At 44.9% G+C, this 141,493-nt stretch overlaps 6 protein-coding genes across 19 annotated transcripts in view; 2 read left to right on the top strand and 4 right to left on the bottom strand.

Annotated features, from left to right (window-relative positions):
• Positions 1 to 1,668: 1,668 nt before the first annotated feature.
• On the bottom strand, positions 1,669 to 21,458 carry COLGALT1 (collagen beta(1-O)galactosyltransferase 1). The gene is made up of 12 exons (XM_005311375.5): positions 21,150 to 21,458; positions 18,972 to 19,082; positions 17,566 to 17,683; positions 16,104 to 16,238; positions 15,747 to 15,951; positions 13,930 to 14,049; positions 12,451 to 12,527; positions 12,078 to 12,184; positions 11,306 to 11,438; positions 10,257 to 10,384; positions 9,100 to 9,306; positions 1,669 to 3,264 (listed from the first exon to the last, which is right to left on the bottom strand). Exons 1-12 carry the CDS (start codon positions 21,353 to 21,355, stop codon positions 2,997 to 2,999), a joined length of 1,815 nt encoding a protein of 604 aa, XP_005311432.2. The 5' UTR covers positions 21,356 to 21,458; the 3' UTR covers positions 1,669 to 2,996.
• Positions 21,459 to 26,160: 4,702 nt separating this feature from the next.
• On the bottom strand, positions 26,161 to 51,105 carry NIBAN3 (niban apoptosis regulator 3). 3 transcript variants are annotated; one of them, XM_065576224.1, is made up of 17 exons: positions 50,937 to 51,053; positions 50,258 to 50,284; positions 49,519 to 49,620; positions 47,847 to 47,988; positions 41,580 to 41,710; positions 39,018 to 39,149; positions 38,167 to 38,281; positions 36,907 to 37,074; positions 36,223 to 36,338; positions 36,025 to 36,129; positions 35,278 to 35,440; positions 34,675 to 34,862; positions 33,652 to 33,810; positions 33,226 to 33,342; positions 32,900 to 33,007; positions 31,813 to 31,924; positions 26,161 to 29,297 (listed from the first exon to the last, which is right to left on the bottom strand). In XM_065576224.1, exons 5-17 carry the CDS (start codon positions 41,679 to 41,681, stop codon positions 27,724 to 27,726), a joined length of 3,159 nt encoding a protein of 1,052 aa, XP_065432296.1. In that variant the 5' UTR covers positions 41,682 to 41,710; positions 47,847 to 47,988; positions 49,519 to 49,620; positions 50,258 to 50,284; positions 50,937 to 51,053; the 3' UTR covers positions 26,161 to 27,723. The 3 variants fall into 3 exon arrangements, with proteins under 3 accessions (XP_065432296.1, XP_008173809.3, XP_065432295.1); XM_008175587.4 differs by lacking the exon at positions 47,847 to 47,988 and having other exon boundaries at positions 50,937 to 51,105; XM_065576223.1 differs by lacking the exon at positions 47,847 to 47,988 and having other exon boundaries at positions 49,519 to 49,635; positions 50,937 to 51,079.
• Positions 51,106 to 54,180: 3,075 nt separating this feature from the next.
• PGLS (6-phosphogluconolactonase) lies at positions 54,181 to 57,796 on the bottom strand. 2 transcript variants are annotated; one of them, XM_005311376.5, is made up of 5 exons: positions 57,379 to 57,791; positions 56,802 to 56,909; positions 55,601 to 55,702; positions 54,897 to 55,037; positions 54,181 to 54,662 (listed from the first exon to the last, which is right to left on the bottom strand). In XM_005311376.5, the coding sequence occupies exons 1-5, from the start codon at positions 57,652 to 57,654 to the stop codon at positions 54,525 to 54,527; spliced, it is 765 nt and encodes a 254-aa protein (XP_005311433.1). In that variant the 5' UTR covers positions 57,655 to 57,791; the 3' UTR covers positions 54,181 to 54,524. The 2 variants fall into 2 exon arrangements, with proteins under 2 accessions (XP_005311433.1, XP_065432299.1); XM_065576227.1 differs by lacking the exon at positions 55,601 to 55,702 and having other exon boundaries at positions 57,379 to 57,796.
• Positions 57,797 to 58,538: 742 nt separating this feature from the next.
• SLC27A1 (solute carrier family 27 member 1) lies at positions 58,539 to 80,041 on the bottom strand. Of its 8 annotated transcripts, XR_010594467.1 has the most exons (14): positions 79,824 to 79,985; positions 77,250 to 77,417; positions 73,017 to 73,411; positions 71,380 to 71,541; positions 69,419 to 69,488; positions 68,469 to 68,560; positions 68,192 to 68,301; positions 66,071 to 66,280; positions 65,574 to 65,700; positions 65,170 to 65,307; positions 64,824 to 64,882; positions 64,531 to 64,695; positions 62,937 to 63,083; positions 58,539 to 60,701 (listed from the first exon to the last, which is right to left on the bottom strand). XR_010594467.1 is itself a non-coding variant. In XM_008175576.4 (13 exons), the coding sequence occupies exons 1-13, from the start codon at positions 79,862 to 79,864 to the stop codon at positions 60,544 to 60,546; spliced, it is 1,950 nt and encodes a 649-aa protein (XP_008173798.1). In that variant the 5' UTR covers positions 79,865 to 80,041; the 3' UTR covers positions 58,539 to 60,543. The 8 variants fall into 8 exon arrangements, 7 of the variants coding, with proteins under 7 accessions (XP_008173798.1, XP_023967810.1, XP_008173797.1 ...); XM_008175576.4 differs by lacking the exon at positions 64,824 to 64,882 and having other exon boundaries at positions 79,857 to 80,041; XM_024112042.3 differs by lacking the exon at positions 64,824 to 64,882 and having other exon boundaries at positions 79,824 to 79,978.
• A 1,747-nt stretch (positions 80,042 to 81,788) lies between these two features.
• On the top strand, positions 81,789 to 89,895 carry NXNL1 (nucleoredoxin like 1). Its single transcript, XM_005311380.4, has 3 exons — positions 81,789 to 82,317; positions 84,778 to 85,621; positions 87,200 to 89,895. The coding sequence occupies exons 2-3, from the start codon at positions 85,296 to 85,298 to the stop codon at positions 87,495 to 87,497; spliced, it is 624 nt and encodes a 207-aa protein (XP_005311437.1). The 5' UTR covers positions 81,789 to 82,317; positions 84,778 to 85,295; the 3' UTR covers positions 87,498 to 89,895.
• A 3,196-nt stretch (positions 89,896 to 93,091) lies between these two features.
• GMIP (GEM interacting protein) overlaps positions 93,092 to 141,493 on the top strand; it is a 57,017-nt gene continuing 8,615 nt past the window's right edge. For 2 of the 4 annotated variants that reach the window (XM_024112044.3, XM_065575545.1), the window contains exons 1-15: positions 93,092 to 93,232; positions 93,703 to 94,064; positions 97,097 to 97,234; positions 125,595 to 125,688; positions 127,066 to 127,132; positions 130,530 to 130,593; positions 132,156 to 132,281; positions 132,683 to 132,747; positions 133,522 to 133,632; positions 135,870 to 135,950; positions 136,604 to 136,792; positions 137,589 to 137,726; positions 138,419 to 138,609; positions 139,983 to 140,107; positions 141,267 to 141,353. In XM_024112044.3, coding sequence (XP_023967812.2) covers positions 93,812 to 94,064; positions 97,097 to 97,234; positions 125,595 to 125,688; positions 127,066 to 127,132; positions 130,530 to 130,593; positions 132,156 to 132,281; positions 132,683 to 132,747; positions 133,522 to 133,632; positions 135,870 to 135,950; positions 136,604 to 136,792; positions 137,589 to 137,726; positions 138,419 to 138,609; positions 139,983 to 140,107; positions 141,267 to 141,353 — 1,729 coding nt within the window. In that variant the 5' untranslated portion in view covers positions 93,092 to 93,232; positions 93,703 to 93,811. Of the gene's footprint in view, positions 93,233 to 93,679; positions 94,065 to 97,096; positions 97,235 to 107,524; positions 107,726 to 125,594; positions 125,689 to 127,065; positions 127,133 to 130,529; positions 130,594 to 132,155; positions 132,282 to 132,682; positions 132,748 to 133,521; positions 133,633 to 135,869; positions 135,951 to 136,603; positions 136,793 to 137,588; positions 137,727 to 138,418; positions 138,610 to 139,982; positions 140,108 to 141,266; positions 141,354 to 141,493 lie in introns of those variants that run through there. The other 2 variants (XM_065575544.1, XM_005311381.5) reach the window with 2 other exon arrangements.

Genomic DNA, 141,493 nt, shown 5'->3' on the forward strand with positions numbered 1-141,493 from the left:
ACCCTTAAGAATGAGGATGATCAACGGGACACAGTAATACCACGGTACAAAATATATCGGAAGGACAGAACAGGTCGTGCTGGTGGGGGAGTGGCACTATATGTGAAAGAAAGCATAGAATCAAATGAAGTTAAAATCTTAAATGAACCAAACTGTACCATAGAATATCTATGGATAGTAATTCCATGCTCTAATAATAAGAATATAGCAGTAGGGATATATTACCGGCCACCCGACCAGGGTAGTGATAGTGACTGTGAAATGCTCAGGGAGATTAGAGAGGCTATTAAAACAAAAACGTCAATAATAATGGGGGATTTCAACTATCCCCACATTGACTGGGTACATGTCACCTCAGGACGGGATGCAGAGATAAAGTTTCTTGACACCTTAAATGACTGCTTCTTGGAGCAGCTAGTCCTGGAACCAACAAGGGAAGAGGCAATTCTTGATTTAGAATTAAGTGGAGCACAGGATCTGGTCCAAGAGGTGAATATAGCTAGACCGTTTGGTAATAGTGACCATAATATAAATTAAATTTAACATCCCTGTGGCAGGAAAAACACCACAGCAGCCCAACACTGTAGCATTTAATTTCAGAAAGGGGAACTACACAAAAATGAGGAGGCTAGTTAAAACAGAAATTAAAGGATACAGCACCAAAAGTGAAATCCCTGCAAGCTGCATGGAAACTTTTTAAAGACACCATAATAGAGGCTCAACTTAAATGTATCCCCCACATTAAAAAACATAATAAGAGAACAAAAAAAATGCCACTGTGGCTAAACAAAGTAAAAGAATCAGTGAAAGGCAAAAAGTGGAAGTTAAATCCTAGTGAGGAAAATAGAAAGAAGCATAAAGTCTGGCAAATGAAGTGTAAAATATAATTAGGAAGGCCAAAAAAGAATTTGAAGAACAGCTAGCCAAAGACTCAAAAAGTAATAGCAAAGTTTTTTTGCTAAGTACATCAGAAGCATGAAGCCTGCTAAACAACCAGTGGGTTCACTGGACGATCGCAATGCTAAAGGATCACTCAAGTCCCCCCCAAAGAAGAAAAATGGATACACATGAAAGCAGGCAGCCACTCTCTCCCTTTAAGAGGACAGCACAACTCCTGTCCTAGAGGATTCCTCAAGCCAGCACAGAGGAAGAAGCCCTGGAACATGGAGGCACTTTTTAGTGTTCTAGAAGTAGGTCTAATTACACTTCAGGATGGAACTGATTGGTTCAGTACTGGAAATGTCAAGCAAGGATTCATAACCTCTCTCTTCTGGTCACAGATACAAATGCGCCCCTAACACTCACCATATATTTAGTAGTTTATGGGAAAAATCAGTGTTCTCACTCCAGCTCCTAGGACAGGGACCCACAACGCAATTGCCAATACCACACCTCCCTCAGCAGAAGCCATGGAGTGAAAGGGCCATGGGGAATCAGGCTCCACTCATTTCTAGGGCTCCTCCAGGTCAGGGTTGAGGTACATGGGTTATGCAGTGCAAGAAAGTTTGTAACACTGCTGCCAAGTTGATCAATAGAAGACTTCACTCTCCAGGGCTGTAAAGCCAGCACTAGATTAAAATATAAGTTGGTACTTGAAGAAGTCAGCTCTTGCCAAGCTCCTTCCCCAGCACTCTGGGCTGTTTGTGAAGAACCAAGAGACAGTTCAAGTCATAGCCAAAGATTTTATAAAAATAGGAAAGTTTTGGTCTTACAGAAAGAGAAGACTTCAGCTTATATTAGGGCACATCATTAGCAGGAACCTGCAGGATCTGGCAGCATTTCACCCCTCCTTCCCGGACACCTCCCCAAGAGAACATTCAAGGGTCATGAATAGGGATCCCAGAAATCCATTTGCCAGGGAAAAAATGCATAATGTGATTTTACAGAGAATCTTTAGTTTTTACACTGAGAAAAAAACAACTAAATTTTACTGAAAGTACCAGTGTCACTTTTTTAATGTGCACAACCCTCCCCCTCCTGTGGTTGATTTTTGAATGCGCTTTAAATTCACATAGCTAAACATACGCCAATAAACTGCTTGCGGCGTATAGAGGTTACTCAGTGCCATATAGGGGGTCGTGTTTTAATGCATCTTAAATTTCACTACAGCCTCCGCCCATGAGTAATTAAAGTTATAAAAAGATGCTGAAAACTTTAAGTCACCCGAAAGACGGGTGACTTTTAACACCCATAAATTTGGTAAGGACAAATTTAATGTTGATGGTAACCTGCTGTTCTGTACTGTATGCAGCAAGGCTGTAGATGACATTTGAAGGCAGACAATCGCAGAACACATGGAAAGAGCTAAATTGACTGAAAAGAAATGAAAAAGAGGCTGAAACAGCAGGGCCCTTGACAACAGTAAAGAAACAATACCCTGTGACTGGATCATTCCAGCATTTTACAACTGTAAATAGATCAATAAAACATTGTATTCAACTGATACGTATATATATTGTGGCTAGGGAAACTAACATTCAGTGTTTCATTTTAAAAATCCATGTTTTTCCCCCAATTATGTTTTTTTAATTGGAGAATTTTAAAATCAGAGAAAACTAGGATCCCTGGTCATGAGATACATTCCTAGCACAGATACACACATGGCAACAGAGGCAGGAAGACCAATGTCCTATCAAGTACCAATATCCTAAACCAAAGAATAAAACTTCTCCACTACAACGAGCAACTGTGTAAAGATCTGTGCTGAACCAGAGCAGTGGCTGAATTGATGGACATGGCAAACCTGACTTTCTCCAGCATTCTCTCTCATAGAATCCTGCAATAGCAGAAGTCAGAGGGGCTTCAGCCATGACCCTCATTGGCTTTGTCATCTAAGTGACTTTACCATTATATTCTTGGACACAACGAAACTCCAGTAATCCCCATGGAAGGATGTTACTATAGCCCTTTCCCTGCTTTCTGCCCCCACTCCAACACACACCCTTCCTTATCACATTCAGTCCCTTCATCCATTTCATAGAAGGGGCCTGCTCTGGTCATAGCTCATCCCGGGCTGTATTGTCAAGAGGTGATTGGAGCACATCTGAGTTCTTGGCCTCCTTGCTGAGCTCCTGCTGTTCTTTCATTTTCTGGGATTTGGCACGGTCCCAGTCAGTTTTTACACTCTCATTATTCCAAACCACAGAGGTCTCAGTGTCGCTGATGTAACCATCATCACCGGTGTAATGTGTTGGGTAAACCAGCAGTGGTTCCACTGAAAAGGCCAGCAAATTCCGATTTTCAAAATGTTCCATATATTCAGAGCTGTTCAGAAAAGGGAAAAAAAGGGGGAGGGGGATGTCACGTCTTCTGCATTTACCCTACAATCCATCTTCAGCCTCCCACACCAGTGCATTAATCCTTCCATTTACCCTGCTTCACTCCAGACACCCTTCATCCTCCCATTGCGGCATTCAAACCGCACATCAACTTACTTAATCTTCTAACCCACAACCCTTCCAGTCCGCTCCCGAGAGAGGGACATTCATCATCCAGAAACGTTTGTCTTTCCCTAAAAGAACAGCAGCTGTGGAAAAACATGGCAGCACCAACAATTCCTAAGAAATGAGTGTTTTAGAGCCCTCTACAACCCCCACCCAAGTAGCTCCAACCAGATCTCAGCCTCCTGGGGCATAACTAGGCTACAAAAGCCAGAAGCCAGCTTGTTACTACTGCCATGTGGGAATGAGCTTAGGACAGTCAGGAAAAACACTGCTTGAACCAGGCAGCGTTGCTGAAGATGGTCTGAAGGTGTGATGTCAGCTCTCACTGACAGGGCTCGGTGGCCTACTTGATTCTCAGTAAAGTGGCAGATTTTAGAAGCTATATCAAGGAGCAGACTGGACTGCAAGTCCCTTCACAGAAATTCCAGTACAGTGATCAAACTAGTCAACAGTGATGGGGCTACAGCAGGCTCGTGCCTTTGCTGTGGAGGAATTCCTAATGGCTTTTTTGTCAAAACAGAAAATTCTGCAGGAAGTGTCTGATTTCACCCAAGTTTCTCAGGTATTCATCAAAAAACCCCATGGGTGCTGAAGACAAACATTTCTGGTTGTTCAATAAAAAAATCAAAAAGCTTAAAAAAAATTAAGAAAAATGTAGGGCTGTCAATTAATCACTGTTAACTCATGCGATTAACTAACAAAAAATTAATCACGATTAATCACACTTAACAATAGAATAACATTGTAATTTATTAATTTTTGTAATTGAGCGACAGCCCTGGAAAAATGTTAGTTTTCATTCAAATTTTTCATAGGAACTGTGATGTGTCATTCCATATTCTCTATGAAATTATGCTTATCATATGAATGACATAACAGATATACTTTATGTCAGAGGGCTCATGTGAGATATCATTGGAAAGGTTATGATTTACTGAATGTGATTATCCTATTTGTGTGCCTGTATCATTTTTGTATCTGAACTTAGGAATATTGACTATGTATTTGTATTTCAATTATGCTACTTTGGGTGAATCCCACTGCTAACACTTCAGGTACAACAATGGAAAAGCCAGACAGGGCGGATGGCCCATCAGCGAGGACAATGATCTGTGAAAAGCTTGGCCTTCCTGTGGATGCTCCATACTGCCACTGACTCATGGACGCTGGGGGGTCTTGTCACCAGATACTAAACATTACCTGGGACTTCTTGTAATTTTCCACTGTAAGGGAAGGGGGGGTCAAGTTTGCCTTCCTCCCCCCTTCATGGCCTGTCTGCCCAAGAAGAAAGACTGCAAAAGGGAAGGCAAGGTGGAAGTCCAGACTGCAGGGCTGGTCTTACCATGAGGCAAACTGAGGTGGCTGCCTCAGGTGCCAGACTGTGGGGGGCGGGGCACCCGCCACTAGGACCCCAGAGTGTAGAAAATTGTGTCTGCTGCTGGTGCATATGTACTCTCTCTGCTCGAGATGTACAGAGATGGTGGAGTGCTGTGCTGGAGGAAGGAGGGCACAAGAGATATAACAGGTGGGCCGGAGATAAGGTGAGAGGGAATAACAGAAAGCAGCAGGAGCTGCAGGGAGAGAGGAGAAGCCACTTCTTGTGTACCTCTCTAGCACCCCCAGGAGCCTGGACTGATTAACACCAGCTTCTCAGGGATCTTCCTGTTTCCTGCTGCTTCCCTGAACCCACTTGAGGAGAACAGGCAGTCAACTGAAGTAGTAGGAGCCAGTTAGGCCCTTAAGACACTGATAACTTCCCTCACTCAGGCCCTGCAACCAGCCTGCTTATTTGTCCCCTTCAATTGAGTGTTGAGAGCCACTATAGCTGGCACAGAATGGCAGTCATGAGTGAAAGAAGAAAACACCCCTCTGGGGCAGCAGTCAGAAAAAAGAAAGCAAGCAAAGGAAGCTTTTCTATCTAAGCAGGAAGGAGCTCTCCTGAGATACATAGACACAAATGTTTATAGTGAGCCTTCCGGCCCCAGTGAGGATGTGAGTGGTGAGGAGATGCCTGATCTTCCAGTTAGTCAGAGTGCAGGTGACCTGGCAGCTACTGCAGCATCCATATCTCCATCTCAAATGGATGTAACCATGCACATTCCTGAAGAAAAGTGTAGATCAGAGAAGAGTGTGGTGGAGGTGCAAGAAACAGCTGCTGCTGAGTTTAGTTCCTTAAGTCTAGATGATCCTGGACTGTGGACCCACTTGAGAAGTAGCCTGAGGGACTTCCTTGTACTGAATGGGCCACAGCAAGTGAAAAACTTCATGTTTGCCAAAGACAATGAAAATAGAAGTTTCCATCCAACATATTACTGGCATGAAATCCCCAGTGGTGACAAAGTGGAGAGGCCATGGCTTATGTACTCAAAAACCCAGAATGCTGCATACTGTTTTGGTTGTAAACTCTTCCAGTCTAATGTTCCAGCCACATTGGGTTCTAAGGCCTGGAAAAATCTGGCTAGAAATCTGGTATGCCAGGAGAAGGCAGCAAATCACCAGAGAGCATTGCATAGGTGGAAAGAGATTGAGGTGAGACTAAGGTTAAAGGCCACCATAGATGATCAGCATCAAGAGAAGATTGCATCAGTCTCTCTTTACTGGCAAAATGTTCTGAAAAGCCTCACTGCCATTGTGAGAATGTTTGCTACCCAAAATTTAGCACTGCATGGCACTTCAGATCAACTGTATGTGCCAAACAACAGAAACTTCCTTAAAATTGTGGAGCTGATGGCTGAGTTGGATGCTGTACTCCAGGAGCATCTAAGAAGAGTCACCACCCAAGAAATGTACACACACCACTACCTTGGAAAAACAAATTCAAAATGAGATCATACAGTTACTGAAAACAAAAGTCAAACAGAAGATTGTGGCAGATCTGAAGTCAGCAAGATATTACTCTGTTATTCTGGACTGCACACCTGACATCAGCCATACGGAACAAATGACTTTAATGGTGTGTTTTGTAAAAACAGAACCTAGTGAAAATGTTTCTGCAATGGTGACCGTCAGAGAGCATTTTCTAGAATTTTTTGACATTGATGATAGATTTGTCATACCTGCTCCTGTAATGCTTCTTAAAAAACTGGAAGATACAGGAATTGCGATAGCTGACATGAGAGGTCAGGGCTACAATAATGGTGCCAGCATGAGAGAAAAAAAAAAAAAAAAAAAAAGAACAGAGGAGTGCAGACCCGGAACCGAGAGTTAAACCCTCAAGCTTTTTTTGTCCCATGCAGTTCTCATTCATTGACCTTGGTGGTCAGTGATGCAGCATCAGCTTCTAGGGAGGCTGCTGAATATTTTAATGTAATTTAAAGCATCTATGTATTTTTCTCTGCATCAACTCATCAATGGCAAATTTTGAAGAAACATCTGGGAACATCCTCTCTGACACTGAAACCACTGAGTGCCACATGATGGGAAAGTTGAGTGGAGACGATAAACCCTATCAAACACCAAAATTGGGAAGATAGATGATGCCATAGTTGCCATTATGGAGGATAATGCTATGACAGGAACTGTTTGTGGGAGAACAGTGGCAGAGGGAAATGGAATCACCAGAAACATACATAACGTCAAATTTCTGTGTGGCTTAGTGTTGTGGCATGACATACTGTTTGAAATAAATGTTGTAAGCAAGAGACTCCAAGGTGTTGACCTTGATATATTTGGAGCAATGGAACAACTGGACAAAGCAAAGTCATACCTACAGTCTTACCAGTCAGATGAGGGATTTCAAAACATTCTGAAGAGTGCACAGAAGTTGGCAGAGAAACTTCACACTGAAGCTATTTTCCCACCAATTTAAGAATACAAGAGTCACTGAAGAAGACGACATTTTGATTACGAGGCACAGGATAATCCCATAAGAGACCCCAAGCAACAGTTCAAAGTTGAATTCTTTTACCAGGTGCTAGACTGTGCAATACAGTCAGTTGAAGAACGTTTCATGCAACTCAAGGAACACAGCAGTATATTTGGGATGTTGTATATGATATTCCAAAACTCCTCACTATACCTGAAAAAGACCTACACCAGCAATGCAGGGCACTAGAGACAGTGTTGACACATGATGACATGCGTGATATTAATGCGAGTGATTTAGGTGATGAACTGAAAGCCTTTTCAAGATACATTTCAGCAGGATCAATTCCAAAGGCTGATCTGGAATGTATGTGCACAAATAAGATGACCACCCTCTTTCCAAATGCTTTTTTTGCTCTGCGCATACTTCTAACTTCCTGTAACAGTTGCCAGTGGAGAACGCAGCTTCTCCAAGCTGAAGTTAATTAAAACACATCTACGCTCCACAATGACACAGGAGAGGCTGGTCGGCCTTGCAACCATCTCAATAGAGCATGAGCTGGCCCAGACTGTGGACCTTCAGGACGCAGTTCAACTCTTGGCAAGCAAGAAGGCACCACTTTGATTATTCAAACAGATAAAAATGCCAGTGTTCACTATGCAGACAAGAAAAGTTACATTTGCTGTTCAGGCGTTTGAAAATTAAGTGTTACTTAAAATTTTTGAACAAGGCATTTTAAGTTGTTAGTTCTCCTTTATTGGGATAGGTAGCAGAGCAGTAGCATGAGACGAGTAGAACAAGAAGAAGGCAGAATTGAGACCTTTCAAACTTTTGGCCCAAGCGAGGGGACATGGGGGCATCATTTGAGATCCTCGCCTCAGGTGCCAAAATGTTGTGGGCCAGCCCTGACAGACTGAGACAGGGGTCTAGTCTGAAAAGGACTATAACTGGAACTCTGAACCACAGAAGCTTTGCAAACTGCCCACAGCAATATCTAGCGTGAAAAATACTATTTGTAACCAATTTCTTTAGTGAAACTAGCTTAGTTTGTGTGTTTTATTTCATTTGCTTAATCTGCTTTGTTCTGTATGTTACCCCTTTTACCACTTAAAATCTGCCTTTTATAGTTAATAAAATTTGTTGACTATTAAACCCAGTTTCTGTAATTTCTAATGGGGGGGAGGGGGAGAAGTGTGCACATCTCTCCCCACACTGAGGGAGGGGGCAAATTTCATAGTACATCTTTGGGTCTGCGCTCCAAGGGAGGTGGACATCTGAGTGCTGGAGCAAGTCCCTTAAGCTGATTCTTCCCAGAGCTGACTGCAGCTGGGCGTGTGCCTGCCTGTGTGTGTTAGAGGAGGTTTTAAGCGCCTGGCTCAGCAAGACAGACTAAAGGGGGCCCATGCTGGCAGAACAGGTAGACTCGGTGGTATCTAGGCACATCAGGTGGCTTCCCAAGGAGTCCAACCCGTCACAGGAACAAAAACCATTTCCCAACCAGCTCTAGTTAGAACCTCTCACAAGCTCTCATGCTGCTTCCAGTGACAAGCAGGAAAATGCTGAAGTAGCCTCAAACCCACTCCATATGCTACTACTGTGAGGCTTCACTGCCAAGTTCAGAACACAGGGGTTTTTCCCTGTTCAGCTACAGCAGCTGACTACAGACTCCATCTCTGACTACTGCTGAAGCAGCAGCAAAGAGTGTTTGTTCAAAGCTCTGCCTGCAACAGGCTTCTCACTTCAGAACACAATGTTCCAGGATCCCCTTCACCCATGCACCCACCCTCCCTATAGGCTGATACACCCTTCTTTCCCCAGCACTAGGCCCCAGAGAATGCAGTCCAGACTCACACAGGGTGTTTATCAAACATGACAGGAAGAAATTCATCCACAGGTAAAATCTTGGAGAGTGGCTCAGCTGCCAGCAGCTTCTGGGCACCCTGCAGGGACATCACATAGGCTAGAGTCCAGTAAGAATAATCTGCCTCCACCAGGTTCCGCACGTGAGGCACAGACTTCTCTGGATGCTCCACCTGCATTCGCTTCCTCCCAATGTAACTGGGGGAGACAGACAGCAGCACAAGATTATCTTTTAGAAAGAGACTCACACTCTAGCTCGGGGGTTCTCAAACTTCATTGCACTGCGACCCCCATCTGACAACAAAAATTACTATAGGACCCCAGGAGGGGGACTGAAGCCTGAGACCATCCAAGCCGCACCACTGGAGGGGGGGAGGGGAAAGAGAAGGGGGCAAAGCCAAAGCCCCACTCCCCCAGGCTGGGGGGCCGAAGTCCAAGGGCTTCAGCCCCAGACAGGGGGCCTGTAACCTTAGCCCTGCTGCCTAGGGCTGAAGCCCTTGGGCCCTGGGTCCCAGCAAATCTAAGACAGCCCTGATAACCCTATTAAAATGGGGTCCCGACCCACAGTTCGAGAAGTGCTGCAAGCAGCAGTTAGGGCCTCATGCAGGAAAGATCGGGTGGAATTCTCTGGCCAGCTTTATGCAGGAGGTCACATTAGATGATCGTAATAGTCCCTGCTGGCCTTAAAATAAATAAATAAAAATCTAGGAAATTCATGCCTGGAATCAGTCAGCAGAGGTGGAGCGCAGAGGTGGCAGGTGCCCTTGTAGCATAGGGCAGCAACTTCTGGCATAAAAATAAATCCGCTTTCTGGTTAACAGAGTACATGGTCCTCTCTGAAGTTGTGTTTGCGGCACAGAAATCTTTTGTAGTCATCAGTGGGTGAGCTACCCTTTCCTTATTCAAATCCCTTTCAAAAAGCCACTTCTTCCTAATGCCTACAAAAAGCAAGTTTATAATAATCAAAGGGTAGGTTATCTCCTAGTGTCCCCTTACTCTTCTCTCTTTTAGACTGCAAGCTCTTTGGGGCAGGATTTACGTATTGTACAACACCGAGTGTACTGCCAGAGGTAAACAGATAATTAAAGACAAGCGCCCAGGGAAGCTGAGTAGAACATCCGTATAACCTTCTGATCTTCTGCACTTACATCAAGTCCCAATCCAGACCCTCTTCTTCCAGGTCATACATCAGATTCATCAGCCGTCGTTTAAAGAATATTTCAAATCGCAGGTCATCCTCGAACACAACTGATTTCTCCAGCCCTCTCTCCACAATCTAACAATTTAGCAGAACAGAAGCCAAGTCAGAGAACCTGAAATGCCTGCCCCTCCTTCGCCCCACCCCCCACGACATGTAATTTATCTCCCCTTCTTTCACAGCACTGGTATCTATTGACTTTTAGTGCTGAGGAATTAGCTCTCTCTTGCCTCCCAACCTCTTCCATGTGTATTCCCTTTTACCACTGCTAGGGCACATCTAGGCGTTATGAGTAAGGTTCAGATTTTGTCAGTTATTTTTAGTAAAAGCCATGGACAGGTCATGGACAACAAACAAAAATTCATGGAAGCCCGTGGTCTGTCTGACTTTTACTAAAAATAATGGGGGGAGGCCTGACGAGGGGATGACTGAAGCCTGAGCGCAGGGGTGGGGGAAGAAGAGAGGAGAGTCTGAACCCCGCTGCAGGGCCCCCCGCCACTCACGGTGGCTGTAGAGGAAAATGTCATGGTGATCTCTGAAAGTCACGGAATCCATGGCCTCCATGACAATCTTATCCTTAATCATGAGATCTGCAAGGCTGCTCCCAACCTGCTTTGTATAAATATACCCATTATGGCTCACACAATAACCCAAAAAACCAGAGGAGGGCACCACCCTGCTACCTACACACTCCTCTCACCCAGCTAAAACAACAGTGTCAGCATGTGAATTCCTGCTCAGTGCAGGGACGATGCAAGTCTCTGGATGGTCCTGAGCATAACACCCCCCCACACACACGATCATATGTCCCTGCTTATTCTTTGTGCAACTGCAAACCCTGCCAAGAGCAGTGGGAATGCTGGAAATGGTAGAACCATGGCAGGAGCACAAATTGAAAAGGTCCTGGCTTGGCTATCACACCCAAACAGAACAAGTGTCCTGAAGGGGTCAGAAGCACCAAGATCCCTGGAGCTCTCCTGAGTATGCAGACTCTCTCACCTCCTTCCAGATCTTATAGTGACTCAGAAAGCAGCCCAGCTCCCCTTTGGTCAGTGGACGGCCATGGTATGGATCCTTATATCCTGGCAGCATCTGAATCCCCATGGCTTCCACCTCACTGCTATTCATGGCTCTGCAACAAGCACAATGTGGTTAATGCCTCCGTCAGCACAGAGCAGCAGCTGGCTTTGGAGTCTCTGCTAATGCTCATAAATGCAGCTTCTCTCCCCAAGAAATCTCCAGGTCACTTTATTTTAAGCCTCTCTCTTTGCAGAAGAGATGATGGAAAACAGAACAGAAGATCCTAGGATTACTCATTCTCATAGCCAGTTTATAAAGAATGCAGGCAATTTAGGTCATTACCACAGCTGTTCTGGCAACAGCTCAAGGCACTACACAGCCATTATCTTGTTTCCTCACCCTGAAGAGCCTTGTGTGCACATGCAGGGAAGACATTATTAGAGGAACTATACAGGCTATTCACTCAGCAGCCTCTTTGTCCATTGACAGGGTGGGATGACAAAAGCAAGGAAGACAAAGCCTTACAATCCATAAGGGGCTTCCTACAGCAGAGAACATTATGAAGTGACTGGGAAGCACTGACACCCAGAGCATCTGGCTCCTCCTCCTCCCCCCCTTCCATCAAGCAAGGGAGTTGCCCTGCTTCCCTGCATCTCTAAGAGACAGCATCAGCTCTTCCCCATTGGAATATCCCGGTTCCTTATTATCAGGTGTTGGACTGGGCACATGCGTGTTCTCTGGATGCACTCACTTTCCATCCACAGCCTCAATGATTTTGCAGTCGATCTGCTGTTCGTACAGTGTCCGCAGCATTCGCTCTCGTCGATCTGCCCTGTGCTTTAAGTTAATCATGAAAACCTGAGGAAATAAAATCCATGGCCATGAATGTGCAGGGAGGTCCCTACCACACCCAGGGAGGCAAGAACTCAACTGCAACCTTGATGCATCCTGCACTGAACCCAAGGGAAGAGATACCCTGTGCTTTATTAAGACCTAGCAATGCAGCTCAGGCATTAGAGAGTCTGAGGTGACCACAGGAGGAAGCCCGTAGGCTCAGCTTGTGCAAACTAAACACTATTCATCATCTCAGTAATGTGCCTGTATGGAGCAGAGTCCTGACTCACCTCATCAAAGCCCATCTTGTCAGGGACCTTTGGCAGGATGGACAGGTATTGTGAAGGTTCCACTGGAGGGTTCTTCACTAAGGGAAAACCAAGAAATGGAATGTGAATGGGTTTCTGTAAGACGTTATCTTCCAGACATAAGGCCAAGGGACCTCTCTTAGCCGCCACAACTCCAAATGGGGCACAGCTACCACCACACTAGGAACAGCCCTCCAAACAAACCACCACGGAGTAACCAGGTACGAACAATCCACTGGGGCTTGAGAAAGAAAAGGATCCTCTAATTTTCTATTCCACGACTGATCTCCTACATCCCTTCTCGCTGCTAGCCTTTGGCCAGTGCCCCACAAGTGCCTGACATGGATGTTTATGCTTATTAGTCCTGTTGACTGACATACTGCTTCTCATTTATTATTTACTTCAGGTTTTTCCTCGTTAGAAGGAGATTCTCCAGTCTCAAGGAGTGAGCGAAGAGTATTTAACCAATTAATTAGAGAACGTTTGCAGGCAGATTTGAACAGGAAACCGCTGTCTAGAGCTGCATTTACAGAAATATTCTGTCTCTAAAGACAAGGAGAATGCAAGCTTGTGCAGCTGAAGCCATGCTCTGTGTGCAGCCAACGAAAAAAAATAAATCAGAGGAATAAACCTCTGGCATCAAATTCTCAGATACATAAAACTATTTTAAAACAGTTATCATCCTGTGACCTGGGCTCTCCCTCTTGCATTACTCAAATTTACAGAGATGTGTATTTAAATGGCTAGGAATCAGTCCCCGTCCCTTTAAGTGTTAATAGGGAGAGGTCAGATACTTAACTTTAGTAAAAGAATCTCTGTGCAGCCAGGACCAAATATAAAGAGATACTGTGAACTGTACCTAGGAATGTACCCAGGGGAAGAAAACATGGAGTCCTACAAACTCTCTATACTGTACACCCCAGAATTCAGATTACTCCACACACAACAGGGTGGATGGGCACTGCCATACAGGCCCTGCAGACACCAAGAGAGGAGGGGAAAACTGAAAGAGGCCTGTGTGGCACGCTGCAGTCACAGGAGACGAGGGGCCCTAAAGGTTAGTGGAAAAAGCAACACAGTCAAGTCAGGAAGAAATGCTCTCTGTTTTTAAGTGGTACAAACAGCAACCACAGCAGCTGAACAATTTACCCAGATGTCAACAGGCAAGACACCTCACTACTTGTAGCAGACACAAGCAGCTCCAACATGGCCAAGAGAACTGTGGAATCATTTGAGGTAGAGCTTCCATAGAAACTACCATTCTAGCCATCCTGCTTTAACAATTCCTCAATACATTTTTCTCCTTCCATCCAACCACCAGCTTTGAGGCAGATGCTGCTGAATCCCCAGGACAGAGACAGGTCCCAAATTCAGAATGTCAGAAGTAAGAAGGAAAACCGGCTAAGCAATTCTCAGTCCAAGCCTACGAATGTTCTGTTTCTATTGGCATCCAGCACTTACCCATTATCTCCAGCTGCACATGCATGAAGCTTTCCATCTCATCCCGCATGGTGCTGTGGGCTCTCAGTGGCACCGGCAGGAAGCCATAAACCTCTTTGTTGCATACAAACATCTGGACCTCTGAAATTAACACACAGAGTGAGCTAAATGCTGCTCAAAACCCACTCAGTGGCAAACCCAGCCCACATCATGGGACTGCATAAGGCACCCATGTCCCTGGCTTCGTAAGTCAGCCCAATAAGACATCACGTGGCCTGCATGAGACAACTGCATTGCAGAGGCATATTGTGCAGTGGCCTGTACAAAAATGTGAACCCAGCCCATTATATACAATTGTTTATACAAGTACAAGACAAAGACTGACACTCCCTGGATTGTTAAGCTGGAAGAGCTGTGCTAAAGTCACAGGTTGGTTTGAGTTGGGAAAGGAAATGTTTGTAGTTGAAATCGCTTAAATGGGTTTTCCTGGTTACTGTTTCATGGAATGACGTCTCCATTCCTTTTTGAACATTGCTCATTCACTATGGCACTAAAAGGTCAGGGGGACAGGGAGGAGCAAGCTTCACCATCATGGTTGCGGCTCCCCTACCATTTCCTGGAACCCTGGGATCCGCCATGACACCATTGGGCCTTTGTCATCTTGATCCTGAAAGATGTTGTGACCAGGCCAGAGAAAGGGAACTAAATGACATCATCCCCTCCATCGGCTTTGCCTAAACCTTGAATGCCTGAGAACTGAGCGTTGGGTTCCAGCTATTGTTCCTCCCTCATGTCATTTTCCTTCCTGGTCTTATTTCTCCTGTTTCTAATTTCTCTTTTTGCCTTTGGCCTAATAAGAGTCAGGCTTTAGCTGGCCAAGACAACTCCACATTTGCACACTGGTATGACAGGAGAAGCAACAAAAAGCAATTCTTTAAACAGACCGACCAACACTGGTAAAAGTTTGCCACGTCTCAGAGTAGCTGATAAGATCATATACTGGTCCTATAGATTCCAAGCAGCAAGGTTGCAAGCCAAAACCAAAACCCTCACAAAACCTAGCAGAGACAGATGCTGCTTTTTCTATCTTTCTCTCTTTCCATTTGTGTGCATTTATCCTGTTTGGTATTAAAGGAAACAGGACTTTCAACAGCAGCAGCAGCTCCAGACCATCTAAACTAACTTTCTCTCATCTCCCCACAAGAGGGCAGCTAATACCATCTAAAAGACTGTAAAACAAGTGTTCCCCCCCATAAAATACTCTATACAACTAGGGGGGAGGGATAGCTCAGTGGTTTGAGCATTGGCCTGCTAAACCCAGGGTTGTGAGTTTAATCCTTGAGGGGGCCACTTAGGGATCTGGGGCAAAATCAATACTTGGTCCTGCTAGTGAAGGCAGGGGGCTGGACTCAATGACCTTTCAGGGTCCCTTCCAGTTAGGAGACATGAATAAGGAAAGCTATTAAAATGAAAGCCTGAGTTAATGCAATATATTTCAAATCCTTTAATTGTTTTTTCTTCTTTTTCTGTGACTTTAAATGGTTAAAAAGATTTTATAATGGTGAGTGTTACAACAATAGAAGTCATAGCAATTACTTGATAGGAGACCCCCAAACCACGCCTAACTGAACTATTGAGCGCTGCAACAGTAAACAAGGGTTTTGTTAATATCTTATCCCTTGTTGGGCCCAAGACAACCCCTTACCAACACAGCAGACAACCTAATCCCCTTTCAGAAAAGGATGGCTGCAGGCTCCTCATCTCTCAATCCAGAGCAGAGCTACACACCCAGCCTATGCTAGCAAGAAGTGCATGAGCAGCAATATCCATTAACTCACCTGCCTGCTTGCAGGCAAATGCAAAGACAATGATGTCATCAAAAGACCAGGTGTAATCTGGGTGTGGTGGGTAGAAGACAAGGTCCCGGGAGGCCTCTTTCCGCAGGTCAATCAGGAAAGTGGAGTGCACCATGGGGACAGCAAAGCAGCCACGGCGATCTCGTTTTCGAATGGGAATGTAGGCAGGAGTACGTTTGTAATAACCCTAAAAAGGGAAAAAGGAGAGTCTTGCAAGAGCTCTTATGAGAGGGGGCAGCTGGGAGCTACTCATGCATGCAATGGATCCTGTGTGCAAAGTACTGGTCTACACAGGGACTGGAGGAGGAACATATGACAGAACCCCAGGCCTCCTCCTACCTGCGAAGTCATTCCACACCAGAAGTTAGAATAGGCAGCACGAGAGTCCAACATGGGCGCCACTACGGTCTTGTTCTCTGCCATCAGCAGGCCCAGGGTGTCTGGGTTTGTCAGGAGATTATCTGCATCCACAAACTGCAAACAGCAAAGAGACAACAAGCACAGTCAATTCTAATGCAGCCAGTCCAGTCCCTGTGTCAGCCTGGTGTGCTCCACCCCGAGCCATTCCTGTGCAAACCCTGTGAATGCTTTCCAACTACTCCTAAAGATACTCTCAGGATGTCCGGGGGGGGGGGGGGGAGAAGCATTGGCCTTCTAAACCCAAGGTTGTGAGTTCAATCCTTGAGGGGGCCACTTAGGGATCTGGGGCAAAATCAGTACTTGGCCCTGCTAGTGAAGGCAGGGGGCTGGACTCCATGACCTTTTGGGGTCCTTTCTAGTTCTATGAGATAGGTGTATCTCCATATATTATATTATTATTAACAACCCTAGGAGCTCCTCACTAACTAGATATTATTGCTTTCATTTTGATAAACACAGGCATTTTTGTTCCTCATCCTCAGAGCTGAATGAGGCAGGATCCATCAGCCAAGCCTGGAAACACACGGTCTGCTGAGCTACAAAATATCCCATGCCAGCACACCAGTACAGCATAGATAGTACTTGAGTCCAAATGGATTTCTATTACCTAAAGCCCAGTCACAAAATTCCCTTAAAGGCAGCTGCTATTCAAAACAGAGAAAGAGACCCATCTTAAGAAGTTCATCCTCAAGGGAGAAGTTCCTTAAATTCAACTACAGTCCTTCCTGTTTAGATATGAGAAACCCAAAGATAGCGGTGACAGACATTTATATGTACATTAGCTACATTTATACCTAAGCCAGTTAGATCATAAAGCGACTAAAGAAGGCTACAGCCTTCAAGCCCTCCTGGTCTGGAACAACATCTTCACAACAGCAATATTTTAAAAGATGCTTCCACTTCTCCAGGCAGGCAGGAGCAACCAGTGCCAGCAGACACATTTAGAAAACACTAATTTTCATGCCACTGTCATCAACATAGTTACTGCATTGATAGCAATTCATTGGTCAAACAGAGGCACCAGCAGAGCCCAACTTCATGCAGATGAGAGACACAGAGTGCTTGCAGGGATCCAGTCAAGGACATCATATGGATTATTCCCACCCACTAGGTTATCACCATATATTGGTTGCTGCCAAAAGCAGAACACCAAAGCACATGGATAATGGGCCATGGCCTGCCGGGATGCTGTCTGGCTATTCCTGTACTCATGCAGCTCTGGTGTGCAGGGCCAGGCTAGTTTAATCAGCAGCATTAGCCCAGGTGAGAAGCATAAAGAAACCTGCACAACTGAGCTTGGATTTGGTTTGAAAACTGAAAATGACTGGACATAAACATAGCATCTGTCACCACAGTACCAAAGGCAGGGAGATTTTCTTACCAAGATGTAGTCAGCCCACATGTCCCTGGCAGATTTCAAGGCTGCTTGTCTGAGCTTCATCACGTGCTCATAGCGAGAATTTGACCAGTGCTTCAGGCCTTCCTCATCCGGATAGGACCTGCCAGGGATTAACCTCAGTTAAAGTCCCAGCTGGGTTCATCCCTCCTCACTGCTTTCCCTTCCCAAAAGTTACATGATGTGGATATATAGCTGGAATGAACTCAGCACAAGTATCAAATCTGAGAGGTGAAAGGCAAGCTAGTTGTAAAAGCCGCACCGCCCCCCCTTTAGCCACACCACAATCCAAGTGGCCTTCTCTGCCAAGGAACTAACAGACCTCCTGCTTGGTTTTGGAGTCTTCTCCATAGACAACAGCAAGATTTCGGCTCAGTAATGTCACGGAGGCCCCTGAGACTCTACAGAAAAGGGAAGGCATTTGATACAGACACATCATGTTGGTCTCCATGGACCCAATTAAACCCTTGAGCTAACAGAATATCCTCTATATGCAGTGGAGATCATTGATGCAGCAGAGTCAATTGCTCTGACCCACCAGTTTATGAGCATCTCTGAACAATCTTGTCTAGAACTGCAGCCAATCCAATCCCACCACAAACAGTGACTTCTATCAGAGCCCTAACCTGCTCTCCAGTGCACTACTCCCAAGTGACAAGCATCCTGAATCCTCTAAAACAAGCAAGACCAGATAAGGCAGAATTTAATGCTGTCTCCTTGGTGTCTGCAGATTTTGAAAAGGGAAAACAGATTTTTGTTTCTTACATATTCAAAAAATGAGAATATTGAAGAATTTACATGGGAGTCTCGATGGCACTTGGAGACCGGCTCTGTTCAGTAATTTGCAGGCAGGTCTGCAAGGCTGTATGACCAGGGTGGGCTTCTGACAGTTGCAAGATGGGGCAGCTTGACTTTCCTATCCGGAGCAAACGCTGCATCAACCATCCTCCCATCCCGTCTCACTATCTGAGTGCATGTCTGTGAGGTCAAGGGAGGTCATTGGTGGGAAGGAAGCCAGCGGTTAGAAGGGAGCCAGGGCACTTGCTGGGGGGGAAAGAGGGTTCAGTCATTTACACATCCTCACTTTGAGAGTTCAGTGGTGCTAAGATGAAACTTAACAAAATCACATGCTCCAGAGAAACAAGGATTATCAACAAACCCTATCTGCTCCCTGGACCTGGGGCAGTCTTTCACAGGGCTCAGTTAGGTCCTTTCCAATGCCTACCCCGTGACAGAGGTTAACCTTTAACCAAGTATTCAACCTTTTAATTTACCCTTTTACTAAGGAAATCAATAAACCTGAGCAGCTGTCTCTCTTCCCACTGAATGCAGATTCATTGGCAGGCAAGTTTAGCCAGGTGCTGGTAACAGTCTCTGAAGCAGGGTCTCACCTGGGCTCCTCCATCGGCCTCCACTCCACATAGTGATACAAGGTCTGCACATTTATCAGCCATTCTCGTAGCACGGCCGTTGTGTTGTCAGTGTTGTGATCTGTTGCCACCCTGAAAAACACCCAACAGTGACACACTGCTAAGTAGGGACATGAACCCTCCTGATGCTTTCCCCCATGCCCTGCAGGGGAAGCTGGAGCAATGCTCTTGGTTAAAGATACGATTTAATCATGAGTATCTTTAGTAAAAACAACAGACAGATCACAGGCAAAAAACAAAAATAAAAATCACAGCCCCATGACCTGTCCATAACTTTTACTAAAAATTCTCATGATTAAATCTTGGGGCAGGGGGCATTGCGGGGGCAAAGCCAGGGACCCGCCATCATCGGACGGGGGAAGCCCCATGGGGCATTGCTCTGCCCGCTGCCCGGGGGGACAAGGGGCGGGGGCAGAGCGGGAAGTTCCAGGAGGCCCACTGCTGCTCCGGTCACTGCCAGGGATGAGGGAGCCCCAGGACCAGCCGCATTGGCAGCTGCTCAGGTGGTCCCTGGGGCCAGCTGCCCAGGGTCACCAGAGCAGCGGCCAGTGCCGCTGGCTGCGAGACTGCCCAAGCGCCTGGCTGCAGAACTACTCTAGCAGCAGCCGGTGTGGCTGACCCAGGGCTGCCTGAACAGCTGGCTCCAGGGCCAGCTGCATGGGCAGCCCTAAGATCAGCCACACTGGCCACTGCAGAAGTGGCTGAATCTGTGACTTCCAAGACCTCCCATGACAGACACGGAGCCCTACTCTTGGTCCATGCTGCCTCCCCTCACACCCTACAGGAGAGTCTGAGGTAAATCCCACCATCTCATATAGTTTCTCATCTGCAAAGCTGCCCATTTCCCCTCTAGGTTCCACTCAGCCCACAAGAGACCCCCATGTTCCCAGAATTCTGGGCTCTCCATTCTAACCCTGCTCCTCCTCATACCCTATTGAACCACGAGCCTCTTGTCCTCTCTCACCCTCTCTAGTGCAAGGTATTGCCCGAATAGAAGAAAACCAGGCAATCAGCATCCCAGACACCCTACTCTAACCCAGTCTTGTTGAGAATGGATCCCTAACATGAGATGCACAGCTGTCTTTAACCCTGTTAGCTAATGGGGGTGGGCGTACCTTCACTCTCCTCTTTCCAAGCATACAATTCATCTGCCAGGGAAAAGGGGCTCACTGAGCCCTGGGACCGCTCCTTCAGCCACCATGAGGTGGCAGGAAAAGTTCTCTTCCTCACTCTATACTTAACTCAAAGTGGTAGAGAGTTTGCAGTAGTGCCTTTCTTTCCTCCTGATGTAACGTAAGCTCCTGTGGGAATTTCAGAGTAGGTACTAAATCCCTTGGGGAAGATACCTTCTCTGTTGACAACACTACCTGCCCAGCTCGTCCATGTAACAGCCATGTTCTGCTCCGTGTCTCTAGTCGCACTGAGTGCGGCTACATGCACATGAAGCTGTTAATGCCCAGACACTTGGGGCAGGTTGGCAAGTGTTTCACTGGGGCCAAGGTGGCTTTAAAGTGCTAATCAGCAATCTAGAAAAGGTAACAGGGCCCTCCTATCCAACGATACCCAGATTGGCCCGGGGTCTCACTAGGATCCTGTCTGTGCTCAGGAAAGGCCCCAGGCCCCCAGCATGGGGCTGCGGGGAGCAGGGAAAGGAAGTTGCCTGAATCTCACCAGCCCCCAGAGCAGCAGGGAGAGGACATCCCAGGTGGGTCCCAAGCCCCATCAGCTCCTGCCAGGGAAGGGAACAAGTATGTGTGGAGAGAAGCCAAGGAGATCCTAGGGACCTGGGTGGCAGGGGTGAGGGAGAAAGTCCTGCCGTCGGTGGGTGTGTCCTGCTAGTGTGTGTGGGCGCTTCCCAGAGATGGGGGTCCTGCAGGGGCTGGGCAGGAATGCCTAGGGGCGGGGGATATAGGCAGGGATGATGTCCGGGGTACTAGGCAGGGATGTCCGGGGGAGGCGGATGCCGCGAGGGGGGGCTGGGTGGGGATGATGCCGCGACGGGGGGGGGGATTAGGGGGGGATGATGCCGCAAGGGGGGGGATTAGGGGGGGATGATGCCGCGGGGGGGGGGGGGCTGGGCGGGGATGCCGGGGGCGGATGCCGCGGGGGGGGGGGGGGATGCCCGGGGGCGGCTCTCACCACAGCGCCGTTCGCTCCTTCGGGTGCCGCAGCCGCTCCAAGGCCCCCAGCACCGCCGGCAGCGAGTGCGCCGCGTTCCGGGCTAGCAGCGCGATCAGCACCCGGGGCGCCTGCAGCGGCGACTCCGGGCTCCACCGCTCCTCGGGGAAGTAGGCGCTGCCCGGGGCCAGCAGCAGCAGGAGCCAGAGCCCGGCGGCCGAGGCCATGGTGTGTCTGGACGAGCCACACAGCTACCCTCCGACAAGAAATGGAACTTAAAGGCAAAGGGAAGACAAGCCCGGTACTGGCCGCAGTCTCCCCCAGGGGGGCACCTCCCCTTTAACAGGCATTCTTACACGCCGACAGGAAAGGGTCCGGAGACGCCCCCCGCCGCCTCGCCTCTCTCGGGGGCTGGCTAGAGCTTACACGTAACGCCTTAAAGGGATGGAGCCAGACTCCCCCCACACGAGCCACGTTCCCTGCCGCGCGGGCGGGTGGGGCACGGGCCCGGCCCCCGCCCGCCGGTCTGCGATGGGGCCCGCTCCCAGCCTGGCCCTGCGGCGCGGGCACCACTCCCCGGACGGCTCGCATGCGGCTGCCCCTGGACGAGCCGCGCAGGGGCTGGGGCCACTTGGAGATTGTAAAGCTCCAGCCCTGGCCCCTGTCACAGAGCAGCTTTGTCTAGCAGCAGTTCTCAAAGTGCGGGTCAGGACCCCTAAGTGCGTCACGAGTTCATTGTAATGCGGTCACCAGAGCCAGCGTGAGACAGGCTGGGACTGGGCCTTGAGCAGAAGCAACGGGCTTCAGCTGGGACTCGGGCTCTACCCCCACCAGAGGGTTGCAATGCAATGAAGTGCCAGTATCAGGGAGTAGCCGTGTTAGTCTGTAGCCACAGAAACAAGAAGTCTGGTGGCACAAAGCTGAAATAGGTTTTTTGCCCACGAAAGCTTATGCCCAACTAAATCTGTTAGTCTTTAAGGTGCCACTGGACACCTTGTTGTTTTAATGAAGTTTGATAACTGCTGAAGTCTTATTTCTGGTGAGGGCCTTGTGAGTCACTGCGCACCTGCAGAGTCCCCTGCAGAAAATATGTTCTCCAGGGGAGGTGCTGCAATTACACCTTCCGCCCACCAGAGGCTGCTGTGGTGCTAGAACAAGGCAGGTGGAGCAGCCTGCTGGGGAGAGGCTAGTTCCCCACAGTGCCCTGCTCCTGGGACCATGTGAGGAGGGATGGACAGAGTGGGGACTACAGGGTGTGCTGGGGGGAGGGGAGGAGTCACAGACTAGGGGCCAGAAAGGTTAATGGGGGGGGGGGAAGAGAGACAGACTGGAGCTAGTGAGGTGAAAGCATTCAGCTGGGGCAGAGTGGGGGTGCAAGGCTACATGGGGATAGGGGGTAGCTGAGTGGGGTATAGGGATATGGGGAGAAGAGGTGAGGGACACAGGGGCTTATATACCTGACTGAATGGGTCAGCCAGGGGGAGAAGCTCCTGAACAATCTCTCCTCTTCCCCTCCCCCCAAAAAAATCTGTTCCATACTTCTCCCTCCCACCCACCCACTCACAACTGTCCAAGTGCACTCCCAGGCTGCTTCCCAGCAGTTACTTCTCTTTCCCTCAGCTCCTCCATTAATCCTGACTCCCCCAAGCCTTTGCACAGCTTCTGAGGGGTGTGGGAAATAGTATCTGTAGTAGAGGGTCCTGTGGCACCTTTAAGACTAACAGAAGTATTGGGAGCATAAGCTTTCATGGATAAGAACCTCACTTCTTCAGATGCAAGTCACCCACGAAAGCTTATGCTCCCAATACTTCTGTTAGTCTTAAAGGTGCCACAGGACCCTCTGTTGCTTTTTAGAGATTCAGACTAACACGGCTACCCCAAATAGTATCTGTAGTGTAGGTTAAATTAACTATTACTCAGTTATGTATAAATATGCAGTCAAAAAAGCTAACAATGTTGGGAATCATTAGGAAAGGAATAGATAAGACAAAATATATTGCCTGTTTAAATCCATAGTAAACCCACATTTTGAATATTGCATGTAGATGTGGTCACCCTATCAAAAAGGATATATTGGAATTGGAAAAGGTTCAGAAAAGGGCAAAAAAATTATTAGGGGTATGGAACAGCTTCCATAGGAGGAGTGGTTAATAAGGACTTTTCAGCTTGGAAAGGAAAGGGGGGATATGATAGGTCTATAAACTCATGACTGGTGTGGAGAAAGTAAATAAGTAAGCATTACTTACTCCTCATAACAAGAGCTAGGGGGTCACCAAATGAAATTAACAGGCAGCAGGTTTAAAACAAAAGGAAGTATTTCTTCAAACAATGCACAACCTGTGGAACTCTTTGCCAGAGGATGTTGTAAAGGCCAAGACTATAAAAGGGTTCAAAAAAGAACTAGATAAATTCATGGAGGATAGGTCCATCAATGGCCATTAGCCTGCATGGCAGGGATGGTGTCCCTACCTCTGTTTACCAGAAGCTAGGAATGGCTCACTTGAGGATTACCTGTTTTGTTCATTCCCTCTGAAGCATCTAGCATTGGCTGTCAGAAGACAGGCTACTGAAGTAGATGGACTTTTGGTCTGACCCAGTATGGCCGTTCTTATGCCTAGTAAGGAATCTATGTGCCAAAAAACATTTCCTGAATCCCTTTTTGTTCTAATATTGTTACAGACATACTTGCGGACAGGTATTTTGAAATTAATAATTGGAAGTGGCATGATTATATTGTTATTTTGACAAAAAATGTGGAATTTTAAAATAGAGTGCAGAATTTAATTTTTTTTGTCACAGAATTCCCCCAGGGGTATACAGTGAGAATAAAGCTTATCTGTGTAGAAGACAAATTTCTGGAAGTCCCAGCCAAGAGCGTAGAATTAATTCCTCCACAAACAAGGACTATCACAAACCTCCCTACCTTCTCCAATGGCAAGGACCATTTCTTTGACCTTGCCTTCTCTGAGATAATACAGCCACCCAGCTGGTGCTTTGTTTAATTTAGATAGGATAAATGCATCAGAGGTGTTAACATAACCCAGACAGTGTACAACATTAAACATGCTTAAATAGGTCCAAAGCTTGGACTACAGACATCACCCTACTTATACTAGGGCAAAAATACCATTAAAATCATGTTAACCTTTTATTAAAGCTACAGAAAAGAAAAAACAGTTAAAAGCATTTGAAATGTAGTGTTAAGGGAGGCTTTAGTTTAACAATATTCCTTTTTTCTTTAGCTGTATCTAGTGTTCAGAAGGAAAAAGCCCCTGTTGCTTGACAGTATCTTGGATGTAACCAAAGACAGGTAATAACCGACTGTCTGAGGAAAAGAGAAGTCGTTGAAATGGGTTGGAGATGTCTTGGCTGCTACTGTTAAAGTCCAATCTTAGAAGGAAAAGCCCCCGTGTTTGACAGTCTCTTTGCTGATACCAAAGATGATGGTAACTGTTATCCAAGATGGTTTTGGGATTCACATGTGGAGCTTATAGAGGTGATGATCTGGGTCCCCCACTCTCAGGATCAGGGTGACAAAGGCCCAGGGTCCCAGGAAACAGTGGGGATAGCAGCCACAATGGTGAAGCTCATTCCAGAAGCCTTTGTCTGTTCTTTAATACTTTCGCCACACAATCTTTCTTTTAAGGATCCAAAAAGAGAGTGATGGGGGTATAGACCATCCCTTCATTATTTTGTCCACCAATAGGCCTAATATCCAACATACCAATTGGCTCATTAACTTCCAGCTCTACATTTCCTGTTTTTAACAAGTGTTCAGTTCAACACAGTCCTTGAATCATATTGAGTTGGCCTAGTATGTTTGCACTAATTTAGTGTCTGTCTGCCTTCTGTACTTTTCCCATCACCACTTCTTATAGGTTATTGAAACATGTTATGAACTTTTACATACTTTTTACAGTTGAGTTCACACCTTGGCTAAATTTGTAGGCTCAATTATTTCAACAGTGCATATATATTATTAAAAAAATTCCAAAACAAAATTCCACTGCACACACTTTTCCCCCCGGGGGGAGAGGAAGAGAGAACAAACGTGACAGATGTTAATCACATCACTTAATCCACTACCAAATGTGCTCATACTATGAAGCTTAATCAATACCATGAATAACTCTATACCATCTTGCCTCATATTTAATGCCAGACAGGAAACATGACAGACATAGGCTGCTGGTTAAAGAGTGGTCTTTATTTCCTGGCCCCCATCTTGTGGCAGGAGAGAGGGTTACAAGAAGTAAACTCATCATGTGGTCAAGGTCAGTATCAGCTGACAACAGTGGCTAATGTTACATTTTCTCTTTAAAAATATACAGCACAAATGCAATATCATCCAAAACCAACCACTATCACTCACTAGTGCAACCAATTCAAACTGGAAAACAGGTGTTTTGAACAAGAAGTAAGGCATAAATTTCAGTTTCCTACAAATGGACCTTGTGGAATTGTACAAAACCTGTACTGAAGAGAATGAATAACTAGGTTAGCACTGTCTTAAAAGACCATGGTTTCAATAAGACCAAATTTCAAAGTGCAAGATGTGAACTGAATGCGGTTAGTAAAGTAATTCCAACCTAAAATCCTGTGATAGGTTTGATTCTTATCAATCATTGCAGCTTCAGTACATGGAAAATCTTTAGTATCATTTGATTAGCAGTTAAGAGCAGGGCTGGCTCCAGGCACCAGCTTCTCAAGCAGGTGCTTGGGGCGGCCGCTCCAGAGAGGGGCAGCACGTCCAGGTATTCGGTGGCAATTCGGCAGACGGTCCCTCACTGCCGCTCGGAGAGAAGGACCTCCTGCCGAATTGCCGCCGCAGATCACGATCGCAGCTTTTTTTGTTTTGTTTTGTTTTGGCTGCTTGGGGCGGCCAAAACCCTGGAGCCGGCCCTGTTAAGAATCATCTCAGTGGGGGTGGATGCACAAGAAATTGTGTTTATGAAATACAGAAACATGAATACATTTGTTCCCTTTTTGAAAACCACAAAATTATAAAGTGACAGTTTTGTAAACACCACACTTTGAATGTTAATAGGTTTATTCAAATAACTACACCAGATTACATATTTTACATCACTATCTAATGATATTAGTACTTAACTGTAAACACCTGTTGGTATAAGATACATAGGCTTTTATGGATTAAATAATAAGCCATATATTGTAATAAAAACTTAAAAAGTATGACAGCATGGTGGGGATTAGAAAAAGACAACACTAGATAGAGTTCCCTTCTCTTAGCAAATTACAGGTCAGCATGAGGCATGAACATTATTAAAAATTCACTAAAAGGTTTTTACATATCTGAAGTTTTAAATTAGTAGCTTCTATTTTGGGGTGAAGTTTTACACATAAAACAGATATTACCTCTGTTACGCAACCATTCCAATGAACTTCAGGTTCTGTGGGTCACTCCAGCTTAGCAAACACATAATAAACGGATTAAATAGGTATCCTCGTGCCTCTGTAAGACAGTCTCCTTGAGCCTTATTACACAATGGGCCCAATCCTGCTCATTGAACTCCATGAGTTATTAATTTCAACAGCAGCGGGGTTGGGCCCAAAATATCAGTGATGACACCACTTCACTGTCTTCCCCTACTATAACTGCCTTGGAAGAAACAAGTATAAAGAAGCTAGATACAGTGGAGCAGATTTTTTGTTTTGAGTTTATGCTTGGCAATGCATAATGTGGGGCCCCACTTCTCCACCTGAGCATGGCTGTAACGAAGCACACTCCAGCTACTCCTCTTCAATTCCTCATAACCTCCATCCTCCCTACTGCACTGGGGGCTCCAAGGAGGGTGACAGGATCTGACTGTGTCAGCTCTGTACTCGCAGGAAGCCCTAAGTTAGCAGAATGGGGCTAGGCTTCACTCTCTTTGCACTGTCAGAGTGGAACAGGACAGAAACTGTATCAGTGTATGCTGTTGTTTGAAGAAACTGGGAAGGTTTTATTAGTGATGTCTTCATAGCTGCAGAATTTCTTTTCTCTCTCTCTGAAACACTGTTCCAGGACATCAATACCATGAGATAACCACAGAATACTGTATTGTGTACACACCCTGACTTGAAGACCCCTTACAAACACCTTCAGTATTATCACTTACTAATAGAATGAAAAGCCACACCGGGACGAAGGGCAGAAAGGTGAGAATTAAGAGCATGAGGGTATTAAGATACACTATATGATATGCATAAATATTACATGTCTTACATAAATGTTCACAAAGGAGCAGTTCATTCCTTTCCAATCCCTCAGCTTTTGCTCAGTTTTCTGCTCTGAGAAGCCAGACCAATTCCAGTTCTTTCAGTTCACATTCATAAGGCCTTGAGACTGAAAATCTCTGCATCTCCCACTAAGTCTTGGTCAGTGCTGCTGAACCGCCTGTGATAACCTGCAACTGCCATGCAACTGGCAGCCCCTTTATAGCCTCAGTTGCCTTGGCACTCTCCATTATTTGTTAATATAGGGATATGAAGCATTCATCATTGTATCAGGAAAGTTGAAGGTGTGTATTAAGCTTTGTCGTCTCTCTGCTCCATGATGGTCAATGTCAGTTGGATCTTGCTCCTTGTACTTCTATTTCAGAGGTTCAGTTTGTTGACAACCACTTCCCTGATCTCTGTTGTCTTCGAGATCCATTTCCAGCAGATCTGTTTGGAAGATTTCCATTTCGATAGCTATGGATAGACACTCTAGAAAAACAGTCTTGTCTATCTCATTGAAGTCTGCCTCTGTCATCTCCTCTTTGTTCATTTCCTGTTGGGACTGCAATGTCTGGCAGGTTACTTGATTAGATTCTTCTTGGTGCCCAGGGACAGGACCCTCATGCTCATCTTCGTATCTCAGGCTTCCAGTGAGTAAAAAGGGAGCAGACTTACCTTCAGCCAGTCCACCTGCATGCCTATGCCCCTTGAATTCCTCATGAACATTGTGCCCTAGCTCCAGCTGACAGATTTTTCTTTCCAGATCCTGTACAGGAACCAACTTTTGGACATGTAATTCTGTGATCATTTCATCACCATGTTCCTGAAGTCGGTGTGTCCAAGTGGCATCCCTCATTTCTTTCACAGAAAATGGACAGTGAGAGATCATTTGCCCATTGCAAGCTTCCTCCACCCTGCATTTGCCTTCACCCACTGATACTGTTTGCATTTCCCAACTACTCCGATTTTCTCCTAACTTGTCTCCATCCCACTCAATTGATGCCACATGATTTGTTGCTGATCTTTGTAATTTTCCCTCTGTTAAACCTCCATTGTCCCTATATGTATCTCTGTCCAAACCCATAACCTGGAATGAATTGGTATTAGGCCAACAGTTAGCCTGAGAGTTGTCAGAATTTGTACTGTCTGGGGTTGGACTCTGGTTCTTGGACATGTTTGTACTTGCAAAAAAAGTGTAGTTACAAGATTCCTCGCAGGGACCTTCTTGATCCTGCAATAACTCTCTGTATTTTTGGTTATTCTTACCACACTGTCCTGATCCTTTAATCCAAGATGGATTTAACTCTAATTTTCCATCCTGCCCTTGACCTCCTTGCTCAAACACCGCCCTCCCCCATTCCTCTTCTATCTTCTCTACAGCAGCTTTGTCTACAGAATGTTCATTTATGATGTTCTGTGGCTCTTGTAGATCTTTGCTCCTTGCAAAAGGGTTCCATGACTTGTCATTACATTTGTTTTTATTTGGGTCTCCTGTGCACATATGGATTTCAGCCTCAGACACAACTACAGTCTTCTCTGCAACATGTCCTGCAGATTCAGTAATGCAGCTGCTTCGCATGTCTGGTTCCAAGGCCTTCTCGTGTCTCCAATTCCTACCATCAGGCAACACCCTCAAAGATTTTTCTGCTTCTTTATGGCAATGGGAAGTTACTGGGCAGATAAGCCCTTTGTCTGTGGGAGGATTTGCAACCCCAGCTGAGCTTCCTTCATATTTCCATGCTTTCTTGTCTGAAGTGGTCTCACTGACTTGACAGGAGATGAGGTTCACGGTGTCTGATGTGGCATTACCACCCAAGGCTCCTGTCCTTATTTCAGAGTGGTCCTGGACTCTGTCCTGCTGCAGCAAGTTGTCCACGCTATCCAGAACACAGGAGAAGCTGTCACTGTAAAGATTGTGTCTGTTTTGACTTGAAGCCTCTTTCAAGGCTGAAACAAAGAACAACAGAAAATGAGAGAAAAATACCAAATCTTGCTTTGCTATCTATCCCTGCTCCCTCCCTACTGCATGTGTCTATATAGTCACGCTCCCTGTGCAGCACACACCCATACATTAATATTCCATCTGTCCTGTGTCATAGTTCTTATGAGCCCTTCTTGACATTTTTCTTTCCACAGGGGAAGCCAGGTTATCCCCAGTTCTAGTGTGGTAGCCAGGAGCAAGTCCCTGTGACTGCCCTGGAGGCTTTGAAAGCTCTGTCACATGCTCCATCTGGCTTATCCCCAACCAAAAACATATTTGAAGAGTTAAAAATGGCCTTTGGGGCTGGTTTGATCAGAGGAGCCAATGCAAGCAGATGGACAGGATGCCTGGCTTTAAAATGACCACATTAGCCATTTATCCTGAGCATAAAAGCTCTTTTGTTTTTAACACTTGAAAAGCAACTACTAACATGCAGTCCTGCAATGACATCACAGCTGTAAAATGGGATTTTATTTCCACCACACTAGCCAGTGGGAAATGTTTGGGCTACAATCAGAGCGGGAAGAGAAAGAGAAGGCGGAGTCTGGCAGAAGTAAGATATTTCAACATAGGAATACTGGAATTTACCACAAAAAACATATGGAAAGTCGTTTGAACAGGAAAGCATAAAGATGCCTATAGATGTGTGAGACCATAAAAGCATTCCCATGCCAGACGGCAACTGGCTCCCTGGTATCTAGCAGTGAGTTTCAGCTGGCCTCACCAGCTCAGGTTTACTCCAACTCTTTATTGTTATAATCTGTATCTAAAAGGTGTCATGTTATATGTCATTGGAAAACCAATAACACTCTGATCACTAATATTCTTACATGATGTTTGTAAGGTCAACCCACAAAAGATTATTCAGCTGTGCTGGAATTATGACTAAAATGTGTTTAAATCAGGCATGTCAGGGGGAGATTAAAAACAGTTTTCCCCCCAGACAGAGGAATGCGGTTCCACTTGTTTGAATGCATCTCCCATGTAAATTGAGCAAAGTGTGATCAATGAAAAGCACATTTGCATGCCAGGCAAACAAAACCATCAGAAGAGCAAGTAGGGGGGAATCATAATACTCAAAAACCAGTGGGAGAACACTTTAACCTGTCTGGTCATTCAATGTCAGACCTGCAAGTGGCTATCTTACAACAGAAAAACTTCAAAAACAGACTCCAACGAGAGACTGCTGAGCTGGAATTGATATGCAAACTAGACACAATAAACTCAGGATTGAATAAGGACTGGGAACGGCTGAGCCATTACAAACATTGAATCTATCTCCCCTTGTAAGTATTCTCACACTTCTTATCAAACTGTCCGTACTGGGCTATCTTGATTATCACTTCAAAAGTTTTTTTTCCTCTTAATTAATTGGCCTCTCAGAGTTGGTAAGACAACTCCCACCTGTTTATGCTCTCTGTATGTGTGTGTGTATGTATATATATATATATATATATATATATATCCTCAATATTTATTCCACTCTATATGCATCCGAAGAAGTGGGCTGTAGTCCACGAAAGCTTATGCTCTAATAAATTTGTTAGTCTCTAAGGTGCCACAAGTACTCCTGTTCTTTTAGGGGGGAAACAATCACTTAATTTCAACAGGGTCTGAAGACAACACCCCCAGGAAGACTTTCTGCCTCATGAAGCAGGGTCAATGAACTTTGAGAGAGACTTTTCAAAGGTTTACTGGACTACACAGAGAGGTGAAAAGAGCTCCAAAGTTATTCTTCACCTGAGAAGACAAGGAAAACCAGCACCTTGGAGACTGTGGGGATCATGACTAAGAACTAGTCAGCTGTTGCAGGAAAAGGAAGACTGGTGAGGAAATTACCTTGAACAAAGACTGTAGCTTATTAAGATAGGTCTTAGCCATTAGAAAGTGTAGTTTTACTTGTGTTTGTTTGCAGCTGTTTTCTGTCTTAACCTCTCTCTTTTTGATTGAATAAACTTATTTTACTCTTTACCAGCCCAACCCAGTGCTTCGGCTGAACTGAAGTGATTGTTAACTCAAGTCAAGATAACCAGCTGTTGTTTCTGTCTTTTTAAAAGAGTCTTGAGTGTTCCATGAGGGGGCTGGACATTGCAGGGATACAGTTTGCGGAAAATTCAGAATGGGGGGCAGGCTGTTGGGGTCACTCTGCAAACACTAAATGTCTGGTGCAAGCAGGGTGTGGCCTACATGCTTGTAAGGCTGGCTGTTGGCGTCAGAGCTGTGAGACACAGCAATCCAGCATTTAAGGCACCCAAATTTCCAAGGCAGGTGGTGACAACCCATTATTGGTCTGGACTGAACCCCAAAACATCACAAAATGCTTTAATAAAAACCCCAACAGCAGTCAACAGAGGGGAAGTTACAGGCCTGGCAACTGTAAACATTTTTGGTCAGGATAATCTGTCCTCTCTTTAGCAGAGGATAAGGACCTAACAGTGCTGACTTTGGCCTGTTTTAGGATGGAATCCAGTTTCTACTCACCTTTGGTGACTGCCTGCTGCAAAACAGCCAGAACCATTTCTTCATAAATATTTTCAACATTGATGATGCCACTGAAGTCAGCAAACACGTAATTTTCATACTTGGGCAGCTCCTTCCAAAGGAGGTAGAAGAGAGGGAAATTAGCCAGCGTCAGTTACAGATGCACCTCACACACAGATAGGCAGGGCCAGCCTTGGATTACAGAGCACTTGAAGTGAGCCAAAATATGGTGTTCTGCCCTCACCTCGGAATAAACAGTCACCTGAAATTCCAATGGCAGCCTGTAGCTTCTGGCACCTGAACTGCCTGTTCAACCTTTAATGCTGGTCCTGCACAACGTTGTGTGTGTGTTTACAGGTTCAGAAGGAAAGTGGAGCCTCATGGTTAAACAGCCAGAATGGAAAGTGTTCACTGGAATTAGTTCAAACTCCCCAGAAGTCTGGGGGAAAGTTAACCAAGTTTCGGATCAAGCTTCCCAGACTCCTGATCACTAGAGACAAAGTTTAAATCTCTTCAGGATATAGTGCCCTCTACCACCAATAGCCCACTGACATGCACCAGGACTACCTTCAAAGGGAGTCAATCTTAACCATTGTCCTGGTACAAGGTACTGAGTTAGGGTGATGAGCAGTGCAGAAAAATGATAAAATGGAAGGGGAAATTTTGGGGAAACATTTACATGGCAGTAAGAGTCATGATGTGAAATAGAAGTAGATTCATGGTCCTCTGGAGGAAGTTTATTGGCTGTCTGGTGAGAGTGGCCTGCATTTTGGTGGCACTGAAGAACCTGTAATATTGCTAAAGTCCTCTCCTGTCTTTGGAGTCACAGTCCAGCCCTGCCACTCTGGAAAGCTATAACAAAAGGTCAGACTAAACGATCTAATGATCCCTTCTGGTCTTAAATTCTATGAAAGACACTGAGGGGAAGAGGATTCTCCTATCAGCCCACTGAAGTTCACTGGGCTAGCAAAGCTTTTCTGAAGAATAAAATGGAATAGTTTGATAAGATAAAATCAGCTTTTATGAGTGCCATCAGTTCATATATGGGGTTTGGGTCCCTTCACCTTCATTCAGAATCAGGCCTCACCAGTTTACATCTAGGCTCCAGATTCTTCAGCAGAAAGGGAAGAAAGATCTGAACCAGCCACTCTTGTGCAAACTGCTTCCTGGTGGAACTGCTGTCATAGTCAAATTTCTGAAAACCAACCACAACCAAATTGAAAAAGGAATCAGTGCAACAGTCAGGAAACTTCCCCACAACAACTTCTGCATCTATCCACCTAGAGCAGCTCAAGGCTGGGACATGTGAGGAACACAGTGTCCAAGGCAGCACAGAGAGCAGAAAAGCCAACAAGTGCATCCAACGAAATAGGACTTTACACAAACAGAAGGTAAGAACATCACACATCTTACCTTCAGCACACGAGTTTTGATCTTTTCCAGAGTCTGTGTGATTTGGCTGTGGTTAGTTGCCAAGCTCAGATGTTGCTCTGAAAGCTGGTGGAATGTATGGACTGAATTCTGCATTAGCTACAAAAGAAAAAATCATCAGATGAGTAGGGGAGCCAGCACATTCAGAGACCATAGTCAGGACTCAGTTCCACATCTTCAGCAGCCACCCTCTGGATAATGCTGCCTGCTTTCTCTCTAAGATTGGTTAAATAATCCCTTCATACCCTGCTGATGCCCAAGGGAAAAAGCAGACCCCACACAAAATAAAGGTAAAAATAGATCAGCTCAGAGCTGAACACACAAGGAACGAATGCACTACCCCTTCCCTTCACCTCCACTAAGAGGCTGGCTCACCCCAGTCTGTTCTCTCAAAGTATCACCACTTACCTGCTGCATGAGGTTTTGGGCTCGGAGGACTAAACTTGCCACACCGTGAAAGCCAAATTTCTCCTTCAGTCCTTGCAGGCTGTCTTTGTAGAGATTAGCCTTCTCGTAACATGGCTCCATGAATCCAGGTTTCCAGGGCATTTCCCCAAGTGTGAGAACCTGCATCAGACCAGTAGTCAGCTAGTTAAGGTCTGTACAGTGCCTAGAGGCAGTGAAAGCCTACGTAAATGCTAAGAATTAATATTATATGGGAAAGGATCTGAGATAAAGCCATTATCCATGCACAAGCAATGTAAAACTGAAAAGAAGGCATCTCTTTGCAGAAGGACATTGACTACTTGTCTCTGGAGCCATGTTTGTCCCACAAAACCTGTTTATGGGTGATCTATGAACTGGCAGTGGAATACCCGAGCAGACTCAGACAAGTTCAGATGCCATATTCTTGTCTAACAAAGTTGCCTCTCTTTATCAAGCTGCCTCTGTGGTGTAGTCAGATTCAAAACAGCATGTGGAACTGACCTGAACTGCACTGTGCCATTACAACAGCAGCTAGGTGAAAGTTACAAGAGCTCACCATCCGCACAGTTCAGGGCATAATCTCCTCTCTAGCTGGGGATCAGGGAAACTTTTCCTCCCATTGTACAGTTCTGCACAATTTAGATACATCACTGTGATGAGATTACAAGTATTCTACATTGGTTACTGTTGGAGGCAGGATACTGGAGCTGGTGGATCACTGGTGTTCTGCGGGTCTATGGGATAGATGGAATTAAGTGGCCATCCACAATACTGAAAGTGGACGTGTAATGTGGTCTCCAGGGGAATAAGACAAAATGGTCCCTCTGTCATATCATCTACACCACTACCTCGATATAACACGATAAAGCAGTGCTCCAGGGGGGCGGGGCTGCGCACTCCGATGGATCAAAGCAAGTTCAATATAACACGCTTTCACCTATAACGGGGTAAGATTTTTTGGCTCCCGAGGCCAGCGTTATATCGAGGTAGAGGTGTATATCTTACCTCTTCCTGGAAGATGGTGGTAGGCAAACTCTGCACATGTCTGATCAGCTCATCAATTCTGTCTGCGAAGAGCGAACGCACCACGTCAAATCCTAAACTGATGGGGCGTATGAGCTCCTCCATCACACAGTCCAGGTCAGGCTCTACTCCTTGGCGACAGCAGGATTCCACTGGGTTCTGGATCACCGCTGCCAAGATAGAAACCCTTCAATTAGCCTGACAGAGTCACAGCGGAACTCAGGTTGCCCTGGATTAATTAGGCTCAAGAAGAAGACTGCAGGGTCTTGGAATGTGAAATACTCATCCATCCACCTATCCTTTATTTCTGATGTACCCATTCCCGCAGTTTCTATGAATCTAGGGTATCCATCACAATAGCATCTAATCATAAATACAGTAATCAAGATTCACATAGCATTGTCTAAAACAGTAAGACATAATGAACTCATTCCCAATCCAACCTTTCCAGTGGCAGATAATGCTGCACACGCTACTTAGAATTTCAAATACAATTGAGAGAGTTAGAATTCTAAAGCAAAGTAAATCCTGTGGATTAACAGAAGAGAACCAAACACCCCATCCCTTCACCCCCTTTCCTCTCACCTTGGAGTTTTATAGATATCTGATCCTTTAAAATCAGCATCTGATCCAGATCAGGGCGAATCTTCTTTTCCAATTGAATGTGGAGTTTCTCATTCTCCCTCTGAAAATCCAGAAATTCGCTGGAGACCTGGCTGAGGACCAATGTATAAACCTCCTCTAGGAACTGACCACCCACAGCAGGGACCAGATCAGCAAAAGGGGAGGAGAAAACAGGGAAAAAGTAAGAGGCATCATACAGGCCATGTGCAGAGATCAGGAGAAGTTTCTGGTGGTGCTGCTGGGTGCAGAGTCCTTGTCAGGTCACTCTGCTTGTAGCGGATTAGCGCACTGTCTTCTACCTATATTACATCTGTAAACATGGGGCTCTAATTGACTCATGCAGAGCCATCTGACCCAACTCAAAGGCCAGTCCAATCACTCCTGGGGCATCATTTACTTGGTAGCTACATGTAGCTATAGATAGCAGGACGCTCTTCACTCCCCACAAATACCCCATTTAAATTTTGCACAACACACTACATCAAAGGCAGCAGTTTCACAGGAAACATGAAAGGCAGAGGCTGTAGGTTGGATTTTGAGAGCAGTAGCTAATGGAGTTGTTCTTTGCGGCAGACAAATAAACACAAAGTACAAACTCCTAATGTGCTCTCCGCAACCAGAGTCTAAAAAGTTAGCTGAGTGTCACTCGTTAGTTCCTGAAACATCACTGTTTGGGTTTCAGATGTAAGCACTGCTCTGTGGACTTACTTGGCACCAGGTCTGTTTCTTCCTGCTTTCTGACCCTTTGAGATTTGGGGGGACCTGAGACTGCAGCACTGGAAGCAAATCCTCCATCAGCACATTACTGAGAATCTAAACCCAAAGAAAAAGACCATCTTCACCAAGTTACCAGCACAGAGCATGCATTAAATACTCCAGCTTTGGAATGCTCAGCACTTTACAAACCTCAGGCTCTGTTCCCAGGAGGAGATCCCCTGCTCCGTAACTACCTTTCTCTTGCCTGTAAAATCGCACAGCTTCCAGGAAAGCCTCTACTTCAAAGGAGTCCTGTCTCTGTAAAACTGAATCCAAAATACCAGTTAATCCCAGCAACATTTAGCTGAGGTTAATCAGAAAAGTCCAATCCACTCTTAGCACACTCAAATCTGGCTACATGTAACTAAGATTGCTGGTTACAAGCAGTGCTTACTTAAATGCTATGGCAATAAGTACTATATAAAACCTGTGATAGAGACTAACATTACACTAACAAAGAAGGGGGAAGAACCTCTGGAAATTTCTGTGGATCTGAGCGCACCAGCCTCTCCCTTTAAAGAACTGAAAGCCTAACTGCCTGAACTTGCTCAAATTAAAAATCATAAATTCAATCCAGGGAAGAATGAAAAATGTAGGAAATTTTCACACTCCTTGGACTTTCATCAGTATCACATGCGTATCTGATTCAGAAACCCAAGAGTCTACAGTGGTCCTCGGGATTTCACTGGGCTCTCAATTCACAGGTGATGCCTCACTGAATGGACTCCACACAATTTTAGGAAAGGATCCTCATGTCAGTAGCGAACTCCTGCTGTCAGCCCCATTTGCAGATGTTGCCTCAGGTCTAGTAATGCAGGCACTTCCAGGTGTTACCTGTGCTGCAATATCGGATCCCATCTCGAAGGACGGATTTCCAGGTGTGCTGGGATTTTGCAGAGTTTGTGCAAAAACAGAAGGACTTTCGGAACGGATGATAAAGGAACAGCAGAAACTCTTCTGGAGGCCCATTTAAGGGGTCTTGGTCTCGGTGGGTGTAGTCAACTTGAAAAGAAAAGTACAGAACATGCTTGCAACAATAAGTTAGAATTGACTGTTTCTAGAAATACTGTGTAATGTCTCCACAGCTCTTAATGATCCTAATGTCTCTCACTCACAGCTGCCATTTTACTGCTGACAGACACCTGAGCACCAGCAACTTCTAAGACGTCAAAGGGAACTACATGTGATCAGTACCTGCTAAGATTCGGCCCATAATTTGAGAAATCTGAATGCACCGACTCAGGCTGGAGACTTGCACAGTCACTTTAAGGCATGTTCATTTTTCTAGTTAGTATTTACTAGAAAATATTGTGCCAAAATTATACACTAAGGATTTTTTCTATTCTGCCGTTAAAATCTGTTCTGTTCTGAAAGTGATTATTGAAGTCTCACTTCCTTTCTTCAGCAGACAGGAAAGATTCCTGCTTCATTAGAAATTTTTAATGTGTATTGTATGAAATAAAAAGATCAGCATTTTACATATTGTTACAAATAGTTGGAACTAGGGTACATTGCCATTTTCTTTTCAGAGCTGGCAAGTAGCACTGAGAAATGGAACAGAGCAGCTGTCTCAAATGAGTCCAGGGATTGGCAACATCTTTCTGCATCTGCTTCTAATTTCATGTCACTTCACTATGAAACCTGGGTTCTTCATCTGGCTGAATAAAGCCCTGTAACCCACCAACAGTACTAAATGTACTCCTTCAAAGAGAGAAAAAGGAGGGATAGAACAGCATGGCAAAAAGGAAACAGGTTTAAACAGCACGAGGTCCTGAAAACCTTGTGTTTGAGAGACATCAGTATGTTCAGTTTATTTTGTGGTCTCTAGCTTTGAACAGTACAGCAGCCCCATGAGCAATTGGGTTTCTGCGTATGTATAATCAATATTCTTCTTTCTGTATGTTAGACTTTGCCATGCTTACAACGAAAAAGAGAAAGTCCAGAATTCAGAAATGGAGCCCTTTCTATTTAGAACTGGTGTTGCTGAAGAGTTCTTGAAGTTGCTGTTCTGTATAATACTGTGAGGGACCAGTAAGACTCTGTTCCCTTCTGGGTCGCGGCACATTTCTCAAACAGGGCACATCACAGACTTACCTACTAATCCTTGGCAGAGACTGTCAATCAGCCTGTTGTATTCGCTCAGTGAGGTCACCAGCAAGTATCCGGACAGGGTGGTGGATCCTCTGGGCTTATATCCTTTCCCCTGGGCCTGGAAAAGAAATCCAGACAGAACTGTCTTAATGAGGGCTCAAGGGCAAAACTCCTCTCACACACCTTGCTGCTAGTATTTAGGGTCTGAGTGACTGACAGCAAATCTCTCTCTCTAAACTTCACACATTGAAAGCATACAGCCACCTCTGGAGGTGGAATTCAGTAGCTGTTTAATAAACACCACGTATTCATTTTGGAAAGGAAATCATCATAGAATCATAGAATATCAGAGTTGGAAGGGACCTCAAGAGGTCATCTAGTCCAACCCCCTGCTCAAAGCAGGACCAATTCCCAGCTAAATCATCCCAGCCAGGGCTTTGTCAAGCCGGGCCTTAAAAACCTCCAAGGAAGGAGACTCCACCACCTCCCTAGGTAACGCATTCCAGTGTTTCACCACCCTCCTAGTGAAATAGTTTTTCCTGATATCCAACCTGGACCTCCCCCACTGCAACTTGAGACCATTGCTCCTTGTTCTGTCAATGAAATGAAGGAGGAGAATGTAACCCTATAAGCCAGAAGGAGGAATTTTAGTGGGGGGTGGGTGGGAGGGGCAGAACATAACTTTCCAGAACAGTGGGACAAACTGTCCCTTGAGAAGGAGAACCCATGTTCAGATGTCTGGGTGTACATGTGTCTGCAGGAAACACATCTAAATGGGGTAACAGTATGTAAGATCCATATACATTTTACAGCCCATAAAGTGGGGATAAAAGCAGCTGAAGCAGCACATTTACCTCTTTACTATCAAACCACTCCAGGGTACAGTTTCCCAGCAAAATGAAATAACTCTTCTTCCACTTGCAGGTGTCCCCATTATACTGCATCAGGAATCCCTCATGCAGAAGAGCGTCAGGTGGCTTCTGGAGCTGGGAATGGATAAGAGACGACAGGAAAGAAGTCCCAGTGAAAGTACAGATGCAATTGTAAACTCTTTGGGACAGAGATCATGTCATCTGTGTCTATGCAGTGCTTAGCACAAGGGGACCCTGACTGGGGCCTGTGGCTGCTACCACAATATAAATAATGAGACAACTGAATGAGGACATCTAGCGGACACTGAAAGCAAATAAAACACCTACAATGTAGATCAATCTCTGATAATTTTCATATGACTTTACATTGTGCCTCTTCATATAACCTTGTGGTGGGTCTACCCACGTGTGACCTCTGTTTTCATGGGACTTTGTATCAAAGCCTCATTTAGAAACTTTGCATTGCCCTTGGTATAATATTATAGCCCCTAAGGATAGAATAAGATAAAAGAAAAATTTCTTTTCGCTAGCAGTAGAACAAGAGCTCTTCCCCCCACCCCCCCCCCCTTAATCAATTGCCCTGTTGAATGAATGAGGTGTGGATGAGCAAGGCATGAAAGGCAGCACCTCCAGACAGCCTCAACTGTTGGAGAGGGGCTGGGAGCCAGACCCAAGGACAATAAAAAGTGTCAAGTGGGCTCATTAAAGACAAGCAGACATACCAAAGGCCTCGGGGGTTAGAAGCAAGCACCTTCTTTTGGAAACACCCTCTTTACAGCATTGGGACAACACTCAAAAGAAAGCAGCACAAAGGACCAATGGACACAAACACAGAGTTTGAATCTGGTATAGATTTGCATAAGAGGAAAGCTGCTATAAAAGTGAGGTGTCTTGCAGAGGACCCCGGGTCTCGTCTTGTCAACATGGGAGCATCGATCCGGATTGGCAGAAGCCTGGCTCCACCCCCTCCCCCATCTAACTCACCTGGCCAGTGAAGTTAAGGGGAGCAACTAACTGGTAACAACAAGACAGAGTGTGTTTGTGTGTGTGTGAGAGTGTAAGTGTAATATATTATATGCATATGATATAGTGTTAATGAATACATGTATTACTAATAAATGTGGCGTTTTGTCTTATTCCCCCTGAAAAGATCCTGTGCAGTACTTTAAGTACAACACCACCACCACACCCCGTAATTACAGTAACAGTAGCTCTGAAGAGGACTTACAAGGTCTTTCAGTCTACCCAGAGGAGAGGTCACAGTTTATCAGCTCCATCTACGTATATAAAATTATAAAACTATATGTAGTATGGAATTGCAGTGTTATAGCTGTGTTCATCCCAGGATTATTAGAGACACGTGCAGAAGTGTTAACAGCCCACTTCACCATGAATGGTCTCTTACAACATGTGTTAACTCCTTATGCTTAACAATCTGTTCCACCTTGTATTTATCTGTGATGCTCTGAGTACCTTTCCCAGACCTGAAGAAGAGCTCTGTGTAAGCTTGAAAGCTTCTCTTTTTCACCAGAAGAAGTAGGTCTAGTAAAAATCTCACCCACCTTATTTCTTTAGTATGGAATGAAAGATAGCATGAGCAAGTAACAGTGAGTGGCAATTTTTAAACCTTTCTAGTGGCAGCAGAGCAGCAGTGAAGATTAGAACTTGGGAATTGCCACCTCCTATTCCCAGGCTTGGGCCACCAGGGTGTGTATCCTCACACTTGATTCATTCAGCAACACACACAATTATGTGTCAGAAATTAATAGCACTGGAGCCCTAAAGAACCTCAAGATGCTAGAGAGAATGAGGGAGGAAGGCAAAGTTGTCTTCAGATCAGGGAGAAGGCAACAGCTCAGGGGTGTGTGGGAAAAAATCTCTGAGAACACTAGCTACAGCCATACATTGCCCTCTCTCCAAGCTCACAGCTCCGACAGGAGTCAGCAGGGATCAGTGAGAGAAGAAGAAAGAGGGGGTAGTGTGCAGGAAGAGAAGGTAAATTTGAATTATCTGAAACTTTAGTCAGTCCCTCAAAAGTGAACAGAGCCATGCCACCACTGGCCTCTGACATGCAGAAACTGCCCCCCCCCCCCCACACACACACAAACTACTGCTATCTGCATTTTAAAATATATCCCTACAGACCTATTTCCAGGACATGAGAAGCCAAAGAAGCCCCTATTGTTAAGTCCACTCTATATGCATCCGAAGAAGTGGGCTGTAGTCCACGAAAGCTTATGCTCTAATAAATTTGTTAGTCTCTAAGGTGCCGCAAGTACTCCTGTTCTTTTTGCAGATACAGACTAACACGGCTGCTACTCTGAAACCTGTCATTATTGTTAAGTCAGCAATCCACACCCTAGCAAATAATTACATGAGACTGCTAGAGCCTAGGAAGAAGCAGTTGTAGTTTCGACATTACAGCAATTGCTAAGAGAATGTTTGTTTCTGGGGGAATGGAGCCATGAAAAGGACACTGGTGCCTTTTCATCCGGGAGAACCCAGTAGGGGCAGTGTGTCATGTACAGGAGGTGTGAGACTTACTTTGCTCTGCAGCAGCTGTAGAGCAGGTTTGCCTTGCGGATCCAACTCCTTTGAGACCCGTCTCAGAAAGGTGGTTGCAAGTTGCCTCTGATAATAGGGCATGAAATTCTTCACTGTGGCATCAGATCGACCTGGGGAATGAGAACAGAGATGACCATGGTGTTTCAGTGCTCTCCCAAGGGAGGTGATGCAGGCTTCTGTGTCTAATTAGCATTGTTCCCTCAACCAATAGCTTGTGAATTACCAGCGTGGGCCCCCAAGGATGAGGCCAACAAGTTCAGATCAGATCCAAACCTCTCCAAAGTTCATGAGCACCCCTATGTGGAAGTTCTAATCTGGGCTCTCTCTACACATATTCCAGACTCATAGGATCACTGTAAGGCTACCACCAGATTCTAACAGCAACTAATGCTCATCAGAGGAGGAATCAGAATAAACAACATGCAGATAGACAATGCTGGGGAACTCTGACTTTAAAAGTGCCTAGGAGGTGCACACTATGGGCCTTTATGTCCCTCTCTTCGCTGATGAGTACAGTGTGCCTACCAAACATAAGGAGGAGCATGTTCAGCTGGCATGGGGGAAGGAAATTTGTCACTCTGCAGTGACCTCTGCAGCTGAGCAAGGAGCAGCAGCACTGATAGGTTCTGACAAGAAAGTCCATCTAACCTTCTTTGACCAAGGAACATTGACATGATGCAGGGTGTGCAGACGTGGGGCAAGAATCTACTTCCATTCAGGAATGGGGGGAGCACCATAAGAGAGGAGCCAGACTTGAGATATAAGATTTACTATAGCATCTCTGGGGTTATTACATTTATATTATGGTAGCACCCAAGAACCCCAGTTAAGATTGGGACCCCATGGTGGTAGATGTTGTACAAATGTAGAAAGGAGATGCTCCCTGCCCTGGCAGTAAGTTTCTTTTGGAAGAGTCTTGCCACTGCCCCACCAGTATCTAGTATGGGAAGAACCCGAAGGTTCTTTCCACCTACAGTCACGGATCATAATATAATTGCCAGACATTTTAGCTTCACACTGCCCTACGAGGTAGCTTAGTGTGATTTTGCACTGGGGAAACCGAAGCAGAGAAATATGAAGATACCTTCCCATGGTCAACCACAGCCTGGAGAACCTAGGTACCCCCACTGCCGGTTCCCTATTCTAACCACTAGATCACACTCTTGAACTGCTGTACTTCTACACTCTGGGAAGCAGAAGCCAACCAAAGCAGCCTGTGAAAATGGCAAACAGTGAAGCAGTAGGAAGATGGCTCTGAATGTCAGAGGGTCTGATGCAATTAAAAGATAAAAGATTCCTACGTGCCATTGCTTCTCCAAACAGATTCTCTCCATAGTCTAGAAGGGGAGATTAAAACGAGACAGCAAATTCACTAATAACTGAGGAGCTGTTGAAAGGTCATGCCTGCATTCTATTGTGACCTCAGGCAAAGCTGACAATGCTGCCACAGTATGAATTTCTGAAGATTTCCTGTGATACATTCCCCAGCCCACCCCCTTTAGCCTGGAGACTCATGAAGAGGCAGAGAGAAAAATGTGGCTCAAACAGTGAGTGGGGGAAAAAGAATGACAAAAGTATAAAAACAAGACATTTCCCAACTCACTCACTCACTCTCACACACGCACACACGACCATTTACATAGGAGGGGGACAAGAGAAAGGCTCTCAGAGGCCCTTCTCACTGTCAAACTAATTCTGTGTGTTTGCCTGCATATTCGAATGCCTTTGAACTGTTGGCGGATTTACTATGGAAAAGAAAAGTAATCAAACCCTAAATTAGATTTTGTGTTTCACAGCCCAAATGTGAGCTCAGTGAGCACTCAGCCAGCATTAGTAGCTTTCCAAAAATTCAGAACAAGTTGTGGGATGTGCTCATACTGACCGCTGGAAAAGTCTGCCAGCTTCTGGGAGGAAGACAATGTATGCTACTACACTACCCTCTTTATGGAGTCCTGGATTAAATTTGATGGTACCAATAAAGCTGCTTAAATGGACCTGAGGGTGGAATTTCCAGTAAAGCCAATGATTGCAGTGGAGTTTTCAAGTTCCTTTTGCCACAGCTATTCCGCCAAAGCAACACAAACAGTTTTAGCTGGAGTAACCACATCTGTGACCCAGCACAGCTGACGACCGATGAACCTCCTTTTCCATCACCATGCACCATATGTATTGTCATCTGCACCCCTGCAAAATTAATGCAGACTGCTACCAAATCAGAATAGCAGCATTTTACAACTACTTTGCACAGCTGTAAATGACAACACAAGGTACCAGGCAGGGGACAATCGTGTCCAACAGATGCAGGTCAGTTAAACAGACCTCTGCCCACCCTCAACCTCAAATGCAAAAATATGAAAAGTGAGCATCTGAAATCAGAAGGGAAGAGCTTCAAACCACTGTACTGAGGCCAGCAAAATGGGCCTCAGGAAGGTGCTCTGAATAGTGCAAATAGTGCAACCACTTCCAAGGACGTAGGAAACTGAAGTCATATTTCTTATCAGACCAAATCATTACAGCAAATTGCACAGAAAAATAGAAGCTGAGATTGAGTCCTCACTCACTCCAACACTTTATGGGAGGCCTCCTCATTTTTTAAAATTTCCTGTGGGCTCATTCACCCTGCCCAGGGAGGAGATGATGCAACAGCAGAAATCTCACCAGAGGTTAGAAGGACATATCTGTGAGAGCTCACTAACAAAGGGACTCATTGATAAATTGGAGAGGGTTCAGAGAAGAGCCATGATAATGGTGACGTATACCCCATAAGGCTTCATGGGAATATGCTTATGAATGTATATATGATATAACTGGAATATGTTTTATGCTACATATGCCATGTAACATATCTATGCAAAGGTTATGATCTACTGACTATAATCATCCTATTTGTATGCATGTGTCATTGTTGTATTCGAAGTTATGAATATTGGCTGTGTACCTGCTTGATTTCTAAGTAGTCTTAGTAAAGCATTTGGTCAGCTTCTTGAGAAAGGAATGTGCAAATTAAGTGCCCAATCCAGAAACACTTAAAAGGACAATGAATCTTGGAAGGCTCCAATCCACTTAAGAAGTCTACTTAAGGACGTTCAGGGTAGCATGTAAACAATGGCTGCTGCCTGTAAAAACTGAGTCATGCATGGATATATGACTTGCCCATGTGACTCCAAAACTCCATCTTGGAGCTGGACTTTGCATAGGAGAGAGGAGGGGGTCTCCACCCACAAGAGAAAGTCTATTTAAATCCCTGGGAGATCCCTCCATTTTGGTCTTCAGTTGGCTCAAGAGATAGCCTCTCCACCCCAAGGATACCTGAAAGAAACTGGAACAAAGGACAGTAACCAGAGGGAGTGTGAGTGATAGCTGGATCCAGACTAGAAGGAGACTAATCTGTAAAAGGAAGCTTACTGGAACTTCTGTGAGGGTGAGATTTTATTTGTATTCAGTTTTATTACTGTATTAGGCATAGACTTGCGTGTTTTATTTTATTTTCCTTGGTAATTCACTTTGTTCTGTCTGCTACTACTTGGAACCACTTAAATTCTACTTTCTGTACTTAATAAAATCACTTTTTACTTATTACTTAATCCAGAGTATGCATTAATACCTGAGTTTTATATAGGGTAAAACGGATTTATTTGGGGTTCGGACCCCATTGGGAGTTGAGCATCTGAGTGTTAAAGACAGGAACACTTCTCAAGTTGCTTTCAGGTTAAGTCTGCAGCTTTGGGGCACATGGTTCAGACCCTGGGTCTGTGTTGGCGCAGACTGGCGCGTCTGGCTCAGCAAGACAGGGTGCTGGAGCCCCAAGCTGGCAGGGAAAGCAAGGGCAGAAGTAGTCTTGGCACATCAGCTGGCAGTTCCCAAGGGGGTTTCTGTGATCCAACCCATCACAATAATGATTTAAAGGATTAGAAAAAAATGCATTACAGTGACAGACTCAAAGAAAACAATCTATTTAGCTTAATGAAGTGATTAAGGAGTGACTTGATTACAGTCTATAAGTATAAGTATGGGGAACAAATATTTAATAATGAGCTCTTCAGTCTACCAGAGAAAAGTCTAACATGATCCAACGGCTGGAAGTTGAAGCTAGACAAATTCCGGCTGGCAATAAAGCATAAAACTTTAACAGTGAGAGGAATTAACCATTGGAACAATTTACCAAGAGTCGTAGTAGATTCTCCACATTGACAATTTGTAAATCTAGATCTGCTCAAAGAATTATTTTGGGGAAGTTCTATGGCCTGTTTTATAGGGGGTCAGATGATTATCACAATGGCCTTAGAATCTATACATCTATGAATGTGCTAGTGTTTAGTGAAACCATAATAAATACCTAAGGATAGTCATGTCTCTCTTATAAGCCTCTCTCACCTGACCTAGAAACCCTGTACATGCATTGGCAGCAGTGCCTAATGATCTAGATAGAGATTATGAACTAGTCTCGTCTCCCTGGCCAAGAGTTCAGCAATGCCTGCTGATGTGCTGTGACGAACTGGGACTGTTCTTAATGTGGTCTTTGAATGCTGAATGGGGAGTGTTGGCCTGGGAAGGTTGCAGGGGAGTTTTGCTGGGACTGTCTGCTTTGGGGATGGGAGACTTTCCTTGAGGGAAGATACCTGAGCATGTAACATGAGAAGCCAGGAAGGGGGTTGGAGGCCAGGTGACACCTCTGCCCTGAACACTGGACAAAGGGTGGAGGAGAAGCCGGGGGGAGGCTCAGTGAGATGGCTGGAGGGAGTTTCAGTTTGGAGCTGGCTGGGGAAATGGAGGGGAGCCCAGATGGGTGCTCGGGCTTCTCAACGGGGCTGTGGTGTCCCTGGGGCTCAAAGATGGACCTAACTAAGGGGGTCCTGTTGTCTGTACCTGCAAGACCTGTCTTGGACTGTGTTCCTGTCATCTAAATAAACCTTCTGCTTTACTGGCTGGCTGAGAGTCATGGTGAATCGCAGGAAGCTGGGGGTGCAGGGCCTTGTCTCCCCCACACTCCGTGCAATCTGCAAACATACCCTATGTAACAAATACACAAGTTAATTAAAGTTGGGACCCAGGAGGATATTCAACCTGTTGTGGAGCAAAAGGCATCTCCTGTTCTTATTCCTTGCCTGCGCTGGATGACTTTCCCATTTTACTTGTTTAACCTTGTAAGGTCCCTGGAAAATGGCTGTGAGCCATGCAGTAACCTACATTTTGTTTTCCCTGTGGCTCCACACAGTTATTACCAGGATGATGGTGGCTATGGATAATATTTTGAAGTAAACCACGACTGGCTAATTTCAGAATAAACTAGATAAAGGGTACTGGGGGATGCTGGGCACTGAACCTGCATTGAAGTTACTGGGAGTGGCAGGTACTCAGCATCTCCCAGCAAACTGCCCAGCAAAACAAAAGCCACTGAGTACATCCAAGTGATTTTAAACAGACTGTAGCTCCTGCAGTGCCACTGGAAGTCAGTCAGTGAGAGGGCAAGCAAGGTATCCAGTCTACAGTCTATGCTAGCCAGTGTTGCTGGCCTGACAGAAAAAGAACAGGGCTCCATGACAGGTGAATTTAAGCCAGCAACTTCAGCTGGTTAATCCACACTGCAACTCTGCTGTCAGACTTAGAGGTGACTATTGCCTAGATGGGAAAGGGATCCACTGAGGAAGACCGTGATCTCCATAAGTGAGGTGATGGAGGAATGATGTTTGAATGACAGAATCCTTTTAGAAAGAGGAGGCTACAGCCATGTCAGAGAAGGAACACCACCCCACAAGACAAACAACTTGGTTATAGCTGTCCCTGGTGTATCTAGGAAGGAGTTAATCAAATTGCATTAGGGGTATATTTTGCCCCTTGATGTTTGAGGAACATCCTGACATCTGGGTTTTTACATTAGGTAAATAATCATTATGGTGAATACCATCCTAGTCACTTCAGATGACATCTTTCTCTCTCTTGCTGTATCCTTCACTCACCCTCCACAAGCCAACGGAGGTTTTTAAAAGTAACCTGAGAACTAACAGTAGTTTGGATTAGATACACAAAACCAAAGTTCTGTCCAGCCATGGGCACTAAAGGTCCTGTGTGCAGTTTGCATGAGCCCAGGTATTAACAATAGTGTCCTGGCCAAACTGCAGCTCAGACCATTACACCCTGTTTGCTCAAACTCACTCAGGTAGGATCACAGAAATATAAAATGAGAAGAACAGATCCTCCAATACCTGCACCCCTACAATCACAGGCAGTTATATGGGATACTCCCACCTGGTCCTAATAGATGCTCCTTTTCAATGCTCCAGAGGGAACCAAATAACCAAAGGTCCCTGTCAGGTCTTCTCTTTCTGTCCTAAGTTATTGTGTCTAGTTGTGCTGTGTGCTGTTAAACTCTGATTCTCAGTTTCCCCATCTGTAAAATAATAAAAGTAATTACTAACTTAGTACTAATACACCTCTACCCCAATATAACACGACCCGATATAACACGAATTCAGATATACCGCGGTAAAGCAGTGCTCGGGCGGAGGGGGGAGCTGCGCGCTCCGGAAGATCAAAGCAAGTTCAATATAAAGTGGTTTAACCTATAACGCAGTAAGAATTTTTGGCTCCCGAGGACAGCGTTATATCAGGGTAGAGGTGTAATATCAACCTTCCAAGGGAGTTATACAAGCCTACCTTGCAGGGAGCTGAATGAATACTTAAAAAGCACTGTACGTTTAAAGCCAAGTATCATTACACTCTCACTTTGTTCACACATAGGTGCTTGTCCTGGCCCAGTGGTGAATGGATTTTTCTATATATAGTTTGTAAAACACTTTGGTGCTTGGAACACACCTGAAAGAGTCTCCAACACTACAGTAGAGAAATGGCCATGGGCAGAATAGGGCTGCAGCACAATTCTTGCACGATTAAAAATGTGGTTCCAGTTCCTGGTTACACTACAAGATGAAAGACTTTTCTGTCTTAGTTATATTGTAACCAGATTCTCTGACATCGTAGTTTTGTAGTGTAGACAGGCCCTAAAAACAAAGTCGCTCAGATTACGACTCAGCTATTTTCAGACAAATTTTGCCCTTGTGAGCAGAGGGAAACTGGACTGATACCAGGATGGGAACCTTAGTGATTTGGTATCAGATACTCACATATGGTGCCAGGTTGTGATGTACAGCTGGAGCAATGTAGACAGATGTGATAACTTTATTGGTGCCTCTGTGCTCATAAAAGGCTCATCAATTCTGCTGGCAAGCATGGATTCTCGGCACCATATATTATAGCTTGGCAAAAATGCGAGTACTGATATTTAACTGATGGCCAGGCTCCAATTTTTGAATTCCCATATGACACTAAGACTCAAAAATTACGTTACGGAGGTTCACCTGATTGTCATATCATGTCAAGTTAGATTTAACCACTGTGTAGAACATTGTTGATCCATATTTCTTTCCAGCTTAATGTCGTGATCAAATAAGCAACAGTTCAAACATGGTGGGAGGATCTTTTAACTATCCCTCCCAACATGGTTGTAGGATTTGTGCATTTTCATTCCTGGTTTGTTTGTTTTTTTAAACGTGATTGCACTTCTGAAAACAGGTGGAAAGTCTCCTTTCCTTATTGTAGCAAATCTCTTTGCCATAAGCTTCGCTGCACAGAAGTCACAGTAAGTAGTAACCACTATATCTGAAAGATCTGTAACATAACTTGTTTGGGACATCTATGTTTCAACTTGCTGTTGTTCACTAGATGCATCTTGAACCCCCTTCTCCCATCATCTTTGTATAGCATTCCTGCCCCAGGGATGGATTTATGGTAATCTACCATATCCCAATAACCTGCAGACACATCCACCTCAGATTACATGTTTATACATTGAACTAATTGTATAGTTTTATTTTTAAAAGGAACCATCACTCTGGAAATGGTAATCAAAGCTTTTCCTTACCTCTCAGGTACCTGCGCTGTCTTCCATCCAGTGGACTTGAATACCTTCCTCCCATCTTCCACTTTAGTATCTTGCCTGTTTCCAATGCTTCCAGTCAGAATCCTGGGCAGAGAGGAGCTGCTTGGTAAAGTGATTTTTAGGCTCCAAAAGCAGCAGGGATTGTCTTTTTCTGTCACACTCGCCTTCAGATCATCAGCTCATAAATATTCAAATAATGTTTCTGTCTCAGAGCAGTCCCTGCACCCACACCCCTACACACAAACAGGCCTTAAAGGGGCAGCAGCACTCCGGTCCATGAACCCACACCCTGACACAGAAACAGGCCTCAAAATATCCCTAAACCTTTAATGTTAAAAGGGTTCCGGCTGTTCGGAGGCTCTATTTTTGTAAACCGTGTGGTGTCTTTTGTTTCTGTGCTTGATATAACCCACGCTCATACAGACTTCCTCCCTCTTGTAACAGAGTGGAACAAGCTCACAGAACACGGACATGATGGAACCTTGATTATACTGAAGAGTGAAAATCCCAGATTGATTCAATAAACAGCAAAGGGCAAATTGCAATTTCTGTCCTAGCAAATCCTCTGCTTACAGACCTGAATAAGAGCTCTGCATAAGCTTGAAAGCTTGTCTCTTTCACCATCAGAAATTGGTCCAAAAAAAAATATATATATATATATATATATATATATATATATATATATATATATATATATATATATATATAAAACCTTACCCACCTTGTCTCCACTTACTATGAAGTAATGCTGTGCAAAGGAAACAAAAAAGGATTTCTCTATCAAAGCCCTATTGCACCAGAATTTGGATTACAGGTGCTAAAGAGTCAAGAGCTATAAACTAACAGGCTGTAATGAACTAATTTATCCAAGGATGTCCTATGCCAGGGGCAGGCAAACTTTTTGGCCTGAGGGCCGCATCGGATTTTGTAAATTGTATGGAGGGCTGGTTAAGGGATGGTGCTGGGGAAAGGCCCCCACCTCCTATCTGCCTGCCCCACCTCCCCCCCGGGACTCCTGCCCCATCCAAACCCCGCATTCCCTGACAGCCCCCTCAGGACCCCTGCCCCATCCACACACCCTTACTCCCTGTCCCCTGACCGCCCCTGGACCCCCACCACCCCATCCAACCCCTCCTCTCATTCCTGACGGCGCTGCCCCCCCCCCCGCCCCATCCAACCACCCTTTCTCCCTGTCCCCTGACTGCCCCTGGAACCCCTGCCTGATTGCCCCCTGCTGCCCCATCCAAGCCCCCCCCCCCCCCCTTCCTGACTACCCTCCCGGGACCCCTGCCCTCATTCAACCCCGTTCCCCCCCAATCCCTATCCACACCCCCGCCCCTGACCACACCCCCAAACTCCCCTGCCCTCTATCCAACCCCTCCTGCTCCCTGCCCCCTTACCGCGCTGCCTGAAGCACTGGTGGCTGGCAGTGCTTCAGCTGCGCCGCCCGGCTGAAGCCGGACCACACCGCCACCACCACGCAGCACAGACATCGGGTCAGGCCTGGCTCTGCAGCTGCGCAGCCCCAGGAGCTCACAGCCCTGCCGCCCAGAGCATTGCGCCGGCGGCGAAGTGAGCGAGCTGAAGCTGTGGGGGATGGGGGAGAGAGCAGGGGAGGGGCCGGGACTAGCTTCCCGAGCCAGGAGCTCAGGGGCCAGGCAGGACGGTCCCGCAGGCCGGATGTGGCCTGCGGGCCGTAGTTTGCCCACCTCTGTCCTATGCTCACTTAGGGCATCCTCCCGCTCTATACCCTTCTGTACACCATCCATACAGAGTATTTCACAGTGATTCAGGGGCTTCCTCCAACTGCACCAAAAGCCAGAGATAGTTCATCTGCAAACCAGGCACCAGTGACTGAATCTAGCAGTGCCACTGTGGGACTTTTCTGAAGTATTTCTGAACCCGAAAGCAGCATTTATTTAAAGACTGATTTCACATGGAAATGCCACAGGTCGGTGCTCAGCACCTGCTCTCAACTCTCAGTTCCCTTCTGTACTTAGTTTCTCCTGATTAGGATTAATTCAGTAACCGTCCACTTTTAACATTATGTGGCAGCCAGTTTCAGTGACACCCTCCAGGATATGTAGAAACAGGAAATCTTCCGCCCTCTCTTTAAGCTGAAGCATTGAGCGCTTACAATAGCTCCTGTGCTAGATAAAAAGCAAGATAACCCTTTATGCATGACAGAGCAATGGGGATGATTAAATAAACAAATAAGAAAGGGGCCTGAGAATCATCTGAAAGGTGATCCAGGACCACACAACAAGTGTGCAGAAAAGACACTTACAATGTTCTATAAAAACATCACACACAACATTGGGAGGGTAAGATGAAACAAACTTAATTCCTCTAATGGAATGAAGAAGCATTTCCAGACACTTTCTTAGAACTCGGGTAGCTCAAAAACTGCTTATTAAAACTTCCAGCTTGTAAGAGTCCTGAGCAAAGACAAGTGCATTTCATATGTCTGAAGAGATGTGCGTTAGCAATAACCAGGATTCTGGGTGTTTGAAAGTCCCATTCTGCACATGTGCTCTATGTTAGTTTCCAAGTTTAATATGAATAAAATATGACTTCCGCTCTTTTTTATTCACTGAACCAATTCCAAGTTCCAAGGAGATCCCCACTTTCTCATGCTGCTTAAATAAATCCATGGCAAAATAGGTAGTTGCATCTTTTCTGCGAAGGATGTGCAATGAAAATCCTATTAAAGGGGGTGGGGGTTGTTATTTAAAATAGTATTAAGGGACTCTGAAAAATGACGTACACAGGTGCATAAAGATACCAGGGGCTTTACAAACACAGCAAGTCTCATCCTCTGCCCCCAAGAACTGCTATCCTACGTGCCTAATCCTGGAAGGTGCTGTGTGCCTTCCAGTCCAACAAAAGTCAATAGGAATTCAGCACCTCACAGACTAAGAGAACATAACATTTGGTAGATACAGAGGGGGACTGCTCCAGGCACAGGAGGAAGCATGAGGTGAACCTACACCCTAAGTGGAAGAAAAATGAAAGCAGCAATAAAGCAAGAGGATTGATATTAAAGGCTGGGGGAAAAAACAAAACAAAAAAGCTTCCAAGTTCCCCAACCCAGCTTTCACTCAGTCAAATGAGGCAGAAAAGTACAGGTGCATTTCCTCCTCACAGTACTGTTAGTAAATCTGTTTCCTGTTTCAGTGTGTGCACTGCAGCTGCCTTCAGACAGAAAAGTCTGAGCCAAGGAGTGGTAAGAACCTCGGATGTGAATATTTTTTATTTATTGTGAATATTGTTAGAATCTATCTGGATCTCTGTAAACTAACAACCTAAGGGAAGGGTAGAGCATACAGCTCACTAACAAGCCCTACACTCTGCCCAGCCTACTGGAATTCATGCCCTAAAAGAGAAGAGTGTGCAACACAAATCAAGGAGAAGCCGCAGAACCATACAGGAGACACCTGGAGGTTTTTTTTGGGGGGGAAGGTGGCATGTTTATACAGTACTGGTTGATGAGAAGGGACATCGAACTGTGGGTTTGATCCATTAATGGAGGTATAAAGACTTGTCATCCTAATGCCCTTGCAGGTCTCTCTCTCTCTCAGATCTACCTCGAGGAAAGGAAAGGAAAACATCCATGGAAGGAGAAGAGGCAGATGTTCTGGATCATAGTACTGGCTTCAATATCTTTGCTTGCAGACAAATGCCCATCGAAGTTCTGTCCAGCTTCTATATATCATATTTACATATTATGTATGATCTACCGTTTAGAAGTCTTAACTCCTATGTTCTATTACCAGTTCTGCCAGTTTTGCTGTGGACCTAGGGCAAGTCACTTATCCTCATTGCCTCAGTTTCTCCAACTGTAAAATAGGACTAAATAATATCTATTCCCCTTTATAAATCACTTGGAGACTATTCGAGGCCAATATAATTTAATCAGCTCTTATTATTCCTCCTGGACTGACTGCAGTCCTAGGAGTATGTTCCTGAGAACTTAATGCTGACATCAGCGGAAATAGTTACAGATGAACAGAAGGACATAAGGCCATGACTGCCTGAAATGCAAGATGACAAGAAGCTAAAAAGTACGGTTCTCTCATATCTCACTAACCCAAAGTGTACCTATGAGGATCTTCAACGTATACAATCCCGTAGCACCCAGATTTATGCACAACATAATGGAACCAATCAAACAGGGTAACTCTGGCCAGTAGCCAGGGCAAACCTGAGGAGAGAACCTCTCCATAGAGAGTCCATTCACAAACAGTGTAACCAGGGTCCAAAAACATGCAAGTACTACTGACGTCCGTGTTCTACGATGGACCGGTTCCATTGGACATTGAAAGGATAACAGTGGAGAGAGAACAAGAGCCTGAAAAGGATCCACAAAACTGTCAAGTGAAACAAAAAGTTATCCTGACTCCAAAGTTGTTTGGAGCATTTCCAAGCAAACATTTGTTAGCAGACCTCAAACTTCACCTCCTCACCATGGCACCTGCATCGCTTCCCCTTAAAGGAGTATAAATACCATAGAGTCAAGGGTTTCCCAAATCCCAAGGCTGTTCCTGCAGCCTCTCCTCACAAGAATAAGGGCTGAAAGATCATGCCTTTAGTTGATATTTAAGCAAGAAGTACTACCTGAAGATAAAACAAGAGTCAAAAAACTGAAATGTACATCTTTAATATTGTGCATTCACTTTACACATTAACCGTTCACAAGACAGACTGCATCATACTGTCCTCCTCTGCAATCTCCAACATTTCCATTTGCAGCTAGAGACCAGCTTTGAGAGTCTTATAGCTCCCCTCCCCGACCACAGATTATTACAGTGCTCCACAAAGTACCACTTGCTTAAAAAAAGAGAAACAAAAGACAGTGTTAATTTAGTGCCACATTCAAGTACTACAACCAGAGTCCTCAATCTGGAATGTTGTAGAGCTGGCGCTATGCAAGAACTGCAGCCAGTGCTCCTGAATCGCCACCCTGAAACCCAGCCAAGTGTTTGGTTCTACAAGATAGAGTGCTTCTCGAAGGGAACAGTCAGCTCCTTGGCTGCAGACTCATCCAGAAACCAGTGCAGCTTTCCAGTATGAGGCTGGACAAGAGCAGCAGGGAGGGGGTTCTCCTCATCGCCTTCCAAAATACGCTGTCCAAAGAAACAGAACATTAGCACTGCCAGTCCCACTAATCTAGGGGGATCATAGTGCAGTGAGACAGTCATGGAAGTGTTCACCATGCCAAACAAACGCTCTAGAATTGGCCAAAAAATTTTCCATCAAAATGTTTTTTTCAATGGGAAATGATTTTAACTAGATGGATGGATGGTTTTTGTTAAATTTAGGGTTTTCATCAATCAATTTTCTTCATTTTTAAAACTTACCTTTAAGATGGCAGCTTTACTTTCCCCTGTAGCAACAAACACAACAGTCCGTGCTGCATTCAGAACAGGCAATGTTAGAGTTATCCGCTCAGGTGGTGGCTTTGGAGAATCACTAATAGAGGCAACTATCTTCTCTTTTTCCTGCCATGAAAAACAAAGCCAAAGTGTGAAAATGGATCAGAACAGTGCAGAGATAGGAGTCAAAGCAAAGGACAGCCTCACTGAACTCAAGCTTGTGCTATTTAACTATGATTAAGCAGCCAGTAAAAGGAGTCCAAATATAATTATCAGGCCTCAGATCCTGGTCGGCATTAATCAATTTTAAAGTTTTCTAGGCAGACTCATGCATCCATATACAGCTCCACTGAAGTCAACAGGGCTCCATATGGGCACAGGGTTACACCCACATGAATCAGATTGCAGGATCAGGGTTAAGTGAAGAGGAAAGAGCCAAATTCCATCTGCTTTTCCTCTTGTTCCCACTTTCCTTTTTTAAAAATCACATTCCAAATACTGGCAACTGCCAAGTTCTAATGCCATAACTAGAGCTGTTCATCAAACTCTTAAAACAACCACACACGCATGCACTCAAACTTACCACCTAGAGACAAACTAGAATGGAAAAAAAGGCCTGCCACAGTAGTGAACAAATGCACATTCTTATCCCAGTTTACAGTATCCCCTCCCTGGGTCTGTAAAATCACCTGCAGAAGTGGATGATCTGGAAATAGGGAGCAGGTGTGACCATCTGGCCCTATTCCCAAAATCAGCAGATCAAAGACAGGCATGTTCTCACCTTGAAAGGCCTGCAAGAAGGATCAAAAACCCAGAGAGATTAGAGAGAGGAAAGCACAAATGAGCACATTGAACAGAAAAAGGAGATATCACTGCAAAAGTATAAATCACATCAGGAATAAGGCTATATAACTGCTGAACACAGGACGCTCACACACTGCAATGAATTTCTGTTCACATATACAGCTTTCTGGCATCTCACAATTGAACACACTGTCACAGAATGCAGCTGGGTTACAATGGCAGAAGCTCAGCAGTAGGCTGTACACCTTTGGTTTAGCAACCACTCAAACACATTATACATCATTAGTTTAAAAACAGCATACACATTCCACTAGAAAGCCTCCCCACTAACACACACCATCTTCACCAGCTAGAGTTCCCTCCCTGAGTACGAGCACCACATATACACCACAGTAAACACATCTCATCCACAGCGATATTAAAAAAAAAAAAAAAAATCATATAGGACATGAAAATGAACTTAAATTTCTTTAATCTTATCAGCATTCCAGTCTATGCAAGTGGACACCAATTCCTGTGTTCCCAAGATGGCCTCCCCAGTTTATTTGGGGAATTCAATGTCTTGGTCAACTCAAGAGTGGTCTTGTTAAATTAGTTGGCTCCAAAAGCACTATGTGGGATCTTTTGGGAAGATTATTAGCAGTCCATCATTTTGGAGCACAAGGATTATTACAGAGAAATAATTTAGGACAAGAGGACTGAATTTAGTTTTTGTACTTGCAAAAAATAAAGGTTTTACAGAATCTATGATTAACAAACATTTTAATGACTTTTTTGCATTTTAAGTAGCATATTCCCGGGTGTTTGTGGAACATTAACATTCCCCTACAGCACTGTCAATTCAGAAACAAAAAATTCATGTTAATACATGAAAACTAGTCTGAATTAATTCCCCTAGCTAACTGAAGTGCAGTAAGAAAGCAAGTAATATTAGCAGTAAAAAGTAAATTAAGTGTTTAAAATTCTCTGTTTGAATACCAGCAAGAGCTGTTGGTAACACAGCCAGTGGAACCTAATTAGTAAATTAATGACTTTCACTCTTACTTGAAGAAGTATGATATACAAAACAAAAACTTTCCACTGTACCTCTTTTAACTTTTCAGCATAATCTGAAGCAGCCTCTTCTACAGGTAGTGAGGGGTTAATGATAACCACTTGATTTTCTGGGATGGAGATCTTGGAGAGGAGGTGAGTCTGAAAGAAATAATTAAGACCCTCAAAATTCTAACCAAGAAGTTGTGCTATATTGTTTTACATAATAGGATTTTTCCCTACTACCAATTAACAAAATCAGAGTACATTTACTTTCATAACTTTTGGAGATAACAGCATCTGCTGATGAATGGGAATGTCAACAGGAACCAGAGATCCTAAGGCCTCATATATACTTAAAAGTTAGGCTGACATAGCCAGGTTGCTCAAGGTGTGAAAAAAAAGCACACACCTGAGCACTATAGCTATGCGGACATAAAACCCAGTGTAGACACAGCTTTGTCCATGGAAAAATGTGTTACCTTGGTCTTAGAAGGAAAATCTAGAATTGTTGCAACAAACGTCTTCTCTACATTCCTGCCCCGATAGCCCCCCAGGAGGTTCCCCCGCGTGCGGGGCGGGTCCCCTCATCCTCCCCCCCGGGCGGGGCGGGTCCCCGCAGGCCCCTTACCTTGTAGGCGCCGTACGTGCTCTCCGGGTCCTCCACGGGCACCAGCCGCTCGTCGCAGAAGGCCAGGACCCAGCGGGCGGGGGCAGCAGGGCCGGAGAGGGCGGCGGCCGCGGGCAGCTCCTGGGACAGGATCCGCACCAGGCTCCCGCCCGACAGCCCCAGCGAGAAGCGGCCGCCGGACTCGGCCGCCCGCTGGGCCACCAGCTGCGCCAGGGAGGAGCCCAGCTCTTGCGGGGAGGGGAACACCGAGATGTGGCGGGGTACGAAGCCAGGCATGGCGGGGCCGGAGCAGGGGACGGGGCGAGGCAACAGCCGGTCCGGAGGGTGCTGGGCGGAGCGGAAGTTTGGGCAGTTACCGAGAGACAGCCGGAAGCTGGCGGAAAGGAATCAGGAGCACAGTGCGGAGAGGGACGAACATCCACGGGACACATCCGGAAGCGGAGTCGTTAGAGCGCGCACAACACCGGAAGTGATGTCTAAAAACGCGGCTAAGTTGCTTGGCAACCCCGGCCTTAGGAGCGGGGCGCCCCAGATGGGAACAGGGCCCTACCCCGTGCGAGTCTCCAGGGCCCGGGGGCAGCGTGCCCGGCAGCCCTAGGTGTTCCAAGCAATCGGGGGAGTCCCTGAGCGCTCAGCTTGCACGCTTTTCTCTGCCCTCACACAGGCAAAGCTCTCGTGTCGTCTCAGGCTGCCAGGAGCTGGGGCTTTACCTAAAACACCAAATATCGCCAGACTCCCTGTCCCAAGGTTGGGGATTGGCCCTGCTTTGAGCAGGGGGTTGGACTAGATACCTCCTGAGGTCCCTCCCAACCCTGATATTCTATGAGTCTAAGGTGTTGCTTGGTCCCCAGAAAGGGCCAGTGCCACCCACAGGGTCCCTCTGAGGCAGTGAATAGTTCCTCAAGAAGGACTGCACCTCCCCCATCCAGACATATCAAGTCCCCTGCCCCACGTGCACCTGCTCTCACCCTCTCTTCTCATCCCCCTCAATCTATCCAAAATCATCTTTCAGGGCTATCACTTTGAACCCCTCTCACCTCCACTCTTCCCTCCTCCGTTATAAACAGTAATAAAGTAGTTAATTTCATGGATTGGATTTTCTGGTACAGAACAGCCCATCACACCAAATAGAAATGAATGAAAGTTACACTTATTCTAAGTTTGTTTTAATGTGTTTATTTTTATTTCTGAGTTTGGTAAAAACAAATAATAGTTAGACAATATAGTGATCAGTTTTAAAACAAAATTGTTTTTCAAAGTTTAATTAGTCAATACATGACATCCTTTAAACTACAAGAAACTTTAGTATATTTAAAGTGATAGCCTGTGGCTGGTGAGCTCAGTTCCCAAACTGCAGACTCCCTCATTTTGTTTTTGAGCATATTATAGTTCCAGTTAACTAGGTTCATTCTTACCATGAATGACTTTCTTTAATGTCTGTCCTGATAAAAGGCACATTCCAGATTAAAAAAAATAAAATAAAAATAAAAATCAGTATTTAAACCATTGATACTGGTCCATTAAACATTAAAACAATGTGTTTCAAAAGCATCCGCAAAACTTTATAAAAATATTTTAGATGAAGCATTAACTCCACCAGAGAAAGGGCAGAATGAAATTTTTTCTTATGCTCCATGTAGTGTCATCGAAGTACTGTAATTGGAATTGCACAGGGTGCAACAGAATATGGTCCTTCCAGTATAAATTGCATAAAAAGTACTAGTCCACTGAAAGTTCCTTAAGGCATCACATGGCTGGATACACCAGCAGTAGCTGCCATTATCTGATATGGTAAATTCAAATGCCTCCAAAACAAGGGAATGACCAGCTGCTCAGGACTACACAATTAAAATGAGAAAATAATCCATTGTTAGGACAGGTGGAAGCACAGCAGACACACACACACACACACACCTGTGAAGGTCAATCCCTTTAATTCTCCAATTTTAAGAGTTACATTTAGTTCTAATTGTGGCAAAAGCACCAGGAAAACAAGTACATCTGGAAGTGTCTGTTAATGGACTTGCCCACATTAAAACAGAAGATAAAATTCTAATGGAGATTGGAGCAGACATTAAAATTATTACGTTCCGATTTGTCTGGTCATGTGGCCTTCATTGGTGTTCAACAATTGCCACTCATTTCCAGCAGATGGCAGCACAATTTAAAGATAAAACTACCAGTAGATATAAAAATAAAATTAAAGAAAATACAGCAGCATTAAAATTAACATTTCCTAAGACCTCACATTAGCATTAAAAGGTGTAACATTACCATGCGACTCCTCTGTCAAGACCAGCCATTTACCTCATTGTCGCCTAGTCCAGTAACAAGTTTAAATACATTATGCCAGCGAACAATGTCCCTAGGCAGTGACCCTGTGCCCGTAATTATGCTTTTTAGCCATTTACACCCAATCAACTTTCTTCAGTGAATTAACAACCTGTTTATTCTGCAGACCACAGTTTGTGAAGATTCAGAGAGACTGCACTCCAGTGGTCAACAATCTGATTAATTCCCAATCCTATTATTATTTATTATCGTAATGCTTAGAGCCCCAGTCATGGACCAGGACTCCATTGTGCTAGGCCCCATTGTACAAACAGAATACCTTAGGCAAATGAATGATAGACTCTTCAGAGCAAGACTTCCCACTACAGCAAATCTTAGATGTGTAGTTAAGAAAAAGAAATGCAAGGTGGGACAATCAAAGTCTCTACCTGAAGCAAACATGCTACTAACTAAAGGTCTATAGATAGCAACATAAAGTTGAGAGAGAAAGCAGAAGGAAACCTGCTCAGGGCATAGCATTTCTGTTCAGTTACATCCTCAGGATGTTACAATAAATAATTCAGACCATAAACACTTCCCATGTTGCACAGAGTTCCTCAGTTTGTAGTGGTTACAAAGAGAAAAAAATATCTCTAGATACAGAACAGTAGAGAAATAGCACGTCTATGCCCAGGATAGGAATACGTCACAAATTAATGTGCTTAAGACATGTGAGGACAACATCCTAAACCCCAATGAATTTGTCATGGTTGCCGATGCATTGCACGAGGACCTTGCACTATTTATCTAGCAGGAATCCCTCACTTTCACAGGCAGGGTCCCTTCTTAAACTAGTCAGCAGCGTTTCCTGCAAGACACACATCCCAGACCAGATCACAGAGCGACCTTTCTGGCACGGATCCTCTCAAAGAGGCATTCATCCAATGGAACATATTTTCCCAACTTTAGATCGAGAAAATATAACCGGTCTGATGTTTGATGAGGGTCAAATCCTTCTCTTTGTAAACGGGTTTTCTGGATTTTGAATGTGCCTTGGAAAAGAGAAAAAAAACACTAAAGTGAAAATTTTCAGAGCTGGAAACCCATGGAAACAGAGTTAGGAAGATAAATGTGACCAACACACTACTTGTTATTGGTGTTAAACCTAGAAGCCAGGTACTTCTCACCACCATACATCAGAAGTAACTCTACTGGCTGGTATGAGATGGGGTGAATCAGGCCCTAGATCCCTTGGGATCAGTACAAAAGACAAATCACAATCCATTCGTGGTATATGTGCTACAAACACCATAGGTATTGTTTCTTCAACCTCTGACAACGCACAATTGAAATTGCACAGATCCTGTACTGTGTTCTTGACCTAAGCCAGTGGTCACCAAACTGTGGGGCATGCACCCCTGAGGGGGACATGGCGGAATGTTCAGGGGGGTGGCATGGTGGAGCCTGGGCCAGCCCCCACAGTGGGTGGGGAGTGCCACCCAGCTCCGCCCTGCCCCCAGCTCCACTCTGGCCCCACCCCCAGCTGCAGCACTGGCCCTGCTCCTGGCCGAGGCCTAGCTCCCAACGGGGGGCGAGGGGGGGGGGAGAGAGAGGAGGAGACAGAGACTAGGTAAGGGGAGGGGCACGCAGACAAAAAAGTTTGGGGACCACTGCTATAGCCCAAACCTTCATTACAGGGACATTGTGAGGCATTGTTCATGTTTGTAAAAAGAACCTCATGATGCAACATGCAATATATTGCAGGTGCTGTAAAAATGTAAAATTTGGATTCCTGTAAGTGCTGTCTATAGCACTGAATCCAACTGGCAATGTTTTGAGGAGTTCAGTGGCTCAGTTAAACCTATTTGCTGCTTTAGAGATTATGGTATGTGGAAAGAGTGGAGGTGGGAACCCTGATGCTTTAATTACAAGGTCAGTCTTTAGCTGTCATGTTGAAAATCTAAACAACATCTTCCTGGCTGCAAAGACTGACAGCACATCCCTTAGAATAAGGCTGAGATGCACCAGGAAGATCAGCCTTTTGATGGGGCTGGTAGTTGCTGCACAGTGGTGAAATTTCTGCCATATAATTTTCTTTTTGAAAGTTCATGTAGCTTCTGTCTAATAATTAATAAAGGCTTTTATTCAGGTTTGTAACTATTTCAAAATCTCAATTATAGATCTTGTGTCATACTGGTCTGTCATTTCTGCCATCTAGAGTTGGTTGATATTTACTATGTGTGAGCTATGTAATTTCTTGCTTCCACTTCTTCAGAAGACTAAAAAAGAATCCTCCTGGAAAAGAGACAACAGCCACCTCTAAAGCTGTTTAATCAGCTGACCAGGCAGTTAGTCACCGTATGAGAAAGCATGAATGTTTGCAAAACCTCCAGCATGAATGAGGGCAAATGATCGGGTATTAAATATTCTGTGCAAGATGGAGTGGCTAGGGCAATTATACTCAGACTTCAGTGGTTCAGGAGCCAAATCAGCGATCAATATTACCCAAAAGAGACACAGTCGTGTGAATTCATTGTTTCATTTACTATAGTACTGGTCATATTTAAACAGTATAACAGTGGCAATATTTAGTGTATATAGCGGGGTGGCCAAACCGTGGCTTGGGAGCCTCATGCAATTCTTTTACAGTTAAAGTGCGGCTCAGAGCTCCCCACACCCTCACTCCATTCTCCACTTACCAGACTAGGTTGGGAGGAATCTGGGGGCTTCTGCCCTGCGGGGAGGGTAGTCTCAGAGCTTCTTCCCCACAGGAGGCGCCTGCCAGGACTTGGGGTTTCAGCAGGCGCAGGGCTGAAGCCCCGAGCCTTGGCAGGTGCGCCCTATGGGGCTGAAGCCCAGCTCTCGAATTTCTGAAGATTATCGCATGTGGCTCAGTGTCAGTAAGTTTGGCAACCCTGGGTATGTATGTGTGTGTATGTTATTCTCTCAGAAAATAAGTTGATAATAACATAGTAAAAGCATCCTGACTGGCTAATAATTAAAATCACACTGTGTTTTAATGTACAGACATTATTTCACTCATGTGCAAAATCCAGCAGAATCACAAGTAATCCATGAAAGAAATACAGACAGACCGACCCATGGCAGCTGCCAATTAACTCCAAATAAAACCATCTGACTAAGTGCAGGTTTCTTATTGCTACACAGTACAATTAAGCAAGTGGCAACTTTGACACTTTCCAAGTTTGAGCTGAGCTCTGGGGTCTGAAGGTTATTGACACATGCATTGCTAACAAGAAAAGAACTTGCAAGTGACCCATCAGTACCTGTGGTGTCAACTTGAGGCAGGAGACGAAGAAAGATGGGCCGTGCATAGGGAGGCAGTACCTTCTGTAGCTCCTGATACAAAGCATTAGGACTCAGTTTCGCTTTTGGATCTGCTATTGCTGCCATTCCAGCTTTCCCTTCAACCCCTGAAATAAAACAGCAGAACTCAGAGTGTACAGGACAGAGAGAATGGTGCTGGATTGGACTTTAGACACTGGGTACAGGTGTAAATACAGATACCCACCTGAACCTTACCCTTTTCTCCCTCAGTTGCAAGTGAGGGCAGCATGAAAGAGGTACCATGCTTTAACCATTGTGGTAGGGAACTCCTTGCAATTCTGATGGACTTGGAAGGAAACCACTTCCAGCCCTCCTCAGTCAAAGGTAAGGTCACAATGTCCTTATCTCAGAAAGCTAATCCAACTCCATCTTGTTAAGCTTCCTCCTCCACCCAAACTCAGTTTGCAATAAAACCAAGGAGACTGAACAGCCTTTTAATGGGAACTTTCCAACCAGACACTTGCTTGAAACAGTTTCCCTTTTCATAAAAAGAAGAACAGGAGTACTTGTGGCACCTTAGAGACTAACAAATTTATTAGAGCATAAGCTTTCGTGGACTACAGCCCACTTCTTCGGATGCTGTAGTCCACGAAAGCTTATGCTCTAATAAATTTGTTAGTCTCTAAGGTGCCACAAGTCCTCCTGTTCTTTTTGCGGATACAGACTAACACGGCTGCTACTCTGAAACCTTTTCATAAAGGGACTTTTCCTCTTGCTTAGTGTAACTTTCTCCAGACCCTTTATTTGTGCCCAGAGAATTTAAGAGCCATTTATTTATGTTTCATAAAGGCTCATTTTGTTCTGTATCAGTTCCTCACACCAGGGACCCAGGTAACATGACTGACAGCTATTGGGAGATACAGCAGACAAGTCTCTCAGCATTGGAGTGGCAACTCCCAAAGTGAGCCCAGTGACAAGCATCCCTCCAACCCCATCCCCACTCCCCTGGGGATTATACCAAGATGCATGTTTCTGTATGGAATCAAACAGGAGTCTCCATGGAATCCTGAAGATTACTTTCACCAAGAATTTCTGCTGAGCACAATCTATATACAGGCTGAGACATCAAACACACGAGTCTCCTCCTTCCTATTTCTCATCCTTAAACAAGCCCTCTCTTTTTAAGAATAAGTAATTATAAACCAAGGTGGAAAGCATGCACTAAACACTCCAACACTGAGCTGAATTATCTGGAGATCAGAGCTCTCTGGGCACCCAGACAGATTGCTTCTTAGTTGGATTCAACCACTAACGATCACACCTTTCCCCCATGTGTACTGATCTCACCAACAGCAGCATAAGTTACAAGTACTGATTAGTGAATTATCCCTGGGGCCTTCATTTCACTGCTCATGATGAGTGCTGGCCAAATCAGACCCCTCTGTTGCCCTCCCTACCTTCCCCCATTTTGGGGCACCCTACTCCAGCAGAGATGGTCAATTTCAAATTGTCCTGGGGAATAAGATACAAAATTTGTATATCTGCCTGACTTGCCTCCCCCCTGAATCGTGGGAGTTCTAGGTCTCTAGTTACCTGGTACCTCCACTCCATACACGGCAACATCCGTTTGACTGAGGATGTGACTCAGGATTCCCTCTACTTCTGTGGTGGAGACATTTTCCCCTCGCCACCGAAATGTGTCCCCGCTACGGTCTTTGAAGTACATGTAACCAAGTTCATCCATCACTAACACGTCTCCTGTGGGGAAGAGAAGCCACAATCAATCTCAGGACTTGATTAAGCAACACTAGGCCCTGCCTTTCAGCCCTTGAATATGCCATCTAGGTCCAGCACATGCAGTTAAAGAAAAGACTATTCCTACCTACCTCCCAAGGGTGTGGAGCTAAATCAGTGGCCATTTCCCCAGTGCCTACAGGATCTGCCGCTGGAACAGGATGAGGGAAAGAAACAAGAGAGAAAAGCTAAAGCAATAAGGGGTGGGGTAGAGAGAATCCATCTCTATGGGTTTTCTGTTTCTAGTTCATACATTCTATACTGAATCTAGAATACTACGCAGATGGCAGCAGAACAAAACCCTAAGGTAAGATTTCTTGTCAGCCTCTACAAAGAGCTGATTAAACCCTGGGAGCTCTAAGAGCCATGTCCCCTGTCCAGTGACTGAAACATATCTGTGTCTAACACTGATGAAGCCAGCACTTGTTCTGACAGTACCTGAAAGGTATGCCCGGTCCCCTTTTTGGAACACATTGCATGCTATCTTCTTATTGGTGGCACTCTCATTGACATAGCCATCAAACCTGCGCAAGGGGTCCTGCTGGTTTATTCTACCCACAAGAAGGCCTGGCTCCCCTAGAAAAAACAGGAGAAGACCCCATGAGATCACAACTGCTAACAAGTTTGGCCATTGTGCTGGCAGTTTTTGCAACATAGACTTAATGCAAATTACTATATTGCTGTATGATATATTTTGTTGAGTTGGGCTATTTTTGAAGCAGAGACCTGGAAGTGAAAGGCTTCATATCCCATTACTCGTTCCTTGAACCAGCTAATGCCCATCTGGTATTCTTGTAGAACAGTTAAAGCTTTGAGAACTTGGTGTACACAGTAACATTTACCTGGGCAGCAGGGGATGCAGAGCCCACTAGAGTCGCGGATCAGCTCCATGGTGTCTTCATTTACCTTCACCAAGCGAATGGGATAAACATTGGGCAAAATCCGGCTGTTGAAACCACAGGCTCCAACCTTTCAAGAGATGGCCCAAGACACATGAGGAAGTGAAGGGCTAAAATTAATCATTTAGCCTCTGAGTTGCCTGTTCCTTGTTATATCTGGCTGTCTACCTTCTCCTAAAAAAGGTGTGGGTGGGAATTTTCTAATCATTCCCTATTAAAAAAGGAAATCATCCCCCACCACCACCAAGATGAGAATTTGTCCTGTAAAAGCGGCGCAGACAAAAACAATCACAGATTTTGCTCCCTGCAGCCCAGTGATAGGGTCCCAAAAGACACTATGCAAAGCAGCCAAGAAAACAGGCAGAAAGTACATCTCCCTCTGTACTGTATCCCTCTTACTATACATTTCTCCCCTTGCACTGTAGCCACCCACTGCACACCTTTCCATCCAAGTTAGCAATGCTGCAATTACACTCTGTGGCTCCATAGAACTCCCCAATCTGTTTAATTCTGAAGCGCCTTGTAAAGTCTTCCCATATTGTGGGTCTCAATCCATTTCCCACTGCAAGTCGCACGTGATGTTGTGCTTCTGCCTCCCGTACTGGCTGGTTCAGAAGATACCTGCAGATCTCCCCAATATATTGAATAATCTGAGGAAGCAAACACAAATATAAATCAGTCTCCACGAGACCTTTATGATGCCCTGGGAACAGCTGAAACATATGGATATAGAAAGGTAATCCCATAAATAATGCCGCTATCTCAGCACCTCCATTATTGTGGTAATGTCCAGAAGCCTTAATTACAATTGGGTATCCTTCTGCTGGGTACTGCACAAATATAAAATAACAGTCTGTGCCCCAAAGTGCTTACACTCTAAACAGACAGAAGATGACGACAAGGAGTGAGGAGAGGGGTACTGCATGCAAGCAAAGTGACTAGGGTGATGGGAGCACAGTGCTAGTGCTATTTCCTGAATATTTATTATGGGTCATGGTGTGGAGCAAGGAAAGGAGTTAATATGACTAAGGCCATACAGAAATGGAAGGAAGGGGGATAATGTGTGGTAGGGCGGGAAGGATGGAGAAGAGCACAGAGGGTGGGGAAGTGGCAAGGCTGGCAGTAGAGGGACTGCCAAGAAGGGTGGGGAATGGAGGTTGGACCAACAACCAATCAGCAGAGGGGAAATAATACCCAGAGTTCAAATAAAGTACAGTGTGCTAACAATACTGGTGTCCAAAGACCCTGCACGTACCTCCCCTTCTTGCAGCTGCTGCTGAGCAGTCTTGGCTGGCCTCATCCCAGAAAGTCCTGTTCTGCTTCCTCTAACCATAGTTTGCATCAGAGGATCTCAGATAAGCCCCTCTCTCCTCACCCCTGGAGGAACCTGCTGTGCTCCTCCCCTACAGTTGTTATCCTGAACTCCAGCGAAGCTCATGCCTGTCCAAAAATGGGCTGCTCCTAATCAGAAGGTCCTTTTAAGAGCAGGGGCTCATGGGAATGCTGCTTTTTTGGGTCAGAATGCAGTTAAAAGTGGTTCAGAACAAGCATCTGGAGCCATGGGCAATAAACATAGAACTTTCAATACCAGCCTCTGAGATACATAACAGCAATGCCAATGGGGGAGGAGAAAGAAGACTTGTGATCAGTCCAGTCCTCCCCGTATTGTGCCTGTCACGCTACGTATCAAGCAGAAGATCCTCCTGTAGTAGATCTGCCTGCTATTAGAAGAGAGATAGTCGTGTTTAAAGCCAGGATTTAGATTCTCTCTTAAGCTTCCACACAGAACTCAAAATAGACATCTGGAACAGGCTGTCAAGTAAGAAACTCTCCAAGAGCTGAGAGATTCCAGATGACTCCTCTTCATATGCCAGCAACCCATTCTCTGACTGTCTAGCTCCAAAGAATGTTTGAAGTTACTACACGTGTGTATTATTAATTGCATTATTGCAAAAGTCAGAGGTGTTAGGGCTGGGAAGGGACTACTGGTGTGCTCATATTTTATATCTATATGGAGGTTATGAATCTTATAATTCATTTTTCTATATTGTATTTTAACAGGACTATAGATAAAACTCCAGTGGCAAGTTAAGCTCATTGGAATTGTGAAGTTCGGGGCAGAATTTACCACTTTATCTCTATGCACCATATTTCCGGATATTCCTCTTTTGCTCATTTAGGAATGGACTGGCTAAAGATGTTAGACTGATTGATGTTAGTCCAGCGGGTTAGTAAGCATGCTCTATATCGTCAGGTGGGAAACCCAGATTCCACTTCTTGTCTTTGTCTCCTGTAGTCATCAGGACCTGGAAGCATCACAGATTTGGCAATGAAGGGCTTACAGGCTAAAGTCTCAGGAGTGGTGGTGGAGCTGAGGTGTGATGCTAGCTGGAGAAGTAAAAGGGCTTGCAGTTGAATGCTTGAGGTGGATGGCAGGGAAAAGTCAGAGCTGATACCTGGAGATTCCCTGCTGAAGCTAGAAATAATCCCACTGCCCAAATTAGTTTGCTCCCATATACTCCAGGCTGCAGAAACATGGCAGAATTCAAGACACTGCTTACTGTGCATTTGTATTTTGTACAATCATCCCAAAAGCGACTGGCTGAGAACTTCTTCCTGATCACCACAGTGAGGCCATGGATTAGACACTGTCCGACTCCCATGATGTTACCTGGAAGCCAAAGCAGGGCAGGATATCAGTGCTGGCTCTGGCTTCAATCACTTTGGATAAATTCATTTACAACAATACTTGAAGGTCCTCAACAGCACCAGAAGCAACCTGGGCACTGGGATAGGCAGCAATACTGTGAACCTTTGCTTCCTGAGGAGGAAGCATACCTGCGGAATGATAGAGTGGCAGGCAGTTGTAGAGGATATCCTCAGGGCGCATTCTGTAGGCATAGTACCCAAAGGCAGCTATGCGGTAGTACCTGCAAGAACACAAGGGACGTTAAGGAATGGAAATGAACACAGCACTGAGGGCTTGGCTACACTTGCAAGTTAGAGCACATTAAATCAGCCTTGGGCGCCCTAACGCCTGAAGTGTCCATGCTGGCAAGGCATGTAGAGCACCTGGACTCCGTGGCTGGAACACACCCGGTAATGCACCTCCACGAGAGGCATAGAGCTTGCTGCACCCCGGCTGAAACGCCAGGGTGTCAGTGTGGACAACATGTTGCATTACTGCACTGTGATTGGCCTCCAGAAACGTCCCATAATCCCTTGAAGTCAAGTGGCCACTCTGATCATGGTTTTGAACTCGGCTGCAGGCATGCATATATCCCCTTTCAAAGCTCTGTTTCTGACAGCACTCTTATCTGCTCTGAGACACAAAGCAAACCATTACTGTGGAATGCTCCTGCTGCAGAGGCAGGTGTGTGTGCACGCGCGTGAGAAAGAGAGACAGACAGACGATGGCAGCTGATGTCGGGGTTTACCCCTTCCCCCGCCACTGTTTGAACTTACAAGACAGCATGCTGACACACTCTCTGCCCCCCAAAACACACTCTCTCCCACATAAACACTCCACCCCACTCCCCCATTTGAAAAGCACGCTGCAGCCACTTGCACACTGGGATAGCTACCACAATGCACTGCTCTCTGTGGCATTGCAAGAGCTGCTAATGTGGCCACGCCACTGCGCTTGCAGCTGACAGTGTGAACGCACGGCAGCGCTTTCCCTGCTGTCGTCTCCTAGGGCTGGTTTAACTCCCAGTGCTCTACATCTGCAAGTGTAGCCATAGCCTGAGTATCACTGAATGAAGAGCAGCTTCTCTTCAGCTCCTCACCTGCTGTGCACCACAATGGCAGCCTTTGGCATTCCTGTCGTGCCAGATGTGTAGATATAGAAGAGCCGATCTGGAGAACAGAAACACGAGCCAGGCATATGACAGATTCTCTTCAGCTGTTTAATCCCTTTTTCTGTGCAGGCTAGGTTTTAGCTTTGCTCCTATCAGTGATCTGCTGATCACGAGTGACTGCTTTGATCTAGTGCTGGCACAGGAGAGGGTAAACTGATATTGTTGGCACAGAAGCCACATTACAGCCCTAGCAGAGAGAACCCTTGATGCCAGTAAACTTCACCCATAAAAACAGAGGGTGAAAGACAGCCTCAATTCTAATCTTTGAATCAAGAATGCAGGGCCCTAAGGGCATGCACTTTTCTTCTCCAAATTGCCTTGGCATTAGGCCAACTGCCTGAATCAGATGCTACTGGGGAGATTTCAGAGTAGCCGCCATGTTAGTCAAAAAGAACAGGAGTACTTGTGGCACCTTAGAGACTAACACATTTATCTGAGCATAAGCTTTTGTGGGCTAAAACCCACTTCAACGGATGCATACAGTGGAACCCTAAACCTAACCCAACCTGTGAACTCCTTTGACTAAAATGTCAAGTCTCACAAACCCCTCCTAAAAATTAATATTTCCAGGAATTTTCTCCTTTACCTGAGTATAAATTATAAAAGCAGTGATCTTGGAAATATAAAATTTGTTTTTATGACATGCTTATTATACACTATCACTTATTAATCATTACAGTATTTTTATTACATTATTAAAATGGCAATACTCTTCCAAGATCTCACTTTCGTAGCTTGTATCACTTTGAATAAGCCTGTAGTAAGACAAGGCTCCTATGTTTCATCAAGGAGTATCAGATGTGAAACAGCAGGAAGGTATTTAAGAAGCCAACTCAAAGAGTTCCTCCTACACAAGTATTCAGGCCTTGAGCAGTCCAGGCAAACACCGCATGTTACAACAAAGCTTAAATTTGTTTTTTAAATTATTATGAAGAACAATACTAGCTGCCTATTTAATTTTAAAAACAGCAAAAAATACCCACCTCCCTTTCAATTTCTTATAAGGAGTCTTGAAGTTTAAAATCTCCTCAGTGCAAGAGATCTGCTTGCTTTGATCTGCTTAGCTCTTGGAAGTCCAGGCTGCTGGCCCTGTGCTGCCCAGGGTCCCTAGGGACAGCTCTGTCGCCATTAGGGAATTTTTTCCAGAGAACCCCCTGTAACATTTCACGAACCCCAGTTTGGGAACCACTGTCCTACAGTAACAGTTACTAAAATGGGAGGAACACACTCACCAACAGTGTTACTCATCTCACAGGTGTAATATAGCCTATTTCTGATTCTATTAAACATGAAACACTACTATCTAGCCAGTTCCCTTTCTTTCTTTTCTCCTCTTCTCCACAAGTAAATTAAAAAAAAATAGAGAGGGGTGAGGTCATTAGTAATGAAACCAAATCACACAGCCTACATATTAGGGGAAAATTGAGGGAATCTCTATAAATAGGAAAACCCTTCTTCACCTTTCCTAAATACGAGCAGGCTACTCATCTGGTTTCTCTTGATTTTTTAGACACACACACAGTTATAGAAAGTCCTTCCTCTATTACTGGTACCAGATCCAGATGAAAGTGATTGGAGTTGAGGGTCATGGGTAACAGCACTCTCCTTCTCTCAGTTAGTAAAATATATCCTTAGGAAGCCAATGAACTCCAGTGACAGATATTCACCCAGAATATATTACAGTTAGGATGCTGCCTTTTGCCAACTTTTAGCCTCACTTTTCTCTTTTATACATGGTGGTTCAAAGTTGGGTTAGGATTACTCTCTCCTTCACTGCTTGCTTAGTTGCCCATTCAGTCATTACCATGTCCCAAAAGAAGGACTCCTTGAGTTCCAGGTCTCACACTTATACATTCATCACAGGAAAATAAGCTCACTGAGAAACTTACCATCTAAACCTTTGGCTGCAATCTGATCTGGAGGAGATTTCAATGCAGTACTCAGCAGAGGATCAAGGTATTTAGTCTCCACAGGGACAGAGTCTGGGTTAAAATCTCCAGAGCAGAACTTCACCATGTTCTTGCCCAGCATCCCATTCACTTCCGATATCGCTGCAAAACACAACTACCTCGGTTATAACAAGCACAACAGTCTGGGCCACAATAACAACATTGTCAATACTGACTAATTCTTTCTTTGCATCTAATAAGACATCTGCAATGCCAAGACCAGAAAAGCCAGAGACCTACTGAGATACCTATCCAAGTAATGCTCAAATTACCATGACCTCAGTATCCTAGATCCAACATGAGACCTTACTGCAAATTTAGGCAAAATTATCTTTTTATCCATTTTTGTCACATGAGCTGCAGCTCAGCAGTCTAGAAGGATTTCAAGGCCAGTGGTTCAAAGATACATTCAGAATCCCCAAATTAGATATGTTAATAAACTGTGGAAGAAAGTTTAGGTCAACAGCAATATAATGCACTATGTCCAATATAAAGAACAGTGTCCAGTCCATATACTTAAACTCATTGTGTAGAAGAGTGGTTCTCAAATGAATTTTTGCTGCAAATTCACAATGCCTGCAGTTTTTGACAGTTAAAATTATACTAGTGACACGCTAATCATGTGAAGTATCAGGGGGGTAGCCGTGTTAGTCTGTATCTACAAAAACAACAAAGAGTCTGGTGGCACCTTAAAGACTAACAGATTTATTTGGGCATAAGCTTTCGTGAGTAAAAACCTCACTTCTTCGGATGCACGCTAATCATGTGGTTATTTGGAAGTGTCATGTAAATAAAATAATAAACCTTTTCGATGTAAGGAGTATTTACTATTAATACCACAAAAGTTACAGTTATTATGAAGTATGTCAAAGTATTTTTAAAAAAAGTTTCATGCCCCCCAAAAGTCGTGGAGGCCGCATACGAAGTCCTTGGTGCTGCACTTGAGAATCACTGGCGTAGAGGACACACAATGTGAAGTTAACCAGAGATTATAAAAATACAACAGGATAGGAAATGAATACACCTAACATTACAGATAACCTTCCTTTTCTCTCTGTGCACAGATGCAGAACTTCTGGCATGCAGAGTTTCTAATCCTCTTTACAGCTCCAAGGAGACCACACCTAACTAATGAACTCAGTCCTGGGCAACTCAATACCAGGAAGACACTGACATAAGAGCAGAAGTAACATTTGGAGCTACCCACAATTAGGGTGACCAGATAGAAACTGTGAAAAAATGGGACGGGGGATGGGGGATAACAGGCGCCTATATAAGTCCCAAAAAAACGGACTGTCCCTTTAAAAACGGGACATCTGGTCACCTATCCACAATACTACTCTTATCCATCATGTTACAGACTTCGCCCCCTTTAGTAACTGATCAGCAGTGACTCAGTTTTCCCATTCTGTTCCCGGTGAAACCCAAATGAGGGAGGAAAGGAACCTTTCTAGGAAACATGCCCTAAGTCCTTACTCAGAACTACTACTAACTTCAGTGAGAGCTTGCCTCAATCAGGACTAAGTAAGAACTTCAGGAGTTAGTCCTTAATGTGTACCAACTCTCAGGTGTCTCACCTGCAGCCAGCTCTCCTCCAAAGATCACAGCCTTTGCCCCTGAGGTTGTCACACAATAAACCAAAGAATCCAGACGCAAATTGAAGTTAATGAGAGCTGCCTCAATACCAACTTTTGCCATCCCAAGCCAGAGGCCCACAAACTCGGGACGGCTCTCCATGAAGATGGCAATGACATCACCCAGACGGAACCCCTGCTGGTAGAAGAAGTTAGCTACAGCATTGGAATACTCATCCAGCTGCCGGAACGTCCATTTCTCATCACTGGCCTCATAGATCAGAGCCACTTTGTCAGGGTGCCTGCAGACGACATCGTGGAAGATCTTTGGAATAGTGTTTTTGGTTCGCTGATGCTTTCGCAACTCATACTTGACTCGTATCAGCACCGAGAGGCCACTGCAGCAAGGAGAGGAAAGTCATAATTCTAGCAGAAAGTACAACACACCTCACATGGTTTAACATACAGTCCAATATATTTTGACTCATGCTTCTACACTGCTGTATGCGGCTTGAAAATTTCACTCACACACCGAAAGGGGGGGGGGGGGGGGAATAATCTTTCCCTGAAGAGTTGGGAGCCCCAATCTATTAATTTCTGCAAAATCTAAGGTTTATTGTTAAATAAAGCAAGTTTCTTTCTAGCCCTTATAGTTCAGCACTTACAAATGTGAACCACTGCAGTGCCATGTTCCTACAGTTTCTGGGCCTCTGCTGTCCCCAAGGCTTCTCCTGCAACTTCAAAGTGAAAGTGAATAGACTAATCAGAGAGACAAGATGGGAGAAGTAATATCTTTTATTGGACCAACTTCTGTTGGTGAGAGAGACAAGCTTACACGGCTCTTCCTCAGGTCTGGGAAACGTACTCCAAGTGTCATAGCTAAACACAAGGTGGAACAGTTTGTTTAGCATACGGAGTTAACACACTTCAAGGGACCTTTAAAGGTGAAGTGGCCAGTTAACACCTTTCCAGTCATAGAGAGGAAGGGGTCGGGGGAAGTGTGTGTGGGGGAGTTAGTGGATTATAGATTGTTGTAATAAATCATAAATCCTGTGTGTCTATTGAGTCCAGGATTTTTGGTGTCTAGCAAAGTAAAGAATTTAAGTTCCCAGGCTCCTCTTTTGTAGGTGTTGTGCAGGTTTCCTTTGAGGATGAGGACTGAGAGGTCAGTGCATGAAATGCCCCAGCAACTATGTGGGTGAAATGAGACAATCACTACACTCTGGAATGAACTCACAGAAAAATTATAAAAGACCAACACCATATCATCTATAGGTGAACACTTTTCACAAAGCGATCACTCTATATCTGACCTCTCAGTCCTCGTCTAGTGATGGCAAAAATCTAGTGAGCCATGACATATCCCTACAAAATTAGGAGGATGCATAACAGCACAAAATAAAAATCTCTATTGGTTACAGCTGATGGGAACATGGTATATATTTATGCACCAGTTTTATTTGACCTCAAGCCCCAAGACTTCTTTGGTCTGATTTGTCTATTTCTCTTTGTTATGCTGGATGCCAATAAAGTGGGAGATTTTTTTATCAGGATAAACACTGAGGCTGTGTCTACACTACAGACCTTACAGCTGCACCGCTACAGCTGTGCCGCTGTAAGGTCTCCCACATAGCCACTTTTTGACAGCAGGAGAGAGCTCTCCTGCCAGTATAATTAAACCAACCCCAACGAGCGGCCTCCTGCCGACATAGCACTGTCCACACAAGCATTTTTGTCAGCGTAACTTATGTCAGTCAGGGGTGTGTTTTTTCATACCCCTCACCAACAAAAGTTTTGCTGACAAAAGTGCTAGTGTAGACAAAGTCTGAGTTCATAATGGGACTCTAAAGTTTCTCTCAGAGATGCCTCCGGATCCTAAGGCCAGTCTTCCATAAAGAAAGAAAAACACACATTCCACAGAGGAGTCTGACTCATAGGCTATTGGCCTGAGCCAGCTAAAGCAGTGTTCTCTAATTGGAAGTTTGGACCACTGCTGTCCTACACAGAACAATGATTGCTGGCTATATTTCTGTTATGTTGGAGAGAGAGAGAGCACCACAGCGAGCCTCTTTAGACACTTAGATACACACAGACCCCACACACATAATCCACAGCAAATTTAATTTGAATACCTTAACCAAATTAAAAAGAGACATGGATGAGACTATATTACAGATCCTTATTTTAAGGATTTCATTTAGGGGGACTGGAAAACGGGGAGCCTGCTTTCTCAACAAGGAAATAATTGCAAATACATTTTGTTTTAGAACAACGCTTGCCTGTCAGAACATGCTTTGCAATGTTCTAGTATTATGTTATAAGCTTAGTAATTTGCAGATCCTGTTGGAACACACAAAAGTATTTCCATAATTCCATAAAGAAAGTTTAAAAACAAAACCACAGCTTGGACATGTATCATTAACTCATAATCGGAGCTTTAACAGAACAGAGGCAGACTTCCCATGTAGAAAAGCCATACAATTGTGATTGGGGACGTTGTTTCTTGTCAGAGAAAAATCTCCAGTGTATTACTCTTCATATGCATCTTCTTACCATTCAAACCCCTAAACTGTTCCAGGAATGGTGGTGAGAGGTGGTCTCTTAATGCTGCCAAATGAAGACTGTGGGGGAGGGAGAAGATAAAACAATAGTCTACAAATAACTAGAGGAAGCAAACACTAAGGGGGGTGAGGGAAGAGATTGTTTAGGATTTATGAGGGAGTATAACTAGAAGTTAATGGATAAAATGAACAGATGAAAAATTTAGGCTGAGTAACTGAAAATCCACAGACTGAAATCTACTAGACCCTGAAATAGTCTCACAAGGAAAGGAGTGGTCTTTTCTGATTTCTCTAGTTTCTATTACATCGGTTATGGGGCAGGAATTCATTTCCTAAAATCTAACTCTGGATTCTTCACACTTATATTGTTTTGTTTCTGTTGAAGACACTCATGGTCTGTCTCAATTTCCATACTTGTTGTAATTTCTCAATAGAAAGAGAATTAAATATGCTAAAACATACTACCATAGCATCAACACTCAAATGAGAATACCCACCTGGACCCTACTTTCCTAAAGGGGAGGAAGGTGGTGGCTGTATTTTCTCTATCATCAAATAGGAAATAGTTGTGCAACAGGAGTTTACAAGAAGCCCCCAAAAGTTGAAAGGTTATTTATTATCAGCACCGTAAAAGTCTTACATCCCCATGACTGTCAACAGCAGGAACCCTGGTCAGCAAAGCCATAGGATGGGGGAGGGGGTTGTTTGAGAAACAAGCTGCAGGCATTTTGTGAGACTGAGCTGGCCTTTCATGGTGACCCTATACTGAGCTGTGCCAGAGACAGAACAGAAGAGCCTTTTCACTTGTTAGCTACCCTTTTCACATTCTGAAGGGGCTTTATTCTCTCTATTTATTTTCTGCCATTATTCCTCACTTGCCATGCAATCAGGAGGAAACAGTCCTTCAAAGTCCAGTGACAGCCACAGTAAAGCTAGGCAGTCTCTGGTGATCACAAGAGCCCTAAATCCTTTAGAACAAAGGCGTTCCCTCACAGAAGCCCAAGAGGCACAGAACTAAGTGAGACACTAATTACAGAGTCTCTGGCTGCCCCAGGAGGTAGGGGAGAGACTAGAGACTGATGTCTAAATCACAAATTATTTTTTAAAATCTATAAACTTAATCTTGACTGACTGTCCCTTAAACTTTAGCAGGAACAAGATACTTTGCTTCTGTAACACTTTCCACACACTTTAACAAATGTTTTACAAACGTCTTGTTACATTTCACAATCAGAACATTTCCTTAAGGCAAGTCCTCATTCTGAGCCATTCAACTTATCGGTGTTCCTAGATAAACTAAGCCTTTCAAGCCACAATTCACTTCCCCTCACATAAAGAGCAGACAAACAGAAAAAACTCTAACTGCAAATGAAACCTTGAAGCGGTCAAGCTTAATGACACAAAACCAATTTATTATAAGTTCTTACTCTAAGCACCTTTCCAAACATTTCAGGAATTAGAAGGTGGAAAGGTTTCAGCTAGGGTCCAGAAACATTATAGTCTTCGTGGGCATATTTCCAACACTCTAGGTCATAATTCCCCTGCTATGCTGCTAATGCAAGTTGTTAGAGCTGAAATAGATACAAATGTATTGCTAGTAGTGAAAGGTTATTTTATGGAAACACAAAACCAACACATTACAGAATAAGATGAAGGCCCGCAAAGCAACACTTACAAGAGATCCCTCAGAGCTGTCTTAAAGATGATACGGAGAAACCTCCATCCTCCACTGCCAATGTAAACGCCCAGTGTGGCTGCCAGACTCCATGACCAGGGCACACCAAAAAACCGCATAAGCCCAAGTGAGCCCAGGGAAGCAGTGCAAACCCCAATCATGTGCATTCTAGAAAGAGAGAAAAATTTAACTATGATCACTGCCAGACTCTACCCAGACCCCCTAACTGATCACAAACAAAAGTCCAGGGATACATCCTAGAAACTAGATGCACAGAGACATCACATTGTTCATGGGACTCTCATTCATAAATGAGTTTAGTGACTGACAGTGAAAGTGGCAAGATAACTGGGAACATGAGTCTTCCATTATTTCTCACAATTTTCTGGATTATGCAAGTGTTTAGATTCACAAGTTCTTTCTGGATGGCTGACATGCCAAAACCCAACTGACATTTAGCCACAGGCCAAAATTATTACAACCCAGAACAGCTTTGAAATAGCAGTTTTCCAAACTAAACGAGGGCATTTTGATACAGAATCTGGATTTAATTATATTTATTTCAATTACCAAAAGACAAAAAAATAATCCACCAAACACAACATTTGCTATGTGTCTAAAATTTGGTAAAAGTGTATGACTATTAGTCAATGAATTTGAGATGGGATTGGTGTTCCTATCATCTTGTGATGAAGGAGTCTCAGAAACATGTCTATCTTAGAGTTTTATATTGCCACCCACTACCACAGTAACAGCACCTTTCATGTGAAGTCAATAGCAACAGCAAAATCCCTATTAGACTTCATGGAATCTCTCGCACTTCTCCCTTCTCAAGGTAAAAACTCTGCTTGTGGTAGAATTTTTTGTGTGTTTTTTTAGATTTTATGAATTTCCACTATATATTGATGGCAAGGGTTTACGTAAGAATGGCCAGACTGGGTCAGACCAAAGGTCCGTCTAGCCCAGTATCCTGTCTTCTGACAGTGGCCAGTGCCAGGAGCTTCAGAGTGGATGAACAGAACTGGCAATCATCAAGTGATCTATCTATTGGACAGAAAGCAGTGTCAGATTTGCAAGTGTCCTCCTTATAGTGAAAAAACACTAGGAACTTTTGTAATATCATGAATAGGAAAAAAAAAATCCCATTGTAGCACCCATCCCATCCCATCCCCCAGTGCAGATGAGGAGCAGGGAGGTGCATTAGTTCCACCATGGGGGGGGGGAGGGAGTAAGGGGAAGTTTCCAGCATCTACATGAGGCAGAGTAAGAGGGACATGTGAGAAAAATCCTTTCCAGTGCCAATGGGAAATATCATCCGGACATCACATGGCTGCTTACACCATTCCAGGATGCTTCTTGCCCATCATGGGTACTGGGTTAATCCCTAGTATGGTCCTCTCCTCACAGGTACCTCAGTCACTGCCCTAGACCATTCAGACATCTTACCACCCTCCCCTAGACACCACGTGGGATCTCTCAGACTTCACATCCAGAAACTATACCTCCCAACCCTCCACACCTTCACCACTGTCAGAGCCTTCAGGTTATACCCCACCTCCCCAGGGAGCATGTCAGCACCCCTCAGACCTCACACACCTCTAGACACCATGCCAGCCCTACTGCTTCACAATCTCAAACCCCATCCATGCACCCCCCCACTATGTCAGGACCCTCCCATACCTCCCCTCCCTAGGATCATGACAGTTGGATTACTGAACCTACCCCCATACTCTATTCCCTAGGGACCATGCCAAACCCCTCCAGACCCACAGAGCCCACCCAGGGGCACCATGTCCAGCCCGACAGGGCCAGTCCTACAGGAACTGCCCCTACTGCCTGACCTCTACCCCCAGTACTGTATCAACTACAGTCACCAGCCCCCCGACATTTACCCACTGTCCCTAGGTCAGCCCTACAACCTCTACCCCCAGACCTGTACCTGCTGCCCTGCATCAGCCCTACAACCTCTACCTCGAGCAGGTGCCAGCCACCCGACATCTACCCGCTGCCCCTGGGGTCAGCCCTACAACCTCTATCCCCAGCCCTGTGCCAGCCCCCCGACATCTACCCGCTGCCCCCCAGTAAGCCCTACAACCTCTATCCCCAGCCCTGTGCCTGCCCCCCAACATCTACCCGCTGCCCCCCGGTCAGCCCTACAACCTCTATCCCCAGCCCTGTGCCTGCTCCCCGCCCTGACATCAACCCGCTGCCCCCAGGTCAGCCCTACAACCTCTATCCCCAGCCCTGTGCCAGCCCCCCAACATCTACCCGCTGCCCACCGGTCAGCCCTACAACCTCTATCCCCAGCCCTGTGCCAGCCCCCCCAACATCTACCCGCTGCCCCCCGGTCAGCCCTACAACCTCTATCCCCAGCCCTGTGCCAGCCCCCCAACATCTACCCGCTGCCCCCCGGTCAGCCCTACAACCTCTATCCCCAGCCCTGTGCCAGCCCCCCAACATCTACCCGCTGCCCCCCGGTTAGCCCTACAACCTCTATCCCCAGCCCTGTCCCTGCTCCCCGCCCTGACATCAACCCGCTGCCCCCGACCCGGGGGACACCGCGCTCAACCGAACCTTTCCCGAGCTCCGACTCCCCCGCCCCGGTACCTTGTCATGCTCCAGCGGCTTCTACCCCCGCGCCAGCCTGGGCCCCGCCCCGGAAACGGCCCCAGTCCGCTCGCCAGGGCCGGGCCCGAGGGGCGCACAGGCTCTAGACGAGCAGATCATAGAGAGGAAGAAGCAGCGAGCACAGGGACCGGAGAGAAGGAGGAGCGCAAAGAGCCGGGGAGGGGGATAGAGGGGAAAACAGAGAGTGGGGGGTATAGAGCGGCTGGAAGGAGGAGCATAGAGAGCTGGGGGAGATAGAGGGGCTGGAGGGAGGAGCATAGAGAGCTGGGGGAGATAGAGGGGCTGGAGGGAGGAGCATAGAGAGGCGGGTGGGGATAGAGGGGCTGGAGGGAGGAGCATAGAGAGGTGGGTGGGGATAGAGGGGCTGGAGGGAGGAGCATAGAGAGCTGGGGGAGATAGAGGGGCTGGAGGGAGGAGCATAGAGAGGTGGGTGGGGATAGAGAGGCTGGAGGGAGGAACATAGAGAGGTGGGTGGGGATAGAGAGGCTGGAGGGAGGAGCATAGAGAGCTGGGGGAGATAGAGAGGCTGGAGGGAGGAGCATAGAGAGGTGGGTGAGGATAGAGGGGCTGGAGGGAGGAGCATAGAGAGGTGGGTGGGGATAGAGGGGCTGGAGGGAGGAACATAGAGAGGCGGGTGGGGATAGAGAGGCTGGAGGGAGGAGCATAGAGAGCTGGGGGAGATAGAGGGGCTGGACGGAGGAGCATAGAGAGGTGGGTGGGGATAGAGAGGCTGGAGGGAGGAGCATAGAGAGCTGGGGGAGATAGAGGGGCTGGACGGAGGAGCATAGAGAGGTGGGTGGGGATAGAGGGGCTGGAGGGAGGAGCATAGAGAGCTGGGGGAGATAGAGGGGCTGGAGGGAGGAGCATAGAGAGGTGGGTGGGGATAGAGGGGCTGGAGGGAGGAACATAGAGAGGCGGGTGGGGATAGAGAGGCTGGAGGGAGGAGCATAGAGAGCTGGGGGAGATAGAGGGGCTGGAGGGAGGAGCATAGAGAGCTGGGGGAGATAGAGGGGCTGGAGGGAGGAGCATAGGGCACTTGGGGAGGGAATAGAAGGGCTGGAGGGAGGAGTGTGGGGAGGAACATAGAGAGGTGGGTGGGGATAGAGAGGCTGGAGGAAGGAGTATAGGGCGCTAGGGGAGGTGATAGAGCAGTGGACGCCAACCTTTTTATGCCTAGGTCAGGATCACTTTTTGAATTTAAGGGCAACCCCTGATCTACCCTGCCCTTTCCCTGAGGCCCCGCCCCACTCACTCCTCCATCCTCTCTTCATCACTTGCTCTCTCCCACCCTCACTCACTTTCACCAGGCTGGGAGAGGGGGGTGCAGGCTCTGGGCTGGGGCCAAAGGGTTCACAGTGTAGAAGGGGGCTCTGGGCTGAGCCTGGGGCAGGGGTTTGGGGTGCAAGAGGGGGTGAGAGGTGCAAGCCCTGGGAGGGAGTTTGGGTGCAGGCAGGGCCGGCTCTATGTTTTTTGCTGCCCTAGGCAAAAAAGAAGAGTGCCTCCCCCCAAGCGCTGGGCCGCCCAACCCCCCCCCCCAGCACTGGGGCACAGCTCCCTGTTCCCAGCCAATGGGAGCTGTGGGGGCGGTGCTTGCAGGCAGGAGCAGCGTGCAGAGGGAGACCCCTGCCACCCTAGCTGTGGGGTTGCGGTGGCCATTTCTGGGAGCAGCGTGGGGCCGGGGCAGGCAGGGAGCCTGCCTTAGCAGCAGCCCCGCTGCACCACCGGAGATCGCGATCGACTGGGAGATCCTCTAGGATCGACCTGTCAGTGACCACTGGGATAGAAGGACTGGAAGGAGGAGCATAGAGAGGTGGGGGGGAGGGAGGAGCATAGCAAACCAGGGGAGGGGATATAGGGAGGAGCATAGAGAGCCTGGGGAGGGGAGAGAGTTGGGTGACCAGATAGCAAATGTGAAAAATCGGGACGGGGGTGGGGGGATAATAGGAGCCTATATAAGAAAAAAGACCCAAAAATCGGGACTGTCCCTATAAAATCGGGACATCTGGTCACCCTAGGAGAGAGTGGCTGGAAGGAGGAGCATAGAGAACCTGGGGGGCGGGGCTGGAGGGAGGACCATACAGGGGCGAGCTGGGATAGTATTTTTGGTTTTCCTGGGTCAGGACTTTCTGCTGGAAACAGCGCTTGCTCCCAGCCACAGACAGCAATGACCCTTCCTCTTGGCCCAGCTCTACTAGCATTATATGCAACCCAGCATTATATGCAACAGACTGGAAATTGCAACAGTCTGAGGGACAAATCCACCAAGGCTGTAGGATGAAGCCACTGAGGCACTAGTGTCTAAAACACAGAAAACAAGTTACCACGAGAAGCAGAGTGATGATATTAAGATGTAACTCACTGTCATTATATCCTATGTGACATCATAAAAGCTATGATATTGGAGAGATGTCCCTGAACCTGGCGCTGTTGTCAGTATGTGGTATGTAGTGCTTTTAATATCTAATAAATATGAATTATAAGTAGGGCTGTTGATTAATCACAGTTAACTCAAAAATAATCACAATAAAAAAATTAATTGCAATTAATCACAGTTTTAATCGCACTGTTAAAAATAGAATACCAATTGAAATTTATTAAATATTTTGGATATTTTTCTATATTTTCAAATATATTAATTTCAATTACAACACAGAATACAAAGTGTACAGTGCTCACTTTATATTTTTATTACAAATATTTGCACTGTGAAAATAATAAAAGAAATAGTATTTTTCAATTCACCTCAAACAAGTACTGTAGTACAGTCTCTTTATCGTGAAAGTGCAACTTACAAATGTAGATTTTTTTTGTTACATAAATGCACTCAAAAACAATGTGAAACTTTAGAGCCTACAAGTCCACTCAGTCCTACTTCTTGTTCAGTCAATCACTAAGACAACAAGTTTGTTTACATTTACGGGAGATACTGCTTGCCTGCTTCTTATTTACGTCACCCAAAAGTGAGAACAGGCGTTCACATGGCCCTTTTGTAGCCAGCTTTGCAAGGTATTTACATGCCAGATATGCTAAACATTCGTATGCCCCTTCATGCTTTGGCCACCATTCTGGAGGACTTGCTTCCATGCTGATGATGCTTATTAAAAAAATGATGAGTTAATTAAATTTGCGACTGAACAACTTGGGAGAGAATTGTGTCTCCTGTTCTGTGTTTTACTTGCATTTGCCATATATTTCATATTATAGCAGTCTCTGATGATATCCCAGCATGTTGTTTGTTTTAAGTCACTTTCACTGCAGATTTGACAAAATGCAAAGAAGGTACCAATGTGAGATTTCTAGAGATAGCTACAGCACTTGACCCAAGATTTAAGAATCTGGAGTGCCTTCCAAAATCTGAGAGGGACCAGGTGTGGAGCATGCTTTCAGAAGTCTTAAAAGAGCAACACGCCAATGCAAAAACTACAGAACCCGAACCACCAAAAAAGAAAATTAACCTTCTGCTGCTGGCATCTGACTCAGATGATGAAAATGAACATGCGTTGATCTGCACAGCTTTGGATTGTTATTGAGCAGAACCCATCATCAGCATGGACGCATGTCCTCTGGAATGGTGGTTGAAGCATGAAGGGACATACGAATTTTTAGCACATCTGGCATGTAAATATCTTGCAATGTCAGCTACAACAGTGCCATGTGAACGCCTGTTCTCACTTTCAGGTGACACTGTAAACAAGAAGCGGGCAGCATTGTCTTCTGCACATGTAAACACACTTGTTTGTCTGAGCAATTGGCTGAACAAGAAGTAGGACTGAATGGACTTGTAGGCTATAAAGTTTGACATTGTTTTATTTTGAATGCAGTTATTTTTTGTGCATAATTCTACATTTATAAGTTCAACTTTTCACGATAAAGAGATTTAACTACAGTACTTGTATTAAGTGAATTGAAAAATACTATTTCTTATTTTTACAGTGCAAATATAATAAAATAAAGTGATCACTGTACACTTTGTATTCTGTGTTGAAATTGAAATATATTTGAAAATGTGGAAAACATCCAAAAGTATTTAAATAAATGGTATTCTATTATTAACAGCACGATTAATTGTGATTAATTTTTTTAATCGCTTGACAGCCCTAACTATATGTATTAAACAGTATTTGAAAATCAATTATTTTTATTTGTCAAGTCCTGAGTCTAGGGTTCTTTGTTTTCCTGCCAGAGCAACTGATATCATACACACCTAAAACAAACATTTCTCTGCATTGCCACCTCTGCTTTAGGTGTTTGTGATCTCAGTAGCAAGAGAAACAACTCTGAGCTCAAGATTTTGCAAGTGGATATAAAACACACAGATTTTCTAATATTTTATTTTACGAGGTATTAAACTCCATATATCTTTGGCATAAGCTTATCATATAGCACTGAACACTGCTGGAGCTTACCTATTATATACAACACTGTATAAACTTATCAGGCTAGTATGTTATTGATTTGAGATCTTAAAACGGTTTTTCATGTTAACACTAATTCCTCTTCAAAGATCATGAGCATAATGGACCCAAACTCTTGTTTCTCTTTTTAAAGAGCGATTTTTCTGTCCTCTTGAAGAGCGTTTATATGAAAGTACAATTGTTGGAAATCAGATTCACATTATCATCCTTATAAGATGCATCTCACACCATGAAAGCATATATGCATCCGAAGAAGTGGGTTGTAGCCCACGAAAGCTTATGCTCTAATAAATTTGTTAGTCTCTAAGGTGCCACAAGTACTCCTGTTCTTTTTGAGGATACAGACTAACACAGCTGCTACCCTGAAACCATGTTTTGTGTAAAAGCAATGCACAGGGTTGTCATTTAATATCTCTATTTAAGAATGTCCTTAGTGGCATACCAAAGATTGTAAAGATGCTCCCCTTCTCTCCTGCTTCCTTTAGCTACAACCATCCCCCCCACCCTGCTTTCCTACCAGGGAATTGTTACAGCTTGTACCAATGACAGATCCTGGTGCATTTCTGTGATCGTTTAAACAGCTGCTCTGAATGGCCCCACAGGAGCCAGGTCAACAGTTTAAGAAGATTAAAGAAGTCTTTGCAGAGTTTGATGTGTCAGATACTATTAATAGGGTGGGAGATGAAGCACAACAGGAAGACTATTGGATTTACTGTAAACCCGGGCAGAGCCTGAGCAGCAGCAGGACTGGTGCATTTTCTGACAGCATTGTGAAGGGAACAGTATGTAGAAGAATGATCTTACTGACAAACTCCTGGAGACTTCATGAGGGGACGCAACAGGGTGGAGGTTCCCTGAAGAGGCTGTGCAATCTTTCCTCACACTGAACTCCCAGACATAGGGATGGAATCCTGCCTTCATTGCAAAAGAGCCTCAAATTGATCAGTTGTAATTACTTATTAACTAATCTTTTATCAGCCTTATCTCCTAGGTTTAGCTAGCCATGGTTTCCCTTTTTACTGGGAAGATCCTGATTACAAACAACAAGGACTGTGATGAAGTGGACACTGAGCGTGAACTTAGCCAGAGACTGGATAACAAAGTGATGCTGCTGTATTTTGGATCTGGTGAATGCACTCGATGCCAGGAGTTTTCACCTGTCCTCAAAGATTTCTTTGTGAGACTCACTGATGAATTTTATGTGGAAAGGGCTTCCCAGCTGGTCCTGGTGTACGTGTCTCAGGATGAGACAGAGGAGAAGCAAGAAAAGTTCCTGAAGACCATGCCAAAAAGGTGGCTGTTCTTACCCTTCCAGGATGAGTTCAAAAGGTAAGATCTTAATAAACCAACAAGACAGATAATTTAATCTAATCAGACACAGATAACAGTTCACAACTGACACACAGATGATAACAGCACTTTGCACTTATCTAGCACTCTTTATCTGTAGAAGGAGTTGGGTCCCCATTATTATAGATGGAGAAACTGAAGCTCAGCAAGGGGAAGTGAGTTGTCCAAGGCCACACAGTGAATCAAAGGGGCATAGCCAGAATTAGAAATCAGGAGTTCTGACTCCCAGTCCCAAGATCACTCTACTAGGCCCAGCTGTCCCTAGGTTGAGGTTTCAGACTCATGGTAGCACATGTATTTTAAAAGTCTGTTTCATGGATTATTATTGGCAGTCTTTGTGAAAGGAGTGAGTTTTAAGGGTGGTTTGAACAAAGAAAGAAGACCATCTGAAGCAGAAGAGTGGGGAGAGATTCCAAATGTACGAGAGGGAAAATAATACAAAGTGGGTGTAATGAGGAGGGAGGCTTTGGAGAAATATAGACAGCAGGAATAAATAAAGCTGGATCAGCCTCAGTGCAGTTTGTCTACAACAAACTCTTCTCTGTGAGAGGCAGTGTTGTCCAGAGGACTTAGCTGCAGAGTACCTTGACTCTATTCTTATCTCTGCCACTGACTCGCTATGTGGTCTTCTGCAAGCTTTTCACCCCTCCTGCCGGTTTGTTGCTTTGCAAAATGGAGATAATGCTTTATCATTTTGCAACGCTCATTGTTACCTGGGTGAAGTGACCTAGGTATGTACAGGGAGCTGGATAAGTACAAAGTGTTTTGTTATAGTTGTTTTTAAGCAGTTTTTTGATATATTCCTAAGGAGTCAGAGCCATAAAGGCTCATCTAGTGCTGTGATTTCTAGACTCTCAAAGCTTTGTTACAATTGGTGTTTTCTTGGAATCTGGACACTGAGTGTTTTGTGTTCTTTTATAGTGCCTGTTTATTTCTTGCTCTTAAAGGATCCAACAGAGAGATTGTCCCACCAGGCTGCTTGTGAGACACTAGAAAACACGTAAAGCAAAAGGGAAACATGCACCAAAATATTGTACCCACATTAGTGGCAGAATAAACAGCAATGTAAATAGTAGTGACTTTGAATGCTCCCTGCCCACTTGACAATAAACCTGAGCATGTTACAGCTTCAACGCTTCTTACGAATTTTAACTAGTTAGTTCTTACATCCCTCTGTGAGGCGGGTCAATTATATTAGCCCCATTTGCTGGCACAGAGAGGGGAAGTGATCTGCCCAAGTCTGTACACAGAGTCATTATGAGAAGTAGGACAAGAAAGCAGGATTTCTAGCTCACTTCCAGTTCATAGACCACTCCCATGCTGCCCTTAGGAGTCAGGAGTGTTTTCCTTCCCAGAGAAGATACTGTACGCATCATGCAATTAATCACCTAAAAAGGAGGTTTGGAAACTCACCCCACAGTGCGGCAGCAGGAAGGGAAGCAGCAACATGGGTATCCCCATCACTCTTCCCAGCAGAAGGGGTATAATGTCTTCAGTGCCTTGCCCATGGAGCTCTGGGCTTTGTGATTTAAGGTTTCTTCCCTTGTTGATTTCTAGGGAGCTGGAGTTGAGGTTTGCTGTGTCCAACACACCTGTAGTGGTGGTGCTGAAGCCAAGCGGGGAGGTGATTGCTGGGAATGCTGTGGAGGAGATCAGGTGCTTGGGCACTGCCTGTTTCAGGAACTGGCAGGAGGCCGCTGAGCTGGTTGACAGGAGCTTTCTCTTGGCAGAGGACTTTGATGACTTGGCCAAGAGGAGCATCACCGATCCGATCCGCCGCCTCAAGTACAAGCTGGACAAGAAGACAAGGAAAAAGAAGGAGAGCGAGGAAGTGCTCTGTCCTGATATGGACTGATGAAGTTCCAGCGGTACATACATATGCTAGGCTTGTGGTTATCCTGAAGCAGGACTCAACTGTTTCCAGACACAAGAGGGTAGCTTTACTGCAGCACAAGTTAGTATAGACATTTGTATCTTCACAAAGTCTCAGGATCTCAGTGGCAACTGGAGGATTCTGAACAGGGAACAACATGTGGCTGGGGAAATGAGACAACCATGCCAGGATTAAAGATGCAGCCTGAGGAGAGGCATTTCCTTTTCCTCACTGACATCTATTCATATAATAGGTCTGTTTATATTATAATGGGACATTATTGGACAGAAATGCCCCAGAGAACATTTCCTCCTGTTCTCACACTCACTTTTTTCCCTTTATTGCATAGAGAGTTTCTGTTAGCACAGGGGTGGGTAAACTACGGTCCGCGGGCTGGTTCTGGCCCCTCAGGGCTTTGGATCCGGCCCGCGAGATTGCCCCCTGTGGCGCCGCAGGCCCCGCACCGCTCTGCAGAAGTGGCTGGTACCACTTTCCTGTGGCCCCCGGGCGGGGGACTCCGTGCACTGCCCTTGCCTCCAGGCACCGCCCCCCGCAGTTCCCATTGGCCGGGAACGGGGAACCACGGCCAATGGGAGCTTCAAGAGAGGTACCTGGAGGCACAGCAAGGGCAGCGCATGTGGAACCCTCTGCCTGGGGCCGCTGCGCTTCCTGGAGCGACGCGGGGCCGGGGACAGGGCAGGCAGGCAGGGAGCCTGCCCTGGCCCTGGTGCACACTGCTGCCACCCCGGAACGGCTTTAGGTAAGTGGCGCTGGGCCGAACCCCTCCTGCACCCCGCCCCCCAACTCCCTGCCTAAGCTCCCTGCCTGCACCCTGCACCCCTCCTGCACCCCAACTCCCTGCCCTGAGCCCCGTCCTGCACCCTGCACCCCAATTCCCTGCCCTGAGCCCCCTCGTACACCCTGCACCCCAACCCCCTGCCCTGAGCTCCCTGCTGCACCCTGCACTCCTGTGCACCCCAACCCCCTGCCACACCCCGCACACACCCCAACACCCTGCCCTGAGCCCCCTCCCACAGTCTGCACCCCTCCTGCACCCCAGCCCCCTTCCCTGAGCCCCCTCCCGCAGTCTGCACCCTTCCTACACCCCTGCATTGAGCCCCCCCTGCACTTTGCACCCCAACCCCCTTCCCTGAGCCCCCTCATACACCCCGCACCCCTCCTGCACCCCAACCCCCTGCCCTGAGCTCCCTGCTGCACCCTGCACTCCTGTGCATCCCAACCCCCTGCCACACCCTGCACACACCCCAACACCCTGCCCTGAGCCCCCTCCCGCAGTCTGCACCCCTCCTGCACCCCAACCCCCTTCCCTGAGCCCCCTCATATACCCCGCACCCCTCCTCTGCCCCAATCCCTTGCCCTGAGCTCCCTGCTGCACCCTGCACCCCTGTGCACCCCAACCCCCTGCCGCACCCCGCACCCCTTCTGCACCCCAACCCCCTGCCCTGAGCCCCTCCCGCAGTCTGCACCCTTCCTGCACCCCTGAATTGAGCCCCCTCCTGCACTTTGCACCCCAACCCCCTTCCCCGAGCTCCCTCATACACCCCACACCCCTCCTCTGCCCCAATCCCTTGTCCTGAACCCCTTCCTGCACACCGCACCCCCTCCCACACCTCGCACTCCCTCACACACCCCAACCCCCTGCCCTAGCCCTGCATACAATTTCCCCACCCAGATGTGGCCCTCGGCCCAAAAAGTTTGCCCACCCCTGTGTTAGCAGCACATTAATGACCGTCTGGCTGTATCAGCTGTCACATTTTGATTTCTTGAGCTCAAGAATCTAAACCTGCCTTCGTGAAAGTCTCACATTGAGATCTCAGCCATTCATTTACTTAGAAATTAGCCAGAAAATGAACTATAGAACAGCCAGTGGCTTTCAGAAATACTGCTCTGCACAATAAAGCAATTGGTAATTCACCAAAAAAAGTGAGGAAGACATTTTAATTTTTAAAAACAATAGTGTATATATAGGTTGCTATTAATGTGTTATGCACAGACCACTAAAAGGACTATGAACCAAATCCTCTTGTGGAACAGGTGAACCGGCCAACACATTTGACTTGTTATGGACCTAGGTGATACTGGTGTGAGTGAGTGACAGTTTCTGCATCCGAAGATGTGGGCTGTAGTCCACGAAAGCTTATGCTCTAATAAATTTGTTAGTCTCTAAGGTGCCAGAAGTACTCCTGTTCTTTTTGACAGTTTCTGATTCACCTTGCATATCACTGGTAATGTTACACAGTTTAAAGTTCTAGAACATGTTAATTTCAGTGCTGCTGAATGGATTTTTTCCCACCATCACTGTTTGATTTTTATATTCAGTGATGCTGATGCACCCCTGTGGGGCTATGTTAAATAATAAATAAACCACAGTTTTAGTCTCTAATCTATGTTGCCATCTGCTGGTAGTAAGTAACAATTGCTGAACACCTGTCAGTCACAAATGAGGGCATGATTGACAATTTATAGTCATTTTAGCATCTTTTAAGTAACTCCTTTTACTCTTTTTTTGTGCTAACTATAACCTCATTCACAATTGAAGCATTTCATTACTATGGGTCAAATAAGAGATTAGAAACTGCTTTTCTTTTTTGCCTAAGGAGCAACTAGGACTGAATCCTATCTTCTTTAGCCCATGATTTAGCAAGGCTTAGTCTCAAGGAAGCCCGCAATGAGGGGTCTTTGACTGCCCCGTCCAAATTACTACCTGGGGCCTCACTCATTAACTACCCAGGTTGAATTAAAATAGTTTTGTAGCAAGGCAATTGCTTTAGACAGCTAGGCTGATAAATAACCCAGTCCCTATTATCTCAGTTCTAATACATAGGATAACTCAAGACTTCAGCAGCTGAGTCAGCAGAGAGAATGGGCACAACTCCAATCCTGCTGTCCAGTTGCAACCATAATTCCAACTGCTCGGCACCTCTGGAAATCAAGCCACTTAGATATCTGTGTAAATAAAAACTTAGGTGCCTAAATTTAGGCATCAGTGTTTGAAAATTTTGGCCTAAGTGACCTGACCACAATAAACTCATGGAAGAGCAGGGAATAGAACCCAGTAATCTTGCATTTCAGGCCTCTGATTTTGTATTCTTAAATTGCCCAGCAGGCCAGTTTAAATAGCCTGAATGAACAAATGGAAGAACTGAAAGAAGGTATGTTTCTAGTGAAGACAGAGAGAGGCATAAGACAGGACCAGCCTGTTCAACTAGTTTTCTCTTTTAATCCTCCCTCTATTTATGTAGCAAGACTGGCAAGTAGAAGGGGAAAGGAGGAGGAAAAATGTAAACTGAATGGCTGCAAGGGACCCAGTGCCACCTTCATCTCTAACACTATGGCAGTCCTGCCTGGTCTGTAAAAGGAGTGTATCTGTAGACTTGCTATATTTCTAATACTCTAGGATACAAAGAGAAAAATAATGAAACAGAATATCATGTGAGTTTTGATATTCTGTGTAAATGACCTGTTGCATCTTATTATTTTTCAACTGTCTGGTCATCAGTAGGACAAGAGCATCTCACCATTTCAAAGTGTGATTAAAGGTTACTTGAGAGAACAATATGTTCAGCAGCCAGTTCACTCTCTTTGGGACATTTTCTGTGTTCTGTACAGCACTTTGGTGCTTAATAAATAGATAAAAATAAAAACAGAAGACAATAATTTGGGATAAAGTAGCTTTTGGATGAGAGATACTGGACTTCCTGATCCACTCCAAGTCTTCAATAAAGCAATGTACAACAATACAACAGGTGATTATACCAATATAATTTTAAAAGCCTCTAAATTAAAAATCAACAAAAATATTATTGTATGGGAGAGGAAAAGGATAATGGTTTTATACACACACACACACACACACACATATCCCTACCTATATAAAGACTGCCAATATTAGTGTTATGGCTACTAATTAGCATTCATAGTGCTTCCCATACTCCAAACATTGTGATGCTATTGAAAGGACACTCTCCACTTGAATTCATGTCAGCTTAAAAACCTAGTAATAACCATTTTCAAGTGCTGTACCCACTCATGACTCCCTCTGCTAATTTTTGTGGTTTTACAATCATATTTTCCTATTTGTAAAAAATGTTTCTTACCTTTGTTACTTTTTGAAAGACCCACAAGTACAACAGGGGAAATGGAACAACTATACAAAAGAAAAGTGAATCTGCCAAAAGGCAAAGTGCTGGCATGCTGAAAAATAGAGACAAGTCATTTGTTTGCTCTAACCTTTTTCTGTGACAGGCTCTGAGGAGTGAGCTATTCAGGATCCAAAAAGACAACAAGGGTACAAAAACTCTGTGAAGGAAGTCACCAGCTGTATACAGATGTCGGATCCAGTGCTGCCTAGTTCTGTGTTTCCACAGTGGGCCAAAAAGAAGCTTAAGTGCCAAAAGCACCAATTACTGAGGGTGCACCAGGGATCTGGCCACATACTCAAAGTTAAAGTGCACCCATTTGACAGGCTTTTTTATATTATTGGTAATATAAATGATGAAGAATGCTGTATGAAATAGTTGTACAACTAAGATGGAGTGTTATTTGGGTAAATCCTTCAACACTGGAATATCACTGTGTACAAATAGGTCTGGATATCTAAATTATTTAAAAGACAGTACTGTAGTCTAGAAGTATGATGAGAAAAGCAGTCAGTAGAGAGGGAGAAAGCTAAAGAGGCATAGACATTAGTATGCTTTGTACCCCTATAAAGTGCTCACTGAATACTTTAAATATATTATTACAGAAGCTTAGTATTGTCAGCACACATAGCATATAAGTACTCTATTAGAAGCAGTACTCGTTAGTGGCTAGAGCACAGGGTTAGAAGCAGGGAGTTTCTGCATTCTAATGCTGGCTCTAATATTCGCGCCATCTGTGGCCATGGGCAAGTCACTTAACTTCTCTGCATCTCCAATTCTCCATCAATGAAATGAGGATAACAATACTGTCTGACTGACCCAGATCACGGGTGTTGCAAGGATTGATTTCCTAATGTCTGTAACCCTTTTTTTAAGTTTAAAAGCACTATATAAAATACTGAGTATTATATGAGTGAATATGTATATAAACTAAACTTTTTATTATGTGAGTATAGTGCACATTGGGCATCCCAATCGCTTATTGGGGCATCTAGGTGCTACCATAATACAAGTAATAATACATTTCTGAGCAATTCATTTTCCAAACTCTCCACCTGCTGGCTTGTCTGCATAACTCATTTTCCTTTTTGAATTATACATTAATCTTCCTATAAAATATCTTGTTATGCTTGTGTAATTCAATTTGCTAATAATTTTTACTATGAAGGCAGTTTACAGATCTTCAGGTAATAAAGGGGTTAACAAAAGAGTGGTAGCAGGATCAGTTTGCTCCTATAGATGGTATAGATACTCTGGGAAATGAGTGATTTCATAACTCCCAGCAGGAATGTGGAAAATCCACATAGCCTGACACTTGTCTGGAGTTTGAGAGACTCATCCCACACAGAGAACACGGTAGTGAGACTTCCAGGACTGGTGCCCTCTGAAAGGATTCAGACTGAGGGGCGTATCAGGAGAGTTCAGAAGCTGCAAACATCAAGAGCTATTGCTGCACAAAGGACTGAGTCAGGACAACTACTTGATTTTCCATTTTTATCAGCCAAGAGCGAGGTGCCTTTACACATGGGACATTCGGCAAACTGGTTTTTCAAACAGGTTGTCATTTTTGTTTCCCCCTACCCCTGACTTAAATAGGGAAGGAGAATGAAGGTGACTCATAACATTCTAGCAGTGCACCTGAACAAAAATACTTTTACTTTTAAAGAATCTGACTTGTATTAAAAGAGCTCACAAGAAAACACAGTGCTGCTGCATGTGGATGTTTGAGTTTCACTTTGATATCAGTCTCTCTGAGGAAAACCCGAGTCTTTCCTGAACTTGGGTCTCCATTTGCTGAAATGTGCAGGAGGAGGAGTTTTCGTAATGGTATTTACTACACATTCGAAGTGACTAAAGTCTCATTTGCTAGACTGTCAAAAGGCAGCAGCAACAGAATTAGAAAATTATATTTAAATAAATGATCACAGAAATGATTCTTGAGAATTAATCTCAAATCCTCACTTATTCCAGGCATTTTGTATTGAATTTTGAGGCCTTGTATAGAATGTTTCTTCTACTTATTTTAGGGACAGCGAGCTGTGCAGAAGTCTGTAAGACTGCAGAAATGTGTACCAGAAAACATGATTTGTGACAAAGAGGTTCTACTCTGTGCTTACTAATACCTCTGACATTACCATGAATCGGACAGGAGTACAGGACAATGCCAGTTACATTCAGATTGGAGGCAAATCACCAGACAGTGAGCACTTTACTTCTGAGCATGACTCTGGGTTCCTGACCGCTGTTTGGGCTTCAGTCCAGAAACCTACCTCTGGTAACTGCATTGGTCAAATGGACCTGTGTACCAACAAGCTGCTGCACGTAACTGGACATCTGAGGAACATCGATGGCAAATTCCAGAGCCTCCGGGAGCTTTTCCAAAGAGAAGGTAAATGTCTAAAATTTACATATGTTTGTTCATTTACAAGAAAGGCTAGCATAAAAGTTAACATCATACCAATTCTGGGCTGGACTTGAAAAGGTCTGGACAGGACCCAGGGTCTTTGTTCTATAAAGCAGCCAGCATTCTTTGGTACACTACATATAAAAAACAATGAAGTCAGATGACCCTCAGACCTTTCAGACCAGACTTTCAATGCCTACTTCCCTTTTTAGCAGGCACTTAATAATGTGTACTCTTCTTTGTATTAATTGCACCCATATTTATTGCATCTATAAATAACTGCAAGCACATTTTATAGCCCTTCCGCAAATAAGAACCCAGTTGCTTCATCAAATGAAAAGCAAAGGCTCCTATGTGCTATAGATGGCACCTGCAATTACTGGTGAATGAAAAATCTGATTTACAGCCGTTCTAAACAGTAGTGTTAGTGACTACAATGAAACCCACTAAAAGGAAGCAGATGCTGAAAATCTAGCCTGCATTGCTAACAGCAGCATTGTCTAACTATATCCTGCATAAGGATGGATGGTATCCAGGGAGGGTCCTATCTACATTTATGCTAAATGGCAAAGTGACTTTGTTTAATGACATATCACATCAGCATGGGGGAAAGCCAACAGGTGTGCAGGAGCAAACAGTGTGGTACAAGACATCCCTTAGAGGAGGATACTCTAGATCCTAGTGAAGAAGAGAGGATGGAAGTTAATAAAGTAGAGGTAGGAACTGAAGAGAAATAGTCAAATGAAAAGGAGTCTCCTTCAATTACATCACATGAAGGTAGACAACTAAATATTGACAAATTTTATAAATGCTTATATACAAATGCAAGAAGTCTAAATACTAAGATGGGTGAACTTGAGTGTCTGGTATTGAACAAGGATATTTATATAATAGGCATCACAGAAACTTGGTGGAATTATGATAATCAAAGGGACATGATAATATCAGGTACAAAATATATAGGAGTGACAGAGTATGTCACTTTGGTGCAGGAGTGGCACTATATGGGAAAGAAAGCATAGAGTCAAATATAGCAAAAAAGAATCTTAAATGAATCAAACTTTAACTTTGTGGACAGAAATTCCATGCTTGAATAATAAAAGTATAGCAGTAGGATTTTACTACCGACCACCTGCTCAGGATGGTGACAGTGATTGTGAAATGCTCAGGAAGACTAGAGAGGCTACAAAAAGAGAAAATCCAATAATAATCGGGGATTGACTGGGTCCATATCACCTCAGGATAAGATGCAGAGATCAAATTTCTAGATTCCATTTATGACTGCTTCTTGGAGCAGCTACTGCTGGAGCCCACAAGGGGAGAGGGAACTCTTTAGTCCTCAGTGGAACACAGGATCTGGTCCAAGAGGGGAATATAGCTGAAGCACTTGGTTATAGCAACCATAATGCAATTAAATTTAACATCCTTGTATGTGGGGAAATATCAAAGAAACCCAGTATAGTCACATTTAATTTTAAAAAGGGAAAGTACACAAAAACAAAGACACTAGTTAAATGGAAATTAAAAGGAACAGTCACAAGAGTGAAATGCCTGAAAGCTGCATGTAAACTATTTCAAAACACCATAATAAAGTCTCAAACTAAACATATACTCCAAATTAAAAAAAAAAAAAAAAAAAACAGTAAGAGGACCAAAAAAGTGCCACATGACTAAACAGAGTAAAGAGGTGGTTGGAGACAAAGACATCCTTTAAAAATTGGAAGTCAAATCCTATGGAGAAAAATAGAAAGGAGCATAAACACTGGCAAATCAAGTATAATTAGGAAGGCCAAAAAAGAATTTAAAGAGCAACTAGCAAAAGACACAAAAACTAACAGCAAAACAAATTTTAAGTACATCAGAAGCAGGAAGCCTGCCAAACAATCAGTGGTGCCACTGGATGATTGAAGTGCTAAAGGAGCCCTCAAGGAAGAAAAGGACATTGCGGAGAAGCTTAAATTCATTCTTTGCATCAGTCTTCACTCCAGAGGATGTGAGGGAAATTCCCACACCTGAGCCATTCTTTTTAGGTAACAGATCTGAGGAAATGTCCCACATTGAGGTGTCATTAGAGGAGGTTTTGGAGCATATTGATAAATTAAACAGTAATAAGTCACCGTGACCAGATGGTATCACCCAAGAATGATGAAGAAACTCAGATCTGAAATTGCAGAACTACTAACAGTGGCATGTTAAATCAGCCCCTGTTCCAGATGACTGGAGGACAGTTACTGTGATTTTTAAAAAGGCTCTAGAGATGAGCCTGGCAGTTATAGGCCGGTAAGCCTAACTTCAGTACTAGGCAAATTGGTTGAAAGAACAGAATTATCAGCCCCATAAAGAAACCTATGATGTTGGGAAAGAGTAAAAATGGCTTTTGCAAGAATCATGCCTCATCAATCTAGTAGAATTCTTTGAGGGTGTCAAGAAGCTTGTGGACAAGCGTGATCCAGTTGATAAAGCATACTTGAATTTTCAGAGAGCCTTTGAAAAAGTCATACACCAAAGACTCTTAAGAGGAAAGGTCCTCTTATGAATCAGTAACTGGTTAAAAGATAGGAAATAAAGTGTAGGAATAAACGGTCAGTAAAGCACCCACTATTCAAGGTGTGGGCAAACCTTGGATTTGGGTCCGGTTCCAAGGGTCTACTTCCTGATTCCATTCCACCTGGTACATTGAAGTTTTCACATATGGGGGAAATGCTTTTCTCTTGGACGTTAATTATTTTCTCTTTTGCATGCTTCACTTGTGTGTGGGAGCAATAAGGTGTCAGTGCCCCCACAGAGGGGATTTAGCTCTGTCTGGGGGGCAGAGATACTTACTGTGGAGAGGGAGGGGGGAAATTATGCAGGGAAACACTAGTCATTGATTTTTCCCCTTTCCCCCCCCCCTTTTTTTTTTTTTTTTTTATTATCCCTCAGTATTAAATCATGGGGATGCTTTCTTTTCTTTTCTTTTCTTTTTTAAACAAATAGCCTTCATTACTTACAATTGTTTATTACTATTCTTATTTCAGGAGCTCTTGTTTCAGGAGCTGTTGAAGCTAAATTGGCAGATTTGCTGCAGGCCGTCTCTTCCCTCCTGAGCAAGTATCCTGCTTTGAATTGTGAAGTTATCCAGCTTGCCACATCAGCCCTCATCACCAGCGTGAATGGTAAATCCCCAACCTGAAAGAGTCAGAAATGTGTGTTATTTATTGTTTGTACTGGGGTAGTGCTCAAAATCCCCGGTCAGGATCAGGGTCTCATTGTACTGGTGCTGCACATATGGAGACAGGTATCTGTGCATGCGAATAATGTATGTTTCAGAGTAGCAGCCGTGTTAGTCTGTATCCGCAAAAAGAAATTTGTTAGTCTCTAAGGTGCCACAAGTACTCCTGTTCTTTTTGCGAATAATGTATGTTATTACAGATGTTATGAAGCAGAAAGTAAGGAATTGTCTGTATTTATTCCAATTAAAAGTCCCATTTTGGGGGAGAAGCTGCTGCTAAAACTTATAAAGGGAGGAAAGTTCAGAGTTGAGGCATCTTCTTTCTTTATCCTCCCATATCTGCAGGCGCCTAGGGCATCCACCAGTTTCTGCTGTTTATTTTCGTACTGTGCTGGTAGATGATGTCTTATTTGTTTCTCTGAAGTACAGTTTGTTTAAGGCATATGCTCCTTATTTAACTTTGCTGTTACACTAACATGTTGCTGACATCACTTTTTTTTTTTCTTCCCCACTGTAATTTTCACTATTAAAAAGGAGCCATGGTCTAATGGTTAACCCAGGAAACAGTAATCAGGATGCCTAGATTCTACTTCTGGCTCACATCTAGTTTCTCCCTCTCACTTAGAAGGGAATAGCAAAGCACAGTGGACCCCAGTCACAAGAGTATAAGTTTTCTCCTGTCACACCCTTCCTGTGGTAGGAGCAAGGACACTTGCTCAGTCATTATGGCCATTCTTTTTTTTTTTTTTAAACTGCATTTTCTTCTGCTTCTTCCTTGTGAAAAGAAAACACGTGAGATGCAGCTGCCTGCAAATCCCTCACTGTCAGTGTCAATTCCACAACAAATGTTGTTCTTAGAGCTTCCTAAACAGCTAATTCTCACCCCCGCCCTCCTGTGAGGAGGTAACTAACTATCCCCACATTACAGCTAGGGAAGCAGAGAGCCTGAGAGGTGAAGTGACCCGCCCAAGGTTACAGAGGGAGCATAGTAATTGTCAGAACCAGGATTATCACATGCTAGTTTTAGTACTTAGTCCCATGCCTGAGCCAATAACTACAGCTCTTTCATTCTGAGGCCAGTTCAGCAAGAGTACTGAAGGAGAGACTGGGAATTTTTAGAGCAGGAGTTTAGAAAACTTTATTTGCAGAGGGTTGGGGAGCCTCTCAGGGTCCTACCACAAGCTGTGACTAGCAGACCTCATTAGGGCCTCTTCTCAGGCTGTCCCATACCAGCTCTGATGGTGGCCTGCTTGATTCCGTTCAGATTGGATGATGGTAGCTTTGACTATTCTTACCACCTGGTCATTTCTACACCACACAGGAACAGAACCCAAACCACAGCCTTCCGTACCACAGGGGAAGAGTTAGACCCTACTTAAGAGCAGCTTTGTATTTCAGGCAAATACTTTTGCTAGCAGAGTGCTAGGATTAAAAAAAAATCTGTTTGAAGATGAAGAACCCAGTGTTTTCCTAGTTTAAAACAGTAAATGCAATTCAGGAACATGTGCAGGAGAACATGCCATGCTGTCTCCCCAGGAACCTACCGGTAAGGATATTCACCCCATCTGGAAGGAAGGAAGGTGCAGCAGCTAGCTACTTTAAAGCAGCAGCTGTGCCTCTCTGCCACATTTAAAAGGCCTACTCCCCACCCCCGGGGGTGGCGTGCTGGGAAAAAAGTTCTTATAAAAAGACCAAATCTTTTCCCTATGGGAAAGGTTAACAGGAAACATAGAAGAGGTTGCTCCACAACGTAGCACTTAACTTTTTCTAATGCAGTCACTGAATGTACATTTTTCATTAGAAAAGCAATAAGGAGATGTAGCAACTGTCTTGTAGGAGATCTCAGTGTTGGGTGCAAATGAAAAGGCCTTCTGCTCTAGGGATAAATTATAATCTTGCTTCAACTACAAATGGGGGATTGGGGGAGAGACAGGGACTATTTATGAGATTAAATGTCTACGGGGCATGAGTGTCTATTACTCCCTGTATGTTGAATTGAATGTAGAAGCTGATCCATTTCTGAAGAATTCCTATACTTCCTTTTTGTGGGCATCTGCCCAAAGAAAGCTCAGGATTCTGCTTTCTGTGCTTTAACAAAACCAATACAGTAAGAAAAGCTGAGTGGTTAAACTCATGAGGCTAGGAGTCCCGACTCCTGGGTTCTACACTAGGTTGAAATAAGGGGTACCTCCCTTCCCTATTTTTGGTGTACTTGAACCACTATTTGCAGAGTTCCTCACATGGGGATTAGATTCCTCCTGGGAATATTCCTTGTATTCTTTCTACATAGTTAGGAGTTGCAGATTTGCTAAGAATGAAATCTGAACAGCCAAACAATCCTTCCCCAGTGCTAGCCTTCCTCCTTCTCTCCCCTGGAACACTGCTCTTCCCCCTCTAGAAGAGTAACTGAAAACAATTGGATTGTAATAGGAAATAATGTTTTCATTATCTAATCACCTGTCCCTCACTACTTCTGTTTGGTAAAGGTCATGCAGAAATTAGTAATTAAAGGAAATAAGCTGAAGAAGCTGCCAGTTCAGAATTGATGCTCCTAGTTCAGCTCCTTTTGGAGTCCTGAAGAAATTTGGAATAGGCCTGAATTGCAAATTTAATTTTCAAACTTCCCCAAAGTTCATTCTGCTTGGATTAGGGTGACCAGATGTCCCGATTTGATAGGTACAGTCCCAATTTGGGGGGCTTTTTCTTATACAGGCACCTATTACCCCCCACCCCGTCCCAATTTTTTACACTTGCTATCTGGTTACCCTAGCTTGGATCTGGGATTCTGGTTTGGATCCATGTCTAATAGCCATATGTGTTGTGTTTTTCCAATGCTATAGTAGCAGGCTCAGATACAGCCGCTGGCTCTAGGCATGTGAATTCAGAAATACGCTTAATGTAAATATTTACTACTTTACCCAAACTTTCAATAGCTTATATCTCCCACAGCTCCTTGCAATGATCTTGCTTCCAATAAATCTGTGGAGTGAGTTTTTCCTTTCTGAAAATGTTCAGTTTCCTCAGGCTTTGCACCCACTAGCTTGTACATTTCAAAGTGATTTATTTAGAAAAGTCTTGGTAGTGAGCCTGCTTTGGTGTTGAAACAGGGAGGTGAGCAGAAACTGCTAGGTGTGGAAGGCAGAAATGAGTTGGCAGCAGAGTGAGTCAAAGCACACGCCTCTCCCCTCTGACTGGCTGAGATGGGAGAGGAGATCAGGGATTTCGGGATCTCTGGTGTGATGTTTCCACTAAGAGCTTAATGGGGCCTGACTGAATTGGGTACAATATGTCCTGATTAAGGAAAGTTCTACTAATAATCCAAATAATTTGAAGTTGGAGGCACTGATATCCAGATAATTGCAGTGAATAGCTCAGAGACCTGAGTGTGGGAAATCACATTTAAAACATGAGAAGGATATGACACTTAATCCAGATTAGAAATTTGATCTAAACTTCTATTGGGCACTATTTTATACTGTATGATGGAGACACCATGAATGAATTTAATTGGATTCAAAAGCAGCCTTGTTATTATATTAAGAACTTTTATAGTGCCAGAAACTTCCTAAGAATTAAAGTCTCTGCAGTGCCTAAGATTTATTAGCATTTATCTGTTGTATCACATTATAGCCCTGTTTGCTATAAATGTCTTTGCACAACATAAAACACTTCAATAGCACTTTTTATCTATAAATATCAAAATGCTTTACAAAGCTAGGTAGGTATAATTATCCCCAGTTAACAGAGTGAAACTGAGGCATAGAGTGGTTAAGTAGTTACACAGTGAGTCAGTGGTACATTTATTGGAAATATAATTCAGTCCTGTGTTCTAGTCACTGATGTAGGGGCATGAATCTGAAGTCAAGAGACTTCCACCAAACAGCAAACCAGACCTTAGAAAAGAAACAGAACATGTGGATACTGGTTTATTTTCTCTGTTCCTTTGTTGTGTTTATCAGAAAAATTGGACAATGGGTCTAAAACTCTCTAGTTCTGGAATTTGTTCTGAATAAGCACAGAACCTGTTGCCACCACAAACAGGCAGAGAAGTTGTTCTGCTGCTGCTATCCTGAAGCTGAGCTTCTGTTTTTAGGTAGAAAAAGGGGGAAATGTTCAGGAAACAAAGGTAATTCCACATTAGGGAGAAAAGGGAAAATAAGAACAAACCCTCCACAGACTGCCTGGAGAAGGTGTGACTGAGAGCTGAATATTGGTGAGGGCACCAGGAGGAGGAGGGAGAATTGCTAGCCACCAGCATAGGAATCCAAGGGCCTAAGGCTTTCTTTGTCTGCACTGAGGAACTAGATCCGTGGTTCTCAACCTTTCCAGACCACAGTATCCCTTTCGGGAGTCTGATTTGTCTTGCGTACCCCAAGATTCACCTCACTTAAACACTACTTGCTTACAAAATCAGACAAAAATACAAAAGTGTCACAGCATGCTATTACTGAAAAATTGCTTACTTTCTCATTTTTACCATATAATTACACAATAAAATAAATTTTAAAATAAAATAAATAGATTAGAATATATTTATTGTACGTGTATATCTGTGATATTTGAGCCTGGTTTGAAGTCCAAACCCTGCTGCCCATGACTGAAGCCCTGTTTGCCACCCCCTGATGCCAGCCCTGCACTTGCAATCCCCCATAACCCATCCTGTGACCCCCCTGGGGGATGCAACTCCCAGGCTGAGAAACACTGATCTAGATGATTTGAGTACCCCCTAGAAACCTCTGAGTATCCCCACGGGTACACATACCCCTGGTTGAGAACCACTGAACTAGAGAACTCTCTGACCTACATGTGCTGGTACTTCATCTTGTGTATGTGGGCAAAGATCTGTGGGGCACATAACGGTGGGTATAGAGGACAGAGATGGGCCTTTATCTCCACTCCAGCTCTGAGCACCTCCAAGCTTTGTAGACCTGGATCTGCACACGAACTTTGCAGTTTAGGCCCTTCTTTCATAGGAGGATTGCATGAGTGTGAGGCTCAGTGAGGCATCTGGGCATGTGGGTACATATGGGGAAACAGGGAAAGCTTTCCAACCTGTTTCAGAGTAGCAGCCGTGTTAGTCTGTATCCACAAAAAGAACAGGAGTACTTGTGGCACCTTAGAGACTAACAAATTTGTTAGTCTCTAAGGTGCCACAAGTACTCCTGTTCTTTTTCCAACCTGTGTTTCACATATCTGGAGATGTTTCATGTTTGACTGATACAAGGAGATGGGGTGGAACCAAAGGGAGTTCTGGCATTAGTGATAGAAGGTGCTCGTGAGAGCCTGTTCTGGTTAAGTTTTTTTCAGCAGAGGGAGATTTCAGTATGACTGCTTTGTTTAATGAAATAACCACCCCCCGCAAATAGCTATTTAAATTAGAGGTGGACCTGAGCCCCAGTTCAAATACCCCAGATGCTGAAGGTTTCTAAATACAAATGTTGAGGTTTAGGCCTATCTTGTGCAGATGATGCCTAAGCAGCTGGTAAGCAGCCACACACATGTATCCAGCCAAGCCCTTCCATCACTTGTAACCTGGCTTTTCATGCTCTTTCTCCTTCTGCTGTTTGCACTGATGTAAACCAGGAGAAACTCCTTTGAAGTCAATACCGTATCTCCAGTGTGCGTGTGAGGAGATTCAGCCCATTTTTATTACCAGTATACAAACAATCCCAAACCCCAAATGAATATGACAGACATTTCTGTACCTGTATAATAATGAACACACAATGATCACATAAGACTGAAAAATTTCAACCCAAAAGGTAATTTTCTTTTTAGGTTATATATTTATAAAAGACACTTGTTTAGAATGGAAATGCTCCCGTGGCCTTAGCTCTCATAAGTCCTCCAGCAATGCTATAATCCTGACTCTCTGTGGGTAGTGTATGCGGTAGGAGAGACAGGGTTCTGTAGTTGTGGTTAAGAGACTGCCACAGGAACAATGATGCAGCTGCAGTGAGAATTCTAACGGACGGTATTACCATAGCAATTGGCAGAGAGTGGTGAAAGGGAAATCATGCTTCTTGTGGCTTCTGTGAACCACAAGCCACAAAAATTCTGGAGTGCCTGCAACAGCTGCTTTTCCAACCAGCATTGTACATTGTCACAGTGACTCTGGATCAGGCTTCCCACCCAGGAATTTAGTTACTGTATTGGTCTTGAAGAGTCAACCCACTGAGAGAGAGATCACAAGACTGAGTCAGAACAAGGAAGAAGGCTGATGAGTTAGAGGAAATTAAATGTTTTGTGTCACAGTTCTGCATTTTAAACCACAGAAACTTGTCAACACCACTTACCCTAAAGCTCGCAACCAATAATGTTCATGCTCATAGCTGCAGGATGCCCTTTTATACCCACCCAGAAACAGCCACATGAATAGAAATAAGTGAGCGGCTCTGAACTTCTTTATCGGGTCTGGTTACCTCATCACACAGGTGGCATATATCCTGCCTACTCTGGAAAGTGGAGAAGCGATTGGTTCTAACACGTATTACTCATGGGAGCAGGTAATAAGTCCCTTAATTTCCCTAGTCTGACAACCCCAGAGTTCTGAGATTCAGCGATCAATTCATATTCATGAGGAAAGCTAAAAAATCAGAGTATTTATTATCGTGATTCAAACACATTTGAACCTGGGATGCTGTCATGGCCTGCTGTGAGCAAGCAGAGCCGTGAGGTTTGAGGTCAGGGCTGCTGATCACGTGTTGATGCACATGGTCGGCAGCAGCCAGGCCTTGCTGAAAGATCACAGGGGGTAGTTTCATAGTCCATGGTGCAGCAAGTTCAGCAGCCAGGACATTAGTTGGTGGGAGGAGGGTAATCAGTGCATGGGCAAGGTGCAGGCAGGGCCGGCTTTAGGCCAATTCAACCAAGTCCCCTGAATCAGGTCCCGCCCCTAAGAGGGCCCCGCGCCCAAGCCCCAATACGGCGTACCGGCGCTGTACCGGGGTGGCCCAGCTTCCCCAGGGGGCAATTTAAAGGGCCTGGGGTTCCCAGCAGGGGCTGGAGCCCCAGGCCCTTTAAATTGCCACCAGAGCCCCACTGCTGGAGCCCTGGGGTAGGGCTGCGGGGCTCTTGGGGCTGTTTATAAAGTCTGGGGCTCCCGCTGCCTCTACCGCCCCGGCCCTTTAAATAGCCACTGGAGCCCCACTGCTTCCCCAGGGCTCCCGCGGCTATTTAAAGGGTCGGGGTGGTAGAAGCAGGGGAGCCCCAGGCCCTTTAAATAGCCCCCAAGCCCCGGGCTGCTGCTGCTACCCCGGTGGGGAAGGGAGGAGAAGGGGGCACTCACCGTACAGGGTGGGCTGTACCCCCTGTACCCGCACCCCCTGCCCGCAGCCAGCCCCTGCTGCACCCCCTGCCCACACCAGCCCCGCACCCCCTGGCCTGCCTGCACCAGCCCCTACCACATCACCTGCCCTGCCCGCACCAGCCCCGCACCCCCTGCCCTGCCCGTACCAGTCCCTGCCTGCAGCCAGCCCCACACCCCCTGCCCTGCCCGCAGCCAGCCCGTCTCCAGACAGCCCCGCACCCCCTGCCCGCAGCCAGCCCATCTCCAGCCAGCCCCTACCACATCACCTGCCCTGCCCGCACCAGCCCCGCACCCCCTGCCCTGTCTCCAGCCAACCCCTACCGCACCCCACTGCCTGAAGCCAGCCAGCCCATCCCACACTCCCCTGTCTCCAGCCAGTCCCTCACCCCTTGCCCTGCCTGCAGCCAGACCCTACCTCCAGTCAGCCCCTGCCTGGCCTCCAGCCAGCCCCATGTCCACTGGTGTCCTGCAGTTCCCAGGGCAGTAACCCTGCACACCTGCTTCAATGAGGGGGGCAGGGAGCAGCTGGGACCCACACATGTGCACACCCTAGGGTGACCAGACAACAAGTATGAAAAATCAGGACGGGGGGTGGGGTAATAGGATCCTATATAAGAAAAAGACCCCAAAATCGGGACTGTCCCTATAAAATCGGGACATCTGGTCACCCTAGCACACCCCCAGGGAGTGGCAGGGACCCACACATGTGAAACGGAGCTCAGTTCTAGTTCAGGCCCATCTTTTTCAAAAAGAACTTTAGGTAGGGTTAACATACATCTGTATTTTTCCGGACATGTCAGGCTTTTTGGTTCTTAAATGGCCGTCCGGGAGGAAAATACGGATGTATGGTAACCCTATTGGTACAAAATATACATACTGTGGCACATCCCTTAAATCAGAACTTTTTATAGGGAACCGGTTGCTAAGAAATGAAAGGCTTTTTTTTATATATATATATGTATTTTTTTAGTCATCCCTGCTGGGGCCCTGCCGAAAATGTTCGAATTGGGCCCCGCACTTCCTAAAGCTGGCCCTGGGTGCAGGGGCAGTCTGGTTAGCGTAGGTAGCAGGAAGATCCAGGTTTGGGCATGGCAGGATAGTGTACAGCCAGGTCAGAAGACTGGTTTGGGTGGCAGGAGTTTGTTCTCCAGGGGGTCTGGGCAGCAACCAGCCTAAGAGACTAGTTGCTCAGACAAAAGGTGGTGCAGGAACAGGAAGCTGTAAAATTAAGTAGTATCCAGTCAGTTTGCTGTCAACTGACCCAACTGAGTCAGCAGATGTAGCCTCTGGTTGTGAAATATTAGCTGCAGTTCTCTTGTCCAACCTTGCAGTGGTGTGAAGGTATGGCTATCACTCACCAATCCTGCAGACCTGTGTTTGTGATCTGTGGCACCTGACAGAGGCTGAAGTTATAGGCAAGAGCCTTTCTCTGGTTATATAGAGCAAACAACTGTGTCTTTTATAAAGAATTATTTGTGAGTCAATGAAAGAAAATTAATTGTTTCACTGCCAAGCATGAGAGACCTATGTTTATGCCATGAGACTGGTTCACCTTTATATTATGATCAGTAATTGCAGAGGAAGCTACTGAAGTTTACTCTGATTGTAGATAAATCCATAGCTTTTGAATAAATGTGTCTTACATTTCCTGTATCACTGGTTTTCAAACATATAAGTGTTTCTGTGAGATTCATAGGTTTTAAGACCAGAAGGGACCTTTATGATCATCTAGTCTGACCTCCTGCATCACATAGGCCATAGAATTCCACCCGGTGATTCCTGCATTAAGCCCAATAGCTTGCTAATGATCTAGAGCATATCTATTAGGAAGACATCCAATCCTGATGTATAGACTTCAAGCGAAGCTTAGTTGTCTTCAAGATGGGTTTCAATCTGAGAAACCTCCTCATGGGTCTTAGGGTGTGTCTACACTTTGAGCTGGGAATTACACTCTCCACTCAAGGAGACATACCCACACTAGCTCCAATTGAGCAAGTATGCTAAAAATAGAGTCTGGCTGAAGTTATATGAGCAGCAGGAGTTACATGAGGGCTAGCTCCTCCAAGTACATGCCTAGCTTGGACAGGTACATACTTGGGGTGGCTAGCCCCTCCTGCTGCTTGAGCCATAGTGGCTAGCCTGTTTTTAGTGTGCTAGCTCAACTGGAGTTAGTGTGGGTATGTCTCTTTGAGCTGGCAATTATACCCCCAGCTTGCAGTGTGAACAGACCCTAAGAAATACTGACTTGAGCAAGGAGCAGATTGTGTCATATTAGAGGTGAGCTGGGGAAACCAGAGCTCAACTTTGAAAAAACTTGGTCAGGTTTGGGTTTTGCAAAACCAAAATCTTGAGGGGTGGGGTGGGGAGTGTCTCAGTTCCAGTTTGTCCAAACCACCAAAGCATGGAACAAGAGGTTCAGATAAGTGTGGGTTTTTGGTCAATTTCTACTATTCTCCTGCTGTCTGAAACCAATCTCTCTTCTCTTGGTATGACTGAATATATTATTCTGGAATAAGTACTGCTACATGGGGCTCTACTGAATTATTTTAAGAAGAGTCTTTTAAACCAATGGCCACATTCACTGTGCATCTATGGTAATATATTGTATAAATATGGGAAAACCTAGCATTCCTAGAAGCACCACTCGCATGTTCCCACATAAATGTGCACAGACTCATATACCCCAGGAGTTTGGAATTGTGGGTTATGTTTTCCTAGGGTGAAGGTTACCTGTATACAAGAACTCAGAACAGTGAGCGTTTGTGCTGCTGTAGGCATTGAAGCCAACGGAGTTGTAAAATGGGCCCTTCTTTGTTCACAGACAGATCTGAATGTATGCAAACTGCACGATCAAACAAATGTACACTGCGCACAGTTTCCTTACACGGAAATGTGTCTGCAGGAAGTAGATTGGTTAAAGCGGCTGCACTTAGACCAGGGCTTCTCTGTCAATTCCCTTAGCATGCGACTCATATGGACTCTCTGGATAACCCGATAACATCAGAATTGGTCAAGGATTTGTGTTTTATTCAACTGGGCTGCGATTCAGAGCTGTGTAAACTGGGACCCTGATGCTTTCAGACCAAAACACAGAAGACCCAGTCATGGGAGATCCTGAACCAAGTGGTATGTGATGGCATTTGAAATAACTTTGTGAAGGGTTTATAATGTAAGTTCTATGGGATAGGGGCCATCTCTTGTGTCAGTCTGAAATGCCTAGCAGGCTGTGATAGATCAATGGTAAATTAACGTTCCTGTGTCTTTGCCTTTTCATGAAGACCTGGCCTGTTCCATGCGCTTTACTACAGCTCTTTCCGCCAGATGCAGCTGTGGGTTAGTTTGCAGTGGAAGCTAGACTCTTGTAAGAGAAAAGAATGCAGAGCCTCCATTGTCAGGAGTCACAGGCTCCAGTGTTCTCTCTGAGAATGTGGATGTGTCTCCTGCAGTACACAGTGCCACTCTTCTAGGTTGAGGTTCTTTAAACCATTTTTGTTATAACCCCTATTTTTAAGAGTCTCTTCCTCAACAATAAACATCCTCAGGCCCCACTGCATTTTCCTATTTTTAATAGTGCAGAAATAACCAGTTCAAGGTTTCACATGCTTTTTCCTAACTAAAAAAAAAAGAGCCAGCTTTGTTTACCAAACGCAACACTCCAGGTGACTTCCCATTCAGGGAGACAAAGCTGTGCTAATTGGAGAGAGAAAGAAAAGAATGGAATAATTACCTTTCTTTTTATTTTGCAAACAGGAGATTGCACACGTGCTCAATTTCCACCATTAAAGATTTCAGCAGCATTTTGAGCCTATAGGGACTTTTTGACCATTAATAGTATGAAGAGATCTTTAGGGTGAAAAAAATGCTCTTTGTGGTATAACATGCTAGTATTGCTGATTGTTGTGATTTGAGGGTGAGGTGTGTGTGTGTGTGTGAGTGATGCTTTTACTAGAGAGGAGCAGTTCTGCCTGATGGGAAACAGGCTGGAAATGCCAAGTCTGTCACAAGTATTTAATTCAACATTAGCCAGCAACCCAGCGTCATTCCATGCAACTGAAAGCCTGACCCAAATAGTTTCAGAAAGAGAGGGAGTTTAGTGGTTGCAGCAGGAGGTGGGGAATTAGGACTCCTGGGTTCTATTACAATATCTGCAGCTGACTCTGTGATGCCTTGAACGTCTCATGTCACCTCTCTCTGTGCCTCAGCTTTCCAGTTTGCAAAACTGGGATAATTATACTGACCTCAGGTACTGGGAGCCATGTAGGTACCTTGATAGGTAAGATCTCATGGGGGGTTGTGAGTCTAAGTTCATTAACATTCATAAAGCACTTTGAACACCTCAGAAAAGGGCACAGTATTATGATGTAGTATTGACATTACTCTGGGTACTGTACATTAGCTGTGTTACCTATATTTTGACCAAGTTGCCTGCTTTTTGAATTTCTGCAGAACTGTTCAATATTTCTCTGTATTACACCCATATCTGTCATCGTGGCCTCTCCCCAGAGGCTTGGGCCCTAACGGTATCTTAAAAGGGTTGTCACCTTCCTGGAACTGGAGTAAAATTTTGTCTATTCAATTTTTTTTTTTTTTGCTATATTATACTGTTATCAGGTATCTCACCCCTGCTGAGAAAGTTTGACTTTGCCAGTCCTCTGTTTCCTATCAGTTATGTATGGTTTGCTTTAGTGCTTTTGCTTGGGGTGATGCACACATGAAAGTAGGTGGAGAATGTGAGAAATACGGAGGAGATTATAGGAAATGGTCTTGTGTCTGTAAAACAGTTTGGTTCTGACTTTTCCAAGAAATCTGTGAAGCATTGTGTTGTACAACGCACGTCCTACAGGCACACACAGTTTGAGCAGATAGCTTATTCTTGCTACCTTTATCACCAAGGCCGTCCTTAGGCATACGCAGCATACACGGCTGCATAGGGCACCCGAAAATTTGGGGCACCATTCCCCTCACGGGCCACGGCTGGAATCCCATCTTCTCAGGCCCCTCCCCCATGCTGGGCCGGCGGGTTTCTCCCCGACCCTACCCGCTCCCTCACTCGCTCCTCAGCAGACCAGCTGAGGACTCCAGCCTCAGGCTCTGCCGCCCCAGAGTGGTGTGGCCGGTCACTGGCAGCATGGCGGCTCGGCCCACCGCCGCCCAGAGCAGAGTCCCTCCCTGGACCCGTCCTGCCTGCGCCACTCGGTCTCTGGCGGGGGCCAGGTTGGGGCCAGGACAGGAGGAGCAAAACTTCCATGTGAGTCAGCGGGAGGGGTGGGGGGAGCCAGGCCTTGCGGGGGAAGGAGGGAGGGACTTAAAGTGGCAGTGCGCTCATGTCTCTCACACTTCCCTAACACACACACACACACACAGTTTCTCACACACACCCTGGCTCTCACACCCACATACACTCTGCCTCTCACAAGTCACAGTCCCCCAATGCAGTGTCTCACACACACTTACACACACACACTGGCCGTCGGGCTCTCTCACACACACTGGCTCTCACACACTCACAAACACACACACTTGTATTATTATTGTTATTACTGCTTGGTACTTCCTGTCAAAATGCTCGTGGTGAGCCAAGAGTGGCTAGGGGCTGCAGGAGGGCCATGGGCTCTGGCAAGATTCAGCCCCCATGTGACAGCCCAAAGCCTGCCTTGAGCCACTGCCGCAGCATCTGCTATGTACAAGCTCGGTGTGTGTCAGTAAGGGGGGGGGGGAGGAGTTCTGGGGAGGGTCCACGGGTGGGGGGGGGGTGGCTGTGCCCCCTCGACACACTGGGGTCAGAGGTGCTGGCTGGGGCCCACCTTCAGTGAAGCATAGGGGCACCAGTTTAATACTATTGTGTAGGGCCCCCAAAATGCTAAGGACAGTTCTGTTTATCACTTCTCTGAACTTCAGCTCAGTCTTCCCTCTCACAAGTGCAGCTTGAGCTGCTTTTTCTGTTAATAATAGGAGGAGGAAGTGTGAGGAGATGTCTAGGTTACAGAAAGTAGAGAAACTTTCACAGAGGAGAGTAGCAGGACTTGAGAGAGCTTCAGACTAGTTTATTTGGTCTAATTTGAATCAGACTCTGCAGTGCAAACAGTGGATTTTGAGTTACTGCCCCTGAGATTCATATATCCTTATGTGGAGAACAGATTCCATTCCCAGTGATACTTAAAAGATGAACATGGACTGAGAACTGAGGCCCTGTGCAGTTGGAGTGCTTGGGCCAACTCTGCAAACTGTATTGCAGCCAAAGGGAGAAGTGATCTGTTAGGAAATACACCTCTACCCCGATAATAATGCTGGCCTCAGGAGCCAAAAAATCTTACAGCGTTATAGGTGAAACCGTGTTATATCGAACTTGCTTTGATCCGCCGGAGTGCGCAGCCCTCCCTCCCCCTCCCCCCCCCCCCCGGAGCACTGCTTTACCGCATTATATCCGAATTCGTGTTATATCGTGTTGCGTTATATCGGGGTAGAGGTGTAATAGTTCTTTGAGGCTGTGATCAGTATCAAGAGCAGGGAAAGAGGCAGGCACCACTGGGAATTCCTGCAGCAGCCTCAGACTCTGGAAGGCTGGTACCAAACTGAAGAGTCAGCTGTTCTAGGATTTGAGAAAATACACTTACTGTGAAATGAGGCATCAGTGGCTGAAAGGGAAGTGGTGCTTCTGCCATTCTGCAGAGCAACAACTTCCCCCTCTAAAAATATCCATACTGCTCTGCACACCCACTACTGGGGGAGCCTGCCTTTCCCGCAACAAGAGCAAATGGAGAACGAGGCTAATGGGCCTTTTGCAGGGTAGGCATAGATCAGATGATTCTTGGTCTAGTTATCTCTGGAGGCCAGGAGAGTGACAGGCCTTTGCTCACACTAGCCCTTGAGAGTTGGACAGCTGTGCCCCAACATTAGCCTTACACAGCAGTCCCCTTTCTTTAGCCTGCATGTTGTAAACCAATATGCATAGTTGGTACTGGAAGGGTTTCATTACTGTCTCAGTCGCAGTGATGGAGCAGACTAAGGTTGCCAGGGGTCCGATTTTGCACCGGGCTCCACATGCTGCTCCCACCCTGAGCACCGGCTCCACACTCCTATTGGCTGGGAACCATAGCCAATGGGACCCGGGGGTGGTACCTGTAGGCGAGAGCAGCGTGCAGAACTTCCTGGCCCCCTCGCCTAGGAGCCGGACCTGCTGGCTGCTTCCAGGGTGCAGCATGGAGCCAGGACAGGCAGGGAACCTGCCTTAGCCCTGCTGTGCCACTGACTGGGAGCTGCCCCACCCCCCTGGCTCAGCCCTGAGCCCCCCCCCCAACCCAGAGCCCTCTCCTGTACCCCAAACCCCTCACCCCCTTCATCCCAACCCCCTACCCCAGCCCAGAGCCCCTTCCCATACCCTGAATGTGCAAGGATATTCTAGATAATAAGGTTGCTAGAGACTTCACAAATCTACTTCAGCCTTCTGCATCAGGCATGAAAGACCTTTCTTCCCCATAAACTTATTTAACTTCTCCATGAAGGCCCTCACTGCACCATAATCACTCTCCTACCAGACTACTGCACTCCCTGATCATCCACGTGGTGTCTCTGTTTCCCATCTATAAAATAGGGATAATACTTATTTCTGCCTCACATGAGAGTTATGGGGCTTAAGTAATATTTGTGAAGGGCTTTGGGGGCCTCAGATGGAAGGTGCCACAGAAGAGCAACACATTATTATTCTAGTATCTAAATGACATTTCACCTGTTTCACCTTTAGCCCACTATTCTTTTTCCCAGAACAAGTATTCTTTGTGAAAAATTATTCTTCTTCTCTGGTACTGACCAGTGTGTTTGTTTACTTATATAGTGTTAAGATCTCTCATAAGACTCAAGATAGTTTATGGCTACACAAATTAATGGATTAGTAGTACCAGTACCTAGGAGTTGCAGTAATGGACAAGTTTCAGGGTAGCAGCCGTGTTAGTCTGTATCAGCAAAAAGAAGAGGAGTACTTGTGGCACCTTAGAGACTAAAATTTATTTGAGCATAAGCTTTCGTGGGCTAAAACCCACTTCATCGGCTGCATGCAGTGGAAAATACAGTAGGAAGACACACACACACACACACACACACACACAACATGAAACAATAGATGTTACCATACACACTATAACGAGAGTGATCTGTTAAGGTGAGCTATTACCAGCAGGAGAGAAAAAAAGTTTTTTCTTAACACCTTAACCACTCTCGTTATAGTATGTATGGTAACACCCATTGTTTCATGTTCTCTGTGTATATATATATATATATATAAATAATCTTCCTACTGTATTTTCCACTGCATGCATCCGATGAAATGGGTTTTAGCCCACGAAAGCTTATGCTCAAATAAATTTGTTAGTCTCTAAGTTGCCACAAGTACTCCTGTTCTTTTTAGTAATGGACAAGAGGCCCATTGTACTAAGTACTGTGCAAACACAGAACTAAGCAGTCCCAGCCCCAAAGAGGTTACAGTAAAAGACAAAAGGTGAATAAAAACAGACTGACGTGGAAGTGCTAGAAAACCGTGAGACAATATTGGGCAGTAGCCTCAATGCACCCATTGCGTAACTATTGTCAAGTTTTTTGTAGGCTTACAGTAAAGGAGTTTTAAAGAGCGATTTGAAGTATAATGAGGTAGCTTTGTAGATGTTTCTGAGGAGCTACTTCAAATTATGAGGGGCAACATGGGAGAAAGCACAAGGATGACTGTTTAGAAATTTAACAAGTGGCTAATTGAGGCTGGCACCATGGGGCAATTGGAGGTGGGAATTGACATCTTGATAGCGAGAGAGACGATCATAGAAATGTAGGGCTGGAAGGGACCTCAAGAGGTCATCTAGTCCATTCCCCTGTGCTGAAAAAGTATATCTAGACCCATCCCTGACAGGTGTTTATCTAACCTGTTCTTTAAAACCACCAAATGATAGGGATTCCACAGCCTCTCTAGGACAGCTGTTCAAGTGCTTAATTATCCTTAGTTAGAAAGGATAATAGTTAACCTAAATCTTCCTTGCTGTAAAGCCAATTCCTTCTCAGCCTATCTTTGATCCTGGAGATTGATCACTGTTCTCTTAACAACAACCATATAATGTAAGATTTGTATAGTGTCTCCTCAGTCTTCTTCTGTAGACCAAGCATGCCCAATTCTTTCCACCTTTTCCCATAGGTCATGTTTTCTAAGCCTCTTATAATTTTTGTTGTTCTCCTCCGGATTCTCTCCAATTTGTGCACATCTTTCTTAAAGTAGAACAGGAGTACTTGTGGCACCTTAGAGACTAACAAATTTATTAGAGCATAAGCTTTCGTGGACTACAGCCCACTTCAGCTTATGCTCTAATAAATTTGTTAGTCTCTAAGGTGCCACAAGTACTCCTGTTCTTCTTTTTGCGGATACAGACTAACACGGCTGCTACTCTGAAACCTTTCTTAAAGTGTGATTCTCAAAACTGGACACAGCACTCCAGTGCCAAAGAGAAAGGAACAATTACCTTCCATGTCTTACATATAACACTCCTGTTAATACATCCAGAATGACATTCGCCTTTTTTGCAACAGTGGACTGTGATTGGTGATGGGCCATGAAGAGCCTTGAAAGTGAATACAAGTAACTTATGTTTAAATGGGATGAAGTTTCTTTATCAGAGATCCTTGAGGCATGTAAATAGATTGGTCTGGAAGTTTTTGGAAAGTTTAGGGGACAATTTCCTGGTGCAAGTGCTGGAGGAACCAACTAGGGGCAGAGCTCTTCTTGACCTGCTGCTCAAACTGGGAAGAATTAGTAGTGGAAGCAAACGTGGATGGGAACCTGGGAGGCAGTGACCATGAGATAGTAGAGTTCAGGATCCTGATGCAAGGAAGAAAGGAGAGCAGCAGAATACAGACCCTGGACTTCAGAAAAGCAGACTGACTCCCTCAGGGAACTGATGGGCAGGATCCCCTGGGAGAATAACATGAGGGGGAAAGGAGTCCAGGAGATTCATAGATTCTAGGACTGGAAGGGACCTCGAGAGGTCATAGAGTCCAGTCCCCTGCCCTCATGGCAGGACCAAATACTGTCTAGACCATCCCTGATAGACATTTATCTAACCTACTCTTAAATATCTCCAGAGATGGAGATTCCACAACCTCCCTAGGCAATTTATTCCAGTGTTTAACCACCCTGACAGTTAGGAACTTTTTCCTAATGTCCAACCTAAACCTTCCTTGCCGCAGTTTAAGCCCATTGCTTCTTGTTCTACCTTAGAGGCTAAGGTGAACAAGTTTTCTCCCTTCTCCTTATGACACCCTTTTAGATACCTGAAAACTGCTATCATGTCCCCTCTCAGTCTTCTCTTTTCCAAACTAAACAAATCCAATTCTTTCAGCCTTCCTTCATAGGTCATGTTCTCAAGACCTTTAATCATTCTTGTTGCTCTTCTCTGGACCCTCTCCAATTTCTCCACATCTTTCTTGAAATGCGGTGCCCAGAACTGGACACAATACTCCAGTTGAGGCCTAACCAGTGCAGAGTAGAGCGGAAGAATGACTTCTCGTGTCTTGTATTAACAGGTGTGTTGTGAGCATCCCAGAATCATGTTTGCTTTTTTTGCAACAGCATCACACTGTTGACTCATATTTAGCTTGTGGTCCACTATAACCCCTAGATCGCTTTCTGCTGTACTCCTTCCTAGACAGTCTCTTCCCATTCTGTATGTGTGAAACTGATTTTTCCTTCCTAAGTGGAGCACTTTGCATTTGTCTTTGTTAAACTTCAATCCTGTTTACCTCAGACCATTTCTCCAATTTGTCCAGATCATTTTGAATTACGACTCTGTCCTCCAAAGCAGTTGCAATCCCTCCCAGTTTGGTGGTATCTGCAAACTTAATAAGCGTACTTTCTATGCCAATATCTAAGTCGTTAATGAAGATATTGAACAGAGCTGGTCCCAAAACAGACTCCTGCGGAACCCCACTTGTTATGCCTTTCCAGCAGGATTGGGAACCATTAATAACAACTCTCTGAGTACGGTTATCCAGCCAGTTATGCACCCACCTTATAGTAGTCCCATCTAAATTGTATTTGCCTAGTTTATCGATAAGAATATCATGCGAGACCGTATCAAATGCCTTACTAAAGTCTAGGTATACCACATCCACCGCTTCTCCCTTATCCACAAGACTCGTTATCCTATCAAAGAAAGCTATCAGATTGGTTTGACACGATTTGTTCTTTACAAATCCATGCTGGCTATTCCCTATCACCTTACCACCTTCCAAGTGTTTGCAGATGATTTCCTTAATTACTTGCTCCATTATCTTCCCTGGCACAGACGTTAAACTAACTGGTCTGTAGTTTCCTGGGTTGTTTTTATTTCCCTTTTTATAGATGGGCACTATACTTGCCCTTTTCCAGTCTTCTGGAATCTCTCCCGTCTCCCATGATTTTCCAAAGATAATAGCTGGAGGCTCAGATACCTCCTCTATTAGCTCCTTGAGTATTCTAGGATGCATTTCATCAGGCCCTTGTGACTTGCAGGCAACTAACTTTTCTAAGTGATTTTTAACTTGTTCTTTTAATATTTTATCTGCTAAACCTACCTCCTTCCCATTAGCATTCACTATGTTAGGCATTCCTTCAGACTTCTCGGTGAAGACCGAAACAAACAAGTCATTAAGCATCTCTGCCATTTCCAAGTTTCCTGTTACTGTTTCTCCCTCTTCACTGAGCAGTGGGCCTATCCTGTCTTTGGTCTTCCTCTTGCTTCTAATGTATTGATAAAAAGTCTTCTTGTTTCCCTTTATTCCCGTAGCTAGTTTGAGCTCATTTTGTGCCTTTGCCTTTCTAATCTTGCCCCTGCATTCCTGTGTTGTTTGCCTATATTCATCCTTCGTAATCTGTCCTAGTTTCCATTTTTTATATGCCTCCTTTTTATTTTTTAGATCAGGCAAGATCTCGTGGTAAAGCCAAGGTGGTCTTTTGCCACATTTTCTATCTTCCTAACCAGCGGAATAGCTTGCTTTTGGGCCCTTAATAGTGAGGGCTGGCTGTATTTTAAAGAATCCTTATTGAGACTGCAAGAACAAACCATCCCGATGTGTAGAAAAAATAGTAAATATGGCAGGCGACCAGCTTGGCTTAACAGTGAAATCCTCGCTAATCTTAAACACAAAAAAGACGCTTACAAGAAGTGAAAGATTGGACAAATGACCAGGGAGGAGTATAAAAATATTGCTCAGGCATGCAGTAGTGAAATCAGGAAGGCCAAATCACACTTGGAGTTGCAGCTAGCAAGAGATGTTAAGAGCAACAAGAAGGGTGGGTTTCTTCAGGGATGTTGGCAACAAGAAAAAAAAAAAGTCAAGGAAAGCATGGGACCCTTCCTGAAGGAGGGAGGCAACCTAGTGACAGAGGATGTGGAAAAAGCTAATGTACTCAGTGCTTTTTTTGCCTCTGTCTTCATGAACAAGGACAGCTCCCAGACTACTGCACTGGGCAGCACAGCATGGGGAGGAGGTGACCAGCCCTCTGTGGAGAAAGAAGTGGTTCGGGACTATTTAGAAAAGCTGGATGAGCACAAGTCCATGGGGCCGGATGCACTGCATCCGAGGGTGCTAAAGGAGTTGGCGGATGAGATTGCAGAGCCATTGGCCATTATCTTTGAAAACTCATGGCGATCAGGGAAGGTCCCAGATGACTGGAAAAAGATTAATGTAGTGCCCATCTTTAAAAAAGGGAAGGAGGAGGATCCGGGGAACTACAGGCCAGTCAGCCTGACCTGAGTCCCTGGAAAAATCATGGAGCAGGTCCTCAAGGAATCCATTTTGAAGCACTTAGAGGAGAGGAAAGGTACAGAAACAGTCAGCATGGATTCACCAAGGGGAAGTCATGCCTGACTAACCTAATTGCCTTCTATGACAAGATAACTGGCTGTGTGGATGAGGGGAAAGCAGTGGACGTGTTATTCCTTGACTTTAGCAAAGCTTTTGATATGGTCTCCCACAGTATTCTTGCCAACAAGTTAAAGAAGTATGGGCTGGATGAATGGACTATAAGTTGGATAGAAAGATGGCTAGATCATCGGGCTCAACGGGTAGTGATCAATGGCTCCATGTCTAGTTGGCAGCCGGTATCAAGCGGAGTGCCCCAGGGGTCGGTCCTGGGCTGGTTTTGCTCAATATCTTCATTAATGATCTGGAGGATGGCATGGACTGCACCCTCAGCAAGTTTGCAGATGACACTAAAACTGGGAGGAGTGGTAGATACGCTGGAAGGTAGGGATAGGATACAGAGGGACCTAGACAAATTAGAGGATTGGGCAAAAAGAAATCTGATGAGGTTCAACAAGGACAAGTGCAGAGTCCTGCACTTAGGACGGAAGAATCCCGCAGTTAGGACGGAAGATCCCATGCACTGCTACAGACTAGGGACCCAGTGGCTAGGCAGCAGTTCTGCAGAAAAGGACCTAGGGGTTATAGTGGACGAGAAGCTGGATATGAGTTAGTGTGCCCTGGTTGCCAAGAAGGCTAACGGCATTTTGGGCTGTATAAGTAGGGGCATTGCCAGCAGATTGTGGGATGTGATCGTTCCTCTCTATTCGACATTGGTGAGGCCTCATCTGGAGTACTGTGTACAGTTTTGGGCCCCACGCTACAAGAAGGATGTGGAAAAATTGGAAAAAGAGTCCAGCGGAAGGCAACAAAAATGATTAGGGGGCTGGAACATACGACTTATGAGGAGAGGCTGAGGGAACTGGGATTGTTTAGTCTGCAGAAGAGAAGAATGAGGGGGGATTTGATAGCTGCTTTCAATTACCTGAAAGGGGGTTCCAAAGAGGATGGATCTAGACTGTTCTCAGTGGTACCTGATGACAGAACAAGGAGTAATGGTCTCAAGTTGCAGTTGGGGAGGTTTAGGTTGGATATTAGGAAAAACTTTTTCACTAGGAGGGTGGTGAAGCACTGGAATGGGTTACCTAGGGAGGTGGTGGAATCCCCTTCTTTAGAAGTTTTTAAAGTCCGGCTTGACAAAGCCCTGGCTGGGATGATTTAGTTGGGGATTGGTCCTGCTTTGAGCAGAGGGTTGGACCAGATGACCTCCTGAGGTCCCTTCCAACCCTGATATTCTATGATTCTATGTGCTGAAAGGCCACTTGGAGGCTGACAGCTGGTCAAGACAGATAGTCCCTTTCTTATCCAGCAGCAACGCCTACCTGTATCCCTATTAATGTATGTTTTGAGTACACAACAGGGTGCTTAATGGAGCTGGCATTTGCTAGGACAGGAAAACGTCATAAATCCAATTTCTTTCTGCTTTAAATTGAAATTTTAATGATAAATACGGTGAAAGAACCTGAGTGACTGAGGCTATTTCTATTTTATATTCCCTTCCAATCAATCCTCATTTTCAAAAGCATAATCTATAATTTTGCCCATCGCTATCACTTCCTCCTGTTTTACAATATCTTTTATTTCTACATCTATATATCTCTGTAAATAAAGGAGAAAGGAAGGTGACCACTCAAGAAAGAAAACAAGACTGGTTAGGAAGTTAGATTCCTAAAGACAGCTTGTGACTCTAATTTTTCCAGTTTCAGATGATTTGTTAGATATGTTGTGCCTCACTTTATAAAGTGACTATTTCTCCCAGAATGCCAAGATCAGAAAAGAGGCCTTTTAACTTGTCTATGACTTCTGGTTGTATTCTCTGATGCTTCTAGTTCTACATGCAGGGCCAGCGAAACAGGCAGAACTGCAGGATCTCAATGCTTGGATGAGATGGTGTTCAGAAGAGGGATTTAGGTTTATTAGGAAGCGAGGAATCTTTTGGGAAAGGAGGAGCTATACAGGAAGCATGGGCTTGGCCTAAACCAAAATGGAACCAGAGTACAACCCTTTAATTGTACATGCCAGCAAAGGGGGTTTTAAACTAAGGGCTGGAGAAAAGTGGACAGGTACGGAGGAAGCACATGGTTTGGACAGATCCCTGGAGGATTTATTAAAGGGAATACTGTATATCCTAGTGAAAAGGAGAGGATAGAAGTTGATAAAGTGCAGTAGGAAGTGAGGCAACAATCAAACAAAAATGAGTTCCCTTCAATTTTGTTGACAACTAAATACTGACAATTTTTATAAGTGCTTGTATACAAATGCAAGAAGTCTAAATACTAAGATGGATGAACTGAAGTGCCTGGTATTAAAATGAAGATATTGCTACAATAGGCATCACAGAAACTTGGTGGAATGAGGATAAACAATGGGACACGGTAATACCAGGGTACAAAATATATAGGACTGCGAGTAGGTCGCACTGATGGGAGAGTGGCACTATTTTTGAAAGAAAGCATAGAGTTAAATATAATAAAAATCTTAAATAAATCTAAACAGTACCAAAGAATCTCTATGGATAGAAATTCCATGCTTGAATAACAAGAGCATTGCAGTAGGAATATACTACCAACCACCTTACCAGCATGGTGATGGTGAAATGCCTAGGTAGTGTAGAGAGACTACAAAAACATAAAACCCAATAATGAGGGTTTTAACTCCCCATATTGACTGGGAACATGTCACCTCAGGACAAGATACAGAGAACATTTCTAGACACCATTAATAACTGCTTTTTGGAGCAGCTAGTTGTGAAACACACATGGGTACAGGCTATTCTTGATTTAGTCGTAGTCCAAGAGGTGACTATAGCTTAAGTGCTTGCTAATAGCATCCATAATGTAATTAAATATAACATCCTTGTAGAGGGGAAATACCAAAGAAACCCACCACAGTAGCATTTTACTTTAAAGGGGGAACTACACAAAAACAAGGAGGCAAGTTAAAGTGGAAATGAAAAGGAACAGTCACAAGAGTGAAATGGCTGCAAGATGTATGAAAACTATTTAAAAACACCACAATAGAGTCTCAGACTAACTGTATACTCCCAATTTAATAAATAAAATAAATAGATAAAAAAGCAAGAGGGCCAAAAAATGCCACCAGGGCTAAACAGAGCAAAGAGATGGTTAGAGACAAAAAGACACCCTTGAAAAATTAGAAGTCAAATCCTACTGAGGAAAAATAAAAAGGAGCATAAACATTGGCAAGTCAAATATAATTAGGAAGGCCAAAAAATAATTTGAAGAGCAACTAGTAAGATAACAAAAATGTTGCTGTTAGTTTGTAAGTACATCAGAAGCAGGAAGTCTGTCTAACATGCAGTGGGGCCACTGGACAATTGAGGTGCTAAAGGAGCACTCAAGGAAGACAAGGCTGTTGCAGAGACGTTTAAATGAATTCTTTGCATTGGTCTTCATTGCAAAGGGTGTGAGGGAGACTCATACCTGGGCCATTCTTTTTAGGTGACAAATCTGAGGAACTATCTCAGATTGATGTGTCACAGGAGGTTTTGGAGCAAATTGATAAATCAAACTGTAATAAATCACCAGGACCAGCTGGCATTCACCCAACAGTTCTGAAGGAACTCATATAAAGTTGCAGCTAACCGGGATATGTAACCTGTCACTTAAATCAGCCTCTGTACCACATGCCTGGCAGATAGTGATTCTGATTTAAAAAAAAAAATACTCCAGAGGTGATCCTGGCAATTACAGGCCAGTAAGCCTAACTGCTGTACCAGTCAAATTAGTTCAAACTGTAGTAAAGAATAGAATCAGTCACACAGGTGAACACGTTATGTTGGGGAAGAGTCAACACAGCTTTTGCAAAGGGAAATCATGCCTCACCAATCTATTCGAATTTTTAGGGTGTCAACAAACATGTAGATGAGGGTGATCCATTGGATATAGTGTATTTGGACTTTAAGAAAGTCTTTGATGAGGTCCGTTACCAAAGGCTCTTAAGCAGAGTAGGCAGTCATGGGATAAGAGGGAAGGTCCTCTCATAGTTCATTAACAGGTTAAAAGATAGGAAACAAAGGTTAGGAATAAATGATCAATTTGCACAATTGAAAGGTAAATAATGGGGTCCTCCAAGGATCTGTACTGGGATCAGTGCTGTTCAACATACTCAAATGGTGTAGAAAAAAGGGTAAACAGTAAGGTGGCAAAGTTTGCAGACCACACAAAATTACTCAAGATAGTTAAATCTTAAACAGCCTGCAATGAGTTACAAGGGGATCTCATAAAACTGGGTGACTGGGCAAGAAAATCGCAGATGAAATTCAATGTTGATAATTGCAAAGTAAGGCACACTAGAAAACAATCCCAGCAGTGCATAAAAAATGGAGTCTAAATTAGTTATTACCAGTCGTGGAAAGATCCTGGAATCATCATGGATAGGTCTCTGAAAACATCTGCTCGATGTGCAGCACACAAAAGAAAAATCTAACAATGTTAGGAAACATTAGGAAATGGATAAATCTGTGGTATGCCCACACCTTGAATACTGCATGCAGTTCTGGTCACGTCATCTCAAAAAAGCTATATTAGAATTCGAAAGAGTACAGAAAAGGGCAACAAAAATGATTAGGCATATGACAGAGCATCCATATGAAGAGAGATTAAAAAGACTGGGACTGTTCAGCTTGGAAAAGAGACAACTGGGGGCAGATATGATAGGGGTCTATAAAATCATGAATGATGTGGGGAAACGATAAATAACACTTCCTTATTCACTTTCACATAACACATGAACCAGGGTCACCCAATTCAATTAATAGGCAGCAGATTTAAAGCAAACATAAGGAAGTAGCTTTTCACATAACACACATAGTCAACCTGTTGATCTCATTGCCAAGGGATATTGTAAAGGCTAAAAGTATAACTGGATTCAGAAACGAACTAGATAAGTTCATGGAGGATAGGTCTATCAATTAGTCAAGATGGTCATGGATAGAACCCCATGCTCTGGGTGTCCCTAAACCTCTGACTGGTAGAAGCAATGGATGACCGGGGATGAATCACTTGATAAATTGCCCTCTTCTGTTCTCACCGTCTGAAGCATCAGTCAAGGGCCACTGTCAGAAGACAGGATACTGGGCTAGATGGACTGTTGTTCTGATCCAGTATTGCTATTCTTATGCTCTTATGACCAATTGAGTTGTGGTCTAGTGAGGAGCAGAATTTCTATAAATCTAGAAAGAATAAAAAAGTCAATGATTGTGAGAGATGTGCCCCTTCTCTTTGCAGTGGTCTAGTTCACAATTCCCAAGGTGGACAGATGAAGCTGTGTAAATTAGACTCTTTGGGTTGTCTCTTTCTGGTAATTCTGCAAGAGTAACATGATTCTACCTTGCATTTTAGCTCTCTGTTGGGACCACTCATTAACATCCGGGCTCACTCCTGGCAGTTTATGGGCTCTGGTGTTACTCATGTATCCTTCCAACATGTAACCCAATTGTACTTGCAGGGCCACAATAGGTTTGCTATAGGTGATCAGACTTTTCACCTTTGAAGAGTTCCTCTCTCATGAGATGGAAGTCACAGGCTGGATGTGGGACCACTGAGAGGTCACTGGGCAAGCAATAGGATACACCATTGTAAATTGTATTAGCATCAATGGTGATTTTAATCAGCTCTAATTTCTCTCACGAGACTGGCAGGCAAGTTCAAATGACCTCTACACTTCCTCCAGGCCTTCGGAAAAGCAGACCTACTCCTGGGTTACATTCTCTGTTGGGATGAAATGCTCAGAGTTTTGAAGAATGATGTCACCATTAATCTCATTTTTTTGCTCAGCAAAAGCAAATAAGTTATAAACGTTCCCATCTTTGCAGGCACCTCTTCTATGCAATGGAGTACATTGTGTTGAACTTCATTGCAGCTCGGAAACTGGTCATGCTCCTTTAACACAGACTGTTCCATGGCCCACCTAACTGACAGGATTGGGGTGGGCTGCATTGGCCTTTTCCCTTTACTCTTAATGATGCTTCTTTAAAATGAATTGGCCTCTGACACAACGTGACAGACACAGAGAGTCACTTTCACCTGACCCAGGAGCTTTATTAGAATATGGAAGCAAGATTATCTCTAAAGCTGCTCTGTCTTTCTCTGCTTTGCTGTAAAGCTTCTGTCCAGAACCTTCACAGCCTCCTCACTTCCTGCCAGACAATTCTGCTTCAGATTTAAAGAAAGTCTCACAACCGAGCTATGATCTTGCAGGCACAGGCCACCCTAAAAGGTGAGAGGAAAGGAACAGGCCATGACCCCATCTCCTTTTGTATCAGCCTGAGGAAAAAGGTTGGTTTGCACTGGGGAGTATACCGCACCCCTGGAGGGGCATAACAGTAGGTGCCTTCCTCCTGCACACTGGGGTGTTCAGATAAGCAGAAGTCCCCACTCCCTGGACTCCCCAGGGGCAGTGAGGCTCTGCAATGGACCTTACTGTGTGGGCTGTGTCTGGATTCCACAGTCCACTCCTCACTGAGGAGCTGCCAGAGCAGCCAACCTTCTAATCAAAACCTGACTTGAAAATCTGCATATTTCAGCTGTGACACAGACCAGTTGTAGTCAGATTAACAAGACAAGACACTGACTTTTCCATCAAGCACCATTAAGTGACATTTGCAAGCGCTTGCTCACTGACTGCACCTCTCAGCTACAAAGTGAAGCAACTCTTGATTTAGGTCAACCACATCCTGTTTCCTGGAATGTCAGGGGGACCAAAAAAAAATAAAAGAGCGTAGTTCACTTCTGTTTATACCAAATATGCCTAGTTCTCTATTTTAAAAATGCCCTTGCTTTTCTGCAGTGACAGGTCTAGTTTCTGTCCATAGTCCTAACTGAATGTATCTGAGTAGGAAGCAAGATTTGCCTATTGTACATCCTGCATAAAACACATGTGCTCACGACCACCCGTCTGTGGAATTTTTGGTAGAATATACTCAGGCCTTTGGAAGATCAGTGACAGGAATTTATTGTTGTGTTATGAATGCTTGTCATAGATATAATATTTCATCAGCTAGAGTATCACCAGAAATAAGCATGTATGGTATTGAGAAATGGTTACTACACACAACACATTGCAACACAGAATAGCATGTGTTGTTCAAGCAATGAACAACTTCCACAACTCAGCCCTGCCCATGCATCTTGATCCCAATCTGCAGTGCCCCCCCCCACACACACACACACCCCTCCCTCTGCCATGCACATTACAAATCATATGCACCACTAACTGATACACAAGACTTGAGCTCCAAAGTAGAGGCCAATTACTAACTTGATCCAAGTGTAGTGCAGACAGGTACTATGTGCAAGCTTCTCACACATAGCACTCCAATGCACATTAGCACTGACCCACAATGCACCTGCTATTTCAGTTCAGCGCCTATTCTCAAAAGAGTTCTTGCTAATTTACCTATCTGATCTTGGGCCTGTTCCCTAGCCCATTGGAGCTGGTGGAAAGACTCCTATTTACATGAGTGGACTCTGGATCTGGCTTCTTATTTCCAAGGGGCTCGGTCACCCAAGCAGCCTTGGCAAATGTCCGGTTTTCCCACAATTTTATCTCCTCCCACCCGTGGCCTCCCATTATCACCCCACTGTCGGCCCACCATGGTTTTCTACTTACCTCACCATTCTCATTTATTTTAGCTCGTTCTCTGTATATTGGACCTAATCCAAAGCCCACTGCAATGCACAGGGCTCCCAGTGACTTCAGTGGACATTGGATCAGGCCCATTGGGATTTCTTAGCAAAACTAACAGATTTATTTGGGCATAAGCTTTTGTGAGTAAAAACCTCACTTCTTCGGATGCATAGAGTGAAAGTTACAGATGCAAGCATTATATACTGACACATGGAGAGCAGGGAGTTGGAGAGCAGGGAGTAACTGCGAAGTAACTCCCTGCTCTCCATGTGTCAGTATATAATGCCTGCATCTGTAACTTTCACTCTATGCATCCGAAGAAGTGAGGTTTTTACTCACGAAAGCTTATGCCCAAATAAATCTGTTAGTCTTTAAGGTGCCATCAGACTCCTTGTTGTTTTTGTAGATACAGACTAACACAGCTACCCCCGGATACTTAGCAAAACTGTTTCTCTTTCCTACTTACCTCCAGGTCTCAACCATCAAGTGAGAGGGTCTGAAAACAAGAAGCGGTACAGTGAGATTTTCCGGAGTCTGGATGCCTTAGAAATCTCGCTTGGAAATGCGTATGTACACAAATAGGATGGGACTGGTTCCATGGGGCCTTAACCATCCATATCTGCTTTTTCCCTTTCCTTCTTTTACAGTGTTTACACATTCACTCTATATGTTCTTTGTGACTCATTACCTCCATTGCTTTATTAATACCCTTTTCATGTTTAGAAAAATTATCAGAGTCCCCTCCCTGCTTCTTTTTCTCTAGGTTAGAGATTCTGCCTATAATTTGGATTTACTTTACTAACTACTATCTTCCAGGCTTCCTAGGCTATCAATCACCTTCCTTTCTTCTGAACTTTGCAGCGTCTTACTAGAGGATGTTTTCAGGGAGCTCTGGATTTACACCAGTAAGAGCAGACTCTGGCCTATTGTTGTTATTGTCATTTAATATGTATCTCGTAGTAGCACCTAGAGGCCAACCTGATTCAGGGTCCCATTGTGCTAGGTGCTGTCCAGAGCTAACGACAGTCTCTGCTCTGAAGCTCTTGTCTTTCAGCCTTAATCAACACACATTCTGAGCCTGATTGTGGAATCCTCACCTGTGATGGTGACCACTTGAAGTGAATGGGGCTACTTGCGTGCCTCAGTGCTCACTAGTGTAAATTCTACACTTGGCCCTATATTAGATAATCAAACACTGAAGGAAATGTCTGACTTCTCTCAAGTGTTTTATGTTTGCCCGCTAAAGTGTACTATCTCAAATAAAACTATTTAATTTGTAAAAGAAAGAAATCCATATGAAATAAAGGGAGGCCCATTGCAAAAGCAGATAAGGTGGCAGAGAAGGGTTTATTGAGAATCTCTATTGCTTTGTAGCATATTAAATGGCGGGAATTATAACAACAGTAGTTTAGTTAAAATTCAAACAGATAAAAGGTGGAGAGCTCATTCTGCTGGGCATGTTTGTACTGTTGCTCTAGTTAACGCTGGGATAGGCACAGACACCCACTGATGGCTTCAGCTGGGTGTGCAATAGCTATAGTTGCACTAAAAACCCTCCTTTATGTATGCTCTATAAGCTTGGTCTCAGTTACATCCATGAAACCCAATGAAGTAATGGAGGTTAAATGGGTTTAACAGAGCAGAATTTGGGCATCTATCTTTCTAATGACTACCTTAGGCTGAGACATGGATCCCCCAACTCCGCTAAAAGCTACAATTATAATTTCTGGTTAGATTCTTAAATAATATAAATTATTTGGACTAAGCCAGGTCAAAAACCAGCTGGTTATAGATTGACCTCTCTCCTAGTCATATGCTGCATCTTAGACCCCAGAAGAGATGGGCTCAGCAATAAATTAAGTGCCATGGTTCTAGTCCTGCATTTTGCAGCTTCCAAGATAGCTTTAAGTCTTTATTATTTAATCAGTTTATTTACTTTACAGGACAGTTGACATGTTCATTGATGACACAGACAGCACAGACCCGACCCCAGAGAGCGAGATGCTCCCGGTAAGTGAAGAGAAAGAACCCTTTTCAATAGAGATATTTATTATTAAGTAACATTTATTCTAGCAAGGGAAATGAAGTTGTTTTGGTTAGGATTCTTACCAAAGGCGAGAAAGAGAGATGCTAGGTGCACAGATACACTGATGATGGTGTTAGAACAGTGGTGAGCAACCTGCGGCCCATCAGAGTAATCCGCTGGCAGGCCGCGAGATAGTTTGTTTACATCGACTGTCTGCAGGCACGGACCCCCGCAGCTCCCAGTGGCCGGGAACAGCGAACTGCAGTCACTGGGAGCTGCAGATGGCCATGCCTGCAGATGGTCGATGTAAACAAACTGTCTCGCGGGCCACCAGAAGATTACCCTGACGGGCTGCAGGTTACCCAGCTCTGTGTTAGAAGAACCTGTATATAATAAAAAATGAGAAGCGTGGCTAATTTTATTTTGGGGACTAAAGAACAGATAATACTTCACGGAATTTTCAGATGCATGCAGTTTGGATTCACTCTTGCTGATTAAGGAAAAGTAATTTCCTCCTTGCCAGGAATCACTGAGTAAAGTTCTAGGACCTGTGCTACACAAAAGGTCCGACAAGTTGGCAATGCTGTCAACCCAAAGCGTTCAAAAATCATGAGCCAGGCAGCAAAAAATCATGAGATTTGCTTAAAAGCTCAAAAGAATTGCTTTAGTCAACGCAAATTATTGTCTCAGTGACATTTAATGACATATAGAAGCTCAGACTAGATGATCTAATGTTCCCTTCTAGCCTTAATTTCTACAAATCTATGAAAAACCATGAGATTTTTGAAAATAGACTTGGGGTTCTTTTTATTTGCCTTCAGGTTTTTGAGCCTTTGGGCTGTACTCATGTTATGTTTTTAGGCTTTTCTCCAGAGCCAACAGGGTTAGAAGCGAAATTGTCCCTGTCATAGATCATGCACACCTCATCCCCTTTTGGGATGGGGCACAGGTTGTTATAGGCCCATGGTCAAGTCTGCCTGACCCCTCTGGGTCTTGGAGTAATGTGGCCTAACAACCAAAGGTCACTCTAAGTTAAAGGTCTAACTTCTAAGTTAAAAATCACTTAGAAAAGTTAGATGCCTGCAAGTCACCCGGGCCTGATGAAATGCATCCTAGAATACTCAAGGAGCTAATAGAGGAGGTATCTGAGCCTCTAGCTATTATCTTTGGAAAGTCATGGGAGACGGGAGAGATTCCAGAAGACTGGAAAAGGGCAAATATAGTGCCCATCTATAAAAAGGGAAATAAAAACAACCCAGGTAACTACAGACCAGTTAGTTTAACTTCTGTGCCAGGGAAGATAATGGAGCAAGTAATTAAGGAAATCATCTGCAAACACTTGGAAGGTGGTAAGGTGATAGGGAACAGCCAGCATGGATTTGTGAAGAACAAATCATGTCAAACCAATCTGATAGCTTTCTTTGATAGAATAACGAGCCTTGTGGATAAGGGTGAAGCGGTGGATGTGGTATACCTAGACTTTAGTAAGGCATTTGATACGGTCTCGCATGATATTCTTATCGATAAACTAGGCAAATACAAATTAGATGGGGCTACTATAAGGTGGGTGCATAACTGGCTGGATAACCGTACTCAGAGAGTTGTTATTAATGGTTCCCAATCCTGCTGGAAAGGCGTAACGAGTGGGGTTCCGCAGGGGTCTGTTTTGGGACCGGCTCTGTTCAATATCTTCATCAACGACTTAGATATTGGCATAGAAAGTATGCTTATTAAGTTTGCGGATGATACCAAACTGGGAGGGATTGCAACTACTTTGGAGGACAGGGTCATAATTCAAAATGATCTGGACAAATTGGAGAAATGGTCTGAGTTAAACAGGATGAAGTTTAACAAAGACAAATGCAAAGTGCTCCACTTAGGAAGGAAAAATCAATTTCACACATACAGAATGGGAAAAGACTGTCTAGGAAGGAGTACGGCAGAAAGGGATCTAGGGGTTATAGTGGACCACAAGCTAAATATGAGTCAACAGTGTGATGCTGTTGCAAAAAAAGCAAACATGATTCTGGGATGCATTAACAGGTGTGTTGTGAGCAAGACACGAGAAGTCATTCTTCCGCTCTACTCTGCTCTGGTTAGGCCTCAGCTGGAGTATTGTGTCCAGTTCTGGGCGCAGCATTTTAAAAAAGATGTGGAGAAATTGGAAAGGGTCCAAAGAAGAGCAACAAGAATGATTAAAGGTCTTGAGAACATGACCTATGAAGGAAGGCTGAAAGAACTGGGTTTGTTTAGTTTGGAGAAGAGAAGACTGAGAGGGGACATGATAGCAGTTTACAGGTATCTAAAAGGGTGTCATGAGGAGGAGGGAGAGAACTTGTTCACCTTAGCCTCTAAGGATAGAACCAGAAACAATGGGTTTAAACTGCAGCAAGGGAGGTCTAGGTTGGACATTAGGAAAAAGTTCCTAACCGTCAGGGTGGTTAAACACTGGAATAAATTGCCTAGGGAGGTTGTGGAATCTCCGTCTCTGGAGATATTTAAGAGTAGGTTAGATAAATGTCTATCAGGGATGGTCTAGACAGTATTTGGTCCTGCCATGCGGGCAGGGGACTGGACTCGATGACCTCTCGAGGTCCCTTCCAGTCCTATAATCTATGATTCTATGATTCTACCTGCTCTCGCAATCAAGGCTTTGCAGCCTAGCAGCCCAAGTCAGTAGAGCAGCCCTCACAATCAGTAGGGCTGGTGAGGCAGTCCACCACTCCAGGGTGGGCAGCGGCTAGGATAGGGGGACCCGGCCCCTCCCTCTCCACTTGGTCCCAACCCAGGGCCCTGTCGGTGGCAGGGTTGCCTGCCACCAGCTCAGTGGGGATCCAGCAGAAACACGCTGAGCTAGTCTCCGGGTCTCCAACCACCTCCCTGCAAAGGCTCCCTGGGTTACTTCCTACCTGCTTCTCTGCAGCTTGGGGTCTCAGGGTTCCCCCGGTCTCTCCTCCCTCTGTGGCATCTGGAACCTGGGGGTCACTGCCATCTGGCTGGCCTCAGTGTCATGAAGTATCAGCGGTTCTTCAGCAGGAGTCTGCAGCACACCTCCTTCCTCTCCAGCGGTCAGCCCCAAATGAATTGGGTTGCTCCCTTTTATACCTAGCCTCCAACCAGAGCATGCCCAGCAGGGGCGAGGCCTCCTCAGCCTAAAGAGAGGAATTAACCCCTGCAGTCCTAGTGCGGGGTATGCACACCCTGTCACAATCCCCCACATTCCTGTAAGTTGTGGAATTTTATATTATGCCACTAGCCCTCTGTCAACTCTTTGGCCACCTTCCTCACTACATAAAACTTCCCAGGAAAGAAGACTCTAAGAGCAGCTCTTGGTAAATTCCTCTAAACATCTGGATAATATTTTTCCTCTTTGTTTCATAGGTGGATGAAAGTTTCTACAAGAGCAAAAGCAATTTGGAGGGGCAGGTGCAGACAAACATCACAGGTAACTTAAGAGAAGCAAAGTAAAATATATAGATGACTCAAGAATAGTTGATCTATTTTCTGTCATTGGCTCTTGTACCCCACCTATGAAAAAGAATGTACAATTCAGATGTCCCCTGGTTGCAATTAGCTTATATTGTCATGGCAGATTCCAGCAGAGATGAGTATAGTCACATATGTCTATTTGGGGCTCTAAAGCTCAGTATTCACATTGCTCCCTATAACCCCATGAGATGGGGTGCTCTACTCGCCACCAGGACGGCATCTCTTCTTGGCCACTCTGGGGATTAGCTCTGCAAGGTCAACGCCCCTTTCTACACTTGCACGTCATCTCTCCATCCTCTCTGTCTGGTCTGCAGCCTCTCTCTTGCTCCAGGAGTTGCCTCTTCATGACTCAGCCCTCCAGCCAGTCCCTTTCAGGCTTGTGTATCAAAGTTCCTTCTCACCAGCAGTCTCAGGCAGTCTTCCCTTTCACCACCCCTGGTGCCACTCCCTCAGTGGCTGGTAGGGAACCAGGCCCATCCTCTTCTCTGAGTTCTAGCTCAGGGACCCTCTAATCAGCAGCTAAAGTCTATTCCCTCATAGACCCTGCCACCTTTCCCTGAACCGTCTCCTACCTTCCCTCTCTCTGAGTTTGCCAGCCTCCCAACTGCCTACTCCCAGGGAATAACTGTGGGCTACTTGTCTTTATAGACCCAACCCTGCTCCTTCCTCCTCACATGGGCTGCCTCATGTAGTCAGGGGATTACTTAGCCACCTGATTCCCCTCAGCTGTGGCCTGTTGGGTTAATTAGCCTCATTCTCAATCTATATTAACCCTTTCCAGGCAAGTGTGGGGTGAACACCCTCATACCTCCTCTGAGCCCCTTGTTTACACCTGTTTTCACTTGTTATCCCACTAACATCCTACCTTCATACACTGACTTTGACTTTTGAGCACTGAGACATTAATTCACTATATTACTATAGCTGCCTGTCAATTTTTAGTACAATAAATATTTGCCCAATAATTAAAATCAGTTACTGTATTTGAAATGCTGTTGTTGCTCACTTTTCATAGACTCATCAGTTCTGTATTCATCACTGGCATCATAAAGTCCCATATAAAGCCATGTCTCCCCTCATGAGAATCTTACATTGAAGAGAAGCCATTTTCTAATCTGTGTGACGACAATTTTGGCTTGAAGTTCTTTCAGAATTGCTGATTTCAGTGCTGCGAGTCTGTCTCAGCATCCTCAAGGAGCATAACTGCAGTTCGCCACTCCCAGCATCATCACACAATGGGCTCTGGCTTCTGATTTACAAAAAATAAACTTAATAAAACATTTTATTGGGGACCAAATGCATCTAAATTGCCTAAAACTCATATGGCTGTGCTGGGGAGTTGGTGTGAGATTGGAGATTGCTGTGAAATAGGCTAGTATAGCCTTGTTGTTCCATGAAAGATCTCTTCTATGAGCTGTTATCTGAAGATGGCACAAGCCAAGATATCAGAGAGATTCACCATGGGGGAGCCTCTTCCTGTCCTCTGAAGCCCTTCTGAATCTGGATTTATTTTTGCAGTTGAAGAGGCTGATGAGATGCTGATAAAATGCGAAGGTGGTGTTGATGCAGCCCTTGAATATGCCAAAATGTGGTGTAAATATGTCAAAGAACTGCTGAGCTGGATTGATAAACGTCTGAATTATGGTGAGTCCCGTTAATGGAAACCATAATCTCTCCTCTGCTTCCATTTATGATACCAAATTATCTCATTGCATAAGGGTGAAGTAGGGCCAGCTTTAAGACCTTGTACTCTCATAGCTTGGTGTTTCTCTGCGGGGGGGGGAGGGGGTTACTGCAGGCACTGGTGGATTCAAATAAGCTAACAAGGAACAGGTGAAAGGTTGCTCTTCTAACTTGGGTCTGAACCAGATATTAAAATGCAGAATCATTTCTTAGCAGAAAAGGCCAGGCTACAAGTTCTTCTAGTCCTAGAACCTCCTCTAGGATGATGCCAAATCACATACTGGCTGAGCAATATCTCTGTTCCTGGGAGACATCCCTCTGCCCTGAAGATCTAGAGACTAACCTGTTCTTCCCTTTCACAGAAATGGAGTTTGCCAAAAGCATTGTGAAGATAGCCGAATCAGGCCGATATACCATTAAACAACAGGTATAATTTTTTGGGGATTTTCCTTCTTGGATTGCTTTCACTATACAAGAGGGTTTGTTGTGCCACTGTGTATACACCACTCATGGAGTCAAATCAGATCTGTTTTGAATCATGCTGAGGCCTATAGGACACAATTTCCCATTTGTTAAAAGCACAATGCTGCAAATAAGTTCAGTAATTTGCTGTGTACAAGTCTAAGCAAGGGCATTAAGGTTTTTCTAAAGGCCGACATAACATAAGAACATGGGAATTCCCAGATTGGATCAGACCCATTATCCATCTAGCCCAGTATCCTGTCTCTGCCAGTGGCCAATACCAGAAGCTTCAGGAGAAGGTGCAAGAAACTGCACAGTAGGCAGCTGTGGGTAATCTGCTTCCTATGAAAGTTCATCCTAACTCCTAATAGTTAGAGATTGGTTTAAATCCTGAAGCAGGAGGTTTTATATTCCTTCCAAAAGCTCTATCTAGCATTAACTGTCATAGTTAATAAAGCCCTCAGAGCTGGGACAATTCCCTTTTTCTTCCATATGGTTATAAAGGGAACAACGATTGTTCTATGCAGTAGACAAAGGGATGCATTTTTAATATGTCAAAGGAGTGGAACATAGAATAAAAACTCCCTTTGATGCTGCTTTGTGATGTGCAGTGTGTGTTTGTTATGGCTGTAATCAACATGGACAACCATTTCATTGCATAATAAGCAAAAGCTCTTTTAACCTGGAGAAGTTGTTGTGACTACGTGGTATTTCCGATGCACACTCTCTGCCTCTCCAGGTCTACATGCCACTCCACCAGCTTTACGCCATAATCCTGGAACATGACATCAAGATTGGGAGTTTAGCCATTGAGACTGCAGGGGCTTTGCAGTTGAGAGAATACTGCCAGGTACTGTATTTCCTGCTTAGGTCAGACAGTTTAATCTCACTGGTTAGCCAAAGGCAGCAGCCAGGGTAGCTCAAGGGCCCATTAATCTTTTGGGAGCTTGTAACAGGGCATGACTCATCCCTGCAGCGCCTCCTGCTGGTCGTCCAGGGAATTAGCTCTCGCTTGCCACTGGCCCGAGTCCCTCCTGGACCCCGGTGCCCCTTTCAGGCCGGGGTGCTGCCCCCTGGCAGTACCCTCACAGATCTGGGTCTCCCCTGCCCCCCCTCTATCCCCACCTCGCCTCAGTCTACAGCCACTGCCAGTCATCAACTAGCCCCCGTTCACTGGGGCAGACTGCAGTGTAAATGCCACTCATCATAGGCAAGGGGGGTTTGGACCTGCTGCCTCTGCCTACCCTTGGGCTGCCCTCAGCAACCCCAGTACCTTTCTTTGGCCTTTAACAAGGCCTGCAGCCTGGGGGGTTTCTAGGCCGGAGCTCCCCAGCTCCTCTAGCCTTCCCCCAGCCCTGCTCCAGTCTTGGTACCCTGCTTAGCTCCTAGCAGCCAGGCCTATCCCTCTCCACATCTAGAGAGAGAGCATTTGCTCCTGGCCCACTGCCCTCTTATAAGGGCCAGCTGGGCTCTGATTGGGGCATGGCCACATCTGTGGCAGATTCCCCAATCAGCCGAGGCTTGCTGCTTTTCCTAGCAGCAGCCCTCTCGTTCGAGGAGCAGTGGGCACTGTCCGGGGTTCTCTGCTCGGTGTCCCCGTCAGGTCCCCTTCGTTTGACCCTTTGACCTCACTCTCATCCCTGTTATCTCATTAGTTGTCCCCCGGAATCATTTGGTTTCCAGGTCCTGTGGATCCCCCCTTAGGCTGGGGGAGGTCCTTTAGCAGTGGGCAGGCTTTGCTCTCTCAGAGCTGATTTCAAGCCCTTCCTGGCAGTAGCGGGTGGCCACCCTGCTACAGAGCTAGATGCTCTCTCTGATTTGACTGAGAGAAAAGGGAAGGAAGTCCACACCCAACTTCTGGGGAAAGGAAGTTACTTCCCAATAGAGCAGCATTCTGGGAGCTTTGGTTTCTGATGTCATAGCCTCAGCTGCCAGAGCTGGTGCTGTCCTCAAACCATGTCTCTCTCCACCTTCCCATGACCAGCATCCATATGGTACCTCAGCTGTCTCGGGTCAACAGTGACGGTGAGAGAGCCAGAAAGACCTCAGCTTGCCTCTCAGGGGCCAGGTGGAATCTGCTGTCCCTTCTTGCTAGAGAACTGCACACATGTGATCTGGAGCTGCTGGGAGGCAACACACACAGGGCCTTTACACAGTCCCTTTCCAGAGCAGAACCTCACCGCGATCCATCCTGCCCATTCTTCCATGCATGTGAAGAGTGTTTCTGCTCTGCTGAACTGGGAGGACCTGTGCAGGGGGATCACATACTATAGCATGGAGCTCCACTCTGCAGGGGTTCCTGGCATATCTGTGTGTAACAGCTCACTGGGAGCTAAATGGGCTGGGAGCATCTGTACCTACGTCATCGTTCCTCTCAATGGTGTGCGTGTGCGAGGGAGGGAGAGAGAGACACACACAGTCTGGAACCTAGTCTAGCTTTAGGCTGCAGCTCAGGGTATGTCTGCGCTGCAGTTAAACACCCACAGCCGACCTGTGCCCACTGACTCGGGCTATGGGGCTGTTTAGTTGCGGTGTAGATGTCCAGGCTCAGGCTGGAGCCCCAGCCGGAACGCGTACACCACAATTAAACAGCCTCATATCCCAAGCCCCTGAAGCTCAAGTCAGGTGGCCTGGGCCAGCCATGGGTGTCTAATTCCAGTGTAGACATACCCTGAGTGACTTGGAAGGAGTTTTTCTGCCTCCCCGCTGGTTTGCCCAGTTACTCAGGCCGAGGCAGGGCAGGTGCTGCAGACTTTCCCCTCTTGCAATCTTGATGACATGAAGTGACTTGGTTTAATGTAACTCTTTACTGGTGTGGGTATGAAAAGAGGCTGCAGGAGTAGAGGGGTAGGGTTAGCATCCTGACACTGATCCTTAAACAGCTCCAGCCCCAGCCTTTGTAAGACCAGGTGAGGGATCACAGTTGGGGCTCAGAAATGTTAATGCCAGAAGAGACCGTTGTGACCATTTCATGTGACTTCCTGTCTAACATAGGGCTCTCAGTGGTGTCTGCATCAAGCCCAATAGCTTCTGGCTGAGCTAGAGTATAGCTAAGCTGTTTTCACCTGCACCTTTATTCCCTTGCAGCCTCTCACAGCCAAGAGGAATGAAATTGAGAAGTGGCGGAAAGAATTCAAAGATCAATGGCTAAAGGAACAGAAAAGAATGGTAAGAGACCAAGAGATGGAAAATGGTGAGAGAGCCAGGCCATCTTGACAGCTACAGGCCCAGAACACTGAGAACATGGGGCCTCTCAGAACACGGAGAGAGAAGTGCTAACAGCAGCCTTACTGGGAACCCTTTACCCTGGCCTACACTGCTTTGCGAGGTGGGAGGGTCCCAGAGCTTGGGCTGGAGCCTGACCCCTCACATCTACACTGCAATTCAACATCCCCGTAGGCTAAGCCCCATGACCCTTAGTCAGCTGGCATGGGCCAGCATGGGTGTCTCATTGCAGTAGAGAGATACCCATCCATCTCAATGGGGCACATGCTCTAAAGCCTAATGACAATCATCATTCATATGTAAATAATTAGTTGGAGGTGTGCAATGGGGATGGTGATGAGTCAGGGCAATGTGGTCAGGAGGAGTGAGAACAGCGGTGGGAGCCAGGAGATGCTGAATTCTAGTCCTACTCCTTGGTATTGTAAGTGACGCTTGCATAGAGTCCTCTCCACAGTCTGACGCTGGCTAGCACTGGCCTTAGAGTAAGTGACACTCGGCACCCACAAAACAGATGCTTTTATGGCTAGCAGACTTGTGGTCCCAGTCTCCTTCCAGTCTGACGATGTGCCCTAAATGCCCTCCTTCTTGGATTCCAGAATGATTCACTGTCATCCTTGCGCAAGTCCCGCCTTCACTACATACAGCGCTGCGAGGAGTTGGAGAAAGCCAAGCTGCTGAGTGCCAAGGCAGAAGATGAGTACCAGAGCATAGCAGCAACCCACCCTGGCAGCGCCAACAAGCAGCTGGAGAAACGGCGCCGCTCTCGTGAGGAGGCACAAGTGAAGGTGATGGAGATGTATCACTTCTCTCTTATACAGATAACTGAAAACAGACTCAATGAACTAGAAGCCACTTGTAATATTGGACACTAAGTAAAATATTATGAGGCTACTAGGTTTATCCTTTGCTGCTGGGATGTGGGATTGAGCAGGGCTAGGTCTTGAGTTTTCAGGCTTTAATCATTTTGGATATCCTCTGCTCTTTCCCATTTTTGGCACCCACAAAGGCACCTGTGCCCAGAAGAGTTTGGGACCCTGACGTAGCTTGTTCCTCATGTAAAGAGGAATATTCAGTGCTCAGTGGCTTTGCCATGCTGAGCTAGATACCCCTGTAGGCTGAACACCTAGCATTACAACTGAATGTGCTGCAGAGCAACGCAGAATGCTCCCAGTGTCACAGATGGGTTTTGAATTCACTAGCCTTATGGAGAGTTTGCAGCCTGTTAGATGACCAAAATTTTTTGAATGCAAAGTTTTGTTTTGTTTAAAAATGGCCTTTTTTCCAAAACAATTTTTTTCATGAAAAATTGTTGATATTACTGAAATTTTTAATGTTTCACAAAAATATTTGTCCCATCTTTGATTTTTTTAAATTATCGACGAAAGTATTGAAAATCAGCACTAAGACTTCATATAAATGCTTAACAAACAAGCCGATAGCCCCATTCAGCTCATCTCCCATTGTGTTCTGTGTTATCACGTGTCACCCCACTCATGGCTGCACTGTGATCACCTGCCCGCAATTTCCAAGGTTCTCCGCCTGGCATTGCTGCTTCTTCATTCTTTATTTTGCTGCACCCAGGTTCAGGAAACAGAAGCTTCTTACAAGATGTGCATCAGTGATGCCAACTCTCGTCGGCAGGAGCTGGAAAAGGTGCGGGAGAGAATTGTCTCCCATATCCGGAAACTCATTTACCAAGGAGATGAGGTGCTGACACGGGTGAGTATGACACTGCTGTGCCACTTGCTCCAGTCTCAGGGACGTTATCATTCAGGATAGAGCCACCTGATCTTTCTCTACTATACAGATAATTAATGTGATGGTTCTCAAGCAATTAGAACCCAGATCACACCCTGAGCATCGCTTTAGTGCTGACTTTGCAAGGATCAGTGGTCCCATACATAGCTATGGTGACCACAAACCTCCTACTGTATCAGGGGAGTCTGTGGGACAAGGCTGAATCTGGTGATAGATGATATGGAGACAAAAACAGAGGCTAGAGAGCAGGCTCAGAGCCAGTGAGCAAAGCTCATCCTGTATATGATTCAGCATAGAGGAGGTGAAGTCCTCTCTTGGCTTGCCCAGAGGAGCCAACACGAGCTTTACCAATGACCGTGACTGAAGTACAGTTCCTATAGCAGCTGGATATGGGGTAGGGGTCTGTGTTTTCACTGGCTAATGGGCTTATATGCAGATTTATTTAAATTAAGTGCAATTCTTTGAGTAATTTCATTAATAAGGTGAAACTAAAATGCTAGGCAGCTATATCAATAAGCAGGAAAGTGTGGCGCCTGGGCAAGAGCCTTGTTTACAAACTGACCTGGGAGCCTGGAGGACACACCTGAGATTCAAGGGAGAGAGAGGGTCATCTAGGCCTAGGGGTGTTTCATGCTTTTTGGGATTTCCATAAGGTCACCTTGAGGATGTTCAAGTTGCAGCAGACTCAGGCAGAGAAGATTCCAGTGGGGTACGAGAACATGACTGAGTACTGCAAGCCCTACAGAATGGGTGAGAAATATCTGGAATTCATTCAGAAGCTGCAGAAGAAAGAGATCCCCATGGAGGTGTTTGAATTTGAAGCATTTGTTCCTGCAGGGCAGAGGTAAAGAAATGTAGAACCAGAGCTGGTGGCTCTAGGGCTTGAAATGTATAATAAGCTGAATAAAAAGACTCATTTAAAACATTTTACGCTATAAAATCACTTGTGATGCAGCAGGGTTATTAATGCTGAGAAGACATGGAATGGGCTAGTTGATAACTTTGAGAAGTACCACAAGCCAAAGTCCAAAAGGGTCTGTTCTCTCCTTGAGGACTCTGCATAGCTTCCATTAATATTAGCAGAGAACAGACTCCCAAAGATCATTTGGTTTCCTTGTGATGATCAGTAAGTGTTAGGGCCTGACCAAGGATAACTTGGTCCAGCTGTCTGCCCCAAGTCAGGAGTTGTTTCTCCCACTTGTTTAATGTATTGATCTTCATTATCTCATATGTATGATGTTTGATTTCCAAACTACCCGTATTTATATATTTCCTGTAGACCGAAAATATGAGGGAAATTATATTAAACTTAGTTATATTGAAATTAATGGTCAGCAGGTTTATAACAAACCTAAGGAAGTACTTCACACAATGCACAATCAACCTGCAGAACTCATTGCTGGGGATAGTGTGGAAGCCAAAAATATAACTATGTTCAAAACAGAATTAGATAAGTTCAGGGAGGACAGGTCCATCTATGGCTATTAGCCAAGATTGTCAGGGATGCAACCCCATGCTCTGGTGTCCCTAAATCTCTGACTGCCAGAAGCTGGGACTGGACGACAGGGGACAGATCACTCAGTAATTGCCTTGTTCTCTTCGTTCCCTCACAAGCATCTGCCACCGGCCACTATCAGAAGATAGGATACTGGGCTAGATGGACCATTGCTCTGACCCAGTGTGGCCATTCTTATGTTCTTAGTATTGACTGTCAATCTGGTGTGCACTTGCCCTAGGCTTCTTTGAAAAGTCCAGCCTACAACTAACTGTAAACTCCCTGAGGCGAGGACCTGGTCATCTTATATGTCTCTAAAGCACCATGTACATCAATGGGGCAATAATATTTGAACTAATGAAAGACAATTTTAAAAACAAAACAAAAATGCCCCCTTCTTGTGTATTTCATTTGAAGCATTGTTGTAGTCATGGTGGTCCCAGACCTGAATAAGTCTGTGTTGCTCAAAAGCTTGTCTCTTTCACAAAACGAAGTTGGTTGAATAAAAAATATTTCCTCATCTACCTTGTTTCTCTGTGCCTTGCATAATGACAGGTTTCAGAGTAGCAGCCGTGTTAGTCTGTATCCGCAAAAAGTCTGTATCCTGTATCCGAAGAAGTGGGCTGTAGTCCACGAAAGCTTATGCTCTAATAAATTTGTTAGTCTCTAAGGTGCCACAAGTCCTCCTGTTCTTCTTGTTTCTCTGTGTATTTCACTCTCAGGTCTCCTCCTAGTGGCAGAAAAAGGAATGCAGTGCAATACTCCTGCATCTCATCCTCTGCAGCTGATCTGAGCACCTACGCAGAAGATGCATCAGGAAAGCAGTTTTCCACAAACAGTGAACAAAGTAGGTTTAATTTAACAAGGAAGAGTTAACTCTCTGGTATGTCACTGCTGCTTGATTCATATATGTATGTAGCCAAGAGTAGCAAGGAGAGGTTAGGTTATTAATAACCTCTGGAGTCAGAGCCCAGGACTTTCTCCAGACTGGGACTGTGTGTGGTTTGGCTGCTGCAATTTTATGGAAAGGGATTCAGGTTCATGAAAATTTGTTCCCTGATTGAATCAGAAAAATTTACTTTTATCTCACAAAGTGTCAGGTTTTATTCACTCCCCATCCACATGCATCTTAGACAAGAGGTGTGTTCCAAAAGGAAAAAAGTCAGCTGTGAAAGTCATTCTGAGCTTTAACCAGGAGATGCTGTCATGGATAAAGCAGGTGTAGTCTATTTGCATGGTACATAAGCCTTACAGCATTTTAATAAAGGTACAAATAAGCTGGTTCGTGCCCTAATGCGCTGGAAGCTCTTGTTCATCTCCTGCTGTGTGACCTGAAATGGAGATTTTTTTCTAAAACTTTGTTGTTTCTCTGTCCTGTGAAAATATTTACAAATTTTCTGGCAGTCTGGGGACATCCTGTGTACCCTCAAACCCTTTACTTGCAGCATCACTTTTATAACCCCATGTTTTGATTTAACCCCATGCTTGACTATCCTCTATATGAAAACCACCTTAGAGTGGGCTGTGACGGGGAGTGCAGCCTGTAAGCACTTTCTTGTTATTCCTACAGCTCAGTCCCTTGAATGGTATAGTGTATTCTCAAGTTTTACATCCTTTTTCCACAGAGCATCGCATGTCATTGCAGGTTTAACACCCCTTTCACCATCTTACAATTTCTCTCAAAGACATTTTGGAAATCATCTCACTACAGTAGAAAATAATTGTCATTAAACTTTTCTGGTACAAAAGGACATTTCCTAAAGGTCTTTAAAAAGCATGGCATGATTCAGCAAAAATGCCTCCAGATTGCTTTTTGGATTATCAGGCTCTCATCGTGCTTGTGTGTTTCTGTTTTAAAAGATATTAGCAGAAAGGTCAGTTGTTTTGAGGCATTGTCAGTAAGAGTAAAGAACCCAGCAGATGAGCATGGGTTCATTTAGCAACTGCTGCTGAGACATTAGTCAGTGTGTTGGGATGATCCGTCTCATTTATTTCGCCTTTTACAGGTGCAAACAAATCCTTCTACAGTGACACAGAAAGCCTGGGTGGGAGCTGCGAATCCCGGTCCCTGGACTCTCCCACCTCTAGCCCAGGTGAGAATCATAGAATATCAGAGTTGGAAGGGACCTCAAGAGGTCATCTAGTCCAACCCCCTGCTCAAAGCAGGACCAATTCCCAGCTAAATCATCCCAGCCAGGGCTTTGTCAAGCCGGGCCTTAAAAACCTCCAAGGA

Source organism: Chrysemys picta, chromosome 22 (genome assembly GCF_011386835.1).
Source record: "Chrysemys picta bellii isolate R12L10 chromosome 22, ASM1138683v2, whole genome shotgun sequence".
In the NCBI taxonomy this organism is placed as follows: domain Eukaryota; kingdom Metazoa; phylum Chordata; order Testudines; family Emydidae; genus Chrysemys; species Chrysemys picta.

What these genes read in the sequence shown, in the direction of transcription:
- SLC27A1 (XM_024112042.3), bottom strand. Translation starts at nt 79,864, where the DNA reads ATGACAAGGTACCGGGGCGGGGGAGTCGGAGCTCGGGAAAG. An exon ending in TGCAGCCAAAGGTTTAGATG is followed by an intron (nt 69,489 to 71,379) that starts GTAAGTTTCTCA and finishes TCTGTTCTCCAG; the next exon opens with ATCGGCTCTTCTATATCTAC. An exon ending in GCCTCAAGTTGACACCACAG is followed by an intron (nt 60,702 to 62,936) that starts GTACTGATGGGT and finishes CTCTTTTCCAAG; the next exon opens with GCACATTCAAAATCCAGAAA.
- NIBAN3 (XM_008175587.4), bottom strand. Translation starts at nt 49,573, where the DNA reads ATGGGAGGAAGGTATTCAAGTCCACTGGATGGAAGACAGCGCAGGTAC. An exon ending in ACAGCGCAGGTACCTGAGAG is followed by an intron (nt 41,711 to 49,518) that starts GTAAGGAAAAGC and finishes CTCATTCCCCAG; the next exon opens with GTCGATCTGATGCCACAGTG. An exon ending in GCAGCAGGCAGTCACCAAAG is followed by an intron (nt 29,298 to 31,812) that starts GTGAGTAGAAAC and finishes TCTTTGTTTCAG; the next exon opens with CCTTGAAAGAGGCTTCAAGT.
- COLGALT1 (XM_005311375.5), bottom strand. Translation starts at nt 21,355, where the DNA reads ATGGCCTCGGCCGCCGGGCTCTGGCTCCTGCTGCTGCTGGCCCCGGGC. An exon ending in AGGCCGATGGAGGAGCCCAG is followed by an intron (nt 17,684 to 18,971) that starts GTGAGACCCTGC and finishes AATCCCTGGCAG; the next exon opens with GTCCTATCCGGATGAGGAAG. An exon ending in ATTGAGGCTGTGGATGGAAA is followed by an intron (nt 11,439 to 12,077) that starts GTGAGTGCATCC and finishes TGCTTGTTGCAG; the next exon opens with AGCCATGAATAGCAGTGAGG.
- PGLS (XM_005311376.5), bottom strand. Translation starts at nt 57,654, where the DNA reads ATGCCTGGCTTCGTACCCCGCCACATCTCGGTGTTCCCCTCCCCGCAA. An exon ending in CAGATCATCCACTTCTGCAG is followed by an intron (nt 55,038 to 55,600) that starts GTGATTTTACAG and finishes TTTTCATGGCAG; the next exon opens with GAAAAAGAGAAGATAGTTGC. An exon ending in GTAAAGCTGCCATCTTAAAG is followed by an intron (nt 54,663 to 54,896) that starts GTAAGTTTTAAA and finishes TTCTTTGGACAG; the next exon opens with CGTATTTTGGAAGGCGATGA.
- NXNL1 (XM_005311380.4), top strand. Translation starts at nt 85,296, where the DNA reads ATGGTTTCCCTTTTTACTGGGAAGATCCTGATTACAAACAACAAGGAC. An exon ending in TTCCAGGATGAGTTCAAAAG is followed by an intron (nt 85,622 to 87,199) that starts GTAAGATCTTAA and finishes GTTGATTTCTAG; the next exon opens with GGAGCTGGAGTTGAGGTTTG.